The 125,050-nt window shown below is 39.5% G+C and overlaps 2 protein-coding genes and 1 long non-coding RNA gene across 3 annotated transcripts; 2 read left to right on the forward strand and 1 right to left on the reverse strand.

Moving 5' to 3' along the window:
- Positions 1–18,141: 18,141 nt before the first annotated feature.
- On the reverse strand, positions 18,142–29,656 carry ATP6V1G3 (ATPase H+ transporting V1 subunit G3). The gene is made up of 3 exons (XM_079313417.1): positions 29,152–29,656; positions 21,761–21,861; positions 18,142–18,628 (listed from the first exon to the last, which is right to left on the reverse strand). Exons 1-3 carry the CDS (start codon positions 29,231–29,233, stop codon positions 18,455–18,457), a joined length of 357 nt encoding a protein of 118 aa, XP_079169543.1. The 5' UTR covers positions 29,234–29,656; the 3' UTR covers positions 18,142–18,454.
- A 4,390-nt stretch (positions 29,657–34,046) lies between these two features.
- On the forward strand, positions 34,047–46,233 carry LOC306805655. Its single transcript, XR_013775259.1, has 6 exons — positions 34,047–34,224; positions 37,392–37,481; positions 39,256–39,459; positions 41,682–41,757; positions 42,778–42,911; positions 46,137–46,233. It is a non-coding gene; the product is annotated as an uncharacterized lncRNA (long non-coding RNA).
- Positions 46,234–52,279: 6,046 nt separating this feature from the next.
- On the forward strand, positions 52,280–110,188 carry PTPRC (protein tyrosine phosphatase receptor type C). The gene is given in 34 exon segments (XM_079313656.1): positions 52,280–52,394; positions 52,480–52,597; positions 84,513–84,539; positions 84,990–85,133; positions 86,443–86,541; positions 87,867–87,899; positions 88,101–88,325; positions 88,859–88,984; positions 89,826–89,957; positions 90,587–90,721; positions 91,844–92,002; positions 93,988–94,184; positions 95,915–95,975; positions 96,648–96,756; positions 97,858–97,889; positions 98,796–98,911; positions 99,451–99,541; positions 99,638–99,714; positions 99,919–99,955; positions 100,390–100,487; positions 101,370–101,495; positions 102,885–103,042; positions 103,504–103,615; positions 103,617–103,640; positions 104,194–104,343; positions 104,846–104,936; positions 105,267–105,400; positions 106,244–106,286; positions 106,289–106,377; positions 106,699–106,731; positions 106,733–106,822; positions 107,251–107,429; positions 108,091–108,226; positions 108,969–110,188. Coding segments are annotated over 33 exon segments (3,603 nt in total). The 5' UTR covers positions 52,280–52,394; positions 52,480–52,530; the 3' UTR covers positions 109,242–110,188.
- Positions 110,189–125,050: the final 14,862 nt, after the last annotated feature.

Genomic DNA, 125,050 nt, shown 5'->3' on the forward strand with positions numbered 1-125,050 from the left:
CTGGGCACCTGCTGGAGCCTCTGGCAGCTGTGCCCACATCCCTGTGTGCTGGCTGGCACCTGAAAACCAGAAGGAAGATTGCCCCTAGCTCCCACCTGAAAGTTAAGCAAGCAAAGAAAATAAATCTCAGAAAAGAATGCTCTGACTTAGCTACCCCAAAGAAAGGCTAAAGTAATTTTAATAGTCCAGGTATTCAGCCCTCAGATACATGACATTATCCATCCCCTGATTTTGAAGTTAGGGCAGAGGCGGTTCCTATGAAGACCATATAGAGTCTTTACTGGGAACAGGGAGCCATGGCTGACCAAGAAATGGGAGATGCTGCATCAGGGTCTGCAGAGGCACAGGGGCTCCCTTGATCCAGTGCTTGGCTGGCAGGAGCTGCTGTCTCTGCAGCCCATCATGGTCTGGAGCAGTGGCACAGCACAGCTCCTGGGCTGAGGTATTTGACACTAGACCAACACTGACCTATCAGCAAATAGACTTTAAGGTCATTTCAGTCAGAAATTGCAGTGACCTACTGCATGTCCCAGCCATCTAGCAGGGTGAGCTAATGCAGAAAGACCTGTTTTTGGAGGTCATGCAAGCTGCAGGTCACCCCATGCAGCACTGCAGGTACAATGCTGTGTTGAAATAAAGAACTTCCTCTGTGGCTTGAAGGTAACAGTAGTGTATCAAATATGGTTTTGCTCTTCCTCGTCTGTCTCCAGAGAATTGTACTGGTTAGACTCACACAAAGGATGTGAGTTTTGAGCTCAGAGAGTTTCTAAATTTGCAAAACATTTGCAACTGTCAGTATCAGGTGCATTGAGCAGAGGAACTCTATTTCTGTGGGGAATGTGGTAACGTGGAATACTGGAGCAAGAGATATCTTGTTTATTTTAATCAGTGTTAAGAAGAAAAAACACTTGAAATAGGAAAATTAGACAGTGACTATTAAATTGGCATTTTGCCCCTACTGACTTGCCAGAAAAAATATTGGTGCTACTAACAAACCCAAAGGCAAAAACAACTGGTGACTTACCTGCTGTCAGTCAGCATGTGAAAAGCAGAGATGAGACACTTGTTGGTCCTAAACCCATGCCCAGTCCATCAGCTCAAGCTTCCTGACATGCAGGCTGTTAGCAGAGACAGATAATAGGAGTAAGAAAAAAATCTGATGATTCATTATTTGTATCTGCCTAATCTTTTCCAGGGCAGAAAAGCCTTTTGCTCCTTAGAACTTGTCTGCAAAGGGATCTTTGCTGTTATGATTCTGTCAGTGTGATAATTATATTGCATTCAAAGCAATCTAATCTGAACTGCAGATAAGTACTTCAGTACTAAGGGTTGCATCAGTGTGACTGTAGCAAGTTAGTGCCCTGTTACAGGCAGAATAATTGCCTCAGTAAATCTCCCCTGTGTTGACAGACCCTTAGACAAGTGCAGTAATACCCATTTCCCATAAGTGGCCACAGCTCAGAGCACTGACTTTCCCCAGTGCCAGTGACACTGACAGCTGAATTTTTGAGCAGTGGTTTATGCAGACACCCCTAAGGCAGCACGTGGCTAGATTTCCCACCTGTGGTGTGCTGGATGGTTGGGTGCCTTGTTTTGTGAATCAGGACAAGCCAGTACAAAGGCAGAGCTGATTTTGCACCAACAGTGATTTTCCAGTTCTTTTTGCACCAGATGAAAGGTTGTGGTGTGTCCATTTAATTTGAATGTGGAGGGGATGCTGGAATTTGGATCCTTTGCTCCTATAAATAGGCATGGCTCCATTCTCTTTGGTGCCTTTGTGTTATGCTGTCACCTGATAACATTTGGTTTACCTCTCTGGCAAATAAAAGCCTTCTGCTTTTGCATGTGAACACTAAGTAACTGTACCAGTTCAAAAATAGCTTAATATGAGCACTAAGACACCTTTCTCTGCTAATTGCAAACAAACCTGAGTTTAGCTACATGTATATTTGTATTCTCTTAAATTACATGTGTGCTTGTAGTCTCTTATTAGTGGAGTTTTTGGAAACACTGGTGTGTGAGATGAGCTGGACTGAACGTGTGTCAGGCACCCTTATCTGCCATGTGCAGCAGTGCTGCTCTGGTGCCTGAGTCACATCCTGCCAGGCTCCTGAGTGTGTGCCTCAGTGCTGGGGTGTTCCTGCCCCATGTGCCAGCCTGATGGAATTCCTTATCCTCTTCAAATGCAGTCTACTCCAGCAGGGAGAAAGAAGGTGCAAGATTTACAGCTGCTGTGTCCCTCAAACTATTGCTTTTTTGGGGTGTTCATGTGATGGAATTGGTGTTCCCTGGTGGATGACTGTGGAGGCTGCTGCAGCTGCAGTTGATGGTGATGTGCTGGGATGCAGCTGCAGCCAGAGTGCTGCTCACCATGGACTGCTGTGCTGGGGGAGGGACACCAGCCCCAGCCCCCTGGGCTTCTGTCCCCTAGGAGCTCCCCTGCAGCCCTGTTCCCTACCAAAGTCAGCAGGTAGAAATATGTGGCTTCAGCAGGTGCAAAGCTGCTCAGTGCTAGAATATTTGCATTTTGTTGTTCTGTGCTGTTAGAGCAGATCTCACCCCATCACCTTATTTACTGAAAAATTTAGCCATTTGATTTGAGTATCACATTTCCTCTTCTGATTCTTAAGCTATTCCTAAAATAGACTTGGAAACCAATTTGCAGTTTTGTCCCTGGAGCTCTTACACTGGCTGTGGGACAAAGGGCTTTGTGTCAAAGATAAATCTACCTCCAGCACCAGAAAGAAAAAATGATAATAAAACACTTTAGGGAATGTATTTCACAGTTTGTCCTTGGTGTGAATTGTTTCTTACACTGTGAACTTTTTGGATTGTAGGGCTGAGAATTTTCCTTCGAGTCTGTCCTGGTTTACAACCAATAGAGGTCTCAGGGCAGACATGGCAAAGCTTCTGCTCTGAACTCCAGAGAACGTGGAAATGGAGCTCTAATGAGTCTGTCTGTCCTGTGACAGTTTTCCCAGCTAAACAACAAACTGGCCATGCTCTGGTTGAGGACTGGAGACCCTGAGGGGATACTAATATGGCATGTACTCACTTCCTGATTAACTATACCTGCTGAAAAAGCTTTTTTGTTCTTGGGATCTTGTGAATTGCTCCAGTCTGAAGGATTACATTACAGAGCAGTTCATCAGTATGGCATTTCCTGGAACATATTTAAAGAAATATGGTGCAAGTGCATATATTGGCATAAAGTCTTCAACCTTCCTGTAAATGAAATATTACCAAACCCAGGAAACAACCCCCACAAAGAAAAAAGCCTCAAACTCTTAAGGGTCTCTGAGGTGCCTAAAACTAGGTGTGGACTAGGTCATAAAGTGCATTTTGTTGGTGTGATACTTTCAGCTTGCTTCTGAAATCAGTTCAAATTGCTGTTATACAGCTATATGTTTCTGGGTTAATGCTGGCATTAGCTCCATGTTCCATTTGAAGAGTTAAGTGCTCCTTTGCAGTGAAATGCAGACTTTTGTCAGGTAGTGCACAGATCTAGAGTTTGAAGAATTTGAAGGTGTCTATGTCTCAGACTGAATTCACTAGACTCTGGTACTAAGCTGAGGGAGATCAGATTGGTGAATCTATTTCAACCCTCTGGCTGTTCCACAGCCTGGGTACCTTTGGAGGATTGTAGTGTAATTAGCAGGTAGAGATGAAGCCTTCGTGGGATTTGTTTCCATCACCTTCTGTGGATGTCTCTGCTGCCAGGTGACTTCTTTCCTCCTGTGCCTTGTGCAGCAAAGCCAGGGCAGCTGCAGAGGTGAAGGGAGGGAGGGTTGAGAAGGGCCCTGGAGGGACTGGGTGTGTTTTGGAGCACGAAATGCAGACAGAGAACTTTAAAATTAAACATTTTCAGACTTCAGTTGTAAATCAAAATATGTAAGTAAGCTCTTGAGAGAAGGTCCAGCATGCAAAATGCTGTTCACAAAGAAATATCCTGGATAATTTTAAACTGAGGGAACTGGAGAGGGTTGGGGGTTTGGTGTGGTTGCTTATCACCAGAGATAGTGGCTAAATTGCAATGCAATCTGATTGATTCTGATTCAGCCATGTTCTCTTCAGGTGAAATAATGAAAATTCACACGTAGCATGTTTACATTGGTCAGATAAAATTCTCCCAGAATCACTTAGCTCCACTTCTAAGGGCTGAGCAGCACTGCTTGCAGTGAAAACACTGCTCCAGGCTGGAGACAGGCCTTGCAGCTCTCTAATCTTGCAGAAGCTGTCTGAGCAGCAAGCAGCTGCAGGTAGAGGAAAGCTGGCAGCATCAGCAGCCAGGGAAGCCATGGAGTGGTGCTGAAGGCACGTCCCTCTCTGCTGGGGTGTGCTGCTGGCAGCAGGGGGGTGCCAGCCTCACGATTCCCAGGGAAAGCAGAAGCTGTGAGAGGGACACGTGCTCGGAGGGGCTCAGAGATGTGTTTCAGTCACTAACCCAAACACAGCCTTTCTGGCTAAACAAAATCCCCAGTGATATCCTACTAGTGACACAAATGATTTCAGTTTACCAAAGAGTGTAGCTTCCTCCTTTTTAAGCAGCTAGTTTTAAAAGGATTGTATTCATCTTCAAGCTGGGAGGAAATTGCATAGAAAACCTGTTCTGGTAAGGAGAAAAGTATAAGGGAAATAGTCCCATATTGATAATGAATGAAGTAAATGTGAATGAATGAATGAAATAAATTATTTAATATTGCTGCTGGTCACTTTTCCCTTGCAATTGAATTGTGTAACATCAGCTCCCTGTTTGTTTGAGCAGAGCAGCAGCTGCAGCCACTCCCAAGCAGGTGGTGGCTCCTGTTTTGTGACTTTCTCCTCTCTTTTAAGCAGGCACAGGATGCTGTTTTAGTGAAGATGTTGAGCATGGCCTACATATTCTTTGGCACCAATTGAAGATTATCTTTTGAACTGGTGAGGATTAGAGGCCTCATGCTTCAACTAAGACCCCACAATCCTTGATATCATGCAAACATAAGTGTCTTCCTTCTACATGGGCACCATGGAAGGCATCAGAGGAACCTCCTTGCAGGCTCAGAGGTTTGGCAATGGAACATTGGCAACACAACTGTGCCAGTTGTCTGTGGCCTTTCCTGCCCTGTGTTGAAAGTAAGTAAATAATGAAGAGGAGCAGGAGGATGGATTCATACCTGAATGGATTTGTGCCTGAATGGATTAATACCTGAAAGTCTTTGGAAGGTGGGGCACAGAGACTGCCCACAAATACAGTAATTTTTCTAGTATTAAGTAATTACTATTGTCACTTTCATTTTACAGGCAGGAGATGGAAAAGCTATGTAAAAATTCAAGATTACTGTTACAATGTTCCTGACAGAGCTGAGAGCAGATCAGAAGATTTCTGAGTTTTGTACCAACCTGGGGGATGTTCCAAAGAGGCAGGGAGGCAGTGGCAGCACATCAGAAGAGGCATACAGAGCAGTGCCCATCATCCCCATGTATTACTAAATCAAGAGGAGCAAGGAGCTTCACAAACCTACAGCCAGCCTGAACCATTGCTCCACAGGGGTTACATGTTTTTTATTCAATATAAGGAAGCAGTAAGTTGCTGTAATTGGATCTTGAACTTACTTACCAAGAGTTTGAAATGTTGCTGTTTACTCTTGCACAGTCATTGTGCCATTCCCAGCACAAATCTGGGAAAGGCAGTATCAAGGGTTGAGTTTTCCATCTGACTCAGACCAGGGGGTTGTCTTCATTTTTGAAGCAAAGGTGTCTTCCCTCTGGTCCAGGAGGATATGGTAGCTATCAGACTGCTAAAGACAGAACAGACCTCTAGTTTCCCCTTTTTCCTCACAGTTCTTTCCCTGTCTCTGGAAAACGTAGCTTTTCCCTGGCACTAGGCCTGGAACTGTGGTTGTGTCTCAGATGACAATCCAAAATCTCTCATTTCTGTCTTCCCACCCAAAATATCTTCTGTGGGTCCATGTAAGCATGGAAGAGCATGAAGAACACCTGGAGGGAAAGGTGCTCATGTGCAGAGAGCTCTGCCATGGTGGTTTGGGTGCATTGTTGAGAGGGCAGGTGTGGGATTAGGGTGCCTTCTGTCCTTTGGAAAAATGGAGTTATCACCAAGTTAGAAGTTGATTTATAGCAAGCAATTATTTTCCTTTCTTTTTACCACTTGGAAGTGAATTATGCTAGTATAGGAGGGCAGGCAGGAGCTATGCTTTTTACAGAAAGAAAGAGTTAAAAAGAGCTGGATTCAAAGCAATTCTACTGTTGTTTTCCAGTCCAGTTTTCAGACTGGAAACTGGCTGAAAAGTGAGTGTGCAGCTGGACACGAGGTTGTATGGCCCATGATTTTTAGAAGAGCCACAAGCGATTTTGCAGGTTTTCCATCAGAGTGTTGGTACAGACAGCAAGACTTCCACAGGGATTTGCTCAAGGTCTTCCCCTGTGCCTCTAGCAGGTGTCATGGGGAAGCCTGGAATATCTGAGCCTCAGGGATGATTTAATTCCTTGCTTCTGCCCTGTCATTTAATCTCCATTGTTCTGCCTTTTCCCTGTGAATATGGCTTCTGACAGTATGTTCGCTGCCTTCTCCATCAAGATCACTTGTGCCTTGCTCTAGGGACAAGTGACATAAAGCCCTTCTTGCTCAACAAGAGAGGCCCCTTGTGCTGCCATTGCAGAGCTCTGACTGAATGCAAAACCCAAGCTGGTATTGCTCATACTTAATCAATTGTGTCACTGCCGAGGTATTGGTAATTCCTGAGTTGTGCTGGCTAGGCAGGCTGGGGAAATAGTAAGGAATGGCCAGGAAGAAAAATCACTTTGCAACAACTGGATGTGCAGAGTCTGAAGTGGCAAAAATTTACAGCATCTGCTCCTTGGGCCCGAGACAAGATGACTCCATGCAATGCAAGGTAAGCTCATCTTTCTACTGTTGTGCTGCTTTCCTCTCTAAATTTTATACATCAGAGTTTTCACTTCTGTGCCATGGTTGAAACTGTTGATTGAATGCTGTCTTCTGTTGGGAAAATTTCTAGGTTTTGCCTGGTAGAGTTGTAGCTTTTCAGAGCAATACTTCTGCTACTGCACATTTTAATTATTGCTCATTGAGAACAGGATAAATGGAGTTTGAAGTCCATAGAATGAAAGCAATCCACAGACAACCTAACTGTGCCTGTTACTGTGCTTAGATGATGTCAGCAGCATGCCATTTACCTAACCTATAAATGTCACTGATGTGATTTGTGCTGCTGAAGAAGATTTGGGCAGAAATTCTAACATGCAGCAAAAGAAAGAAACCTTTAAGGAACAGATGGACAGGCAGGATTTTCACACTCACTGTTCATGTGTAAGAGCATGGAGGAGCCCATGTTTAAGGCTTTTGCTGGGGGAGCACATCCTGCACATCCCTTGGTGCCTGTGCCATGGAGCCACCTTCCCATGGCACCCCAACAAAGCCCAGGGGTGCCAGTGGGTGCCAGCTCCTGCCTGCCAGGAGTTATCCTCCCTGCAGGGCTTGGGATGAACATGGCCTGCAGGGGAAGGACAGGCACCCAGGCACACTGAGCTGCTCCTTTGGGCAGGGATTCCTTCCTGCCCCTGCAGGAAATGTCTGGGCTCATGCTGGCACCTTCAGGGATGTGGGGCACTGCTGAGGGACGTGGGGAGGCTGCCTCTACCAACCCTTGAATTCCAAGTAGAAATTTTGCTGTTTGAGTGCAAGAAGAAAGTCTTGCAAACTCTCCTGCCCTTGTCTGCTCTCACTGTGGCTCTCTGGGTGGGCTCTGGACCCCTGTGACTGTGCCCAAGCTGCAGCTTCTCCTCTGAGCTCCTGCTGCCTTTGCTGCTGCTCCTGGTCCCCCTTCAGCCCAGGGCAGCCTTCTACTGCAGAGGTGCTGCTCAGAGCAAGGGGACATCAGAAAGAAAGTTGGGATATTTTTCATTTTTAAAAATCAGATTTGGTTTGGGTTTCTTTGGTTTTTTGGTTTTTGTTTTTGTTCAGTCTCACAGTCAGCCATGAGACAATGTAGGTCAGTGACAGGGCAAGGCTGGGGACATTACAGGTGCAGCTGCTCTTTGTGCATCAGGGTGTCACACAGCGTGTTCCACAGCCTATCCTATTTTAGGAGGGTGGTGTGAGGGGAAAGTTACACCCTCTGAGTTAAATTCCTGATTTATGTGTGTCAAGTTGGGTGTATGCTTCTTTCCTCCCCCTCTCCCCTTTTTAGGGGATAAATTTATACTTCTTTCTGCTCTCCATCCTGTTTGATGAATTCATGGTGCCATCTGCTGACAGAGAGGGAATTAGCACTGAGTCCTGGGCAGGGATAGCATTCTGCACTACAATTCACAGTAGAATTTAATTGTGGTTAAACAACATTTTTAAACATGGAAAGCACAAAAGATGTGGATTTTTTTTTCATCACTATAAAAGCTCAGCATCTCTAAATTGCCTTGACTACTTTGCCATAAATTCCTGTCTCTGCAGGAGCTGGAATAAGATCCTTACCTCCAAAATGTCATTCCAAAAGTACAGTGGAGGCTGAAGGATTTCTCCTTGCCACCGTGCTCAGAACATTTGTGTATTTCTGCCCCTGCTCTCCTCTGCAGATAAATAGCTTTCAAAAACATTTTGGGCTTTTTGGAAAAAGGGAAGATTATAGATTTTTCCCTTTTTTTCTTAAAAAAACCCGAAACAACAAAACAAACAGCATTAACAAAATGTATGCTTTGAGTTTGTTGGTGAAGCAGAAAAATTCTTTCCTCTTTTATCTGGAATCAGCAATATTACACAATATGATCTCAATATGGGCAAATTTACAGCTTAAAAACCCCAAACAAACAAACTACCAGTGAGTGGGGAAAAATTGATCTCAACTGTATTTACACGTTATTTCTAAATTTCAGATTTCCAAAAGCCCCAAACCTCTTGACTGAGAAACAAATAAATAATTTGCCAGTTCTACTGATGGTACATAACAGGGATGTGCTTTGCTCCTGCAGATCTCTCCTCCAGCTGTCTCATGCTGTTACTGTCTTTTCTGAGCTGACTGCTCCTTCTCTCCCCAGCTATCTATTTCTCCTGAAGCAGCTGGTTCCTCAGGAGTTTGTTTCCTATCCCCAGGCAGATGCACAACACCACCAACCTCAGACTCTGGCAGTCAACCTGGAAAACAGGGTATGGGGCTAGAGTTAGAGATCCAGGACACCTCCATCCCCAGGTGCTGTTGTCTTTTGACAGGCTCTCTATGAAGAGTGAGCAATAGAAAATGAGCAGGAATCAGGGGGAAACATCTTTTAAAAATATAAGAACTTTGCTGAATGCAGAAGAGCTGAGAGGCTTAATTGAGATACTTTTGGCTTTGCTTCTGAAGTATCTGGTTATTTTTTCTTTAGAAGAAAACACAAAATATATTCAAAATGGCAAACATTTTCCACGTACACTTTTAAAGCACAGCCCCTTTTCTGTCCTTTTTCTGTAGGCACAGTGATTGCCCATAATAGCTTGCCAGTGTTCCTAAGGTTAATAGATAAAATAGATAAGAGATAATAGTGTTCCATGTAGTGATGCTTTAGGGAATACTGTGAATATTGAGGTAATTGGGGAAGTCTGTAATGGGGAACGGGGGGTCACTGAGGGGAAGTCAAGGTAAGATTAGAAAAGCTGAGCTGCAGATCTCGGGAATACTTGAAAAAGGTCAGAACCAGAGGCCACAGGATCACTTTCTCTTGAAACACAGAGTCAAATAAAAAAAAGAGAGGGTAGAACTAGAGCAGCACCCATTATTTCTGACATCTAATTATTGTATATGTGTTGTTATTTTAATAGGATTAGCCAGCAGTAATGGTAAAGCAGAAGTCCCTTCCCTTTATATACCTGAGAGATTAGTCTGCCTACCAGCAGTGCAGTGGCAGGCTTAGAGGTGGGAATAAAAGATGATGGATTGGCTAAGAAATATCTTTGATGGTTTCCTTATCTCTTTGTACAATTAGGTTCAACTTTGAACAAGCTGTTAGTGGCAGGTGGTGGTGAGCCAGCTACAAGTTAAGAACAGGCCTGAATTATGCTGTAAATGGACAGCCAGTATTTATAGAAAGAATTTTTGGAATTTGGAGGGTGATTATTTTTAATCCAGGTCAGACCTGTTAAATTAAAATATTTCAGTTAAAACAATGCAAATGGGATTTTTTTTTATAATGTGCCTTTTTAAACACACCTCAGGGATAAACACATGGAATATTTTTTGCCTTCTACCAAGTGTAAGAGGGATAAGTTAGAATTGCCTATGGCTTCTCAGTTTAAAATGTTCCTCATCCATTCTGTTGTATCAAACCCTTCACAAACTCTTTTGTTTTATAGTAATAATTTGTGTTTGATGACTCCTGGGTACCACAGCCATGGATCAGGACTGCATTGAGGAGCTGAGGTCAGAAGGGCTGATGGTTCCTGTCTTCAGGAGTTTGTAGCACAGCCTGGCAACAGATGAATAGGAAAATCAGAACACAAAGAAATTACAGTGCTCTTGAGTAGTAGCCTCAAAACACAATTTGTTTTAGGGTTGCTGTGCTCTTTTGGTGGGATTACTAGGAGAGTAGAGAAGGAAAATGAAGCAATGTGATGTGTGTCTATGATGAATTCCTGTTAGAGAAGGAAAAAACATGAAGATAATTATTTGGAAAAATAATTAGAAGACAATGGAAACTGGATGCATAAGGTAAGTGGAAATTAAGGAGGTTATGGTGGGAATAAATTATGGTACACATTAGACAGAAAGAAAAGCAGATTGCATTTTGTGTGAGAAAAATATTGGCCTGATGAAAGTGAGAAGCCAGAAAAGTTTAGGAGTACCTTATATTTTTTGGGTTTTTCACTCTTCACAATGGCACTGGTAGCTAAGAGCCTGGTGAGAAAGAGACTTACCAACAAACCATTAATACAGCATACCTGCACTCCCTTGGTGAGGGAGTTTAAGCAGAGATCCTGTGAAAGGCAGATGAAATCTGTATATAGAATTATGGAGAGATGACTTGAAGTTTCTCAGTTATGTCAACAGTGTGATCTTCTCTGCCTCATTTGTACTAGAACAAATACACAAAACATTAAGGGTACCCCAGTGGTTGGTGGCAGCCCCCACTTGCAGAGGAGCTGATATTGCACATCTAGCATTTCCTTAGAGCAGTAGCCTGAGGCTTTGGGTCAAGACCTGGACCTCCTACAGTCCCATGCTGCTGGACTGTGCTTCCTCTCATTTTTAAGTCTGTGTTAAGATTGCTCTTTCAATTCCCAGCTCTTCCACAGACACACTGAGGTCTGAACACCATGAGTAGCCTATAAGGCCAGGAAATGCCTGTGTGTGTACCACTGATGCTCTTTTCTCCAAAAACACTTGTAAGCACTGCAGTGCCAGTTCCTGGGCTGCTGCTGGTGCTCTGCATGCTCCAGTCTTACACAGCAGCTGAGGGGGAGCAGGGCACTGAAATACAAACTCAGGCTGCTTAGGTTACATGCACCTTCACACTGATCTTCCCCTCACATGGACCGAATTAACAAGGCAAAGGAATAGTTAAAAAAAATGGAGCCAGTTGCAGAGGGGTGAGAAAGCAAAGAGGCTCATTAAACTTTGTCTGCAAGTCAACTGTAAACTGCATAGTTCCATTTTTGTAAATGCTTTGAATTTTAATTTCATGCTGTCTTAACCAGTACACATTTAATCTTACCTTTCCCACATGGTGATAGAGAATGAATCTCAAGTTTAATTTAAAAGCTGCAAAAGTTTTTTGAGGAATTCTGGCATCCATGTTAGTGCATAGGATACAAGTTTGGTCTCCATTTCAAGGAGAGGAAAGATATTTTCACTCTGAAGTACATCAGGGACTTGATTTTACTATCCACAAAGCAATTAATAACTTATTAGTATATATGACTACATTCAGTGTTTGCTGACAAGTCCACATGCTTCTGTGTAGAACATATTTTCTCCTGAATTCGACATCTTTCTTAACCACCAAAGAGTATAAATATTGGTCTTAGTGCTTGAACGAGTCACATGTCAAACAAGTGAGTCATTTCTAAACACCATGTTTTACTGTGGATTTACTGAATTTCTGTGCAGATCAAAGCTGTGACAATTTTTCATGTTTCACTGAACATGGCTGTATCCATTTGTTCTGTTCAAGCAGGCTTGGTCCAGAGGGTATTGCAGTGTGTTTCAGAATGAGTTCTCTTCATTAAAGCTATTCTCATTGAAAATAATAGAGCAGCACAATTTTAAGCTTGAGCTGATTGAAAAACTTTTAATGGAAAGTTCCAGTTTTCCTGAGAGGCATTCCCACTTTGAAATCCCCTTTATTTCTTCAGTGTGCCCTGCAGCCTGTGCCATTGACAGTGGGCTATTTTGGGCAGCAGAGAGCCTGCACACAGACCTGGCACAAACTGTGCCCATGCATTCATCTTTCTTGTGCCTTGTTAGGCTCCTCCATCACAAGGTGTTTTTCTTATTGAATCCAGTTTCAGACAGGAGCAGTAGCATCAGCAGACGTGCTGGGACATTGTGGAACAGCACAGAAAGTGCCAGAGACAGATGCAGAGCTCACAGATTTTCACAAAACTCTGTTGATTGCTACCCTGTTGGTATCATCTGCCTTACAGTGATTCCCAGCAGCTGGCAGTCAAGTCTTCAGTGGTTTTCTCACAATAGTTTTACATAAACAAAAGTTTGGAAGAAATATTTCCAGGTCTAAAATCCTTTATGGTGAATATTGTCTCTTTTATGGAGTGATTAAGTGGAAACTGATGAATCACTCAGGCTTGAATTTGACACGATAAAAAATAGAAGTTTTTGTTTATTATTCCAAGGTAGGTAAATAATTATGTTCAGAAAGACAAACTGAATGAATAATGAAAATTAACTTCTTGAGTACAAAGGATTCGTATGGGATGTATATATTTGCTCATATATAAAAATGTCTCAGTTGAAATAGTAGAAGTTAGTAGGAATTGGAAATAGATGTGCTTATGGAAATGGGTGAGGATTCTCCAGGCTCTTCACCTTGGAGCAAATTATTGTCTCAATGTCACTTTTGTGGGTGACTCCAAAGGACGTGGAAGGAAAACAGCTTAAAACAAGAGAAAAGTGCTGAATGCTAGTTTACTTACTCCAGAGCAGAATGGAAAAGGCATTAGGGAAAATACTCTGGATGGATTTGGCAGCCTGTGCCATAAGGAACATTACCCATGGCACATGCAGAGCAGTTAAGTGTTAACAGGAAACAATACTTTGGTTTTTTTTCCTTGCAACTCATCTTAGTAGATATGTTGTTAAGAAGTGTTAATCTATCATAAGACACAATTATTTCATTTATTAAACATTCTTTGCTTTTGCAAACAGCTGGGAAACCACGAGTAAGAGGTAAAACATATCCCACGTGCCCTGGCAGTCTGTCCTTGCTGCTACATCTCACTTCTGCACTCAGAGCTGCCTCCACATTTCACCTTTACTCCTTTCAAACACAGGTATGAGTCATCCCTCTGCCAGCAATGAGATTGCTCATTTCCCTGAGAGAGTCTGCATGGAAATGAGACTGACACAAAATGCTAGATTTATTTGCCAAAGTCATATACATGGTTAGATTACATTTATGTTATGTATCTGTTTTTATCTATCCATCTCTTTTCTACAATAAATAGGTGCCACCGGATTGTTAAATAAATATTTACATGAAATATATAGATGAGGTTATACAAATTAGGTTATATTGACATTGATGATTTGTTTTATGTTAATATTTATGTTCTTTGGTTTGTTACAGGTGAATTATAAATTCTGTGTTTCTTAAAGCATGGTCTATGTAATAGCATGCTTAGAGGTAATTTTTTCTGGAATATTTTGTGGAAAGCTTGTTTTTGGAACACAACTCCAAAATACAGCTTTCATATTTCCAAAAGTGATATGGAAATTTGGTAGCATATTGGAGTCTGAGGTCCCTGGAAATAAATCAGATCTGGGGCCAGAGGAACTTCCAGGAATCACCCAGGGTCAGGTAGTTCAGTTGTGGTATATCTTTCATAAAAGTAATGAGGAATCTCAGTAAGTCAATAAGCTTGCAAGTCATCAGATTTTCCACATGCAGTCATGTAGTGCAAGTGCAGTAGAGTGTATTAATAGTACTCCAATGTAACATTTGCCAAGTGTTTTGTAGTAATACTGGTTGGGTCATGTACTTCTAACAAGTGTTAATGTTCCTTGGGGAAGACTCAGAGTATGAAGTGCCTTATAGTACCATAAAATGCAGAATAATCACATCTGTGAGGGACAGGCCACAGTGAAGCTGACAGGAATATATGATGCTTGTGTATTGTGGAATAGGCATTCCCTCTATTTCAATGAGAAGCCAGAGGAAATGATTTTGAAGAATATGCATTGTAAATTGAAGCAAGAAATAATTTTACATAAAGATCAAGTTTCCTACTTAATCAACTTGTGGCCATGGGGGGTTTCTAGAACAGAAAAGACCTGGAATTGCTGCTGTCACCCCCAGATTTTTGTCTGGTATCCTTTCCCCCCCTCTTATGTTTATTTTCAGTAGCTCCTGGCTCTGCACTGAGTTGTAGGACAGTCAGGACCATGTTCTTTGCCCCAGAGGATGGAGATGATGAGATGCCATACCATGAGTTGGTCTTTTGGTAAGGACATCCTAGAGTGTGAGCCTGACTTAAGGCTGAGACTGAAGAAGAATTGTGTCTGGGCATTTGATTATTCTGCATGCTGTTATTTCGAGAAAAAAACAAATCCATAGTTGAAAGATGCATCCAGTAAAGAGAAGTTCCAGTTGAACATAATGTATTTCCATTGATGGACCACAGGGGCAAGGTTGATTTTTCTTTTGTAAGAACTGTTACTGTTCACATGTCTTTAATTGATGGCAGTATTACCTGTCTGTCAGTATGGCCAACAGCCAGTGCCACTGCAAATGATGGAAGGTATAGCTTAATAGCCTAACAAGGTCTTTATATTTCAGTCCCAGACTCAGCTTTGTACCCAAAGCTTGACACTGTCACCTGCTGCAGGGATGCTCAATATGTCCTTACACACAGACATCTTTTCCCCTTTGTCTGCAGTTAAGGATGCTTCTGGGCAAGAAAGTTTAGATCTGCAGGTTCACATCTCCTGTGATTGTATGTCATGGCAATCTATTGTCACCTGCCCTGTGGTGGCTCCTGAGCTCTGCAATAGCAGAGCATCCTGTCCCAGCTTATAGGGAAACATTCCTCACAGCTCTGGAGCTACAAAAATCTTTTAAGTCAGGGACTGAAATATTTTATTCTGTTAAAACTTCATACACACACACTTGTACCCTACATATAATGATTTACAAGAACAACTTATGTTTTACAGATTGTATGAACTTCCAAGTATATTTTAATATGGAAAAATTTCAGTTAATATCATAATCCATGTAATAGATTAACATCTGGTTCTGATTTCCCAAACCTTGGCTTCCAAACTCTTCAGAAATTAATGGGAAAGTCAGTAGACAGCTTCAACACAGAGCATAGTATTAATTCTTCATGTCTGTTTCATTTTACTTTATTTAGACTTGAAAGATATTCTGTCCTACTGGCATGAGTTCAGAGATCTTCCCTCATCACCCATGAATGGGAACCACATCGCTGCATTCTCATATATTATAACTCAAAAGAGAATTTTGAAGGAGAACAGCCAGAGAAATTCAGCCCAATCCATGTCCTGAGTTGTGTAAAACAGTTTTTGTACTTTCCACTGGTATGACCTTTTCCACTAGTTGTTATTTGAGATACTTTAATCAGTGGATTTGCAATGTATTGATTAATACAGGTCCTCATTTCCAGACAAAAAGAGCCTTGTTAACCCCTGTCCTGTGAACCAGTGGAGAATTGGGCCTGGAGAGGACTGGGGACACTTGTGGATCTGGGACTATCCCCAGGAGATGGAAGGGCAATTCTAATAATCTCTGGTAGGTGACTGCTCATTCAGAGTAACCATTTTTACCTTTCTTTTATGCATTTAAAATTTTTTTAAATTAACTGTCCTTATTTTTTTTTCTTTTGCATAGAACAATTATTTGCCATTATCAGGAGTATGCAACTGTCACACACAAGACATTTTGTGCACTTATAAACTTAGCATGTGCTGTCTTGGTATCCCATTGCTGCAGCTGGTAATTTACACTCTTCATTTAATATAATGTTGCCAAATAATATGAAATCTACTTTGACCCTTACCTCTATACATCTAAAATGAATGTATGACCAATTTTTTTATGTCCAGAAGTAGGGCTGAATGTAGAATGCTCAGAGTGCTAAAAGCTCTCAGATTTATATCTCGAGATCAAAGACCTAATCTTATTAAATTCGTTCCTTTTTCATGAACAGTAGCCATGGACTAGCCAGAGTAAAAAAAACATAACCACGTTCCAAAAAGTTTCACAAACTAAGTGTGTACCTCAGGTATGCAGGTGATAACAAGGATACAGGCAGGTCATGGCTGTGACTGCAGGGCAGAGGATATTTAAATAAGAGTTGTGTGCCTGGCCATTAGGACCACAAGAGTACAGATAGCCTTGAAGGCTTTGCAAGGGAAGCAGTTGGTGAGAGAAGACAGATTTTGGCAAGAATGAGGGAGAGAGGGATTGTATAAAAAGAAGCAGGGGAACAAGGAAGACAAACCTTTATTTCATGTACCTTGGGTTGCTGCCTCCTGAGAAGCTGCTGCTGCATTTTGCTGCCCACTTCTGCAGCTAAACCTGCAATATTTCTGTGTGTTTAGAAGGGATAGGTGAATGCAAGGGTGCTGAGGTAACCCAGAGGGAAAGCAGAGCAGTCCTGAGCACCACAGTGAGACCCTGTGAGGTTTCAGTGTCCACCCTGGTGACTGTTTGAGCTCACAGATGTGTGTTTCATAGCTGAGCACTGCACTGGGGCTGCAGCATGACCCAAGCTGGAGGCATGTGCCCCTGAGTGTGAGGCAGCCCTGACTGCCCCAAGCTGTGCAGGAAGGTGCCTGCACTGGGTCCTGCACGTAGGCTGGGACTGGAGTAAATCAAAACCTATCACACATTGATTCAAAGTGCTCCTAAATAAATGAGCCTTTCAGCTGGTGTCAATAGGATTTCTAGTTTCTTTCCCATTCCTTAGCATCCTTGGCTCCCCAGAGAATATAATCAAGCACAGGAGACTGTAACAATCAGGGCTTGGAGATTATGTAGTATCCTTGAGGAGTCATGTTTGCTGACATTAGGCTGACTACAGCTTTATGGTCATTTTACACATGACAGCATGTCAGCTGTGTAAACCTTGCTGGAGCAGGAGATTGCCCATGACTAGCTGCTGTGAAATTGAAATGATTTGTCTGTGTCTATGTGGACTGAAAACCATTGTTTGCTAGTCATTGCAATTTCTCAAGCTTCTTTTCTAATTTGGTGTAATTCTGTAGTGGAGACAAGGCATTAAAGGAGCTCACAGTGCAGGTGTGTGTCAAATCCCCACTTCATCAGTGCCTCCCATCAGACTGAACAGGCATCACCTTGAGAGCACAGATCATATTATATTTTCCTAACTTCAGTGGAATTTATTCCAAGGGAAATCTGTGCTGTTGCAGAGGGCAATATTACCCCAGGTTACTTAGGGTAACAGAAATTAGCTGTAGGTGAAGCAATTTCTTGTGAGCAACCTGTGGATTCAGGTACCATTTAGCATAAATGGTGTAGAGTTTGAGCCTTTGGGTTCCTGTGCTTTCAGGGTAACTCTACAGAAAATAATAGATGTGCTAGCCTGCCCCTTGCACCATAGCAATTTCATAATAATGATTATGCCTGTTCTCATTTTTCAGACTTAACAAAGCTATATAAAGTTTGTGGTGTAGTAAATTTTAGGAAAATAGTTTAAGTATGGCTTTTAAGCATAATTTTGTACAAGTTAACTACATTTTGCTTTAAACTAGCACAGAAAATTTGAAAATGCTTTGAGCTATTCTTTTTTGACCAAAATCAAATGTTCTTGTATGGTCCATAACCTGACCACTCTGTGTGTCACAAAGAAAACAGAAATGTTCCATTTTAGTTTTTTGTGATATTCTATTCCATGTGACTAGAAGTACAGTAAAGATTAGGATAAACAGACCTTATGCAACATAACATCCAAGTAGAGAACATTTTATAAGACAAAAGGAACAAAGACTCCCACTGAAAACCTGCTGGTGTCAAAAAATCATTTATTCTGCTGTTGTTGACTTGCCCCTGTCTAAATGATAGGAAACAATATTCCAACAAATGCTTGTGAAACCCTGTATAATTCCTGTCATATCAAAAGCCTGTGTGGAATTGTGTGCTTTTGGCTTCAGTGCTCTTTTTTTCTCACACATACAGAAACAATACATGAGGAAGTATTTACGCTTATCAAGAAAGAAGGCTACTTTTTACAAACACAGCACATCAATGAATGTTAAACTGCAGGTCTGAAGTTTGGGTGAATTTCAGGGCTGATGTCACATATTGTGCTCAAGAGCTTTTTCATCATGTTCTCCATGTTCCTGTGGTAGCTGCTCGTGAGGTTTCGGATGGCTTCTGTTGTTTGCTCTTCTATTTTGGCAGAGAGGTTGCCTTGGGAGCCCATTACCTGAAAAGCAGAAGACCTCTGACCAAAATGTGAGGTTATATATGCTTATATATATATAATCATGTTTATTGTTTATTTCTTCATCATGTAGTACAAACATAACAAAAACACACCACAGTGCTTCCAAACACTGAGGGTTTGATCTGGGTTGAACTGTATGCATAAAATCAGGATTAAAGGCAACTCTCAATGCTCATTAGCAATGGGAATCTCCCTATGTAATGCAAGTTTCCCAGCTTGCTACGAGAAAAACATTGTGTATGTTTTGTCTTTTATATGGCTCATTTTAATTTGTTTTCTATTTTAATGACTAGTCAGCTAAGTTCTATCACTGTGTGCCTTCATTTGGCCTCACTGAGAAAGCCTGTGAGTGCAGCTAAGGACCAAACATGGAAAAGCCTTCCTGAAAATGCATAATTACAGTTTCAGAGTACTTGAAATGTCTTCAGCAGTTAGTGATGTATAACCCTCAACAGGCCTCAGACAAGGTCTTTTAATGTTACATTTTCTTATCTGGCGAAATACCAGACAATTTCTGGCACAGTTAATATCAGGACATTCGCTTAGGATTTAATTGTCTCTAGACTCACTGAACATTTTAGCAAGGTTATGTTATAAACAGATGCACACGTTCCAAATCTGTGACTTTGCTCCCTCTTCCCCCCCTGCCCCAACATCCCTTGAATTCTTCCCTTATGGAAAACTCCTTCAGATACCAGAAGAGAAATTGGTTTCCAGCTAAAGAATTCCATGTGGAAGGAAGAAGACATTTCTGCATGCTGGCAGAATAAGAAAGGAATAAGTAACATATTGTTTTTGTTCCTGCCATGGTTCTCTGGGGTGGAGTAGCAGGTGGAGCTAACCTGGGGTGTATTACTGGGGTACCTAGAGCAGGACCAGAAACAAGAGAGGGGTCATTAACTCTATTTTCCATGTGGTTTCAGCCCAACTTAGTCCTTAAAAGAAGGAAAAGCATCTTTTGCATAAGCCACCTTCCCTGTTCCATTTATCAGCACCTGGCAACATAGTAAGACATTTGTCCATAATCCACATGTAAACCATTTTTCAATTTGGAAGAAACGTAGGTGGTAGACAGAATATTAAGTATTGGGAAAAGATTATAGTTTTCTATAATAACTATTTTTAGCTGACATTTTATTTTAACTTTTAGGCAAGTTGCAAGGGTTGTGTGTGGGAAAGGTTGTACAGCTTAAACCAGATTTATGGAACTGAATTTTTCCACTGGGGAAAGTAACTTTCTAGAGATCCCAGATGGTTGCATGTTATCCAGCTACTAAGTACTTTTGAAAAGCCTCAAGAAAAGTATTATAATTTTAAGAAGAGTCTCTGCAGACCTGCTTTCTCAGCTCATGCTAATATTGTAATTTTGGATAGTAAATTCTTACTCTTCTACATATTTTTCCTTCTCTTTTTCTGCTTCTGAATTTGAGGACCTTTTTATTGCAGAATGCAGGCAATACTCTTTTTAGTTTATGATTTCTGCTGACCTTGAATTTGTCCCTTATTTTTCCCATACAGGATTTATGCTAGTGTCATTTCAAAACTGTTAAAATATTACTTTGCCTCAGAAGACACAAAATTCAGAACTAGGCTGCACATCTCCAGAGTTAGGGGACCTCAGACACTGAGTGAAAACCCTAATGAACTGTAGCATAATTGGTTTGAGATCCAGGCAAAAATTATTGTATATTTTGAAAAAAGATTTTGCATATTCTAACCTCCATCATTATTTTCATGTTGTTGTTGTTAATTCTGGATGGATATGAAGCATCTCATAGTATGAGAAAATTTGCTTCTGTTTGGATACAAGTGACACAAAGAGGAAGAATGGCATTAAAGGAGCCTGTGACAGAGAATTAAAAGTACTTGTGCCCAAATACCCGAGCAAGTAAACTGAACTGGCTTTGCAGGAGCTCCCAACCACCTCCCAGACACAGGCTAATAATGATGGCATTGGTTTGGGCAGATGAGTGTTGGACACAACGGGGTCAGGCAATGTGGAGGAGGACTGCAGTGATCTTGTACCACATGCTGTTATTTGAGGAGCAATATGTGCTCTGTCCTGCTCCTGTGAAACCTTCAGTCAGCAAATAGTGGCCTTTACCTTCAGCTTTAATTTGGTTGTAAGGTAAAAACTGAGTTCACAAAAAAGCAACATCTTTACTCTTCTGCTGTCAAGACCTAGAACAGGAAGCCTGGCTGGATTGAAAAGATGAACAAAATTTAGAGGTGTTTTTACTTTATTTTGGTGTCAGTAAACAGCTGAAATTGTACATTTGAGACACTGGCATGCCTGTGTGACAGTGTGTCTGGGGGGTTGCAGGGACTTTGTATGTACAGATGTTCCTGAGGCTTGTGATCTCTGCTGGAAAATGTTTTATGTGAAGTGTGACTGAATTTTTTTTGTTGGTTTTTTTTTTTCCTGGTAGGATTGTCCATTTTTTATCTTTCCTTATCTTTGCACAATACAAACTGGGGGGAAAAAAAAAAAAAGACCAAAAATGTAGGAGGAAGGTCAAGTCCTATATGAAATACTAGAGAAAAATGCATGATGCCATAAATGAATGAAATGGCTTTCTTCAGATATCAAGATATTGACTCAGACACGACTTTTACTATAGAACCAGTGAAAAACTCCAAAGTTTTGGTGATTTCAGTTTGATAAAGAATGTGGTCTTACATGTAATGAAAAGAGACGGCTGAAGTGGAACAGGAATGGAAAGAAACATTTTAAACTTTTGCTTTTACTGACACATCCACCTTACTTGAATGCTCCAGTCTTGGGACAGGAACTAGGTCTGTCTGTGGTTATAGAAAAAGGACCCCAAAATATTTTCCTTAAGGGACATATGTCTTCAAAACATAAGCATGAACCAAACATGGAATCTGCACCATTTTAGTGGTGAATGTCCACAATGCCTTCTACAAATGCTTTCAAAGCCTGTGAAAAGTCCAAATGTAGCATATAGACACTGCAGATGACAGCCCTGTGTTTAATCAGTATGAGCACACTGGTTTGCAGGAGTGTCCAGGTAATACTCTTGGAAGCAATCTGGCTTACCACTGAGCAGTTTGGTATGACAGAAGAACATATGCAGCTTTCTTACTTACGTTTGTTTCCTTGTTTCTAAATTCCTTCTCCCTCTGCAGTCTGTAGTGGTCTATCTCAGCTGTGGCTTCTTCCTTGGCCTGCTTCAGCCTTTTACCCTTTCCTAGAGGGGAAGAAAAAAGCATTGATTTCATACCATCCCTGTATCCCCAAAGATGAATGTCTCCAAATCAGAGATATTTTAGCTGGCACAGTAAAACCCTGACTTTGCTGAAAGTCTTGTCCATCAGATTTATTTGCACAACAGTGGTCAGAAGAGACAAAGTGATTTACTTAGAATACTTTTTGACTGCTAGCCAGTCATGCAAGTAGCCCTCTTCTGAGACCAACTCCTGTGCAAAAGCACACATCAAGTGAAAAACTTCTTGGTTTGCTAACAACAGAAATCTTTTTGCAAGTAGACATCTTCATGTGACACAAATGCATTTTTTTCTAATCACAGCTTGGTGTTTAAATAAATATCTATCTTTTCTTCATCAGCAATAGTAGCAGCCAGATAACAGATTTTAGTTGTCACGGATGGGAAAAGACTTTATTCTGTAAGATTTCCTGTATTGATTGGTTGCCAGAATCCCTTCATCCCACACCAACTGGATTCTGCTTAGAGCTGGCAGATATCCAAAATAATGCAAGATGTCTTAACCACTACCAAACTGAGTTGCAACTTTCAGGGTTTGTCCTTTTCTCCCCCACTTTTTTCTACTAACCTTTGTTAAATGCAGAGGTGAGTGATTAAGAGAAGGTCAGTGGTATTCTTTGCCAGTGCACAGACACCATGAAAGGGATTAATTTTTTTTTTTTTCTTTTCCTTTTGAACAAGAAGGTGATCTGTAAGATAACAGTTTAGGGTGTAGTGGAAACTGGAGCCTTCCTCCTCACCAGGCTTACTTACATACCTATTTTTGTTTGCTGTGAATAGTTTGTTTTAGGTAAAACACTAAAAATAGGCTTGTAAGACTTAATAGGCTTAAGAGCACAAAAGTCATTGCAGGACTGGACATAAGGTTCTTCCTGGACTAGAAGGGTTGTCATGTAAAGAATAGGAGTAAATGGTTTGATGGAAATGTGATGTTTAAAGTTTTACCTGAAGGAGCTCCTGAGCTCATAAAACCCCTGTGGGCTTTGCAATTTCTGAAGTCAGTAGAGTTGCATGGATCTCCTCAAGATTCTACTACACTACATTTTGAGGGAACAGTAATTTTCTAAGTGTAAACCTCTTGCATGGAATGTTGGTATGTTACACCTGAGACACCTGGGCTGATGCTTATTTTTGGGGTCTCTTTCTGCTGTACAGCTAGAATTTTAGGAGCAGGGGGAATAAGGTTGCTCCCTTTCCTTAACAGGAGAAACATCTTCAGTGGCTGAAAAATTGCTTAATTGCTTAAATTAGGATATCACAAGAATGTGAGAGTGGCGGCCTAGGCAGCTGAAAGAGCCATCTTGATCTCTTGTGGCACATTGATTTATTTATTTACAGTAACAACCTATTTAACACCACTGAGACTGAGCAATAAGAACCTTTTTTTCTACCCCCCCTTAATTCAAGCACAGAAGACAAAAGATACCTTTTCTCCTTTCCTGAAATCCTAGGAAACATTCTCTGCATAGGCTAGGAAGACAAGCATAAATATTTCTCATTTTCTTTCTCCAAGCTGTTACACTGGTTTGGTTACACCTGTGCTGGGCTTCTCAAGACTTATCAGGTGTGTCATATAGCAACTTGCTCCCACTGGGCATGACATAATGAGGAAGGTGAAGCTTGGGAGAGAGACTGTTTTAATACATCAGAGATTCAGCAAAAGCCTGGGTAAAAATACCTGATTCAGCAGGAAATTACTTCTCCAGCTTATTGCTCCTTCCAAAATAATTATCTGCAGATGGGTGAGTAGAAGCAAAGAGATGCACAAAATGGGAATTACCTTTTAAGTCTTGATTCCTGGACTGTTGGCTTTTGTGGGTGTGCTTATTGTGGAACCTTGGGGCTGGCACGTATAACAGGCTTTTTACAGGAAGGAGCAGCTTACTAGGAGCTAGGTAGCTTTACTGACTCCCAGTCCATCAGTGCAGGCTCTCTTGTGTGGGAAATTATACTTCTCAGAGTCTTTCTCCCACTGTGTTTATGTATAAAGAGGAGAGAGGCTGTTTAAAACCTAGTGGGTACTTTTCCAGAGTTTGTATTTGTTTGAAAAAGGCTGATTTCCCCAGCTTCTGCCACTCACTGTATGAAGTGTTGGGACCAGGATGAGTGAACTGACAGATCTGTGTAAGAGCCTGACATAAGTCTGGACAACAAAATTTGGGACCAGGTTGAGGTCTGTATTTTGAAGTTTCCCTTATTCTCCTCTCCAAATTTGGAGCTGATCAGCCTTTTGTAGAGTTTCTGCTCAGTGAGTGGGGCCGGGGGGGTGATTTTCTGGAGCTGGCAGTCAGAGGGAGTGACTGCGATGAAGCTTTGCCAATTTCACCAGCTGAGGAACTGGATCGCTATAGCAAATTAAATTATTTCAAAATCAGTGGGATTTTAATTTCAAATTCCATCTGGGGGGCCATCTGTAGTAAATATGTTGCATATTTGGCCACCAGAGAGATAAATATATCCATTTAAAATGCACAAAATGGAAAGAGATTAGCTATAAAACAACAGTTCAGCTGCCTCTGACAATGTAGACAGTGAACCAGAGAGTGTGTATATATATACATAAGTGTCAGCTCTTGCCAGTGCTCTGGAGTAAGCACAATACATAGGGTGTCACTGTAGGGTGGCAGCCATTTCATTTTGCCATGATTCCTTTAGGATTGGCACAGCAGGAACCTGCTGCTTCCTATTTAATTAAGTGGAAAAGCTGTGAGTAAATTACTGCTAGTTCAACAACGTTGTGGACAGAATCGGCAACTGCCAACATATGCGATGGTGCATATGCTGCACCTGATTAAGTTAAGCAGAAACTAGAACTTAACCTGCTGTTCCACTAGAGAAAACCAAAATTAATTAATCAGTCTGTTGTTAACCACTTGTCTGCTATCATAGTTGTGCAATACAGGACTGCCTTTTCAAAGCCTTACTGGTCTGCTGGGCTGGGTTCTCTGCAGAGCACAGCCAAACTGAAATCAACCCTAACACACTGAAGGCTGGAGGAGCACTGAAATTCAGCCCGAATCATGCAAATGGAGGGCAGGAAATGCAGGAGGATGGGCAAGCCATCTGGCCCTGTGACATTTCCTCAGGATCATAGAGGTGAGATACAGCAACCACCAAGTTTGAAGAGGCTTTTGCCAGGAAGGTCATGCTGTGAGTCCCTCCTTTCATCCTTGAAGATGGGGAGCAGCAAAGCACCTGTGCTATGCCCTGTTTTCTTGTTCACAGCCTAAACATTTTTAGGAATTGTGCTAAATTTAAAAAAACTCACTGTAACCAGTCTGTATAGGATTTTCTTGCCTAACACGTGGAGGTGTTATTAGCATGGAGAAAGGCTGTATTCTTCTTTCTAGGTATTTCTGTGACATTAATGAAACACCTTGCTCTGGTTAAACCCACAAGGTGTTTTTTAGGTTGTTGGAGTTTTTTAGATCTTGCAAGAGAGGCAATAGGAGGCAAGAATGTTGCATTCCAATTTGTTCAAACACTAAGTCATCTTACTTTCCAAAAACTGCAATGCTAAAATTGAAATTTTGTTTTCAAACATATCATCTAGGCTTCTAGCTGAATTTCTGCATAAAAATCAAGTAATTTGAAGAAGTTGCCAAAAATTAATCATATTTTCTTAAAATAGAACCATTTCTGTTGTCTTTGCTAAATTGTCTGGAAAATGGGATTTGGGGGATGTGCATTCTGAGAAAACTGTTTTGTAATTTTAATAAAACAGAATAGAAGCAGCTGAGCATTATGTATAGCTTTCTCAGTAGATAAAACAGGTCTTGGATATTATCCAAGAGAGCGCCATGGATAAAATTCTGTTTACAATATCTTATTTTGATTAACATTTGGTTTTAATTTGATTTTCTATAATATTTCATCTGAGTTTTCTTTTTATTAGGCATGAAAAATTCAAGGAAAGAGAGAAAAATTTATAGGAGAACAAGTTTTTCTAAGCCCAGTGTTCACGACACATTTGTTTCCCTTGTTTTGCCCAGAAGGATTTTCAGGAATTCATGTCTTGGCACTGACAATGCTCAGTTATTTCTGGGATCCAAAATGTGCTTAAAGTAAAAATAATAGATAAAGCAGCATCATGTTCAAAAGGCCAAAGGGGTTGCACATTGGTTTGGTTTGTTTTTAATCAGTTTAATAATTTCAGCCTTGCACGTGTTCATTTGATCAATTATTTTAAATATTAATAATTTTTCAGGTATAAATCAGCTAATGATGTCATGCCAGGAAAAAGGGTATTGAGAAAGAAGTAAGAAAAAAAACATGTAGAGAGGAGCTTTAGCACTGTATTTTCACTTTGTTTTGTGTGAATCAATATAATTTTATTTGCTAATTTTTTCAGTTATTTCAAGGCTTTTGCATTACCAACAACTGCACATATGTCAGCAAAACCTAGGCTTATTAACTGTTTATATACAACATTATGTGTGTTCACACTACATTTTGATTGGCTGTGTGAGTATCAACTGTAAACACGGAAGGCTTTGCATCAGGGCAGTTTTGCCAGCCCCATTTCCTTGCAAATGCCTTTTGCTGGTGTGTCCCATGCACAGGCTGCCAGCTGCTGTCCCAGTGCCAGCACAGCAGCCAGACCCACGGGTGCAATGGTGCTGTGCAATGCCTGGGGTGGCAGCAGAGGTGACAGGGCTGGGGCAGGGCTGGAAGGGTTCAGTGCTTCCCTGGCAGCCCAGAGCTGCAGAGCACAGCCCTGGGCAGCAGCTGCTGGTCCCAGCTGGTGCTGGGTGGATCTGAGCTGGCCATTCTGGGGTGAGGCAGCACCTCCTTCCCTGTTTCACCCAGCTGTGTGTGCACAGGGCAGCCAACTGCACTGCACAGATCTGCTGCATTTCATGGATTGCCTTTCAGCTTAGCTTTTCCACTCAGAGACAAACTCTGCAATCCTTTGTTTTGATCTAACTGCAGAGTCAATGTGGGGAAGAGACTGCACAAGTAATCCCAATTTAGGACAGCCAGACTTGCCTCTAAAAGAATCCCTCTTGCCCCTGTCCCATAGTATTTAAGTTATGCTGACATAGTTGTCTAAGGTGGTGTAGTGACAGTGCTAACTTAAATCAGGGACAGCATGGAAATTTTAAATTTTGTTTTGTAGCTTCACTGCAAACTTCTTACAATGTGGAATATAATGGTTGTCTAGCTATAATTATGCTGGTAGATTATCTATACTGCCTGGCTTGGAACAAAATTTGGGGTGGATTTATTTAAACTGTTTACCCTTGATCTGCTAATTTTGGAAATTCTTGAGGTTTTTCATGGAATCACACTGACCTGCTGAGGCTAGAAGGAGTCTATAGGATACACTCCCTAATGGAAGCAAGGGCATTGAATGGGGCCATATCCAGTGGGTTTTGAATGTCTCTGAGAAGGGAGATTCCCCAGCCTCAGGGAAGCCTGTTCCTCCCTCGCAGTCACTGGGTTGTTTTCTTATGTTTATATTTTATGTATTGAAATTTTAATTTTCCTTAACATATTCTTTATGAATGCAAGAAAATTGTGGTCTTAAAAGTAATAGAAAAGAAATCCATACTGATGGTATATTTTTACTCAGAATAATTTTACTGATAGCAAAATTCTCAATAGCTGTTTTTCTGTAGCTGGTTAATAACTCCTACTAGTGTGTTAGTGTTGAGGTAAACACTGGTAGTGGTTTAATTCAAGTTTCTGACTCAGAGGAGTCTGAAGACACTTTATCAAATCTTGCTCTTACTACAAGCACTCCAAGTGAGGCTGAGGTGATGACAAGGAAGTGTGTCTTCTGCAGAGTAGAGTAAATGCACCCATAACTGTGTCTGGATTCTGCAAGATATTAATCTTTGGTCATCACTTTTATGTTATAATGATTCTTTTCATTTTTGGAGTTCCTTAGTTTATGAAGATTCCTTTTTAACCGACTATTATAGAAAAAGCTAAAATGACTCTTTTGGTTTAAAAAACAAACACAAATGAAATTAAAGCAACAAACCCCCCCCCCCCCCCCCCCCCCCCCCCCCCCCCAAAACCCAGAAGTCAAGGGTAATCCACTTCAAGTTATCATAGTTAAAGATTCTGGAGTCTGTGTTCAGGCCAAACTCCTCTTTCCACCGGGGCTGTGCTTTTCCAGGTCATGTGCTCTCTTGCTTTGAGAGCAGTGCGTTTCCTCTGCCCTACATGAGAAAGAAAAAAACATCCCTCCCAGTGCTCCTACTTTGGCTGTATAAGAGGTCAAAATACTACTTTACTATCCCTTGCTTTCAGGTTTCTGCCTGAGAGAGTTCAGTTTTATGAAGGCAGGAAGATTTGTTTTAACCTCTATTGTGTCTGCAAGGCACAGGCAGTGTCTGGGTACTTAGGGTGGGAACTTGCCTTTCTACTTATTCTTGTGTCTGCTGTAAAAATTGACACATCACACTAAAAATTAATGAATGCACAACAATGATGATTCACGTGTTGAAGGGATATGGAAACTGCACAAATTATTCTGTTTAGCTTCCATTCGTCCCCGGAAGCAAAATATATTCCTTTAATTGTGCTCTGGCTCCACATGACATCATTGTCATCCATTTTCTTTGCATTCTGCTGCTGGTTTCTAAAGCAAGATCACTCCAGAAAACAATATTAATGTTTCACTGCTAGTGCAGGTCAATGACTCATGTGGTTGTACCTGCACTCAGGAGAATAATTACTTGTACCATGTAATAAAACTTCTGTGAATGATCTTTTACAGTACTGAGAATGCTCTTTGTTTTACTATGACTTTGATTACTATCAGGGTGCTGAAGTGTCCCCTTAGTTTTCATATAATTTTTTGAAGCCCAGCTTCAATTAGGAGACAAGTTACTGAATTTTGAAAGTAAAGAGGAACACTGAAAAATTTTAACGAGACCTATAAAGAAAAATATAAAGTTTGGAGTCTTGTCCTCTGGAGCTGGCAGCCAAAGGCATGTAGGATTTTAATTTAAATAGCAAGGCAGTAATGACATTTATCAGCATTGAGATAAAGGAAGAACAAATGCAGCTGACAGGATGAATATAACAAAGAAAATATTTTTTAATGTAATAAGGCATGTGTACACGTACACACAGGATTTTAAGCAAACTCTGAATGTGCAGGTTTGAGTAAATGCCTGGCTGCAGCCAAGGCACAGCACTAGTGCATGTACACAGATGAAATAATCTTTTTCCATGAGCTACTGTAATTCTGAAGGGCTTGCACTTGAGAAGTACAGTAAAACCAGGCCAAATACTTACTTTTTTTGGCTTCCTCCAGCTTGTCCTTGGCACGTTTTTCTGCCTGCAAAAGCTGCTGGATTCCCTGAGACTGGCTGGTCATGCTGATTGCTGGGGCTGGTAAACTTCTGTGGAGACTGGAACTCAGAGGGAGTTTTATACAGCTGCCAGGCTCTTCCTTGTGCTTTTTGTTCTGTGTGTTATTGCAACAAGCTTCCAGATTGTACCGACCCAGCCGGCTGTGCCTGGATTGCTGCTGGGCACACAGGCCTGGGAGTGCAGTCAGGAAAACACAGCAGCCAGGCTGGAAGGAATGTCCTCCTCTCCTCAGGGTCACAGAGAACTTGAACTGTCTGAGTAACACGTTGGAGGGGAAAAGAGCACTTCAAATGGCTTGTATTTTAATGGGGAATTTTTTCTCTTTTAGGCTCTTAATTCTGGAGCAGAATACAGTTAATCTTGTCTAGGAACTGAGGGGAAAAATATTCTCTTGGCATTTCCTTTTAATAAATATTCCCCTCAAAGTGAAGAATCAGGCTCAGACAACAATTAATTTTGGTTGAACACCAAGAACTGCTTATAGGCTTCTGTTTATTTTTACTTCTTTACACTACTTATTAGGGTTTTCACTTTTTAAAGATTTTCAATAGAAATGAATTCATTTGGGACGAAAGTTTAAAATAGCTGAGGTATGCTCTGCCTTGTAATCTGCCATGATGGAGGTGAGTGGAGATAAGATGGAGTGAGAAACTGTGGGATTAGCTCTAAGATCCAGACTCTTAGAAGCTATGAATGGTGGGCTAGGTTTTACTTTCAAGTCATAATGCACAGAGCAGTCAAATGGCTGAGCGTGGCTGTAAATGCAAATCCCATTCCCTACAGAAGGAAGGAGTGGTTTGTGAGTTACTGCATGAATAACCAGCATGTTCATATTCTGAATCCTCATTAAGAAACCCAAAAGATCCCACTTGTTACAGGCACTTCAGCCATTGCATAAGAGAGGGACATGTCACGTTGCATAATTAAAATAGATCTGTTGTTGTAAAAAAAATACCTCACAGCATGAGTGTATTTATTACAGGTTCTTAATAGAGCTCTGCCAGGACTGGAGATCACCTCCTGATACAAATGGTTTTTTGTGCTGCAATTTTATATACATAGTTGTATATTTATACATGTGATACGATTTCTACATATATTATAAATAAAATACATATTTTCTACAGAAAATGTGGAAACTGTAGGGTTAGGAAGCCATTTGCCACTGGGATTCAGCTACAAGTATTATTACTGGCAAAGAAAACTGAAGTGGAAAATGAAAGTAAAAAATGAAGAGATCTGGTTTACTTGGGGCAGGAAACTTGGGCTCAGAACTTTAAAGCAGAAGTTACTTAAAAATTAAATAGGAAGTGGAAATGTCAGGCTTGTCTCAGACATTAAAAGTATATTCCAGGCAAAGGTCTTGTCAAGCAAATCTCACTGCTGTGAGGAATGTTACAAAACTACTGGCAAATTAAACAGTTTCAGTTTCTGGACTTGGCTGAAAGCATTATGGGTGAGAACCTTTGAATTTTCAGAGCAGTTCTCAAAACTATAATTATGTTATTTGGGCCTCACTAATGATCTGAATTTTTATATTTACAATCTGTTAATGAATATTTCACAGAAAATGGTTCTATATTATGAATTTTTATGGGAAAAAGATCCAAACTTCAAGAGATTATGAAGCTCTTCTATTGTCAAAAAATTAATATATTCCTTACATAGATCATGTAAGCTGCAAATGTCACAGTTCACACTTTTAATATTTTTCTGAATTGCAAAAGAAGTCTCAGTTTATAATTTTCCTTGTGGCTGGTTTCCATACATTGGGGTGGCATGCCTTACTGGCCCTCATGGCATCAGGCAGGCACTAGTGCACATCTGCAGAGGAGAAGACGATAATTTATTTTGGCTGGTGCTTACACACATTTTGTTAGACTCCACACGAAGTAGTGCTGCTTAGAACTGATTTCAAAGCTTGTCTGATGATGTTGGTGATGACCTCAGACTATGCTGACATGACACCTCTATGTATCCCACCTCATAGATAATTCATTAAAATAAAGTAGGTTAAGCCACTGACGGGCCAAACAGGCTCCTACTTCATCACACAAACCAGTAAGAAACTTCTCTGTGTCGTAGGTGCTGCTTTCTTTCCAAGTCAGCTCCAGACTCACTTCATTAGAAAAGAGAAGCTGATGTGGTGACTGTTGGTGGGGGCAGGAGAGGTGTTACCAAAGTGAGAGAGGGCAGAGAAAAGGGCTTTGGGGTGTTTTTTAAAGTCTCCTTTTTCTTCTCAGCATTTTGTCTATCTATCTTGGCCTCCAGAATTTCCTGAGCCTTTTCTGGTTATCCCCACTGACAGAAAGGGAAAAATGGGCTCAGTTGTGGCATTCTTACTCCTTCAAAGCAAAGCTGTAGAACAAGAGCTCTTGAAGAGTGTTACAAGGAAGGAGAGACCTGCTGAGCTCTCCCTGCTCACCCACGGCTTGAGCAGCAGCAACACTCTAAATCAGGCATTTCCAGTTTAGATGCAGGCTGTGCAGCTCCTGTTTCATCTCTGCAGTGGGAAGGCCAGGGCCAGTGGCTGAATTCACCCCAGGTAATTCAGATTATTTTATTTGGAAAAAATCTGCTTGCTGTAACTCAGATTGAGCCTTATCTATCACGAGTTTACCACCTTCTCAATCCACCTACTCCTGAGCTGTAAAGGTAGTGCTGTGGCATCCTTTTATTGTGGTTTAAATGTGCACAGACTCTCCTGTATATATGAGGGAAGTAGGCAGATTTTCCGTTGAAACATGTTTAACATGAAGGTCTCCCATGCATTGTCTCTGCAACTGTATTTCCCAAGGCACACACTTTTTAAATCCCTTTGTTTATAATTATATATTGAATTCTTTCCAAAAGAGCTGCTATGACTGCTAAGTAGCACACTCTGTTCAGGCTACAGCTTCGAAGCAGCAACACTGATTCACTGATAAAGCTTTAAGAAGATCAGCAGTGTGCCAGGCAGGGCAGCTGCCTCAGCTGCTTTTATGGGTCTGTGTGCTTTTTTTCTGCTGCTCTAGAAAAGCCTAAGTGAGGAAAAGCAGGGTGCACACCTGCATGGCTTCCTGCAGCATGGTGGGGACTGCTCCTCGTGAAAACAGAGCACCTACAAATGCAGTGGGATCTGTCATGCTGAGAAAGAGGGATGGGCTCATGTACCCATAGCAAAAGGTCTTTGTACACAAATTGATAAATATACAGTGAAAACCAGCACACATCTGAAAATCCTGGCCTTTTCTCTCTGTATTCAAAAACCCTGTTTGCTTACATTAGAAGAAAAAGTTATGAACTTTGTACAGAAGTTGTAATTATGTCTGCTAGCTAAGATTCTTGCTGCAGCCATTTTCTGACATTGACAATTTCACTCTGTTGACATCATCACAGTTACCTCAGCATCCTGAAAAATTTGGGAACAAAAAGTATGCAAAGATGAATAAATATTAAAATATTGCTAGAGGTAGCTTGCTGCCACACTGGCTAGGTGAGCTTATTGACTGCTGGCCAAGTCTGCAACACAGCCCCAGCTTCAGCTGGCATAGCACTCTGATGACCCTATATTGAACTATTTTAAACCAGCTCACATTTTTTTCTAAATTTGGCTGGTGTCTTAATGGAAGTAATTTTGTTTGCAGGGGGGTTTCACATTCAGAGACAGTCATGTATATTTTATTACTTTTCCTAACGATCTCTTCAACATCCAGAAGAAAAGAATAAAAAAAGTGTCCTTTTTTTTCCAATCTCACTACTCACGTGACAATTCAGGTAGAGTAAATATGAATTTTTAAAAAGTGCAAAAGAATAAGCAGCAGAAAAAAGCCATAGTTTCTGTTTCTCTGACTTCCAGGTTAGTTTATAATTTGACTGCCATTATGGTTGTGGTTATTTCCTATTCTCAGTGTATGGTGTGATAACCTCAGCCAGCAGATCACATACTCCCACACAGTGGCATGAGGGAGAGAATCAGAAGAGCAACAGTGAGTAAACTTGTGGGTCAAGGTATAAAAGTAGTTTAAAAATGAGGGGAAAGGGTAGGGGGACACAAACTGATGCAAAATAAGTCACTTCTCCCACTAGCAGACCAGTGCTTAGTCAGCCTCCAAAGAGGGGGAAGGGCCAAACCCCCTGTTCTGTGGCTGAGCCTGGCACTGTGTGACACACAGCATCCTTTTGGTCAGCCCCTGGTGCTGTCCTGGCTGTGCCCAGCCTCCTCCCAGCCCCCTGGAGGACAGAGCTGGGGAGCAGAGAAAGCCCTGACACCCTGCAAGCCCTGTCCAGCAGCACCTCCAATGCTATAAGTGCTATCAGCACCATTTTAGTTGCAAGCTGGCAAGGTGCAGGTTGTGATGGAGCAATTAACTCCATTGCAGCCAGCCCCAGCACACAGCTTCATTTCAGAGGCTTTTTATTTTTTTATCTTTTTCCACTGCAGCTTTTTGCTGTCTTCTTTCCCATTCTTCTGCACCATGACAATACCTCCTCCCTTGTTATGTCCTCCCTATGATTCTTCACATTGCTACCTTTCCCAAAAGAAATTTGTAACTTCATCAGTGTATTTGTGCATGCAGGCTTGCAGGGAGGGCAAGTAGGGAGCCATGTAAGTATATTTGGATGTGTGTTGGCTAACCAAAAACTCACATCTGTGCCACAGCTCAACATTCACTTGAAGAAAACTGTGTGTACTATACCAGAAAATTTCAGTTCTGTCTTAAATTAGATTTATCAAGATCAACAAAGATACCACAAAGAAAATAGCCTAGAGAAGCTGAACCTCTGGTCCTCTGCATTGTGCTTAAGTGCTGCTGCTTTGTGTGTAGTTTGTTTAATCAATTTTTTGACTTTAAACAAAATCTTAATTTTTTACTCAGTCATTTAATTGTATTTCATTCCAGCTCTGAGCAACACCGGCTTACACTGAAAGTGAGAAAAACGAATAAGAATTTCCTTTCTTGTAGTGAAAATATTAATACCTCAATAGGAAGAAGGAAAGCTTTATTTGGAAAGGTAAGAGAGAAAAGAGGGGGTGGAAAAAATGAGAAATACTGGCAACCTTTCTCTTAAGACTAGAAGAAGTTGCTTTAGCTAAGGTAGTCTGTAAATTCTCCTGATGTTATTCTGATACAATTATGAAAGTGAATGGGGTGTATTTCTTCTTACTTTGTAAAATCAGCTTTTTATTAGTGCTCCTAAACACTAACGTGTACATGTATTTATGTTAGTACATGCATGTATTGAGATTTTAAAATTTCTACTTCACCACTTTCCAGTAAACTCTAGGATTTTTGGTGTAATTAAAAATATAAAAATAGAACTTATCCTCTCTTCATAGAAGAAATCAGAACATTAACTAATTTTAGCCCATCCACCACTTTACATCACGTCTCTGGTATTTCTGTTCTTTGTTTCTCTTGTTTGTCATGTGGCTGTGAGAGTAGTGAGTCTTGTGTCTCAGGCAGTTCCTCATTTTAGAGGGGGAAGGATTTTTATTGTCAAGCCTTTGTGCAGTGTGAACACATTTTTTCCCCTTCTTTTTGCCATTTGCTCAGTAGCTTGGCTTTTCCTCCACAGAAGGTAATTCTGCTGGTGAGGATCTCTGTATGTTTAATGTAGAGCATTTGTCCCTCTTCCAAGCTTGAAAAGACAGTCAGAATTTACCATTAGTTTTGCTTTTCTTCCAAACACTCCACTTGCCAGCAAGGTCAGAGCTCAGTGAAGCCAAGCACCATTAATTACAGCGTTAAACATTCCCGAGCAGTGGCTCTGGGCTCTTGTGGGATCTGGGTTGCTCACATGGCTGTGTGCAGGACCATGGCTCTGGGCTCCTGTGGGATCTGGGCTGCCCACACGGCCGTGAGTGGGGCCATGGCTCTGGGCTCCTGTGGGATCTGGGCTGCTCACATGGCTGTGAGCAGGACCATGGCTCTGGGCTCCTGTGGGATCTGGGCTGCTCACATGGCTGTGAGCAGGACCATGGCTCTGGGCTCCTGTGGGATCTGGGCTGCCCACACGGTGTGTGCAGGGCCATGGCTCCGGGTCCCTGTGGAAGCCAGGCTGCCCACACGGTGTGTGCAGGGCCATGGCTCTGGATCCCTGTGGAAGCCAGGCTGCCCACACGGCCATGGCAGTGCCTCCGCCTGGGCTCCTCCTGCCCTCAGCATCTCCATCCCGCAGAGCCCCAGGGCTGGGGTGGTTGCTGGGGAGGAGGAGCAAGGGAAGGCGTCCAGAGCCGCCATATGGGCCTGGCTGCAGCTGCAGGGACTGGGGGGAGATGGAGCTGGGCCCTCACAACACCTCCCTGGAGGATGGGCGACATGCGCCTCCAAGGTGCCCTTCAGCTCCGGGCTCGTTTGAAATTCTCCTCGGCGTGGGATGGGAAATAACAGGAGTGCTGATCCAAAGGTAGGTCAGAGGTGCTTGGTGTCATTGTCCTAGAAGATTAATAGGTGCATTTGTTACAACAATTGTGCTTTTAATGGTGAAGCTGGGAGTGTGGGCCACCATGGGAGAGCTCCTCATGGGCCTCCCTCACAACTCCTGTGTGGGGTGTGGGCTCTGTGCTTCTGTGGTTGTGGCACAGAAGTTCCAGGGGTCAAACTTTGCCTGGGAGAACAAAGAGGAACAAAAGATTTTACAGAAGAACATTTTGGAAGATCCCAGGGAATATTTTCTGGCCCTGCAGGGAACCACAGGATTTTTGCTATCACACAGCATTTAAAGGGGAGCCTCACTGCTATCTATGCTATTTTGAAGTCATAACAAAAATGAGGTGAATGACTTTAAAAAATATATATTTTTAATATGAAATGGAACTTCATTTGCATGTAGTTAATGTAAATATTAGACATTTGCTCTAGTAAATATGTAGTCTGATAGGAGCTGCTGGAGTAAAAAAATAAAGGCAAATTATCAATTTGGCAATTCTGAGCAGCTGCCTATTTTACAATTGAAATAAGTGCCCGGAAAGATTTTTTTTTTTTTTTTTTTTTTTTTTTTTTTTGAGAAAAATGGAATTAGGCTACTATGAAAGCACAAAAGTATTCTCTTTATTTTTGTCTGAGGATATTGTGAATATTTGCATTGCTCTTTTTTGACACTATGGGTAATAGCTGAAGCAGCGTGGATTAAACCTTTCTCACAGAGCATGGCATAGGCTCTAATAGAAGTCTCTCAAAAGAAAAAAATCATTGCTTTGAAAAAACCTCAAAAGATACATTAAAAAAAGAAGCTTCATGCTTATGGGTATGGTAACCCTTGATAAAAGGCAACACAGTCCTGGCTCTCAAAACACTCTTGAAATTAAATTAAATCCATTGAAATGCTTTAGTAAAGGCCTAAGAAGCAATAGCTTTTATTCTGTCAGAGTGCCCTACTGGATCTTTCCCTTCCAAGCCACCTGAGATCCTCCTCTTGAGAGCAGAGATGACTGTAATGTGTCCCAGAACCCACAGCATTGCAGCAGTTCATCTGTTCATTTCACTTCTCCCTCTTTTTCAGGTAGGGGTGAACACTGTATGCAAAGTCCTGAGAGTCTCAGAAATTGCTCTTTTTCTGCCTCTTTCTGGCCACTTGACTCATCTTTGCCTTCAGAACAAAACCAGCTCTGCTTTTATGAAATAAGCTGTGATAGCTGGAGCAGCCATTCCTGCCTTTTGCCCATGCCAGCAGCTCCCTCTCAGTGCTGCTCCCAGGGCCTCATGCTGAGTCTGACCTGCTGGCAGCTTCTGCCCCCAGCTGCAGGTGCAGCACTACCAGCCCTTTTGCTGGCTCCTACAGCCGTGTTTTTAATGAATCCCACATGGGAAGAAGAGGGATAGATGTGGTGATGAAAAGACAAGGCTTTCTCCTTGTAAGCTTCAGTGAGGTGTGGGGGCAGGCACTCACCTGCATAAGTCAAATAAATGTTGTGCTACAGTGTCAAGTGTTGTGGATGTTGTGCAAACTGACTGTAGTAGCAACAAGTTGATATATTTTTCATAATGTATATATTATGACCCATGTACTCCAGAAAAAACCCAATTGGAATGTGTGCTGTTACCCTGGGGACTGCTCTGAAGCATTGTAGATAAAGCACTATCATTTCCTTGAAATTTCCAAGTATAAATTACTTTATCTCAGTGTAATATCTTCGATATCAGTGTTTTCTTCTGACACTCACATTTCTGTTTTTGCAGTTCTGCAGTATGTGAAACACCTGTTATCATAAGTATTAATGATACTGAAGAAATAACAAGGCTCTACAGCACAGAAACCTGTGTCAATAGGTATGTGAATTAAAGGGTGGGAGGGAAGCTGACGGTAAGTAGTTCAGAAACCTGACTCTTTACAGTAACTTTGACTTCCTCTATATAAAATTCTGCTGTTTTGAAGTTTGCTGGTTAAATATATAAAGGGATGACTTGGCTATGGGAACTTTCCCCTTCCTCAGACAGTATCTGATAAAGTTGTTACCAACAAATCAAAGGTTTGTGTGAAAATGTGCTTATGTGGTTAGGTGTGTGTTATCCTGTTATTTGGCTTACAAATCTTCATAGCAGCTTTGCAGCCTACCTTGTCAAAGAATCTGTTTGTTTTAGAAAAATGACCTAAAAAAAAATCTTACAAGGGAAACCTACAGTGTTCTTTGCAGAAACATGATTGGAACACATTGACTCTGACTTGACAATGAAAATGTTTTAGTTCCACATCCACCAGCAGTTTGCTTGACCCCTGAGGCAGCAGCAAAGAGGCATTCTCAGCCCAGAGGGTCAAGAGCCATGAGTGCTGTGGCATGACAGGACCTTTGCTGCAGTCTGAGGACAGCCTGTCTGTGTCCTGGCCTAGAGAGGATACAGAGATGACCCAGTGCTTTCCTGCACCCTGTGATGTCTCTCGGGTTGTCCAACAGCTGCAGGCAGCAGTGGGGAAAACGTGGTGACATTTCTGAGGTTTATTCAAGGTATATAAAGAGGAAAAACTGCTGCATGCATCCAGGCTGTAACTGCTAGAGTTAGTGTACTCTAGCTTGCACTAATATCCATGTGGGAAAATAGAGAGGCCTTAAAGGCTGTACTTCTTTCCCAGTAATCACCAAGAGCTCAGTTAAATGTTTTCAGGCTCATGGTTTTTGGTCATGCCTCTCCACAGCAACCATACAGCAGCAGGTTTTAAAAGTCCAACAGAGGAAAGTCTGAATATTGGGAAATGGCTTGAAGATTTCATTGCATTTACTGCAGTGTTTACACAGACACTGAAAGTTCTGAGTTTTAGTCGGAGGTGAGGTGGAGCTAGGCTCCATGTTTGGAGGAAACCCTCATATTGAAAAGCATGTTTCACAGCAGAATTGTTTCAGATTCCCATACAAATGGGAAATGGAATCACTCCAGAGTGGCATAAATGGAAACCTTTGCCTCACTTTTAAAATTTTGGAGTTCTCCATCCAAGTGTATACAAGAAGCAATGTCACTTCAGAGTCCTAGAATTTCAGAGCTATCTTGTTAGTTATGCTGAGAATGATCAGGAGATGCTTGTGTCTGTAATCTTCCTGGTCAGCTATGTAGTTTTTGCAGCTACAGAATCTTAATTCTTTCATAGTTTTTGTATGCTGGGCATAAAAAGATTAATGCTTTTCATTCAGAAAAAGACATACTGAGCAATCTGAACCTCATTTTAGTTTGATATCTCAATTTCCAGTTTACTGAGGTTCAGAGAGTTGCTCCACAGTGATCAGTAGAGATACATTCTGGAGGGGTGAATATGTAGAAAAAAAGATTTTTATGTTTTTTCCTCTTCAAATAGGTAACGTGATTTTAAACAGTCTCAAGCATTCAGCCAGAGAGATTGATTTATTGGGAACTGATTGATAGTTAATAATGTATTTGAATTATCTAAGAAAGTTTCAAAAATTAATAAAAAATTGTATTTAAATATAGATTCCCTGTTGCTGAAGGAGGCAAATGGAAATGAATTGAGATATTGTATACTCTTATCTTACTTGTTGAGTGTTCTTCCCACATGGGCAACTGCCAGATTAAAATATATTATTATATTTTTTTTCAGTTGGCACTGGCAGTTATGGATCAGGGAAGACTCTTCAGTGGACGTGTGGTGGTTGGTGTGTGCATGAGCTCATGCATTGTGTCCATAGCAATGTTGATGAAAAGCTCTACCAGTCCTACTCTGTTACAAAAATAATTTTCAAGTCTCTACCACTCTCTCTGAAACATCTTCAGGATGATTGCATTGATAAGGAGCGACATAAAGGTGGGATCCAGAAGGCAAAAGCATCTCATAAACTAGAAGGGGAAAAATCTTTTTTAAATAAAATTTAAGCCACACCCCCCCAACAAATTAAATGCATTGATCACTTTGAACTACACAGCTAGACCTACTGCTTCTGTGTGCCTTCTAGCTGTTCTACCCCTCTCTTCCTGAAATATAATTTTAATAAGTTCACAAAGCCAATCTGAAATATGCAGCAATAAGACACCGTGGAGTCCTATCTCAGGGAAGTCTTAGCTAATGATAGCAAGGACTGTGTTGGTTTCAATGTATTCCAACTAAAACTAAGAAGGATAGGTCAGGCTTATATTCTGGATAGCTCTGTGTGGAGTGCATGAATATACAAGCATATATATGTGTCTGAATAGACATGGGTATAGTCATATAAATATCAGAAAAAGCTGCTCAAATACATGGTAATAGGTCTTCAGTGTTTATTTGGTGCATTTTAAATACAATTTTTCTTTCATATAGACTGCATTTTCAAGTTCCTTTTCTTTCTGTCCTTCACCTCACTGGAGTATTAAATTTCTTAGCACCTAAGACCAGCAGGAGGTCTGTAAAATTGCTTTTTTTCCAGCAAGAACTACAGGATTTGGTCTATAGTTTTAGTGTTGATGAAAGAAATAGTGGATTTCTTTGAAAAAAAAAATATACAAAAACCCAAGGAAAATCGGGACCATTTTGTTCAATACTACACCACTGTTTGCAGTAATTGCCTTGGACAGTTTGCAAGTCTTTCCACTTCATGTAAATACATTAACTTCTGAAAATCCCTTATAGCTGTGAGGTGGGGCCTTTTGAAGGAGGTATTCTTTTGAAGGTTCAAGGGTCTCTTAAACACACATTTTCTTCCTTCAAAGTAAGTTTTGTAGATTCCCTGTCACAAATCTTTCTTGTTAGAAATTCTGCTTGAAGAACTGTTTGAATTTCAATATCAAGTATTTCAAACAAATGCATCTAATGCCTCAAAACATTTTTCTTAGGGTCAGTCAGTGGCCCTATGTAAGAAAGGGAACCTCTGATAATTTGAATTCTATTCCCAGCAACCCTTTGAAGAAAAGAATAAAATAAAATCTGAGCTTTTTTAATAGTTACTCCTGAAACCAAGATAGGGGAAGTAACTGTAAAGTAAACTTCCAATTTTTGAAGCTGCTTTCTCTGCTTCTTTATTTTGTGCTCCCATTCCCTATATTTTTGTAAGATGAGTGAGAGGAGAAAAACTCTGTAACAGAAAATAATGCAATAACTTATAGGTAGGTTTTGGTCTTGACTCCTAAACAGAAGAAATAATTAAGTATAAGCATGTGTATTATTATCAGGTTAAGCAGTCAAGTGAATAACAGTTATATTTGAGTTTTCTGTAGTGAAATCCTGTATTAGAAGATTTTGATGATTGCAGGACAAGTGATTTGTTAAACCATCACTGAAGAAGTGAGGCTATGAGACTTTAAAGCATTTACTTCTGAATTTTTATTGTAACTAAGAATGGATATTTTTCTTGATATAAATTTGAACATCCTAAAATGTTATAATGCAGAGATTGTGCTGGCTACAAATCAAGAAAAAGAAAAGATATTTGTAAAATTTGGATATGGAGAAAAAGAATATCATACTCTCAAGAAATTTGCATATTAAAAGTTAGAATTTTGCTCAGTGTGTCTGCACCTGTGGATGTGAGGAAGTACCTCATCTTGGTTTCAAAGCCTTTAGCTATGAGACAATTAAGGAAGAACATAGATTTCTTGAAAGATTGTCTGGTTTATGTTACAAGATTACACAGCTCAAGGACACCCTCTTGTTAAGAAAACCAGAAGTGAACTTTCTTCTTTAAGTCCAGCCTCATTTTTACAGTCAGGGTCTCCAGGAAATAACATCATAAATCTGGAATGTTATAAAATACTTTCCCATAATTCAAGGTCAAGTTATAAATCTAAGTTACCATGTCTCTTGCTTCCAATAAGTGGCCCTTTAAATGCTATTGATATTAATTTTAGCAGCAAATTTGAACATTACTCTTGTTGAGCTGGGCAGTATGAGCTGCTTAAAACAAGTAATATACTCAAAAGTTTTTGTGCAGCATGGAACACAAAACATTTAAAGGATCCTCCTTGCCTGATGACCCTTCCATCGAAAAATGACAACTGTTCTGCAGCTTCATCCATCCTTACATGCTCATGTACATGTTCCTGTATGTCCTACAGATACACTGAGAATCCTGTGGATCATTACCCTTTTGGAACACTCCTTGGGACTTTGCAAATGCCTGTGCAGCCGAGGGTAGGGCACAGCAGCCTGACATCTGGGTGGAGATGGAGTAGTAAAAGCACACTGCAGGGTGCTGGTGTCCATGCTTTCTCTGCTGAGATTTTTACCAGCACCCTACTTGTATATACAAAGCTCTCAGTGACCACCACTTCTTGCTTAATGATCTGCTTTTCTCCTCTGGTTTCTTCTTCCTTCCCACTCATGATTGCATTGCTTAACCAGAGCATGTGTGCTGCACAGAGCTGGCTGTCAAAGGGTGACTTTCCCTGAGCACTGGTGTGTCAAGGGACATCTGGGGAAAAAGAAAGCCTCTGTCAGTGCTTGTTCCCAGCTTAGGAGAAGGACAGCACAAATCTCTGCACTAGCAGTGTATGTCATCCAGTGATGAAAGTGTTCAAATTATTTTAAATAATCCTGCAGAAACAGCCATAAAGTGACAGCTATATCTTTTTAAACACAGAAAACTCAACCTCACACTTCAGCAGTGTGAGAGGAGCAAGGGGAAGGAGGAGATACTTGTAACTGTGTATACCATAGGCAGATTAAAATATGTGGTTAAAGTACAAGCCAAGACAGACTGAGACATAAAATGCATCCCATCAAAGGTACTGCCCAAAAGTGTTATTGGGAGGACTGTGTAGTGGATCATTTTGCTCCATACAATGTGTTCAAGTCCTATCATGTCAAAAGGGAGGTGACAAGCAGAAAGAGCAGCCAGGGGCCAGGGAGAGCGAGAGATGTGCTCTCAGCACTTGGATTGGACAGAACTTCAAATGTCTGCACACTTCTGCAATCTCCCCCCTGCCCCAGAGCTGGGTTTGTAGGTCCTGCAGCACCTGGGAGTCAGTGTCATGTGTGCTTTAGTTCAGTGCAAGTTTAAAATCACCCAATGTATCATGACAAGAGCTAAGAAAGCAGCTTATCAATTGAGAATAACCTGAGGCATCTGACTCAAAAGGTTTTGCCTTTAATGTAGTCCTTAGATGAGAATATGGATGGTATTTATGTGTCTCTGTACTTTTCTGCTTTCAGTAAGAAAGTGCTGGCAGCTGTGGCAGCTGGATTGGTGAAAAAGGAGCTTGGTACCTCTGATGTACAGAATGAAAGCTGAGATATCAGATAGGTTGTCCCCAAAGGACCAATCCTTTCAACCAAACAAACCAAAGGTAAGAAGACATGCACTCACCTCAAGTGTTTCAGTGTGTTAAATTGAGGTTGGAGATTGAGGGCCAGGGTATCAACACTGCTGTTTTCAGCTCTCAGAGTATTCCTTACTTCCGGGACCCACAGTGGGCTGCATCAAAATGCCTCAGCTGATCTCCAGAAAGTCCATCTGCAAAGAGAGCTACCAGAGACAACATAAATGAAGTAGTGGGTTCACTGATGTAGATGGAATTTCACATAGCTAGAAAAGAAGGTTATATTCAAGTCTTCAGTGTTGCAGCTCTGCACCACTTCTGGACCTTGGTAATTATACACAGGAACCAGAAAGTGAAACCAGCTTGGAAAGCTGAGAACAGCATCAAATTATGGGCCAAGCTGAAGCAGCTGAGGAGCAAGAAGCAGCAGTCAGAAATTTTTATTGTTTTTTAGTTATAGCTTTATTTGGGCTAGTAGTATTAATCTGACAGCCCTGAAAAACACTGCTGATGATCTGTCATGACAGTAAAGAGATTAAATATATCTAATGTTGCAGTTAAATAAAACTTTCTTCCACTACATAATTTTTTTTTTTTTCACAAATACAGCATAAAAAGTAGTATCAGTAGTTTAAGTAGTTATTTGCTGGGATTCAAGATAAATGATCTATTTGACAGAACTTTGGGGTTTTGTTTTTCCTTTTGAACTCTTACTTGTTCAATAAACAGCTGTAGGAGGTTTGAATGATTGGTAGGTAATTTATAAACCTGGTTTCACATAATTTAACTATTGTAGATCATGCAAACCAAACTATTTTGCCCCTTAATTAATCTGAATGTTAATGAAAGCATAAAACTATATAAAATAAGTAAATAAGTGTAGATGCATGATCTTCAGAGAGATCCCATGGTTATATGCTTGTACAAAGAATATGTACATTTTCAGCCTGCTCAACTTTCTAATACAAGCTAGGACATGTATAAAACCCAGGCTTTCTCAAAATTACTTTTTCTGCTTCCTGTTACCCCTTGGAGTAGAGCAGAGACCATTGTGGAAGCAGCAGAGAAAAGCTCGTCCCACCTTGCTTTTGAACTTCTCTTTTCTCACCCTGCTTGTGTTCCTCATGCAAAAATGTGCATGGAGCTTGTTTTCCTCAGGACTGGTATTTCAGTGCTCAAAAATTGTAGTAGTATGTGAAAGGCATTTCCAGCTAGAATGGAGTGTATGTAAGTCTGACCTTACAGACTCATGATTCAAGAAGGTGGTCTGTGAAGAGTAGTGAGACAGTTCAGAACTTTTTCAGGTTGATGTGGGAAATTTGAAGAAAGGAAGAGCAAGGAATAGCCCCAGGGATTCTTTGATCAGGACAGTGGAGGGCAGGCAGACCTTGTTCTGGTTGCTGTCATCTGTTTTTAAATTGTTCCTGTTTACAGTAGAAGGGGAAAAGGAAAATGAGCAGGTTATTTGCTTTTCTTAGACAAACTTACTTGTGAATCTGTATTTTTCCACGGTGATTGGTATCCTCCACCTAAAATGGCAGTATGTTGATGGAAGGAGTAAAGTCTCTCAGAAAATTCACCCCTCTAGAACGTGTCTCTGTTGATCAGTGTGGAGCAACATTCTGAATCTCAGTAAACTGAAAATTAAGCTGGGATATCACACTAAAATGAGGTTCATATTGCTCAGCATAGCTTTGTCTGAAGGAAAAGCCTTAATTTTTGTTTACCAGATTACAGGATTGACAGACTGACATTGTTCTAGGAGCCGGCACTTTATTTTTGGTTTGCAGCAAAATAAATTGTAATTAATGTCCCTGTATTTTAGCACAGAATCTCATAAACTCTAAAGAGGACCTTCTTGTGAGAAGAAGACCAAAACAGACTCTCTTGCTAAATAATTGTTGCATGAAGTTTCATCTTCTGTGATATTTCCTAACTTACTAAGTGTAGGAAGTAACACTTGCTGTAAGGCAGAAAGAGGATGTGCAAGCATTTTGTGCTGATCTCGGGAGTGAGAGCACATTACCAAATTAGTATATCAGCCTGAGCTTGGTATGGGAAAAGTGAGCTATTCTTGCTAATAATTTATATTGACATAATTTTATCACTTTTTAGAATAAAACTTAAAAAACAATAGTGATACTATGGTTTTTTGCCTTTTCTTTTTGACAGAGACTAGATTTTTGGCAGTGTACACATGAATGCATACCATAAAATAGTTGTGAAACTGTGGTATTTCTTAGGGTCCTGTTTTATGAGAAATGTGAATGGGTTTTTTTCCTTGAAATAAATGCATCTGATACTGTTGTGCTTCTCTTGTGATTCAGTGGTTTACAGACTCTGAGAATTCCAGGTGTTTGGGGAATACCACAGCATGGGATTACCAACTTTCCTTCCTCCCCTTCCACCATCTTTTTTTGGTTGTTTTTGGCTCTTCCATTGCACTGTATGGACAGAATGTATGTGTTTATAAGGCCTCAGCAATATGTTTCTTGAGCTTTGTGACCCAGTTAAATAGCCAATTTGTGCTACATGTCTTTGAGTGTTTATTACTAAATGTCCTATAGGGAAATAGAAATTAGCTATAAAACCCAAGTAACTAAACAAATCTATTTATTTCAGTGTCTGACTTTCCGATGCTTTTACCTGTCATAAATCACTCAATATTTCCTTGACTCTGCCAAAATTTGTCTTGCTGTTTACATGATTGACACTGTAAAATTATATATCCAATATTTTTGCATCTCTGTTAGCTGAGTCTAATTATACCCATTAACAAGAAGTGATAAAGAAATATTTACATTACATGAATGACTTTTGCATAACTCTTCTTCTTTAAAGCTTAGAACTTACTGCCTTTCCTAAATATTCTGTTGGGTTTTTTAGTGTGAGAATAAACCAGGACATCCAGTGCACATTTAGACAGACTTTATTTTTTCAGAGTATCAGCCATATAAACTTGTCACATTTTAAGATGGCTAGTAGTGTGTGTGAAACAAACTGAATGGCTTAGAAACATGGAAACAGAGGGAGGGAAATATAGAGCCTGATATACAAGGTAAATAAATCAGTGGGATCACTTTGGTTTCCTAACTGTTTCAAAATCAAAGATGACTATTGCGAGTTTAGATTACAGAAATCTTCCAGACTCTTTTAGATTTATAGCAGTAGTTTCTTGACAAGCCATTGAGGAAGAAGTAATGCCTGCCACATGCTTATCTTTGGAGACATCTCTCTAACCCTTTTGGACAGCCCCAGAGAGAAAAATCATGTCAGGATGTGAAGAAAGGCAGGAGATGGGCTATCAGATGACCGAGAGCATCACTGAAAGCAGACCAGCCTTCTAGGTAAAGATTTGTGGTTTATTCTTATAAATACCTTGCTGAAAGGCATTATGTGCTTCTATACAATCAGCTGTGGGAGTGAATGTCCATCCTAAACACAATCATAACTGGGATGTTAGAAAAACATTTGCAATAGAGTAATCCTGTGTTTTATTGGAAAAATGCACACAAATACTCTCGGCTGTAAGCAGTGTCATCTGGCAGACAGTAAAACACAGGACAACTTGTAGACCACAGCTAATAGGGTAGTAATAAATCTGGCATCTCAGGTGAGAAGCAGTCTGGGTGGAAGCAGGATACAGTGATAGAAGCAAAGAATCCAGTAGTTAATATCACAGAAGATACCTGCTTGGGAAGAACAGAAAAAGGGACAGAGTACTCACAGAAGGCAAGTTGATCTGCTCGTTACAACAGAGACTAGAGAGCAGGTAGCTCAGAAGTAGCATATTGTAGGAAAATAGTCTGAAACATGGGTTCAGTAGCCTACCCTGACCCTGGTCCTCACCTGCTTCAGCTAAAGTTGAGCATTAAGAAAAGACTGAAAAAAAAGAAAAGCCCACCCTGTGTATTAGCTTCAGAATAACAGACAGGTCTTTATATTTGGTATACAGCACACTGGAAGAAACATTCAAGAGATACAGGAATGCCCAGTGTTCTGCAATGAAAACAGAATGTAAAGACTTTGGAAAAGACTGTAAGCATTTTCTTCTTTTTCTGTATGGGTTCTTTTGTGTTGGCAGGTTCTACTACTGCTTTGACTTGTGTTCTGTCAGGCCTTCTGCAAACATGTCACACCTGTGACTTTATGTGCAAGTAACACAGCATTTACTTCAGAGTGTTATGTAATATAGCATAATTCTGCATATCATTTGGGAAAACTAACCAGCAGGTGCAGATTACCTAGTACCAAGCCATCAGCTAGTAAGCAACCAGTTTAGTTGAAGCAGGGTGAAGGTGATAGGGGAGACCCTGCACAGAGGGAGCTTGTTTAGTACCTCCAGCTGGGTGGTATCCTGAGTTTCAGCATGATTGTTCAAAACGATGCCCTGCCTGGCATTCAGCTCTCTGTCTTTAAAATTATGGTTCTTCACTTGTTGAGACAGTCATATGAATCCAAGAAGTTGGTACTAGGAAATGAAACTGAAGGGGAAAAAAGTAGGATTGTACTAAGAGGAGGAAAAATCTGCTACCACTGAAGAGCTCTTCTGAATGAGAGTTCAAGAAGGGTCCAAGGGAAGCAAATATTCCATTAATTGTCATCTCCTCTTTTTCATTATCCCTTTCATAGTGAATGATGGAAGGATACTAAGAAAAGACACTATGGGTAATTTATTTTATTTGATGTTTTATTATGTAAAATGATCTCATTCACTGTGCAATATTTGAACACCTTATACAGAGCTAAATCCTAAGCTGTTCTCAGCATCCAGCACTCATTCAAAACCAGGAGGTAGAGCAGATTTTCAGCACACATCTAACAAATCCCAGGGCTTATGGGTATGCTGACTCTGTTTAAGTGGGCATGTTAAAAAGACCTATCCAAGAACATTCATTTCACAATAACTGAGCCCACTGTTACCCTGGAGTGATTTTATGTGTAAGCAAGAAGTAGGTGCCTGGCACTTCCAAGAGCTTCTTGTTGGCTTACTGCTCATTTTGGGCCAGATTGTGAAGAGTGCCTCAGGGATACCAGAATACGTTCTCTGTCCTGAGCAGGTACAGCACAGATCATGCACACAACATATGAAGTGAAGATGTCAAATCATCATTGCCTGAGGGTTGATAGCAGCAGAGCAGTATGCTTGCACAAAGAGCTCTATTGTTTACTCTTGACCTTAAAATAATTTGATCCAATATGACACATTAAGTAGAAATGTTTTCTTTCTTCAGGGAAATAGTTCTTGGCAATTGAAAACAAGCCTGGAAAAGTATGTAAAAAATAGGTTCCTTAGCAAATGTTCAGTGAAGTATTAAGGCTGTTATGAGATATATTGTCTAGAATGAACAATGTTTTCACAGTAAGACTGTCAAATTAATTTTACTGGATAAAATGCATAATGCAGGTAACCCCTTTGATTTAAACAGAGTTGCCCTTGGGATAAATTTATCCTTTGCCTCTTAGTGTTTGCAAAAGCGTGTGAATTCAGTTTCTGTGGAACTGCTTAATTCTGATATGCAATGTGCTGAGTATCACTGTGACTGAGCTGTCATATGACTTCAATGCAAGAGAAATAATGCCAAACTAAGTTTGTGTTATTTTAAATCCAAATTATGTATGGAGTATGTAGAGAATTTATTTTTTATTTAGTTACATGCTTTGTAGTTTATTCTTTCAAGGCCTCTGAACAAAAGGACAACACAGGTGAGTTCTTGAGAATACATTTTTTGAGAAAACAAATTCATACTAGATTTTGTAAACACATTACCACAAAACAGCATTAAGTTTAGGTACCAGTGTTCTGGTACCAGTGTAATTGCCTGAATTAACCCTCACTCTCCACGCCATTAAACCCTCCACAAAAACCAAAAAAATCACAGGGTTGAAGAGTTCATGCTCTCCCTTCTTTTAGAGTAAACAGTGGTGAGGTTTGTGGCTGTTCTCTACTTTGCTCTGCCCTTCACTGGAATAGGAAGCAGGTCCTTGGCTTCTCCCCAAAGAATAGGAAGGTATTTTTTAGGTTACCCAGGGGATGAGTGAATATTCCTAGGACTGACTCAGAAGTGGAAGAGAAAGAGAATTTTGAATGAGCAATGATGATACCTTTGTCATAATCTCCTTAATCATCAATTATTACTCCCATGTGGAACATCTAAATCAGGTGCAAATCAAAACCAGTGGGAACTTTCACTGCATCTTTCTGTGGAATAAATTGATTTATCTCTCTCCTTAGATCATCTGTTTCAGAAATCTACTGTATGAATAAAGCATCTGAATATATAGATTCCAATAGTATGTTTTCATTTCAGTGTCTCAGTAAGAGTTTTTTTTGTTTTAAATTGAGTCAGCGCCAGTTGTGGTGTGTTTTAGGTGTTGAAGCTATATATGCAGCTTGTATGCCTGTGAAATATTGGCTATATATGCCTGAAATATTAACTAGTTCTGAATTTTTTTTTTTTTAATTTAGACTGGAGTGGTTAGTTTATTTGTAAGTCTATGGTAGCTTCAGCATAGAAATTTCTACCATTTTCAAATGGCAGAACTAGCATATTAAAAACATGTCATAAACCAGTACAGTACAGAATCAACCCATTTTATCATTGTTTCAATGCATTTTCAATATAAAATTTATAATATAAAATTATGTAAATTGCTTTATAGCAATATTTGAAATTCATCTGGACAAAGGACATACTGCTTTAATTCTTTCTTCTTTGAGTTCCCTTTCTTTTCTCTATATTTTGAGGGCTATTTTTTATTTCAATTTTTGGTATGAGGAAGAAGGCATGGTTTCATGATCTTTTCCAAAGACTTCAGATGCAAATTGAAAGGAAAATTGAATATTATTTGGCACTTAAATTATTAAACTTTAATTGCAGTTATGATAGAATTACCCTTTGAGCTGGTTTTCAATAGCACAGAATAGGAGATATGATAATTTAACACATCTGATGTATTTCAAGATAGGTGAAGCAGACAAGGAAAGGTTTGCATCTTATACTGTTTGTGTGGGGTTTTTGGAGGTATTGTGGCTCTTTTTATAGCTTGCAAAAGACAAAGACTTCCAAAGAGATGGGTAACTTAAGCAGCTACACATTTTTAATGTCATTTTAGAAATCCTTATTAAAACAAATGGATGGTTCTGGCTTTGATTCTTTCCAGCACAGGAGAAGTATACTGCTGTAGTTACGTACTGACATAATCTTGTTGGCCAATTAAAAATTCAGGCTCTGTCCTGAGAAAGTGTTTATTTTAGGAGTCCATTGTTTAATGTACAAGTAGAATAAATTAATTCTCCCATTCCCTCAAAAAGAAAGTGTTGTGTTTAACCTTGGGAAAGGAGACTGCAGTTTATGTTGGGAAAAAGACTTTATGACTTCTAGCACAATTATAGAATGTTAAGGGCTGGAAGGGCCCTTGAAGATCATCCTCTTTAGTAGGCAGGGACATCTCCCACTCGACCAGGTTGCCCAAGGCCTTCTCCAGCCTGGCCTTGAACACTGCCAATGTTTGGACATCCACAGCCTCCCTGGACAACCTGTTCCAGTCACCACCCTCACAGTAAAGACTTTTTTCCTAATATCTAAGCTAAATATCCCTTCTTTCAACTTGTACCTGCTGCTCTTTGTCCTGTCACTGCTGTTCTTGATGAAGAGTCTTTTGGCATCCCTCATATGAGGTCCCTAGGCCCCTTCAGATAAGGTCTCCACACAACCTTCTCCAGGCTGAACAGCCCCAACTTTCCCAACCTGTTTTCATAGGGAAGGTGCTCCAATCCTCTTATCAACTTTGTGGCCCTCTTCTGGACTTGCTTCAACACTTCTGTGTCCTTCTTATGTAAATTTGTAACTTTGGTCATTAATTTTCATTTTAACATCTGATGATTTATGGTTAGCAGTATACCCAGAATGGTGGGATCACTGGAGTGTGTGATATTCTCACTAAATAATAGATAGGGTATGTTGCAATATTTCTGTGCTGTGGATGCTCTGTAAATATCACACAGCCGGAAAAGATCCACTCTGCAGAAATTTGTCTTGTGATTTCAGCTTAAGGAGTTGAGTGGAGATTGTATAAAACTACTGGGGAAGGTTAGGTGGCAATGGAGCCTAGTTCTTTTTGAGAACCTTTACAAGAGATTCTTCATAGGATGTCATGCACTGTGCTCATCAAATGACACACATCAGCCAGGATGGTATCCTGCCTTTGTCTAGGATAAAGGGACTAAGATGTCGATGCTGCAGGCAATGTATGGTTATAGTTGAAATTTAATTTGTGACTACTCCAGGATGATGATGTTATTTTATATCAAAACTGGAGTCTCTGGAGTGTCAGAGCAATATCATTGTATCAGTTTTGTTCTAAACACTTTTACAATATAATTATTATTGCAGCCAATGTATGGCTTTGTATGGAGACATATTACTTAATGAAAGCTAAGATTTTGGCCTGTGTTGTATGGCTTGACTCAAAATTGTAGAAGATGTGTTTAATCTTATAAGTTTGATTCAGTCACATCATTTATGAATTATTATGTGAATTCGTGCAACAATTTCCTGTGCGATGGTTAGGAAGTCTCTGAAGCACTTATGAATAGTAAACACACAAGTATTCTCTTCCAGCTTTATCTGTCTTATGACAGGGTTCTGCTGGTTCTTTTAGAACCCTGGAGATCTTCGATAAGAGAAGCAATCAAGCATTTCTTTCCCTTGTAGTCTCCTACATAAGGGACATTTGTTACCAAGTTGTTGAGAACTGCCTCAGTGAATGTAGTGAGGGAAAATGTCTTTGCTGTACCTTATATCAAGTCCATGAATGTGACAAGAATCCTCTTGCACTATCATGGTAAAGAAATGTATTGAGTTCTCCAGTTCTTAACATTACAGAAAGCAGAATTAAACTGCCTCTATCCATTTGTTGTGTATTACTGTCATACCCAGAAAGAGATCCTTGTAGTAAGATTCAGAAATATATCCCACAGGATCACAAAATAGTTAGGGTTAGAAGGTACCTCTAGAGATCATCTAATTCAACCCCATGTTTAAAGAGTTTCATCATCAGTTGCTTCACCTGAGGATGCATTTTTATGAAGGCCTTGTTGTCAGAATAAATGTTTTGGTGACTTGTGGTTGGGTTTCTCTTTCTCTCAACAGAAATCTCAAGAAACATACGTAATATATATGGGAATCAGTGAATGTGTGCAGAAAAGTGCACATGAAGGGAAAAAAAATGACTTTACTAAATCCATTCCTATGAAAAGTGAAGTCTTGTCTAGCTCCTAAATACAAAGGAAGAAATAGTTGAAAATAATCTACTTTAGTTAAATTAAGGAAGCTAAGTATTACTTCAGGAACCTAAGAAAAACCCCTTTGACTTCCTGGAAACTGAAAGAAGTTTTTTTGAAGAAGTATTTGTCTCTGACATCACTACAGTGCATTGCGAGTTTGCGGGTAGTTAGTTAGGGTAACAGAGGAAGCAGCTCTCTCACAGATAAGCAGGCACTGCAATGTATGTGCCTAGTTAGTCTCTTTCTGGGCTCAAAGTTTGTGAAGAAGTTCTTTTGCAGGCAGATAACATTTATTTTACTTTCCAGAGAGAGACACATGCTGTTTCATAAGGATACGCCTGATTTCCAGAAATAACCATGTTTTTGTGGCTTAAACTCTTAGCATTTGGTGTTGCATTTCTGGGACAGGATGCTTTTCTCAAAGGTAGGTCTCAACTGATATTTCTTTCTTTCATTTTGGTCCCTCAACATCCCCTGTAGATGTAAAACCAATGAAAAGCTTTACAAAGTGGAGAAATACCATCTTGGTTCAGAAATTAGAATACAATTGTATGCAATGGTGTAAATCAGGCAGATTGATGCATCGTGTACTAGGCTAAAATGTCTTCCACATGGTCCCATCCCATGCGAGAGTTCTATGAACCATTTAAAAAAACCAAAAACATTTATAGCTGAATTTGAAAAAGAATACTTTTAGGTCTCTTATGTGAACCTGTTCCATGTAGTTTTTATGTTCAGCTTCATCTCATGATGTAGTACTGGTTTTCTGTGTTTAAATCCTTCAAGAAAAAAGTCTTCCCATCAATGTTAGCCACTCCCGGATCACAGACTCTGCTTACAGTTCCTCCAGTTTTGATTTTTTTACTGCAGAGGGGTTAGTAGCAAATTCTAAAAGTTGTAAATTAATCTCTACTATTGGTAAAATTACTTATTTTGTAAAATAGATATTATTTATTTTTTAAAATGCTCCTTAAATAGTCTTTGGAATATTTAATTACCCCACTGCAGGTGAATTTGTTGCTTGACTTTTTGAGAGAAAGATAGTGCCGGAGATGAGGATCTTGCAAAACATGTTTAGATGTTAGAGATAAAGAGAGTAGCAAGATAAGCAATCAGTCTTGAGGTAATGCTTAATATAAGGTCAAAATAAGTATCCATGTTCAAGCAAACATTTTCTTCTGAAGAAAATGTAACATTTTATGTATATGTGTCTTCCATCAGTTTAGCTAGCAGTGTGATTTGGGATAGTTGATGGCAGACCCAAAGTGGCTTGAAACATTTTTTCTGAAATGGCAGTGAGTTGTATGCAGGGCTGAAATCTCTTTTCATGTCGCTACAGTAACTTCAGGTTTATACTGATGTAGGCAACAAAATGATCTGCCTTTAGCTGATAACCAGCTAAGAACAGCATTTGAAGCCTGAGCATTAGCTCTCTTGTCCCTCAAAGTCTCTGAACAGAGACAGCACTGCATAAATCTGGTTGATAGCTGCTGGAGATTATAAGAAAACAAGTGAATGCTGCACTGTAGAGAAAAAGAACAAAATCTCTTGCTTTTCTTATACTCTTATTTTATTTCATTTTTTTTTCTGCTGTCCTACTTTCCATTTTATAAGTCCTTCTGAGACTTCCCACTGGTACCTTTTCTCTGGAAAAGGCAGGTTACTGTCTGCTCTCTCAGCCACCTCCACAGTCAGTCAACATGTTAGCTGACAGAGAGGGCTGGAAGACAGATAAATGGGTAGTAGCATTTTATTTCAAGTAATAGTTATTTTTCTCTGTTCACACACAGTAGTCTGACTTGAGCCAATTCCTCTTTACATTTACTAAACTGAAGAACCTCAAAGAAATATTTTATCTCCTGTCTACTACTTACTACCACTTAATTAAATCTCATGCTGTAGTATCAAGTACACGACTTCATAGACCTTGTTTTTATGATGTAGTTTGGCAGAGATTGCTTCTCCTTTCAGGGTGACATAACCATTATACTTCATATTTGCTGTGCAAATTGCTCTGCCTTGTGGCCAAGGGACACTGGGCAGTCTCCTAGGGAGGGGTTTGTTAATGGAGGAGCAGCGTTTCAAAGGGTGGCGCTGGCTTTGGTTTTATGGCAATCATTTTCAGGCACTTGATTGTAAGTGTTGGGTGGGCACTGGGATTTCTTTTTTTAATACTCGAATTATTTTCCAACAGAGTATTGTAGCTAGTGATTTTGACAACTTAGGAGAAATTTTAAGATTGTCTTCCTTCACAAGCTCAGACATCCTATAGAACATCACTTATTTCCTGTAATCAATTAAGAGCATCAAACTACCATAAACCAAACGAAACTAGAAGAAGAACCTGCACTAAGGCCTTTTCACTGTGTAAATCCCTCAAATAAAAAGCATGTTCCAACTAATTTTTCTGATAAGAAAGAGATGTGTAGTGGTAATCAAGCACTCTGAAAAAACAACCAATGCCCCAAAGCTCTCCCCCCAAAATTCCTGATCCAAGCCAAAAAAGTCAGAAAAACAGCTTTGCTTCCCTTTAGAAAAAAAGAGAAATGCTTGCAGAGCAAGCAGAATTTCCATTAGATCATTATTTCAAGTTCCTCCCCTCCTCCACAAAAGTGTTAGCAATTTGACAGCTTTCAAAAGCTTTCAGCCACTTCTGAGCCACTTCCTTTATTTCAGGGAACTAAATAATTATTTGATAGTTTTGGGTGTATTTTTTTTCCCCCCAAGCTAAAAGTATCGAGCTTCGGCCGGCGTATTGGTTTTGTCTGGGATGTTAGTTTTGGACATAGTAGCTAGTATGGGACTATGTTTGGGTTTTGTGCTGAAAACCATTGAAAAAAGAGGGATTTCTTCTTTATCCCATGCTGTTTATGCCCCACGCTATCCAATGCAGGATTAACCACCACCTGACTTCCCATCCTTTGGTATAATATACAGATATTATTCCCTTAGTCTATCAACCACTGCAAAGTGTTCATAAGATGTCCACCACATGTCCATTGAGTCCATTTAGTGCATGACTTTGGGCTTCATGTTGTGGTGATCCTCAGGACAGGAGAGCTGGTTTGTTTTGTGGTTATTGGGCACCAAAGGCAGCTCGACTGGGATTCCTGATGGACTTGCTCTCTTTCTTGTAAGGCTGCTCCTCCATAGGTTTGGGTAGTTCTTCTTGTAGTAATTCCTATAATATGCAACTCAAATAATATCAAATCAACTCAAATCATGGGTTACAACAATTCAGAGGTATTTCTATTGCAGTCTCTTACCCACCCCCTCTTGGGTTTAACACTGCAATGAGCTCCTCTCCTTGTCCTTATTCCAGCTTGGATTTACCAATACACTGCAGTCCCTAAGGGTTGTACCTGCTCCAAGTGGAGCCTTGTCTATGAACCAGTCTCTTCAGGGGCAAATCTGCTGCTTCATGGATTTATCCACAGCCACAGTGACTCTAAGGTGCAGCTGTTCCAGCACAGCCCTGTCCATGGGCCACAGTGCCTTTGGACATAGACCTGCTCCAGCGTGGCCTCACCCACAGCCACTGTCCCCTCAGAAAGCAAACCTGCCCAACAGGGCCTTGGCCCTGGCTGCAGTCCCTGCAGGGTGTTCCTGCCCTGCTGTGGGTTTATCCATGGCCACATGATTTCAGGTGCTCCAGCACAGCCTCATGAACAGCCCCTGGTGCCTCAAGCTGTACCTGCTGCAGCTGGCCCTGGCCTAGGGCCCGATACCTGCAGTGTGCCCCTGCTGTGGCACTGACACAGCCACGGCCATGGGCACTTCCAGGTGTACCTGCTTTGGCATGGGCTTATTCATGGCCAGAGAAGCTCCAGGATATCCTGCTCCTGTGTGGTCTCACCCACAGGTCACAGTCCCTTTGACTCGAGCTCACACTGGAGTTCCAGCATGTCCAGTACAGCAGCATAGAAACAGCAGAGATGCCCTGACCGTCTGCCAGTCCCTGTGCATCACCATTGCTGCCCTCAAAATGTCCCCAGCACACACATGAAATTCTGGTCATGCAGTCTCCATACTCAAGAGCTATGCAAGTTTCTGGCTGGAAGTGTTATATTTTTAGATAGTTGTCCTATGGCTCTGATTTTCCATGAAAATCTTTTTCACAGGTCAGTCTATACCCTTGGAAAGAGTCTGGCCAACCTAATTTGTAAGCAGTGGACCTTGGTTCATTTTATGTGTAGGATAAAGTATAAGGGGAATTGCTCTTGCAGGAGAATGTATGTAAGGTAGAAGAAAGTGTATGCATTAAACAGCAGCAGTCTCCATGCTGAAGATGGGAATTGTATGTATTCTGTTTTCCTTTGCTGTACAGATGTATTGTGGTATTTACTGTATCCTGCTGGGAGTTAGGGAAGAACAGCAAACCATAGAAGAGGTAATATCCATAAACATAAATCTGGTCCACCAGGAAGGCAGAAGAAATGTGCCCACATTGAAGTCTGCTGTCATGGCTTGACTTTTTGTACTCGTGGTGTTGTTAGCTCAAGTGTCTCTGAAGTGTCTCTGTTTCCCCTTGTGCAGAGCAGACTTACCCCGAGTCATTCCCCCTTCTTTGGGAGGCTGTTCCTCCTGTGCTGTCAGTCCCAGGATGAGAACCAAGGTGGGGAGAGAGAGCACAGCACGGGGGTGGCTGTAGAGGTGGAACCTGAGACAGCAGAGGAATGAGAAGTGCTGCAGGAAGGTGTGAAATGCTGGGCAGGGCTTGCTAGCAATTCAGCTCTGTGGCTGTGAGCTCCTCTGAGCCCCAGCAGAGCATGTGTGTTACAGAAGTGCAATGCTTGTGCCTGCTCAGGGCAGATGTGCTCGCCCAGCTGGCTGCTGGCACTGTGACTGCCAGCTCTGCCTGTGAGACAGCGACTGTCCCCGAGCTCTGCTGCTTTCTGCCTCATCCTGAGATACCATCGTGCACACCGATTTATCTTAAATCCTATAGAACCAGAAACCAAGCAGGTTTTTATTTCAGACAAACTTAGGAAGCGCATCCAGTATATGGTGGAGGAAGTAGTTGTCTCTCTTTAAAGCTCAGTTTAGGCTCTGAAACACTTCTGTGCAAGAAAAAAAAAGGTGAGAAGTTTAAAAGAGTGGTGAAACTCTTTCCTGCTGTAAATATAAAGATAACAGATACAGTTACGAAAGTTGTTTATTTCCCTGCAACTTGACTGTTCTTCCTGCCTTCCTGTCCGGATATATTTCCAGGCTATCCATGCACTTGCAAACAGGTCTTTTTCACTGGTGTTTCAGTAACTGTTACAGCATTTTATCTATTTCCAGGCTTTTTTCCCTTTCAAGTAAAGCAGTTTGGGGCCTTCAATGCCAGGATTTTAGAAACTAGCTGTGAGCACTTCAGTGCTAGCTTATATTATCCATAGTGTTGTATAGCTAACAGGATCCACTTCTTTTCTTTTATAACACTACTTTGCAGTACTGTTCTTGCAGTTATTCCCTCTGTGTCAGTGCCTTCTCGGCTGGCCTGCTTGCTTAGGTTTCTATTCTTTAGTTTCAAAGCCTTCTCTTACAATCTGTCTGTTCTTCATTCATAATCCCACTGCCTTGCAAAGAGCTCTAGAGGTACCTTTTGTAGGGCATGAATGACTTTTTTGTTGTTTCAAAAATGTGGACTCCATGGAGGAATATTTTTAATTGCCTTTTAAAATAGATCCTTTTCCTGACAGTAAGAGAAATAATCAAAATAGCTGTCTAATAGAAAAATGAAGCCATACAATGAAGCTCTTTGTAAAATATATAAAGAAATAGTAGTTCATTAACTGAAGCATATGTCCTATATGAGTTGAAAGATTTTTATACTCAGAGAAATATATAATACCGAACCTCAGCTGAGATGTTACAAAAATGTAGGGCTAGCATTGCCTTTCCTAGTAATCATATACACTGCAAAACTGTGAATTGAATATTTAAGATAGTATTAAGCCATGAACCATTTCTGGAGGCTTGTAAGTTAAGATTTATATGGGGAAAAGTAGGGTAAGATAAATGGCAAAGCAGAGTCAGGCTTCTAGAATAAGATCTAAGAGGCAGAAGTCAGCTGCAGTCTAGGCTGTCTCAGAAACTCCTGGTGTAAAGCATTGCTTTCATTTCTCCACACCTCAGTTTCATCATCTGTCAAGCTGGAGATACTTACCTTGTCGAAAAATGCAGTCCTAATTCCTTAAATATTTACAAGTATGCCTGTGTCTTGCAACATATAAACTACCACCAATTAATGTGATGGAACTGGCTGTGCATTGGAGTATTTTGGGTAGTACATCTGAGCAAAGAAAACAAAAGTATGGATCAAATGACTTGTACACAAATTTCTACCTTTTTCTGAGTCCTAAAGCACAGGTATGGTCAATGGGGAGCTGATATTTTTGTGTTGAGTAAGAACAACCTATACTGTGCTGAACCTCAGCAAATCTGAAATTCTGTAGAACATGACCACATCAACTGTAGTCTCTGTTTTACCCACTATTGGGTGAAATATGGGGGAAATATCTGAAGCTGGTCCATGAGTTCTTGAAACACCAGAACAGCCTTTTACTTCCTGTGTCTGTGGATGAGCTGAGGTGTTCTAAACAGACCACAGCTGCAAAAAAAAATTCATGTTACAAAGAATCCTCCACACTTAAAGATAAATACAATAGGAAGCCTGTCTAGTAAATCAGGTGTTTTAGGCATCTCAGTGTGAGCAGTTATGAATGTAAACAACTGTTCTAGGGAAGTGCAGGCCAAGTTGATTTTGTCATCATATAATGTGAAATTGTACACTCACAAAATCAAAGGAAAGATGACCACTGCTGCCACTGCAGTGGAAGACTTTAAATCATTAAACATTTTTAAAATTGTATGCATTTTTAAACTTGGTCTCTAATGGCAGTAAGAGATTATTGCCCTAGGTCTCTTGTATGCAGTACACAAAGTCCCTCCTCCCAAAATACAGTCTGTGAATGTGCATGCCTGTGCAATGTGTGTGAGTGAAAGGGTAATATTTGGAGTACCTCAGACTGCCTAATAAGTACAGAAAAAGCTTAACTTCCTTTGCAACTTCATTAATGCTTCTGTGCTCAACTGTGCTGCCTCAACAGAAGTGAAAGATCTTTCTACATCCTCCACACACCTGCAGTCTGGTGTGTTAGTCTGAGGTAAGAAATGTGGTTGAGTTTTGAAGGAAAGATGTGAAAGGGCAGAAAGAAATATGTGTTAGTAGACATTAGTAGCATTTCTGATTTTGCTGTCCTAGTCTGCTAATGAAATGACTTAGTAATGTTTCTGAGAGACATCCAATGCTCTTGCTCTTAGAAAAATGTATGAATAATAACAACTTAAGCCAGTATCAGCTTCCTCTCTGTAGCTGAGAAGGTTTACAGTGGAATGGGGCTTAATACAAGGGAGGCAGCTCAAGGAAATGAATGTGAAATCTATAAAGAGTTCTTTAACCTTGACAGTAATGGATCAAGGCTTTATAAAACTCAGACATGAAACTGTCATAAAATCCTGTGTTCTTTGGCTTGCCAAATGTAGCATTTTTTACTCTTCTGCAGACTGGTCGGTTTGGCCATGAGGATTTTGAAGTGAGAAAATAGTTATGTTCTATGTAGTAAGATATTATTTGTAGAGGCATACAGTTATGGAACTCACCTACAGATGCCTTTTGAATCATCACAGGATGCATTAAATTAATTAGAAATCATAGAACATTTCAGGAGAAAAATGCCAAGGTGTGTGGATCAATTATTCTGAATGTTAATTAAAAAAGCAACAGCTGCATTTATCTTCCTCCTGTAAATAATGCTGGGCTCAATGGCCTGCTAAGATGCAGTTTTGCACTGCCCTGAATAACAGACAAATGTTTGGTGCAGTAGCTGTTTGAGGCTTTGTGTTAATACTGGAAAGAAAACCACTTACAATGTGGATGTCATCAAGTGTGTCATCATTGCAGGAGGACTGCTTGCAAACCATGGCTTCTGAAAACTACACTCTTCACCAAGCAAGGAAGACATTTTCATAACAAAATGCATGTCAGAAATGCCATTTTCAGCTGCTCCCACAGCAGCTGATGCTCTCAGTTTCTCTTCACAATACAGTTGCTGCTCTCCTGAGCCTCACCTCAGTGATGACGTCAGTGGAAAGTCTGAAAAGGCTTTCAAGTGTCTTACAGAATTTATTTTATCTTTCTGTTTTGTTGGTTTGGGGTGTTATTTTATGTAATTTATTTCATTTTATTTATTTTATTGTATCTTATTTTATTTTAAACTTACTGGGGATCTTCAAACTCCAAGTTCCTGTTAGCTGCCCTGAGAAAGTTGTTTGGAAGAGATATCCCTGGCTTTGACTGCAAGCTCCAAAACACTGTTTTTACATAGAAGAAAATGATCAGATTTTCAGAGGGCCTTCATGTGTTGGTCACTGAGACAATGTAAAAAATTGTAGTGTTGAGCTGCAAGTTAATATTTTCTGAAAGTTTTTCCGAAGTTGAATACTGAATACTGAATGCTTGGGAAAGAAAGAAAGAGCTGCTTGGGAAATCAGGAAGGAGCTGCTCCTTTGTGTGGTTGTGACTGTCTTACTTCTGTGTTTATAGGGGGAATATTTTCCATAGTTATGGGCAAGCATTCTTGCTGGGCCAGGTGCTGGACAAATGTAGGATGAAGTATGGTCTTGTCCTCAAAGGATTTCTGATCTGGTTCTGGATAGCATGGATATTTGTTAAAAGGGAATACTATGGACGTGTGAGGAAAGACTGATAGTGGAAAAAGTGATAGCAGCATACGTGGTCAGCCAGAGAACTTGCATAATCCCCTGTGCTATTTATTTCCTTTTCTGAGAAACAGACATACAACACCTCATTCAAAGCAACATGAAATAAATTATTCCCAGGATTCAAGATAAACTGTCCTACAGGTTCATGTATTGCACATATCATCACATTGTGCTCTTATAACTTTTATACGTGTCAACCTCTGTTGTAAGTATTCCTGGAAAATAACATTTAATGGTAAATCTACTGTGGGTAAAAACTTAAGGTGTTCCAAGCTCCTCCCTTGCTATGTGGAAGCAATAAAAAATCAGGTCACATACAAAGGCACTATATTTATTTGCAATTATTATTTTCTCCAGCTGTTGAATCCTTTCATTAACATATTGCATTCTCACACCAGTGAGTGGAATACAGTAAACAAACAACAGAATGTGTAGATGATGTGTTACAAACACACATACACATTCCTCTCTTGTATGGGAGAGCATGGTATCCCACCCTCCTCATTCTCTATTCTTGTAGCTGTTCCTCTGCCTCAGGAGATGAGCTAACATGAACAGCATCTGGATGTGTAAGAGGTTCCAAATTGTGTTCTGTTCAGTTCAGAAAACTTTTACATTGCATTCAGCACTTTAATATCTCAGTGCTTATAAATAGTAATAACAATAATAAATTAATTTTGACGTGTAGTTGACCTAACTGATTTATTTAGACTGTAAATAAAAAAAATCATGTCCCCTGATTATCAGATGGTGGATTCTGTAGATACAAACTGTGAATATTGCCTGCAATTAATTTAAGTGTGACCTGGATCTGTAACACAGTATAGTATGTTTTTAAAAAGTATCTGCTGAACATTACAGAAGGTTGGGTAGTTTTGGTTTGCTTTTTGGGTTTTTTTGGGTTTTGTGGAATTGATTGTTTTTAATTTGCCCTGTTGGATTTCAAGATCATAAGGACTTTTAGATTCTAGATGGCTGCAAGTTTGAGTGAAAAGGTTTTGTTATGAAATGTTAAACATTTGGAATGGCTCTGTTTGCAAATGCAGTAGTTGATCAAAAAATACAACGCTAAGCAGAACTTTGAATGGAGCTGTACTGTGTAATATGTATGTAATAACTATTTATAACTATCATCTTTCTGTAAAATCTGAACTCTGTTATGAAGCCTTTCCTCAAAATAATGAGTAACTGTAGGGGGAAGGAAGCAGGTACAGTAACCATATATACTTTTTGAAAATCACTTTAGATCTCTAAGGCATTCTTTGAAAAGGACTGCAGTGATAGAGTGATAAAGCTGACATATGGCTGATACCAAATCTTTGCAGTGGTGGTGGATGCAATCAGCATCTTCACCGAAAGGAGTTCTTCTAAACTCAGAAAGAAATTTTTCCTCCACTGGATTCTCTTTTCTATGCAGAGAATAAAAATCTATTTGGTGTTTTACATCTGTGTAGCTCAACGTACAGTGCAGGCCATATTTAATTAATATATAATTTAGTAGCCACAAAATTGCTACTGAAAATTTTCTACAACTAGAAATACTTGTTTCTTCTTATGTTTTTTGAAGCTGCTGCTCATCTCCTCTAGCTAAGTGCTACACGCGTATAGGTTTTCATACATGTGATGATAAAATGGCCCAAAGAGAAGATCAGTCTAATACTCAGAAAAATTAACTGAAGTTAGGGGTGCTTTAAGGAGTGGGGTGCTTGTCTCAGATTAATTTGCAGTTTTGAAAGGTCACCACTTTTGCCAACCAGACTGTATAATTAAGAACCTGTTAAATGCAGACCAATTAGTAATGTTTGCTGCATGTAAAATTTAGTGTGAGTGCATTTTGTAACATTATACAAGAATTCTGTGATGAGAGCTGGAATATTAATCCTGTTACCTAAACCATCATTTTACCACTTTAGCTGTGAGATCTCTGTGTTCCTGTGGTTTCTTTGCCTCCCTAATTCCTTGGCTCAAGCACAGAATCAGCTCTGCAGAGGAAAGGTATTTTCACCACGTGCTCTGGAGCCGTGTTCTAAGCTGGACCAAAATAGCAGTTTGTGATCACAGAATGAAACATTTCTGTGGATGTTCAGCAGTGTTAGGAAAGGAAAAGGACTAGGGCTTTACACTGGCAATGCAAATGGATATTTGCCAGCTCTTGAGTAATGGACAATGACTTTTAACAGCTTATGTGTGTGCGGTGTTTTTATAAAACGTCATTGTACATTGTATATTCTGTAAAAGTCACGTGGATCTGTGACTTTCCTGTAATTTCTGTGCTGAAGTTCTTCTGTTGATGTTTTAAATTAAGTAAATTAACTTATTTCAGAGCTGGTCTTTCAATAGAATAGAATAGAATAGTTTGGAATAGAATTGAAAACTTATAATGAAATTCTGGGGGGTTTTGTGTCTTGATGTGGATTTATTTGTTTGTTTAGTTTTTGTTAAAATGCATACTAATGTCTGGTTAAATATTCATAACTCTGCAGAAGCTTAATACCAAAGCTACTACTACATTCCTGTACCTCTTGACCAAGGATATCCCATTGGTAGCTGTTTTTCCTCCTTATTTCTGGATGACAGTTGTTTCTGTTGTCTTTATGACCATGAAAATGGCTTGTATCATGTTGGTGTTATCTTTATTTTTGAATTGTTTCCAATTATTACTGTCAAAATGAACATTGCATTTGTTGATGCTATTTATTTGCAGAGCCCTTGCAAAAGACTTTAAATGTTACTTTATGAGACACTCCTTGTAAAAAGGAGTGAAACATCTAAAAGTAGTTGCCACATTAAAAGTAGATGACATGAGTATTGACAATATTTTAAACAATCTTCACTAGATCTGTATTTTTCAGGAAATGTGGAATTACAGTTTTCAGAATGTGTTAAGTTTCAGTTTGGACAAAGGACAGTAATTCCAATTTAATGAAGCATAAAATTAATATAGAAATAGGAGAAAAATCCTTTTGAAAAACCACTGCACTATATCTGTTTTGAGCTGTAGACTTTATTTTTATATCACTAATCATCTCTAAGACTTGGACAGTGGATGTTGGTAGGAAATATAAGTGCAAAATATTATGTAGAAATATCTAATATTTTTGCCCAGGTATAAGAAAAGTTTGAAGAAGGAAAAGGAAAACTGATTTGTTGACTATTTCAGGTCTTTCTAAAATGTCAAGCAAATTTTGTGTAACTGCTGCAATGCCAAGATAAGAATTTAATAGTAAAGGAAATATTTTGGTTTCTTTGCATCATGTTAGGATCCCTGCAGCACAAACTGATTTGTCAAGTGTCTTTATATTCTTTGCTGGGAAGATGGCAGATTTTTTGTTGTTGTTTTGGGTTTTTGATTTTTATTTTTAGTGAATATTTTGAGGGTGACTTAGGCTCCTAAATTCCTTATCTTATTTTGGAAATTGTGACCTTTTTAATGGCTTACGATGAATGTGCTGACTTCTTGATAACTTGTAGTAGCAACTGCAGCCCTGATGCTAAATCAAATGGCATAGTTTTCTTTCCCAGTAAATCAGGGACTTTCTTTCTCATGAAAGGAGTAAATTACTACTACAGGCACAATCACTTTTTGGCATTATTCTAAAGAGGCTGAAAATCTACTGGCTTATCTCCAGTATTTTTTCAGTGATAGCATTTTTTCTGCTCTTTTCTCTGTTTTGTCTTTTTTCTTTTTTCAAGCTAGTTCTCAGTGTCCTGTGGTCATACATTCTTATAACTGTCAGAAATAGTTCAGTAGTCTAGTTAACCCCTCCTGACTGATTTCCTGCTCAGCCTCTTGTCCCCTGCCACCAACTCCAAAGCCAGGGAAGAGCTGATTGAAGGGCCACAGTGGAAGGAGTTGTGGAATCTGCTATGGTTGTAATTCTGAGCATGCTTGGAAACAATCATGGAAATAATGCACTTCAATTTCTTAGTGATTATGTCTGATCCATTTTGAGGGAAAAGCACTAATACTCTTGAACTGATTCATCAAGATAGATAGGATCTTTATGTCTAGATGAGTATGGAAAATTACCTGACCTTTGATGGATATTTTGATAAAAGCAGACACACAGGCCTAGGCACAGTTTCCAGGAAGTGTAGGTAGAACATCGAAATCCTTCCAGTCTAAGAAAGAGTATAGGCAATTATTATAGGTGTAGGGGGAGGAATTCTATTCAGAAAAAGGATTATAGTGTCTCTTTTGAAGATTCTTACTGAAGCTTTCAAATTAGGTTTGTGAGAGTTTTGTCTACAACAGCATAGCTTGTCTTTAAAATCAGTATTAAGATATTAATAAGTATTAATCAGTAGTAAGGTTTCAAGTTTATACTTATTTAAAGCTGTGCCATTAAGAAAGCAGAGTTATTCACTAGTTTAAATTTGGTCAAATTCCTTGGGATTTCTTATGGAGAATTAAAGCTACATCATTTATCAGACACATAAGGCTTGATCTCTTGGCCATCCCATAGACACCATTCAGGATTCACAAGCCATGAACAGGCTGCCAGTTCTGTGGGTTTCTGTATGTGATTCTGTAGAAACACAGTGTTTCTTCCAAAGGGTTTAGAATAGATTCCTGCTTTCAGGAATGTACAAGAATCTTGATTATTTTACACACATGTAAGTGGTTTTGAGTGAAACATAATGTTGGTGACAGTCATTTTCATCTTTTAGATGAGACAAAGAAATGTAATTTCCTTTAAAGACCTATATGCCATTTTTTATAACACTACTGACTTGAAAAATATTTGTGTCATTAGAGGGAAACGTATGTATTTGCAGAAATCAGATCACATATTTATTTCAGTAAATATTATCTATTAAAGGAAATGCAAAAGAAAAGAGCTTTGGGATACCTGTTCATCATAGCAAATTGTCACCTCATAGAGCTGATATAAAATATTTCTACTTCATAAATGGACTCCAAAGCACCTTTCTAAATATCTTACTGTTCCACAGAGCTCAGAACACTTTAGCAAGTAAAAGTTATTGTTTCCGTGTTAAATGGAAACATTCGGATAGCTGACTTCCAAAAGGTCACTTGAAAAGCTGCTGAACAAAAATAAATGCTCTGGACCTTTTGTGAAGTTAGAAGCTAAAAAAACCCCGATGATCAGAAATGAAGACAAAACAAGGAACATTTTTTAATCCAAACATTAAAGTTGATTGTTTGTGACTGTAATTTCATAAAGGAAGTCACATACTTTGCAGCAAACTGAAGTAAAAAGCCATATTGGACAACCCAAACCGAGAGTATAACACTGATTAATGTATGAAATTAACCATTCATTTAATGAACCCTGTTGGTCAAGCAGCAGCATGGTAGGAGGCCTGTACATCACCTCAGCCAGTTGCAGAATTCCTGGGTTAATCTGCATAAAGTACTTGTCATCCAAGTAAGGATGGACACTAAAACTTAATGTGATATTCAGCAGAGGCTGCTGCAGGAGGACTTGAGGGCATTAATCCTTCTTTCTGGGAGAGGATTGCTGTCATCTTCAACAGAAAATTTTTTGCCTAATTCCAGTCAGAGGTATCAAATCGAGCACAAATAAAAGAGTTGCTTTGGCAGTTGGGCCAGATCAGAGGGTGGCATTTTTTAATGAACATGAGCAGGAGTAAATCAAGAGCAGAGAAATAACAATAATGCCCCAGTAACTCTATAGCAGGGCTCAGTATGTTTAGCAGCTTCATTTATTTTCTGATCTGGAATTATCGTGGCATTGCAGGAGGCAAATGCAAATAAGCATTACCATGATCAGGATGATGGTAGGTCTTAGTGAGGCAGATTGTTATAGAAGTTACCATCTACCTTTCTGATAAAATAAATCCACTCCCAAATCAAAACAATCAGCTGTGCTGGTGATGCAGAGTCCTGACACAGGACTTAAGTCAGTGACACATTTCTTTGAGCCCTCTTTCAATATATGGGATTATAAGAGCCTTTTCACTGGAGGTGGAAGGTGTTGCAGAGTGTGTGTTGTTACAGTGTTGGTGCAGTCACAGAGGAAGATGAAAAGTCTCACTACAGGAAATGTGATCATTAGGGAAATGATCTGTCACAAAATTCATTGTGATGCCACATTTCAGAACAAAAAGTGCTTCAAAGCTTTTAGCTCAAAAACAAGCTCAAACCCAAATCCCTATGACTTCTTGTCATACAGAGACAGGAGATTTCACTCATAATAATCCTGGGAATGGCTGACAGTTTGTGATGCTGAGTTTTTGAAATGTTAGATGTTTCTTGACCACAGATTCCATCTAGATACTTTACAATGCAGTTGCTGGAGGAGAAATCAGTAGTTTGATTGCAAATACATCCTATCTTGTCTCTCATTATCTTTATGGTAGACTCGCTTTTCACATTCCTGCTGTTGTTTTAATATCCAAAATTCTTTCTGAATTTCAGCTCTTTGATGATTATTTTCTAAAAATAATTAGATTTAATATTGTCTTAGTGTCCAGTGCTTGCAATCTTACTGATAAGTCTTTTAAATATTGTTTTTGATGGATTTATTAATGTAATGATCAAGTTGACAAGCACGAGCTCAGCTTGTACTTCTTCATAGATGAAGCCTTGCTATGAGGAAAACAAGAAGTAAAAAAGATTCCTCAGTTTCTCAATTCTGAAAGGAGTTCTCTGCATGCTACAGAAACCAAAAAGGAGTTTAAACATCACAACGGGCAGATTTTTCAGATCTAAGAGATTAAAAGGATTCTCTGGTAATGCAGGGGTTGTTTATCTTCTGCAAAACAAATTCTGATCACTTTCCTGCTTACAAAGGTTAGAGGCATTTCAAGGACACACCCGGATACATTGCACTACCTTTGTGTTGTCAGCAGATTAATAATTAAACAGAATGAATTTTCTGTATTTCTTTCCACTAGCATTTATGAGCTCTCTGTCAGGGCAAGTGATTTCTGCTGTTTTCTAATATCTGTAGTTTTGTTATGCAGATGAATTATTTGTTTAGGTTTTTTAAAAATCTAAATTAGAGAAACTGTATTATAGGGATCTTTTTCAAAAGCTTAATAATACAAACTATGGAATTTAAAAAATCTATAAAAAATATAAGGTTGAAGAGAAATATGGTATGACATGGCCAGATGTAAACATCCTTGCCTGGCTGTCAGCCCTCTGGCTGCCCAGGAAGTCACCCTGACACACGTTGCTGCTTCCATCTCCTGCAAATTTAGGCTTCCTTCATGTAGAGGCAGTGTGACAGATGGAGGTGCTTCCCCTTTGGTCTCTGCTTGATCTGGACCTGCAATATTGAAAGCATTTTCAGGTTTGTTGGTATAGTGATATTCATCCATTTCTACTGATGCACGAAGGGTGGAACTTGAGGCCATTTGGATGCCTCTCATCAGACTGTTAGGCAATGTGTAATTTTCCAATGATTGATTTGCTCTTGCTGTAGTAAGTCACTACTTTTTACCTGAAAAACCCCCTGACTTGGTTTAATGTCATGTTTTAATTGATGCTTTTTCACAGAGAATATATTCTACTGTTAAAGCACAGGTAACAATATGCAGATGCAGTGATTTGTTTTAATGATCTGGAAAATCCTCCATTCCCAGAGCTTGGGAGTGCACACTTATTGAGTTTGCATTCTTCTTTGTGAGGACAAGGCACACATTTGTAGAATCTCACTGCAAATATCATTAAGTTAGACTGGAAATTGGGCATACAAAGAAACAGAGTTAATTCACTCTGTTGTATCAAGTTCCCAGCATAGCTAACCATATCTTAACCTTGCATAGTATAAGGCAGTGGCAGAGATATACCATGAAGAGCTTCTGTGTTGTAAGTAATATTTGGAGTTAGTCTTGTAAAAATATATATGCACACTTAAAATTAGAAGGTGAGAGATGTATGTTTCATCAGTGCAATGTATTGCAAGTATATATGCTATCTTCTGAGTGTAATTTAAGCATCTCCTTTGAAATCCCCACTGCTGTTTCTGCTGAATATGGGCTCTAGTTTTCTCTGGGACAAGAGTTTAAAAGTTAGCTCTAGGAGAAAGCATTTTAGAATGTATGGAAAGAGTATACAAATATAAACTGAAATCCTAGAACCTGTGAGGAAATTATGACAACACAGTGGGCAAGTGTGTGCCTCAGCCTAAATGGAGAGGGAGCAGTAAAGCCTGAGAAAAAAATAAAACCTGGGTTATGAATGTTTGTGTAGGTACTAGTGGTTTTCTGAAGATTAAGATCCGTCTAAAGTGATACTAACTGAAGATAATATCTACTACTGTAGATTAAAAAAAAAAAAAATCAAAATAATTATTACCAAAATTAAGAAATTAATTCAGGAAACCACATAAACCATAATTAATTAATAAATTATTCCAGTGTATGAGAAAAGCTCTGAAAAACTCAATGGGTCTTTTAGATTGTTAAAAAATACTAGAGGCAATAAAACAGAAGGCTAAAATGCATTTTTTACCAAGTTTTCACGCAGTCAGCCCCAGAGGCATTCCTGTTTAGTGCTAGAAAGTACAAGACAACAGGAGAAAGCAGGATTGGCTACAACAATCTGTTAGTGGTGTGGGGATAGGACCCAGCAGTTTAATAGCAGAAGGTGTTTGCTTCTGAAAGCACTGGGGGAGAGCAGAAATGGGACCTGTTGCCTTTTTTTTTTTTTGTAATTTTAAGTAATGCTAGATTTTCTTTTAGGGAAAAAAAAGCTCATCTATAAATTTATGCAAATAAGCTTGTGGATGTTGTCTTTAGGAAGTAAGTTTCAGAGCTGAATGCTGTGGAATTCGCTCAACATTTCTTGAAGGACTTATGAATATGAAATTCCAATTAAAAGAAAAAAAAACAAAACAAGATAACAAAGCAGCTGCCTGAGCATCAGTTGCTGTGGTAGAGGTAGCCAAGGCAATCATAATTTTAATGGTGGCTCTTTGGACTTTAGATAGATCAGGGAGGCCTCAGCAGTTAAAAAATACTGAAATAACAATAGCAGAAGGATAACAGGAAAAAGTACTTTTGATGTTTGTACTGGGCAACTCAGACCATCCTAGCCCAGGACAGTCTCTGGATATTCTGTGCCATGCTCACAGAAGGTAAATTCCAGTCTTTGCTCTTAGATATTTGCCATCTCATAGTGTGCCATGAGGTTTGTGTCATTGTGGTGGCTGCCTTTGTAGCTAAAAAAGCATGCTAAAAGTGAAAAAAATGAGTCATTAGGGCAACTACACTTTCTGGTTCTTTAGTCTTGAAAAGTTCTGTGACTTCAAACAATGTAGGCTGAAATGTTAATGCTTCTGTACATTGCCACCATTTACATTCCCTTACTCAGTGAGGAAGTTTACTCATTTGTGGCTTGACTGGGAATGGGAAGGTGCTTGCTGTCAATGCAAGCAGAGAGCTGCTTTGCTAAGTACAGACCAGTGCTCTGCTAAATGGAGATAAAATTCAGGCACCCACATCCTGTCACACCGTTTAGTTCTTGCAGGCTGCCATTTACCGGGAAATTGAAGTAAGTCCATTAGCTCCAAACACTGCTAAAAAACAGCAAAGGCTTAAAAAAGTGATGCTTGATTTGCCTTATATGGTGCACAGTTGAAAGTGTAAGCTTAACCCTCTGCTCGTGCAACTCTTCCTGGTGGTGGCAAAGGAAGAGCAAAACCAGCTCTGGCTACCTCTCTACCATTTTAGGTTTGCAGGTGAGCAGGAGCAAATTCACAGAACTGGTAGCTAATGCAACTCTTCTTGTACATCTGTAATTGTTATTTGCTGCCAATTCCTGTCTTACCCTTGTACCAAAGATGTTGAATATGCATCTTAAAAGTATTGAAAAATTCAACTGTGTTTTGTTTTTGAAATACATTTGTGTTTCAGATGATGTTATTGACTAGAGAAGTAGACATTCTCCTTTTATTACTCTATAATGTTAGCAACCTAAATTTAATTTAACTTTAGCAATAAATTCTTAAATGGGCATGACTGGGTCTATTTTGGGAATTTTTCTGAATTCAGTATGCTATTTGAAAAGAAATACAAATTTTATTTAAGCTTCTCAGTCTGCCTGAAGTCAAATCGTACTATCCCTGTGAAAACTGGTCAAGACCAGGAAGATAAACATAGTGACATGGTTATGCATCACAGGCTTGCTGGGCAAGGAAATCTGAACTACTATCTCTGTTAAAGACTGGACTAATCCTTGTGATCTTTTCAGCTCTGAATTTCAGAATTTCTGTTCAAGTTGGCAGAGAGATAACAAACTGTTATGGCTTCCTAAATGGCAATCTAGGTGGCACGTCTGAAGCAGCTGTAAGTTCCTAGTGAAACTGGTGCAAGAACATGTCAGTTTTGACTACTTAGTTAGACTGACCTAATCTTTCAGACAGGGATATCAGAGGCATCACAGGGATTCAGTGGAAGCATCATCAGAGTTGTGGGCCAGTTCCCTGGAGTGTGACATAAGCAGATGCACAATGATGAGATAATGAGGAGTCAGGCAGGTAGGGACAGCCCCTGAGCGTGCAGTTTAGAGGTCAGCTGCTGAAGGAGCATTGAATCAGGAGCTCCTAAGCATTGGCTGGTAGGGAGGGCAGGAGGCAAAAAAAGGAGCAAAAAGCAGCCAATCACATATGGCTTTTGCAATTTTAAGCTCCACAATGGGGAGTAGCTGCTGGGTGGATGTGCAGAAGGCAGTGGAGCCCTGCAGCACCTGCTCCAGTGCCTTCTCTGAGCCCATTCATGTGTCAGCCATGCTTCATGAGCTGTTGTCAGTGTCAGCATTAATACAGAGCCTGGGAAGGAACAGAGGCAGACATTTTGTCAAGCTTACTGCTGCAGACCAAGCACATCTAGCAAGGGTTTTATCTACTTTTAAGTGTTAAAATAATTCCTCTTCTCCTTCCTCCTGAGTTGGTGGATTGCAGTGGGTTTTATCTGCTTTGTGAGATGTCTCTATGTCTCTAGCAAAGCAAAACTTTGAGCTGGCTAATGAATGAACACCAACATTGACTCTCAGCTTTGTCCCCTAAGGTCTGAAGGCAGAAACAAGACAATGGGAACCCTCCCATGGTTAAGCCACTCAAATCTAACCTGAAGGTTATTGAAACCGAAAAGAGAGTTAGACCATGTGGCTGACTGACTGTGATGAGTCATAGCCAGAAAAGGACAGGATTCCACAGTACAGCAATTCTAGGCAGAGAGGCCCCTGAACAAGCAGTAACACAACTACTGGCAGAAGCAGGACTCTCATAACTGCATCCAGGAGTGTAGTGCCTAAGCTCATTAACTTTGATGAGGTAAAAGATGACTTTCATTAGTGGCTGCCAGTAACTTAAAACTGAAACACAAAACAAGCTTGGCAGTTAAGCCCTTTTAGCACTGTGCACTTTGCATAAATAAAAGAACTTGCACTCCTGGCTGGGGGGCCAATACTCTGGCAAGAGGATGGTATTCCTCTTGTAATGTAGACAAAAGCCAAGGTCAAATAGATTGCATGGTTCTAATGTGAGAAGCTCCTCATGATACCAAGTGCTGTGGAATCCCACTGAGCCATCAGCCACTCATCTCTGCAGAGCCAGCTCCTCTGCTAGTGCCAGTTCCCCAGTCACTCATGGTGTGGGATCGAGCAGGGGGGATCTCAGCTCAGTGTAGATGTTGTGGACCCCAGTGCCATTTCTTGCTTTCTTTGGACAATTTTTTTAATAAGTTCCGTTTCCATTCATCAGAGAATCCTGTTCCTTTGAGGTGGTTGTCTGCCCCATACATGTGCCAAAACTGACTTGACAGCCTTTAATTCTATTTTATTTTACACCTGCTGTTACCCTGGAGGACTGGCTATTTGTACTCTAACAGAAATACATTATATCCTTGGTACAGGGTTCCATTCCCTGTTCATTGTGTTCCTTATTTTCTTGAAAGTTCGAAAGTCTTTGTAAAGCTTTCTTTTGACCCTGTCAACCTTAAAAACAGTCTGACATATCTTTCATTGCACTATTTCAGGCTGCTTTTGCTGTTGTCACTGCAGATGATGTTGGTCTGTCCTTAATTTCTTTGGCTTTTGGTTATGTAGATGTATATAAAGAACATATTTTATATCCAAAAGGAAAGAAAGATCATATTATGTTAACTATACAGAATTTTTTGTGTTTGCAGCAGATGAGCAGAGTATCTATCATGCATCCTTTATCATGGAATTTCCTACTAAAGTGTCTTATGCAGCAAAATGGAAATCCAGAAGCTAGATTTTAGTTTTTTTCTAGTTTTTTCAAAGCTTCTGCACGTGAGAGCATTCTTGATAATCCTGACTAAAATGCTGCAGTCTGTCTTTTTCAGTTGCCTTGCTAATATTGGCACTATTGAAAATGGTCTTTCATAATTTTAATATGAGTTAAACTACCTTGAAAATTTCCATTTCAACATCAAGTACAAGGGAAACCTAAAAAATTGACAAAGAGTTTGGGTGTGGGTGCTATAGGTTGTGCAGAGCTTTGATCATAGTTCCGTTTATCCAAGTACTCCTAACAGTTTACTGGTGCAGAGCAGCCCATGGAAATGCAGGTAATCTCACACCTGAGTTGGTCTCCATGCACCAAATGGAGGTACTGAGGCTCACGTGCCTTCCTGAGCCAGCAGAGCTGAGTGCTGAATTAAGCACTGTCAGTGCCCACTTCCTGCTTGTGTGTGTTGCTGGGGCTTGTTAAGAGATCTGTTACATGCCAGACTCTTTACAAGTCTTGATTCATGTGATCTTTCTTCCAACTATGATCGTTTTCTAAGCTATACTTGATTCCTACTGAAGTAAATGACAAATAACAAATTTCTGTGCTTCATTGAACACCTACCAGAAGGTTTTGTCTTTATTAGTTGGTTTGTGGGGCATATATATGAAATACAAAATAATAGTGCTGAATAATATCTACACAACTGAAAAATACCTTATATTTCTGTATTAAAAATGAAAGAGCAGTAAATTTTACCAGTTTGTGTGGCCATACATTCACTAGCATTTCAACCAAATACTGTGAAAGTATAGACTTAGAAAAACCTTACCCACATGTACACATGCTTGTGTCTTTCTTCTTCAGCTTTTCCATGTGTCATCACAGCAGACAGCACACACTACTTCCACACTTCTCTCTCTATGAGGATGTGTATACAAACTGATGCTTGTGTTACAAATCAAATTGGGATTCTGACCTCCCACCTCCAAGTGGGAGTTGTTCTTGTTATTGTCATAACATGTATAGTGCTGCTGTATACACATTTCTTATTATTAGACATAAGAAATGTTTACAGGTCTGTGGAATTTCCTGGCTTGTGCATAGCTGTGCCTGTATAAAGAGTGTAAAATTATTTGGAGCATGAAATTGGATGTTCTCTTAACTTTGGCCTGAGGGCTTTCCATGGGTCCCTATATATTGAAAGGTCCATACAATTCTTTTCCTAAATAAATTCTTGTCTAGCATCCTTATCTAGCATCTATGATTTTTCTTTTCTTTCCCAGACCACTCATTGAATACTTTTAAAATAAAAAATTACAATAAAAAAGGAAACTTTAAATGCTAATGAAAATTGCTTGCCACTGGCAAAAGATAGAAGCACAGAGTATTTATGTTCTTTTTGCCTTGAATTATTTAAAGAAATATTGAAATCAGTCTTGTTCAAATCCAGAGGAGCATGAGCTTTAGATTTTTGATGGAATATGGGATACCACAACCCTTGTGAGCAGAATGGAGTCCTTCTGTTCTAATCCTTTGTCTTTATTTCCTGAAACATTCAGCATACAGTCTTTTAGAAAAGGATGATCAGCACAAGATTTAAAGCAAAATTAGTTGAACTGTTTTCACATCTCTTTGCTTGTGGTTATCAGGTGGTTTGTTAAAGTTGGATCTCACGTCTCCTGTTTGTTAAAATGAAAATAGCAAGTGGAGAAAAAAATAAACAACCTACATTTAAAATGCAGTGAAAGGCCCAGCACTGGGTACCAAAATTACTGATCTGATTTCAAAAGAAAAATAAAGAAGGAGAGGGGATCAAGAAATCACTTTCACTGAATGTTTGTATTGAATTCCAGAGGAGTGGTGGGGACTCTGCTCTCTTCTTCAATCTGTTCATCATTGCTTCTAACGAGACAAGAAGTCAGGGCCCCTTCTTGACCTGCTCAGCTGTTCAGCTTCCCTGAAGGGACAGAGCTCAGGTTTTGCAATCCAGATTTTGAGATAGTGAGAGGCTTTCATAAGTGTGTGCATGGCATTCTGGGGAGCTTGAGCTCAAGGGGTTTCTCTCTTTGCAGCCTGTTCCTGTTTATGCAATCAGACGGATGTGAGCATATTTTTTCTGTCACTTTCAGATCCCTTGTCTGTGAACTTCATAATTTTAAATTAATTTCTAAATGCAATATGCTGCTATCTCCACTTTGCTTGGGATGTTGGGCACAGACATGTAGGGTACATCCAACCACTCATGCAGTTAAGTGACTAAAAACTGAAATTCCTGGGTAGGATTTGGTCACAGTCCCAATTTTTCTCATTCAAGTGAAGACAAGATAGATTTCAGGTCACACCAAATATAGAACATTTTGTTCAATTTAAATAGTGTAATTTCTGATTTTCACAGAATTCTAGGGTTAATTAGGTTGAACAAGAACTTTGAGATCATCAAATCCAACCTATGACATAACACTACCTTGTCAACTGGACTATGGAATTAAGTACCATATCCAGCCTTTTCTTAAACACCTCCAGGGAAATAATAAAAAATGAATGATAAATTTTAGCAGGCAGTTTTCTGGAAGATAATGATATGCATCACTGAATGATTTACTTTTCAAATGATTTTTGCATGAATAATGCTGGTAGAATCTTACCCTTACTCGATGCTTCCTATCAACATTTTGTGTGTATAGATTACTGTGTTTTAAATTGCATCCTAACAAGTATGAAGTTGATTTTGTTGTTGGTCAGTGAATACTAGCTGTCAGAGTATTTTATGAACAATACAAATATTATTCAGTAGCATATTTGATGAAGGATATTCAATTCTGATAAATTTTGGCCTGAATATCTGGAGGAAAAAATGGAGATGGTAGCCAAGTAAAATCACTGTCCCTTGAAACAAAGAGAGTTTGCTAGCTGCAGCTGGCAGCCCCGGGAGGGCGAGGAAGCTGCCCAGCAGGCAGAGTTGGTATGGGAACAGTTTTCCACTGAACTGCATGATTTTTTTTCCTCTGTACTTTCTATCCTTTCAAGAAACAGAAGCTAGTTGTCTATCAGCCAGTGCTGGTTAGGATCTTCTCTTCATGCTGGAAGAAATCTGTGTCATAGGAGATGACTGAGACTAGCAGGATAGTTTAGAGCATTGCTGCTTGGAGATGTGATGCTGGGACTTCAGCTCATGGAGCACAGGGACTGCTGAGGGTCCTGCTAAGCTTGGAGCCAGAAGTCACAGAAATACAAATAACAAATCACTGGAAAAGGAAATTTTTTGTGCCACATCTTTATTCTGATTTGTGAATCTTTCAAAGGCTGAGGCTGTGCAGGCAGAGGAACTGGGCACAATAAAACCCAGCACTGTGACTGGAGGTACTGAGCCATGGCTCATGCATTCTCTGCTGTGGAATAAAGCAGCTAGTTTTCTTTAGGCCTGAACTGCACAATCATCAGATAATTCAATTAAAATTTAATGTTTAATTTTGTGAGCAGAGAAAGGTAGATCCTCGCTCAGATCTTCAACTCCAACAGGCCCATTTGAACCATGGGATGTGTTCTCATCCAAGACAGCAGCTGAGTCCCCCAGCTACTGCATTTGACTCTCTAACAGGGTTGTTTCAGAAGCACCAAATATCACTGCATGATGTTTGTGCTCAGAGCAGCACTCCTTTCAGTCAGCTGCCATCTTCTAGAAGTATCAGAAATGTTTTTTTCACAGGACTGTCTGAAAAGTATGGTTTTTGCAGCAGTGCTGCAAAATTACCTTGGTGAAAGCAAAAACTCAGAGAACCGTGCAGCTACAGCTGTGCACTCACCTGTGTCCCTAGGCCAGAGGTGCATGTGACTGCAGCTTTGGGGGCTCTGGAGTCTTTCTGTCCCCAGCTGCTACTGCTAAGGGGCATGACACTCAGGTGCTGGCAGTGCTGCTGCATCTTTGCAGCAGTTACTCGGTGTTGCTCTCTGGGGTCTGCTGCTCTGTCATTTGTCACACTCTGCTGTGACCTCTGGTCCTGTAGGCTCGAGTCTGTGTGCCACCACACAGCCCTGCTTGCCCTGCTCTTAGCCTTTGGACAAGGCAAAGCCATAGCACTCCTGTGGTGAATTTATGTATCTTTTATCAGTAAAAAATCTGCAGTGCATAGCAATCCAGCAAGTGGTTTGGCAGGGTGTTTAACATAGCAGTGCATCAGAGAAAAATGCTATTATGGAAAAGAATATCTCATAGGCAGATATCAGTTATTGAAAGAAATGTTCTTTTTAAAAATCACTGGTTGAATTTTTTTGAAAATCACTGGTTAGAGTCCCCACTGACATAATGCTCCCAGTAACTACAGAGCTGTTGATCCAAGGATTTCATGCTAATAGAATTCTGGGAAACAGAAGGTATTTCTGATTTCAACAGGCTTTTTGTATCAGTGGCTAAAATGCTGATCTTAGAATCATAGACTCACAGAAAGGCTTGGATTGGACTAGACTTTAAACATCATTTATTTGCAGCCTCCCCTACTTTTCATATGGTATTAAACTGTTTATGGTTTGAGTTTGAGTGAATTAAAGACAGTTTAAAGAAGTATTTCCAAGTTGATTTTGTTTTTTAGAGCAAAGGACCCATTTTCTATCGCTGGCAAAACTACATAAAAAGTTACATGCAATCAGGAAGATATACAAAATCAGATGATGCTTTAATCTTGAAGAAACTCAAAGATATCTGTGTCTGAGAAGCAGAGAAGTGAATCAGGTATTTAAATAAGCCGTGGTCCAATGAAGGGCCTGAAATCAGAGTCTGTTCTCAGCTGTAGCCTCTTTTTTTGATCAAAATTGACAACTGAGCTTCCTTCTGCTGTTCCTCTGCAGCTTCCTGTGACCAATAGAGTCACCAATTGCAAAAACCTTGGAAGTAAGAATTGAGAGGATGATATAATAGGTGTAAGTTCTTTCCTCCTTCTGCTTGCCATAAAGAAATGTAAATCAGCAAATCCAGAGCTATCCTGTCAATGCCATTGAGCAGAGTAATATGGAGCAAGTGTTTCTGTTCAAGGTAGATGTGGGAAATGCAGATTAAGGAAGGTACAGCAGGGCTGGAAAAGTCATGGCTGAAGTTAGATGGACTTGCCCTGGGAAGCAGAGAAGACAGCAACATGAATCTGGCTCAAGACTTTCTGTGTACAAATACTGAAAATATATAAAGGGCAAAGCAGATATGAACACAGTTTTTAAAGGGTTTTTTTTGCATGTAGCAACAAAATTGCCAAACAAATATCACATCCAATCTTTCATTCTTCATGTATAGGTGTTTCTTAGTGACTGTGCAGAGTACCCAGCATTTCACAGCTGAAGGAAGTGCTACATTAGGGTTTGATACTCCCCTCTCTTGGAGCCAATCCACATGATGACAAGGACTCCCTGCAAAGCAGCCTGGACTTCATCCCAAAGATTGCCACCCCTCACTGTATCATATTAATGAACCTGTACAACTGAAAATAATTACATATGCAAATCTTATGAAAAGGAATTTAATAGAGACGTTTCATGACTGCACTAGAGAAGTGGTTTAGCAGTAAGATAAGTCTGATTGCTTGGGCATGTGGGTGCTATGGTAACTCCGTTTGCATTTGGAAGCACTTAAGCTCGAAACCACAGTATGCTGCACCCTCTTCCTTTTGAGCAGGTTCTGTAGAAGAAATGCAGAAGTAAACAGCATGAGAGAAACCACAGAGCAGCAAAGGCATCGTTAGCTGTAGCTGTACGAGTGGGTTACTGCAACACCGTCCTGTGAAGGCTGAAATGTCATTTAAAGTATGGTGCAATTGATAGAAAACCCCTCCTTCTGGCTGGTAAACATGCAATATTTCTGGGTATTTATTCTAGATTTGCAGGAACTGTGTTGGCAAAAAGAATTTGATTTGCTGGTTTTGGTTTTTGTTCTACTTCAGTTTTATGGTTTTGAGAAATTCTGTATATCATTGGTAACAAGTATTACTTCCATTAAATTAATATTTCTTCAGGGAAATTTCTCTTTTGCTTTGTTTTTGTGGTTTTTTTTAATTTTTTTTTTCTGGAAAACTTGGACTCCAATGTTTATTTTGCATAATCAGAATGAGAAAAATACTTTAAAATTTTTTTTAAATTATAAGAAATATTCCACATATATTGTAACATTGTGTTCCTCCATGTATCTGTCACTTATAAATTCTTAATTCGATCCCTTTCTTCTGGTTGCTCCTCCTTGTACTTGATTGCTGGCTAATTTGAATTCTTTGCTCTCTCAGCTGTAAATGCTGATTAATGCTTATAGTTGACTCTGAACTTGAGGAGGATAGAGAAAATTCCAGTCTTGGGAGGTGGACAGCAAGAAGAGGGATCCAGGACAAGCATTAATTTCAGAAGTGAATTTCCATTATAACCCCCCATCCTATTGCATTAGCCATAGTTAAACCAGCAGTCACTGCTGAGCTGAGCTCTGCAGGAACACCACGCCTTCCCCACTGCAAGTCAGCTCTCAGCACTCACTGGTGCTTGGGAACAAAAAAAGCCTTTGACTCTCAGATAATGCTTTAACCAAAGGTTAAAGGTGCAGGAAAGAGTGCCAGGATCAGCCTCTCGGGCAGCATGGTGTTGCTGCAGTTATTAATGAACTTGTTAAAAAAAAAATTAGAAAACAGATGAAAATTATTTTAATTATCATTCTGAACAATCAGAATGAACATTAAACCCAGATATCAAAAAGCAAACAATTGGCGTTTCTTAATCAGAACATTTTAGAAATTCTGTTAAATTAAAATTTACAGGTTCAACATTTTATTCCTTAATTTCTGGTGGAAATAAATATTGCAAATATTGCTTGTAGAAAAGAAATTATCATGTCTATTTATTTATTTCTATAGGGTTATGAAGACTTTTATTAATTAGACAATGAATAACTTTGAAGTCATTTAATGGCTTCATCTTCAATGAACATGAGTAGGTTTTTATTTTAGAACCCTCAGAAATGTCTCTGTCACCTGAAAAATTTCTATACTGTAAACTCAAATTAGTAGTTTATTTTTTCAGTCAGAGCATGAAAAAATTAACATATTTTTAATATGAACTCTTCATGCCATTCTTTTTTCAATTTTTAAAAAGCAGCAGTTTGTCCAGAAACTGGGAACATTCTTTCTTCCCCAGAATTAATGATAAAGAATAAAATATAATTCTACAGTTTCTGATTATGAAAGCACTTCAGCACATGTGATCCCACCTATAAAATTTGAGGGGTCCTCTGTGGTATAGAATTACTCAGATGTTTAGGTGTTTGCTAGTTTATTCTTGGGTCCGCCCAGATTTGTTTATAGCTTAGCAATGGATCCCTTCGTTTTGTTTTTTTCAGCAAAAATAACAGTAACATCTCTGGCCCTGATGCTCATTTACTTTGAGGTCTCTTTAGCTGGTTCTGGCAGCACAAGGGAGCCTTAAAGTAGGTGTGAATTACATCCTATCCCACTTGAAGTTTAAAAATAAATCAAACGGCGGCTAGCAGCACTTTGTAAGGCTCCTTGCCTCACTCACCCTTCACCTCCCACCAGGAGCTGTTCTTTTTTTGCAGTTTAGTGTTGGCTTGCAGGGGAGCTGCAATGTCTGTGCTGTTTGCTAGGAGACCCCCTCAAAGAGCTTTACTCCATCTGAACAAGTAGACCACATCCTGTTGCTTTCTGTGCAGATGTGAAGAGCCCTGACCCTGCTTCAGCAGTGCCGTTCAGCTGTGAAAAGAGGGAAGGCAGAATCTGGACCTACATTAGTTGCTTGGTGTAAAATGCTGCCTGGTGAGGGTTGCTGGGATCTGTCCAATATACTAAAGGCTGGAGAGATCCTGGGAAAAGGGCAGCAGCTCTGCAGAATCACTAAGCACTTTTCCTGGCAGCAAAACCTGGCTGCCAACTGTTTTACAGACACGGGGCTGAGAGGAAGGATTACTTCCTCTGCCCCCTCCCAGCTCTGGCAAACACACGAGGAGTACAGCTGGATGTGAAGAGCCAGCTGGTGCAGTACCAGGCTAGATAAAACACCAAATGCACTATTAGCAGAAGAGGCATCCTCCTTCCCACATTGTGCTGTGTGTATGGAGGAATGCTGTCCTCCAGCAATCCTGTGCTCAGGGCAGACAGCCTGAGCTGCTGCCATGCAAGCTCAGCCTTCTGGCCAGTCCAGCAGGAAATACAAAAACTGTGCAAATTAGGCAGCAGAATGGAATGTCCCCTGTCGCAGGCATGTCCCCTGTCATCAGCTAATGGATTTCTGCCTCTATAAACATGATAGCATTTTTAGGCTCTTAGTGCTGATTCAACAGCATCTCCATCTTATCAGCTGGAGTTTGTGTTATTAATAGCACATGCACACAGGAAATGTGTGCTGGCACTTCCTGCTGCTTGAGAAGATCATACCCTGGACTTCCTTGAAACACATTATTATCTTTTAACATATTCTAGGTCCCAGTTGCCTTCTGTTGAGTTACTTGGTCCTGCCATGTGAAAACATTTTCCTAAGACTGCAAAAAGCTGTCTCCTTATACAGCTGGATTTCTTATACAGGTGAACCACAGTTCAGAGCCGTGAGTGCAGTCAGTAATTCAGAGGTGATGTAGCAGCTCCTGTACCTCCAAATGTGACCCAGCCAGCCTGCTACAGATATAATCTTAAGAATGTCTTATGGTTGAATGCAGTTTAAGCTTTGAGAAAAGTTTTGGGATAGTTCCCATTTAAACTCAGAGCAACTTGCTGGGTTTGGCAATCATCAGGCTTCTGTACTGCACAGCGTGTGTTTGGGGGATTAAACATCCTCATTACACTTGAAAGATCTTTTTGGATTTCAGCTTTCAAGTTTCTAGAGTTATGTTTTAGAATAGAAACATGCAGACAGTTTTGCCTTTCAGGTTACCTTGGTTAGCCTGAAATTAGCTCAGATATTTGTTAGTGCTGAGACATGTTTTGGAAAATAAATTAATAGTACCAATATACCTATCAGTCTCAGAGTAGAAGATTCTGGTGTGTTGGGATCCTTTTTTATTTTCCTTTATTTTACTCAGTATCTCTCAAAAAGGTTTCAAGGGGAAATGCATTTGCTTTTCATTTTGAGAGGATTTTTTAGTGTTTTGGTGCCACCTATTGAATTTTTTTCAGCAGCGTCCTGTTCCATTGCTGTAATAAATCATATCAGGGAGTAGAAACACAGGAGAGCAGGAGGCCCTTGAAATGCTTAGAAGAGTACAAAACTGCCATGAAGTTCTGTTAAAATGACAGTGTTTAGTTATAGGGGGGGAAAAAAGGGAAATCTTGGCCTATTATTTACCAACCTGTTTTAAGACTGCTCTGAGTGAGGCGGTGGGACCAGGTGATCTCTTGTGGTCTCTTCTAACTAATTAACATGATTATGTGTAATGTTTAGCATCTCTCATTGGGAGGGAGCAATAAACCTTACACTATTTAAGCTATTAGCATTATTCCTAGGTTTACAAGGGGAGGATGGGGAAAAATATTTTCACAGGAATCTTAAGGAAGTGAATGAGGCAACCAGAAACACAACACTGACAAGCTTATGATCCCCCTTATCTCTTATTACCTCACTATACTTGGAAAAGGCAATCTTGATGTATATGTTTTTATCTCTATTATGTCTGCATCAGAGATCAGTAAATAGCTGGAAAAGTATTTCTGAATGTTTCGCTAATCTGAGCAGAGTTTACTTTAGGACTATTTCTGCAACTTCTTTTATTCTGTTATTGGAAAGGCTTCTAAGGGAAAGTTAATCTGTGTCGATGCTCACAGAGAGTTAATACTTGGCTTGAGGTATATTTAATGTGCTAAAGCAAAGTAAGATTTGGGAAAGGAAGAGCAATAATTGATTCTTCAGCTAATAATCCATTTGAAAAAAGAAAAGTCACATTATGGAATTTTGAATGACTAAGTGCCAGCTTTCAAACACTGAATTGAAAACCATGAAAATACATTGAAAATTTATTGTTTATGGCAAATAGGAATGGATATGAATGTTAGCTTTTATAGGGTTCCTTGAGAGTTTTATGCATATAGTTATAGGTCATGCAATTGTTGGAAAGAAATGTTGCAGACAGGAGGTTTCAGATGCTGAAGGTACACTGATAGTTCAAAAGATCCCCTATATTTTTGTTTCTTATCTGTAACCTCTTCTGTAACCTCTCTTAGGTTAGAAAGAATGTGCTGTGGTTCTGTAGCATTGAAAATAATGCATGATCTGTATTTCAAGGAAGGTATATAGATATAAATGAATGAACAGGCTAGACCTGTTAATATAGTGGCTTCTACACCCATGTTATTCAATCTGTTGTCAGTCTGCTATATTTTAGAGGTATATTCTTACAATTAAGAGCAATGTTATTTTGAAAGTTTCATATGATTTCAGGCAAACCTCATAGACTTATATCCTCATCTCATGGATCAGATTTTAAGCATCACCCTTCCACACTTCTCTAAAGAAATAAATGCTTCATTACTGTTTTTAGCTGAACTTCTGCTGATGCTTTTTCTATAAGGTTTTCCTGAATTGCAATTTGTAGTAAGACATCTTGCATAATGTACAGTCCACAACAAACTCAGTTGCTCATTAGAAAAATATTTGCAAGAATTTACAAGAATTTAACTTTTGTATACATTCATATTCATACTATGGCTTAGACACACTTCATGACAGTTCCAAGCACCAATAAATTCTCACTCCCTGCAGGTGACATTGCAGAATCCATGGTGGCCACTGAGCAGCCAACACATGTGCTGCTGCTTGTCAGGTCGATAAGGAGGAAATCTCTGGAGTCCCAGTGATGCCTGGAAACCCAAGGCATGGCCAGGATAACTGCTTGTGTTGGTCTTCTGTGTCAGAGATGAAGGACACAGTTTTGATGCTGACACATGAACAGGATACTTATGTATCCCTCACAAGTATTGCAGTTTCTCATATAAACCTGGCTTTTTGCTTTGAAGGTTGAAGTTTATTTATAAACAAACTTAGTGGGAAAGTTCTGGTAGAAAAAGAGCAAAAGAAGGAGGAAGGAAGAGTCAAACAGGTAGATGGAAGTTTGTCAGGTGTGGCCCTGAGCAGCCTGATCTACTGGATAACATCCCTGTCCATGGCAGGGGTGCTTGAACCAGATGATCTTTAAGATCCTCTCTAACCCAGACTATTCTGTGATTCTGTGATTCTATGACTGAATTACTTGATATTTTGGGGGTCTGCTGTTGCTACATCCACTAAATTCAACTTAGAAATGTGTAACTTCCTGGGGAAAGTTTAGCTGATATTTGGGAGGAAAAAATGTGTCTTTTAATATTTTAGGCAAATTCCTTGAAAGTTTAAGCTACACTTTTTCTCTCTCTTTTTCAGGGCAGGAGACATCAACGCCTGGACCTGGTAAGAAATAATTTGCATGGCAGAACTGCACTGTTTTGTTTTTTCTCCCCTGATAATTTCTTCTTTCTTTTTCTCACTCACAGTTACTACACAGAGTGTATAATGCCTTTTCATTCATCCAACAAAATGAAATATGCTGTTTTAAAAGGCAGGAATATCAGACAAGTCTGGGTTTGAGTAATATATTTAGGTATATTTTAAAACACAGCATTTAGCATGAAAGGCACAATCATAACCAAGAAAGTATATACTCACTGCTTGTTCATCTGATACCTGTTGAATCCCCTGCACTTTAAATGTTCGATGTGCCTTTGCTTCGTTCAGAGCTCCCAGAGCCCCAGTGTGAGAGTGCTGCCGCACTGCCCGCTGGTGCTGTGTGCAGCTCTGCCCCTCCTCGGGCGGGCACAGCTGCCTGGAGCCTCACGGACCCCGCTGTGCCTCTCACCGCAGGTGCCAGCCCCGCAAACAGCACGCACTCGGCACGGGGGCTCCCCGAGCCCGGCCCCGGCACGGCGCCCAGCAGCGCAGCAATCACCGGCAGCTCCGCTGCCCCCACCGCACCCGCTCCTCCTGCCGCCCGCAGCGCTGCCCCAGGTTTGCCGGCCCCCGCTACAACCCACGCTCTGCTCTCAAAACTCCAGGGGAAAATTTAGGCTTATCTTCTTTTTGCCAGGGTTGGGATTATATGCGCAAAACGGTATTTCTTGTTTGGACTCAGATGTTTATTAGTTCTTATCTACATACAAACCATGAGTTGTACAGCATTTCAAGCTAACAAGTTTAAAATGGAACTCTATCTCTCTCTTTAAAAGGCCTTTTAAGGATAAACTGTCCAATTAAGAAATGATACCTAAATTGTTTTTACTTTTAACCCAATAACCAACCACCTGTTGTCCACGATGTGGACTTTTGTATCCAATAACGTAATAGCACCTAGACCCATGAAGGAGAAGGACAAACCTCTGCCCTAAAACCTCCATCTTGATTTTTATATATTGCTTTAAACTTTAAGTTTTCCACTTCTATTCAAACTACACACCCATAATCCCAGTTCTATCTAATTTTGGAAGCCTTCTATATGATCTCAGGTCAAATGCAGTGTTCTCTTGGGGGTCACTGCCTGTCAGCACAGAAAGTCTAAAATTCTCAGTGGCCAGGATTCCAACAACAACTAAGTCGTTCAGCACCAAGGTAGCCTTTTCAGCTCATGGTTCAGCAAATTGAAAAGGTGTTGCACTTTGGCACAGTGACAATGCCAGGATTATGTGCAGGATCTGGGTCTGAGGGGCGAGTCTTGCAGTCACCACAATAGAATCAAAATGTCAGTTGCTGCCAACAAGGCTGTCCCCAAAGCTAGAGCAATGGGAATGAGCCTGAAAGAGAATATAGAAATCTGCCAGTGGTTTATAAACAAGGAATGTTTATAAATAATGAGATATAGTCAGAAATATAGTGAGCAAGATACTCAATGATCTGGCAAACGAGCACTGCCTAGAGTTGTTGTTTGTGAAACAGCACAAGCACTATTCATAATTGTTTTTTACTGTAAGAATATAGCAAAATGTTCAGGTTTTCCCAGTTCACAAATTGTAACATTATTTTTATGTTGACTTCATCTGGAATTATGACTAAATAATGACAAAAAATTGTCATTGTACATTGTAAAATTCTTTTGTAGGTGGTATACTCCTAAAAATCTGCTTTTTATTTAGATGCTAATTTTTTTTTGTTTATTTACTATATTAACATGATTTTCTTTCAGCAGTCTTCTCAAAATTACAAAAATCCCCTAAGAAAAAAAAAAATAGAGAAGTGCTGTAGTGTAAGACATTTCTGACAACAAACCCATATGAAAAAATGAATTTAACTTTTTAATCCTGATATGTTGTTTATTTTCTTACAGATGATTACAATTCAACATCCTTGCACAGCACCACCTCATCAGTCACCTTGCCAACAAGCACTGGGATCAGCCCCATTCTCAACACCACTCACACAATAGGTGACAAACTTGCACGCAATTGCCACAGTTTTGATACATCAGGCGCAGAAAATGGGTTTGAAAGAGGCAGTTCATTTAGAATGTATCAAAGCTAAAGATACAAATTAAGCATACAACTGCATTAAACTTAAGGGTGTTTTTAGGAACATTACTAACTGTTTTTTGAGTAATATTGAAGATACCATATTTGTTACTTTTCAAGCAAGGGTAAAAAAGGAATTACGCACAGTGGCACATAGTAGGAGGGTAAATCTGTCAATTATTGTGTCAGTACTCCTCTTGTTGTTCGCAGAAATTTGCCCAAGCAGCAAAAAGGTGTGAATACACCCAAGATCTGGGTACTTCTCTGACTTCCAGTGTCTTCCCTTTGGTTCAACACAGCAGTAATGCTTTCTTGGGATCTAGCAGTTCAAGCATTTAGAGTGATTTTAGTTGCCATTGGGCTGGGGAATTGCTCAGATCAGTAAAATACATGTATGTGCTTGTGCAAAGTACACCCAGGAGCTGGACACTTTCCATCTTTTTGAACTGTCCTTCAAGTAGCTGTAGGCTGCTGTCTGCTCTTTGACAAAGTGAGCTTGGCTTTTACTTGTGGGTATTCTGTCCCTTACAATCTTGGTGAGTCTCCAGTGGTCCCTCTCAATTTGCCCTCTCCTTAGGGCCAAGGTGACTCCCAGCCTGGAGGCAGGCAAATCTAGGGCCTACCTTCTATGAAAAAAAAAAAAATTAGATTAGATTTAGTGGCACCTTTACCTTGGGATATATTAAGTAACTGTTTTCAGGATGAAGTACAGAAAATACCAACAAAAATTTCTTTGGGGTATCCTGAAAATAGTCGTTAAATGATCTGTACTGTTGTATAAATCTCCTTCCAAAGGTAAGAGTGGCAGTGCAAAAAGCAGGTAATTATTGTGTCTTTAGTGACATTTTATACTGTTCAGGTGCCCATTCCACAGCATACATATCCTGGAAAACTGCTGTAGTTTATCATACTGCTATGAGAATGTGTGATTGTGGAATATTCTTGTGCAATTTTGTACTCAGAAATGTTACCAATAACTAATTTGATTTCTAGTTCATTGATGTCATTGGAAAATTGTGAAAGACACATGATCCCCAAAATAACTAGTTAAAGAATGGGTTTATGTGTAGCAGATGTTTTCTCCCCTATATCAAATGTGAGAGAAGTGCTATATACCTTTACTTATATTGAATATATTGAACAAAGAGTTTGGGGCAGTATTGGTCACCCTTCTCCAATGCTCTGTGGAAAAAAATACCCAACCTCTTAAAACAGACCTTCATATTGTTTTCTTTTCTTATAGAAGAAACCACGGTGATACCTGATGCAGATTGTGGTAAGAACCAAATGCCTTATTCTCCTTCAGTCTTAAAATGTGACCAAATAATAAACTCAAATACAGAAAATTGGTAAAGCTGATAAAGCAGTAAAGATCAGTTAGCACCTTTAGCATACAAAATGTCTTCCCGTTCTGGAAGAAGTAAGATTAAAGTTATTTAACAATTTTCTTTTCACCTTCATTTACATTTTCTTTTAGGTATTGTTGGAGACATAAAAGACAGTACAACCAACTTTGATATGGCTGTAGTTTCACTGAATTTTCCAGCAAAAGACAACAGAGAATATATTATTTTGGGGGGTGACAAAAACATAACTGTGAGTTCCGTCAACAGTTCAGTAGAGCTTCCAAAATGCCAGATGTACACTGTTGAAGTCAAAATTGGCAAGTGTTCAGAAAAGACTTCTTTTCAAGTTCCAAAAGGTAGGCATGCAAGGGTTTTAGTCATTTATTTATTTTAAAATTTTTTATATGCAGTAATTCAGCTTCTCCTCTTGTCTCTTCTTGCTGCTTTTCAGAGAGTCAGAAAGTTTTCATATTTTGTCCAAGGTTTGCAAGCTGTTTTGAAGTGGCACATTAAAATTTCTCAGTATTTTCTTAAAGAATAATGTAAAAAACCCCATAGTTTTTTCATTCTGAAGAAAAAAAGGAACTTTAACTCTGTTGGCCATATGCAGTGTGGTAAACAATAGCAAGACCAGCCACCACTTCAAAGTTGTTGTTTATGCTGAATGTCTGGACTAAAACTTGAATTTATTATTTGAATACCTGTGTGTCTTTATCTTATGAAGGCCTTTTAAATTTTTACTTTCCATTTCTTATTAAATTCTTTGTATATTATTCTATGCTGATTGTGTCTTCATATTGCAGAACAAGTAAAAAAACATAAATGAATTATTATTTGAAAACTCAATATAGTAAATGTCACAATGATGTATAATATTCTTCCTTTCCAGATGTCAATAAACCTTTTCAAGTCAAGGACATAACCAACACATCTGCTGAGTTCTGCTGGAATCGCTCACTTACCTGTGCTTATGTGACTGCTGCCTGCAATGGAACATTTCTAGATTTTTCTCCAAGTGGGTTATTTATTTAATTTTAAAAGCATTGTTGATATTGTCTTTTGGTGAGAGACTGGCAGATTTAAATTAATTGTTCCAGTCTGAGGGAAGGGTAGCTCAGAATTCCTGGGATTGCCTGTTGGAGGACTGCCATCCCCACACAGAGTGTGGATCTGGGAAAATTCAAACCCAGAAAAATCTTTTGCAGAGTTTAACAGCTCCACAAGTTGCACAAATTCTGGAGATTTCGAGGTCCTGTTTGGTTTCTTGAAGGGCAGCTGAGCAGTTTGGAAGTGCTGCAGTCTGTGGGTGTGCTGTGAGCTGACCCCTGGCAGGCTGCCTTGGCTGCTGGCTGCACAGGCTCTTGGACAGTGTGAGGCCAGGCTCTCTGCTCTCAGAGCCAGTCAGCCTGAGGACATGCTGGCTCAAAGGCACCTGCTGTGACAGGGCAGATGTGGATGGCACATTCTTCATGTGCCCCAGAAGAATGGGTGATAAATGTGTGGGGCTGGAGATTTCCTGCTTCAGGGAGCCATTCCAGGATTCTACCAGACTCCCCCTGATGTGTTCTGATTTTTGTAGGAAAGCTGTTTCCTTAGAAAGTCAAATCATGACCTTTAGTTATGAAAAGTAAAGATCTATGCAAACTAAATTAGTATGTAAGAACCAAAAATGTAGTCATTGGATCAGGTTGTACATTTTTCTGTTTGGAATATTATGATGGTTTATTACAAATGATATTGAATAAATATGGTAAAGAAAATCTCGGTTAAAATGGGGCCACATACTTTTGGAACTGTGAAAAATATTGATAAAGTTCTTCTTGTGTCTACATATTCACATCCTGCATCAATTTTAGACTCTGAAAATTTAACTTGTGGAGTGCTGGGAGGTTTATTACCACACCGTCATTACAACTGCACTGCATACATGTATTTTAATGGAAGGAATGTTACCAGCCAAAGCTTTGATGTAAGAACAGACTATGGTGGTAAGTCCAGTGCTTACTTTTGCTTTACATTTCACATGTTTCTGGGAACTCTACTATGAAACCCATTATCTGGGTTTCCTGGGGTTAAAGGTACACTTTGAGCAGCATTCTCTGCTGCACAGCTCCTTCCTGGTCTCCTGCCCTAGGTTGTTCTTTGATTGCAGTCACTCTCTCAGTCTTCTAGTCTGAGCCTTTCTTTACTTCTGTCAGAGACTGTGATTATGTTTTGTTGTTTTGGAGATTGAGAACGTGGTCAACTGTATGGAATTTCGAATGAAAATGCACTCATGAAAAAAGTACAGACCCACACACATAAAAGTGCAGATCTAGTCTGAAACAAGTCTTAAATTCTTGATTTGAAGATACTGGAAATTATAGTAAAATGTGATGTTGCTGTATTCACCTTGTCCTGAATTAATGAAATATATAAAATTACTGTAATACGATGCTTTTACTCAGTTTATGCTTATGTATGTTTTCTTGAAATAGAGTCCAAAAAATATTACATGTTGCTTTAGTATCTTGCTGTAGTGCAGACAAAATTTAATCTAATTAATAAAAGTAGATAAAAAGAGGAATACTTTTATTTTCATTTATTGCTAACTATTGTTATTGTTCTTTTACAACAGTTCCAGAAGCACCATGGGACATTAGGGAAACACATAAAAATAACAAAAGTGTAACAGTTGAATGGAGAAAACCTAATGACACTTCAAAGGGTCCCATAGATGGCTACTTTGTGAATTTCACTGTGGGAGACAAAAGTAAGTACATTCACTGTTAAATAATTCATTGAATGTACATAATTACAGAGCACCAAGCATAATGCACTTCCAAGTCCTATTGGAATCTCTTAACATTGCATTTTTTTTAAAGACAAAAAGTTAAAGTTTCCTTCCTTTAGGGCTGTTCCCATTGAACTTTCAGTTGTGATTATTCAGGCCACCATGTCAGGACATGACCCTCTCATGCTTCAGTTGGCATAAACATATGGCAGTTAGGCATAAACATGTTTAGATAGGTATAACCAAGAGATTGTCTTCTGCTAAATGGCCACTCCTTTTAGATATGCTGATATAGGCCACCTTACATTTCAATGAATAAATTTGTATCCATTGTAGTGGGATCATGTTCTCCAGATGCAAGCTTTTCTTCAAAACAAGGACTGGAAAATGATGTTTTTAATATGAAGAGCCTGATACTAATAAACATGTATCACGTTTAAGCTAGTCCTGGCTTGATTCATCCTTTAGGCTTAGTTCAGCCTTTCTGTTCACATACCACAGGTTATATAAACCTGGGCTGTCATGCTCCTGTGCTCCTCTGATACTAGTCTTTCCCATTCCCCATGTCCCACATTTGACCACAACCCAAAAGGGTGGCAGCCCCATGAGCCAGTTTCTGTGGCTGGTTTGGCTTGGCCAGTGTAGAAAATGGAGGAGATGTGTGGGTGCAGGAGGTCGCATGGCAAGCAGGCAGAAGGAAGCACAGAAAGGCCAATGGCTTCCCAGCTTCCTCCCCACCAAAGCCCAGCTGCAGGGTGGCCAGGAGCTTTGCTCATGTTGCTTCTCATGCAATTATTTTCTTCTGGTGTTTGCACTCCTGAAGGCAGGACTACAACATCTCTGGCATCTCAACAGGACAGACTAGCTCAGTGTGCAGTGACACCTTCCTACTTCCCCCTTCCCAGGCTGAATGTAAATACTCTCCATGTATTTACGTGTTAACTCCTCTTGCCCATCTTCACTTAGCATTAGTAAGCAAAGCAGAACAATCAGATTGAGGCAATTAAAATAGAAAAACACACGGCAGTGTTTCAGGTAGCTCTGATAAAGTGTAAGAGTTGCTGTGCTCCTAACATAGATTTTATTAATTTCATTTTTCAGGTGTTTGTTCGGAAAATATCACCAAAACTGTCTATACTTGCAATGACCTTGAATCCTATACCACAGGTTCTGTATATGTGTCTTCATATACAATCAACAAACGCAATTACACACTGGCAAGTAGAAATGCAAAATATGCATTTATAACAGAAGAAGGAGGTAAATCTGTTTGCTAACTGTTATGACATAGCCTGATACTAACACATAGAATTTTTACTTTCCTAGTGTAGTTCATTATATTTTATACATGATATTACTATTAGCCAAGAAACTGAATAACTAACATTAAAATAATTGTACTGACATTCATATCATTAGCACCCCTTTTAAAATTATTTAATGTTGATCTATTTTTAGTTATGCACTTTGTATTATATTTAGTTAATATTATATTGTATTTTTCTTATATATATATAATTTTAAAAAGAAGATTTCATTTACTTGAAATTGTTGTGAAGTTTTTAGGAAACATTATGTCCCAATATAAATAAAAAAATTGAATTAAACAAAAAGAGAATGAAAAAGTTTGTTTTTTTAATTTGTGGGATGAAAGCTACAAAGATGTGCAGCTTTTACCTTCTGTTGTGTAGTTACCTTGTTTGCTTGTAGCAGACCCAGGCTACACAAACACTGTCCATCTATAATGGATGTCAATTAGTTTGGATGTACCTGTACATAGCTTCCAACATTAGGTTAAAAATGAAAAAATGTGTGCCAACTGTTTTGCTGACAGAAAGGTCTGTGCATCTTTTTGGGGCTATCCTTTCAAAAGTATAGTTTGAAGTATACAGGGATCAGAATTGTCACCTGAAGTCAACCGTCCCCCTTCCCCAGAAAAAGTGAATAAATTAATTTACTGATAAATATAAACAGGTTGATCTGAGACTTAACTGTAGTATAAATTTAAATATGGCTTTAATTTTTAGGCAACCCTAATATGAGCATAATCATAGTTATATCCTCTACAAAAATCCAGTTTGAGCATATTATCCTTTGATTCCCCCCTTTTCTGAGTTCCACTCATTTTAATAATTCAGGTGAAAATTAAAGTCTACAATATAAGTTTATGGATGTGCAAACAACCTAATTTCCCTCATTTTTTTAGAAAATAACGAGTTGCATCATGAATTAATGGTATTAATTCTTGAACTGAAGAGTGTATCAGTAGAACACAATCCTTGGAAGTAGGAAAACCCCTACATTTTAATCTTTAACAAACACATTGCCTCCAGAAATATTCACTTTCTCCTTGTCATGGCTCTTTCAGCAGCACATGGAATAGGAATCTAACAGATCTGTCCTTTGGATAAATATGATCAGCTATGATGGAACCTCACACTCAGCCAAGTCAAATATCCTGCCACTCCTCCCCTGGGATATTTGATCTGCTTATAAAGCCTTACAGGTCTTAGCTCTTCACATGAAGAAAAAAGCAGCTGCCATTTTTCTTTTTCAATGTGCTGTTTTGCAAGTTGACATGATTTTGTACTTTCTACTGAAATGTGTCTGCTGAGATATGGCTACTGCCTTACACAGGTTCCCTCATTTACTTTCTGAAAGGTTTTATCAGCTCTCAGTTAAAGGTCCCTTGGCTGTGCCACTCAGCCTGAAACCTCCTGCATTTGCTGCAACATACAAACTAGAGTTTGAAACCACAGATTAGACTTAAGAAATTCTGTGTCATTAAAGTTTTTGTGGCTTTAGGCCAGATTTAAATGTAAGGACACTATTCCAAATATTACAATATACTAGTGCCTCCTGGGAGAAAATTTAATTTACAGTAGTTTTGAAATTAATATTCACATGGAGAACTCTTTTTTTCCTCCTATCTTGTCTGTTGCCCCATGTTCCTCATATGAGAAAGTGATGTCAGATGTAAGAGAGATTTGCCATCGTAGTATTTTTGCAGTCTGAATGTCAGTAGAGTCTTTTCAGTTCCACTTCACACCTTTTCCAGCTCAAATAAGCCCATGATTAAGTCAAAATTGATTTTACTTATCTTGTTAAATTGGGACTGAAATTTTTAAAGAAGAACATATATTAAGTTATTGAGAGAAGACAGGAAACAGACAAGCACATACAGCTTGAAATGTTTGGTTTGAAATTATAAGAATAGAGCAAGTAACCCTTTTTCTTGTCTACAGTACCAGAAAAAGTGGAGAATGTTAAAATAGCATTGACAGCTGATAATGCTGTCCAGATAACCTGCAGAAAACAGAAAGTGTATGGACCCTTTGCAAGATTTTATTTGATGTGGGAGAATGATAAAAACCCTGAAGAGAAAGACAAATGTGAATTTCATAAAGAAAATCTCTTGTACTTGACAAACTATACATTTAAGGTAAGTTAGCTTATTGCATTAAAATATAAAAAACATTGATGCATTTTCATTTTTTAAGCATATGCTTGATTTTAGGAAAGAAGGCAAATATGGCGGCAGAGGCATCAAGTTATAATCTGTAGGCCTCAGGTCTAAAAAAGTAATTATTATTTTTGGAACTAAAATGCATATATGCCAAGCCTATCAAGCAATCCCTGGTGTGTTATTCCACATAGGTTCTAACAGCAAGAAAAATGCAAGCAGAATAGACTGTACTCGGCTCAGAGAGAAGTTTGAGGTTCCTATAAGATTAAAATAGTTTCTGGAGTATGACTGATATTTTAGTTTTTAAAACATATTCCATTTAATGAATGAAGATTTTTGGTTCTTCAGGGACTAATTAGTGTAAAGCTGTTCAGATCCTTTGCATGTCCTTACATCAGCCTCTTTCAAGCCAGTCCTTGTGTCCATACAAAACAGATCATCCTCTGTTTACACTCTTCACTTTCCTGAAGGCTTCCTGCAATTTCCTGCCAGGCATTTCACCCATTTGGGGTTGCCTGCAAAACCAATGGTCTTGTGTGATTCCCTTAATATGGCCAGTAGGGATATTTCTTATATTCTGATAGCTCCTCTCAGTAAAGTTTAGGCAAGAAAATAACCACTAAGAGTGATGGAGTTTTACTACTTTTAGGATGCAGTTTCACTTATTCCCCACAGTCTTTTCCTCCTTCTATTTTTTTACCTGCAAAAATGGAGTATCAGAGAAGTTGAGTAGTCTCAGTTTGATTTCAATATTTGCCAGTATTGTCCCAACAGATTCTGCTCAGAAAGCTTTATATTTGGAAAATAAAAATGAGGTCCTGTAGGAGCAAAAGATTCATGCATTGTCTCAGTAGCACAGAACCTCTGTGCCATTTAAGGTTTTTGTCCACTGCTTTCAGTGAGCAGTTTTCCTAACAGAAGGAATTTGCTTCTGTACCTCTAAATTCTGGCTTCTGCTTTGCACTTATTTTGCCTAATTCTTACCCAAAAAACAGAGAAAGCCTTATGGGCTGAGATGGTAATGAAAAGACTCTAGTCAAGTTATAGAAGACTCAAGAGGAAAAAAAAAACAAAACCAGAGTGAAATATTTGACTGCAAGCTGTGTTTTAGATCTGATGAGAATTTCTATTAAGGAAATTTAAAAGATTGAATAAATATTAAATATATGACAAAGCGTAAACACAGCAAAACAAAGTTAGTGCTTTAACACCATTTAAAGTACCCAAAAGTTAATGATGCAAGAAAACACCTTATTTAATTAAACTTCTATGAATTACTTATCCATGCATAAATTTGTACTAAAAGCATCAAGTTCAGTGGATTATTTTTGTATTTACTCTTGCAGCAAATGGGATTTTTATATATTGCATGGTTATTTTTCAGATTTGAGAGGCTTAATAAAAGATAAAATTTATTTTACTTTGAGATGCATCTGATTTTTACTTTGTAAAGTGTGTTTTCTATTTTTCTAACTTCTTTTTCCTGTCATCTCCATATTTTTGAATGCTGATCTTGCTGTAACTTGGGTAGAAGTCTGAGATGCACATTAAGTGCAGAGATTGACAGCAGACACAGCTGTCAATGATGTTGTCAACAGATGGATGAATTTCAAAAATCCATTGTGCTTTGTTTTTTAAGAATTGTATGCAGAAATTTTTACTTGTCATATCTGAACATCTCTATTATTGTCACTCATTGCATACAGATCTTCGTGTCTAATGGAAAACATAATGGGCCAGCTGTAGTGGAGAATATAAAAACCAGATGTAAGTAAATATGTACAGCACCTTTAACTTTAGATTTTAGCATAATATAAACAATGTAAATTGTGAATTCAGTTAAATAGCTACTAATTAAAAATCCAAACTTCCTGTTTTATAGTTAATATTGATCTGCATTTAAAAAAATATTCTCATTCAGTATTAATGTAGCAGATCATGTTGACAAGTCGTTAATCATAACTCAGAATTATTACACAGCTGTGGTTTCTTCAGGAAACATTCAAATGCAACTAGAAATTAATTTCTCTAACTGACATTATTCACTTTAGGATTATTTTCCTGTGTTCAGATCCTGCATTTCAGGAGCTGAACATCTGTGACTTGGCAGAGGTTCCCAATTTGTAGATCAGGAGCAACTGAGAGCTGCACTGTACATGTCACACAGAGCAGGAGACAAGCACAGCAATGCTGAACCAGTGACTTTTAGCATTTTGACAGGTGGACATGGAGAATTTAAGGGAAAGTTTTCTTAATGAAAACATAAAATCCCCTTCTGTACTTTGGCATAGAATACTCAAACTTACTATATTTTCTCTTACAAAAGACCCCAGACCAAAAATTTATGAACCCTGCTTCTAGGGAGTATACAGGTTTCTTTTCATAAAAGTAATTTTAAGAAACAAAGAAGCAATAAATATATTCTTTTTCTGTTGGTAGATAATTCTAGAGCCTTGATTATATTCTTGGCATTCTTGATCATTGTGACTGTACTTGCTTTACTACTGGTTCTGTACAAAATCTATGATCTTCACAAAAAAAAGCTGAGGTAAGCTTCATGTTTCTCCCCCTCTCTTACATAATTGGAAGGGGGGTGGGGGTGGCTTTTGGTTTTCCACAAAATTTCACAGTGGGTAGTGGAAAAATGCTGCAAATTGGATGTTTCATTAATACTTAGAAAGGATATTATTTTACCTTTAAATCCTTTTAAAAGAAGCAAATTTTTTGGTGTTTGTTTAGCAAAACAAGTATAGTGAAATAAATTTAAAATCTCTCTGTTCTATCCTTGTTCAAGGCAAGAACAAAATGACTTGTCCCTAGTTTCGTGAAAAAAAAAATCAGAAATATCTGGCAAACATTTCCTTCATTATTTAAATCAAAAGTAATGAAAATAATCCACACTTTCTAAGAACCCTTTAAAATGCTTGTTCACCCTAAACAATATCTCAGGGAGGTGTTGCTATTGCAATAATCTCTGGATGGCTCAGCAGTTCTGTGGGACAGAGGATGGCAATGGAAGGATGGCATCGCCCTGCAAAGCCCTGCTGCTCTCCTGAGGGGGCACTGGCTGCAACTGGGGAAATTTCCTCTGAAACCTCTCAGCCCTCTGGCAGCAGCAGGACTTGGTGACTCCTCCAGGCCCTTTCCTTTCCCTGCTCTTCCCCTTAGGGGGACAGGGAGCTGCTCTTGCTCAGACAGAATGTTTTGTGTTTAGGAAAGCCAAATTGATTTTTGCCTGTACAGCTCCAGAAAGCCTGACTTGTCCTGGGCTACTTAGCATAAAAACTTATATTTTATGTATGCGTTAGTTTTCTGTCACTAGCAAGAGAAGACGGTGTGGGCAGTCTCTCCAGTGAAGACATTAAATACATGTTTGTTAAAGGTGAGATGGGCAAAATAAAGCAGGCACTAAAGCTTTTTGATGTGGCCACCTTGTTTCTCTATCTTGGGCCAGAAGGGCAGGAGGATAAGGATCCCAACCACCTCTGCATAATCCCAGGTGTAGCACTCTTGTTTCACAGACAGCTTGTAGTGCAGGCTGCTGGCTAAAAACAGCCCTGGTGTTCTCATACAAAACTGATTGCATTTAACTTATTATCATATATATCTTACTAGTCAAAGCATTTACAGGTGCTTCTGTTTCTTGCAGCAGTTCTTCTGAAGGTGTGAGCCTTGTTGCAGGTGAGTATCTTTATATATTTAGCAATTTATATTTATTTCCATCTAGCACAGGGAAATAAAATTAGTCTCAGGTCTTGCTACCGCCTTTGGGTTTTTTGCATTCTAGGTTGCATACACATATTACAAATATCAACATGATAGCACCTTATTTGGAGAGATAAAATACTTCAGTAAATACACAGAAGTATTTATACTTGAGTGAACTGAAAGTTCATCAGTGTTTGAAAAATTAGATTTATTACTCAATTAAAAACCCAGTTATAGTTATCCCATTCAAATAATTTAGAACACTAAAATTCACAGAAACTAACTACATTAAATGGCAAGTAGGACTGTGTTGAAATTCAAATCCATTTGTTTAGATACACAGTTATTAAAAAAATAAAACTTTTCGATGTAAATTACAAAAGATACATGTCTAGCAAGAGATGTTAAAACTTGTTCAATTGTTATTTTATCATTCAAGATGATATTGCAGATTATTGCAACTCAGAGCATAAATTGGAGAAAATCTGGAAAGTTAGGTGATAGATATTATATTTTAATCACTGACAACAACTGAGCAGAGCTGAAGCAGAAGGCAAGGCTGTGTAACTGCTGTGAGTGTTGAGGCAGTTGCTGTGCCCTGAATGTGACAGTCACCACGTTGTGCAAAGCTATTTATGTGATGTCCCTGCACGTGGCCTCCTCCAGCAGTGTCTCCAGTCAGGCAGCACAGCTGGAAAAGTTCTCTTATTCCCACAGCCTGTTTGGGCAACACCAGTTTTATAAAAATAAATACACCAAGTCAAAAGACAGAGTTTAGTTCTTTTGCTAATTTCTCTGGCAGTTTTAGAATCCCATTTATTGAAGTGTAATGTACATTTTCAGCATCAGTAACAATAAACATTTGATTTATTTACACAGTTAAAGATGATGACAAGCAACTTCTCAACATAGACCCAATACCCTCAGAGCTATTGCTGGACACATACAAGAGGAAGATTGCAGATGAAGGAAGGCTCTTCTTGGAAGAGTTTCAGGTTTGCCCTTCACTCAAAATATACCACAGGTTTTTATCCAGGTGGTTGGAAGAATTCCATCCAGGAGGATGTTTGATTATATGTACTAGTTTGAAATAAATAAATAAATAATGTAGAAAATTGAGTGAATGCTCATCTAAGGTCAAATAGTTCTCAGTTAATTTTGTTACCAGTCTCTTCCCCATTGCAAGATGAAAATACTTTGTTTTCCTGATGTTCTTCAGCAAAAGTAGAAAGTATTCAGTCTAAATACCTCTCATCCTAAAGTACCTTTTAATACATATTTTTAAACTTTGTCTTACTTCATAGCTATGAGGATATAAATAATACGTAATTGTTGAGATATATACTAACTAAATCAAGGAGAAGAATTTTTTAAACTTTAGATATAAGAAATATATGAAGTAATATCTTATGAATTATAATGTTACCTTCCAGATTCAGAAATGCTGAGTTTTTTCAATATTCATTTGACTCTAAGTAAAAGCTATTCTAAATCTAGGCTTAACTAATAAAATATTTTTTTTTTTATTTCACAGAGTATTCCTAGAGTTTTCAGCAAATTTTCTATAAAGGAGGCCAAAAAGAGCCATAATCAGAACAAAAACCGTTACATTGATATTCTTCCATGTGAGTATTTGTAACAGTTTTAACATGTTTTATAAATGTTTGATTTCTCACTGCCTTGAGATAATATAATTATTTTGGTTTAAATTATTTAAACAGATGACCACAACCGTGTTGAGCTCTCAGAGATGCCAGGAGATCCAGGATCAGACTATATCAATGCAAGTTATATTGATGTGAGTGACTTTTACTTAAAAAAAAGTCTTATACACTATTGAAGAAATCCTGTAGTCTGTGCATTTAAAGCATCAACACCTTGGAGGATTTCCACTGGGGTTGCTTTCACCTTTGTAATGTATTCAATTTATTTTTAAAGTTGCAAATCTTTTAGATTGTTCATGCTTTCTTTCTAAAAGTTGATAACAATGTACCTTTTGCAGGGCTTCAAAGAACCAAGGAAGTACATTGCTGCACAAGGTATTTTATAATCTTAAAAGAATATGCTTTCTTTATTCACCCTTTTTTGCTAGAGTAGTAAAAATCCTATTAGGAAGCTTAAAGGAAAAATGAAAATCTGGCATTTTGAAATTTAATATGACAAAGTTGTGGATGAGTTTTTGCTTAGGGACTTTTGTGACAATTAATAAATTGTACTTCAAAGGCAGATTTCTCATGTTGTATAATTTTACACCAAAAGTTTTCAGATTTCATAGCTCTGCACTAAAGGTACAGATGAGAGTTTTAAAAGGCTGTAGCCTAATGGCAGCAGCCATAATGAAATCAAGTGTGTGGCTGTTACTTGCATGATCTCTGGTTAGCTCTTCAGATTGCATGGCTAAGCATGTCAAGCAGGCATGTGTTTTTTCATGTGGTTGCACTCTGTAAAAGTCTCTTAAATTGTCTCCTTCTAGGCCCCAAGGATGAAACCACAGATGATTTCTGGAGGATGATCTGGGAACAGAAGGCCACGATTATTGTCATGGTGACTCGCTGTGAGGAAGGAAAGAGGGTGAGATATATCCATCCTTCCCTCCTTCTATCTTTCCATCCTTCTTTTTTCTGAAATCCAAGTGGATTGCTGTGCTGTGCTGAATTACATGTTCTTCTTAAGTACTTTTTTCCCCATTCTTTGCTGTTCTCTCGCTGTGGTGTAACCTGTGTTGGAAAGTATGCCAAAACAGTGTTGCCTTATGAATTACCAGTCTTATCTGAAAATATCACTTTAGTCACAGCAGTAAGTAGCAGAGAGTGAGCTTCCAAGTAACACTTAATTAATCCAGAGAAGGGTTCAAGGTAGAACTTTAGCTCCTCATAGACCTGTCAGAAAAGATATGGTTTCTATTTTTCTCTTGTCTATTCTGATGTCCTGGCAGTGTCCCCAGTAGATCCTAGAAAGAAAATTTTTCCTCTGTTGCCTTTATTTAAGTGGAAGGTTGGGTTCTTCTGGCCTGTTCCTTATTCCAGGTACAGCAGGAAGAAGGGGAACTGCTGTTCTAGGTGCAGTTAAAGATGTTGACAGCCTGCTGATGTACAGCACACCCAAGCTGATGTTATAGGCAGGCAGGAGCAGCAGCCCTCATTGAAGACTGAAAAGGAAAGCATGGAAATAGCTACAAACATTTCTTCAGCCATCAGGCAACAGCAGCAGTCACTCTTCATTGTTTCAACTAGTGTACAGGATTTTTTTTCCCCCACTATCTGAATTTAATCTGAAGTTAAATTCCATGGCCATAAATTTCAGGTCAGAAACCTATGTTGCTAGATATTTGGAATTGAAAAGTTGGAAAAGCAATACTGAGTTGCCATCTACTTTGAATTAGGCTTTTTTTCTAGCTCTCAATTCTCTGCCAGTTCACTTTTGGGCTGCTTACTTAACTTCATCTCTTCATAGAACAAATGTGCCCAGTACTGGCCATCAATGGAGAATGGAACTGCAACGTATGGAGACATCATTGTGAAGATTCATGAAAGTAAAACATGTCCAGACTATGTCATTCAGAAACTGCACATCACACATGTGAGTTAATTCAAAAGTGTGAGACTGATTGGAACTGGAGTGTCTATTTGCAGTCTGTGTTTCAAGGGAAAAGAGTCACCTTTCAATGGAAGATGTTCTGCAGTCATCACATATCTTAAGGAAAAAAATTAGGTGTAGGTGTAATTTCTTGCAAGAAATATGAGTTAGATATGTATTTCCCAACTTCAATAGGTATTTTTCCTTAATCCTCTGGAACCTTCCTTTAAGAGTAAACTGTTAATATGCTGCTAAGTGGTAAACAATTTATACACTGTGGTTTCCTTATATATTTAGTTTGTTCTCTAACATGAAAAATTTGCTGCTTTCTGTGTATCTCAGCATAACCCTCTGCAACTAAAATCAGTGTGACTCATAGATAACCATTATCTACTCTTTTGGTAATTGTACAGTGGGACAATTAAAATTCTGGTAATCTCAAGTGTGTTTATAAATACAAGCATTTTAAAATCACCATTTAGTTATGTGTAAATTATTAATGCTGATTAATTGCTCTCTTTCACGTATCTGAAGCCACATTAATTATCCTACATGTAATTGAGAACAAAATTTGCCATCAAAGGCTAAATACTCAGCTCAGGACCTTTGCAAAAATATTTCAATGATGATAAATGGAGCCTAAATCATAGCTACAAGCACTCAGACTCAAAGAGTAAATCTGCTGGCAGATCTTCAGCCAAGCAACAGAGTCTTGATTTGTGATTACAGCTGGAAATTCCTATTCTGCTGTCTCATATTGCATTAAAGTTTACTCAAGAAGTGGTCTAATTAAAAGAAAGCTGTAACTTTGTGTGGTCAGTGAGTGATCAAGGTGTTAAGAATTAACTATTTACAAAGACATTGCTTTGTTACTTGAGGAATCTCACATTAGAAATGAGTGATTGCAGAAAGTTGAGGGCTGATATTTTTAGAACTGTCTGCTCTTTGTTCAGCTGACATCATATCAATAAAGATAAAATTAATATTGGTTGTGGAATTGTAGAGTGGTCTGTGGCAAGAAAGTGAATACTTCTGCAGTTCTGGTAGAACAGTGATGTATAATTACTGCAACAATGGCAAATAACTGTATAAGTAGCTCTGCTGCAACTGGATAATTCAACTGTGAGTAAGAATTTTTAGGTTAATTAGTGGGAAAATGCCAGTGCAGCCATACAAATCTTGGCCAGTAAAGAATGTCATTGAGGCATTTTTATCCTGTGGTTTTATAATAATGGTTGTCAAAATTTATGTCCTCTCTTTTAGTCTAGCAGCAACATACCAAAATCTACTCAAGATTCCACATGCTTTGGGATTTAATCTAGTCACTTAGACTTATGAATACACCTGTATACATATTGATATATATTAGAAACCACACTTCACTTTTTCTAGGGAAGAGAAAGGACAACTGGAAGAGATGTCACTCATATCCAATTCACAAGCTGGCCAGACCATGGAGTCCCTGAGGATCCACATCTCCTTCTCAAACTCCGACGCAGAGTTAATGCTCTCAGCAACTTTTTTAGTGGTCCCATTGTGGTTCATTGCAGGTAAATATATATTATTCGTTAAAAGATTTGGTAATGTCAAATGACTGAAATGAAACTATTCAGAAAAGGAAGATGGCAAAAGTGTTTGTCTTATCCCAGATTTTATGACTTGAACACTTGAAAATGAGGCAGCAAAAGATACACAAGGATACGAAGAAAATTCATGTTGATAAAACCTGAGGATACACAGACTTTTGAAAAACAGCCTGATCAATGTTGGGCTGCTCTGGCTATAAGCACCAATATTTGGTCATGTTGGCCTTACTTCACTAAAAAATACTAAAAATGCAAACTCATCATCGTTTGTGTTGCCAATCAATTTACAGCAAGAAGCGTTATCAGTTGCTTTGAATCCTGCTGTTGCACATTTTCAGTCTCACTCTGTCAAGGCCTGCTGCCCTCAGAGAGGGAGTGTCTGGGTGCCCCTGGCAGGCATGACCAGGTCCCTTTGTGCACGGCAGTGCCGGCGTCGGGCGCACCGGGACGTACATAGGGATCGATGCCATGCTGGAGGGGCTGGACGCGGAAGGCAGGGTGGATGTCTATGGCTACATCGTGAAACTGCGGCGCCAGCCGGTGCCTCATGGTCCAAGTAGAGGTATGTCCCCTGAAATTGCTCCTGTCACAGCTCTCCTGTGCTACTTCAGCAGTACTCACCAGTGCATTGCTCAGCTCAGTTGTAGCTGTTGCTAGAAAATATAGCTCTGAAAAGTATTAAGAGCGGAAAAAATTTCCAATGTAATTTTTCAATTTTTGAAACTTCAACTTTTTAAGTTCAGGCTTTAGAAGAGGAAGCCAAGGAGAACAGCTTTTTGGCATGCAATTCTTAAGTGCAAAACTGAACTTTCAAAGTCAAACTCGATTTTAAAAATGCTAAAATGCATCTGCCTAAGTGCAATTTTCATATGAGTTGAGTACAGGAAAAGTTATGGACTGATGCATTGCATGTTTTTAACTTTTTTCATAATTTTTCAGTTTTAACACTTGTATTTAATATCTGTTTAATATTAATGCTTAACATTATTAACACTAATGATATTATCACAGGAGTAATAGCTTTTCAGAATGATTTTCAAAAGTGATATGAGGTTTTTTTTTTTTTTTACTCTTTAATAATCTCTTGTTTAAACTCTTCAAATGGGAAACACCAGTCACAGTACATCCTTATTCATCAAGCACTGGTGGAATACAATCAGTATGGAGAAACAGAGATCAGTCTCTCAGAACTGCATTCCTCCCTTAACAATCTGAAAAGAAAAGACCACCCGAGTGAGGCTTCTCTGCTGGAGGCAGAGTTCCAGGTAAATAAGCTTTGCATTCCAGTTGCCCTCACTTCTCATTTATGTTAAAAAATGCCTTGCACCATAGTCATGAGCTAGAGATACCACAGGTAACAGATCATTTAGGTGCTATTTTACTTCTCTGGCACAGAAAGTTTCTTTACATTCATGAAAAAATGCCGTATACTAATGAAGTTTTATTTCTGCTTTGATGTTAATATTTTTAAGAAAGATGGAGCTCACAGAATTATTGGTTGTGTCTGTGTTCATGATTCCCTGTGTCATTGTACATGGCATAGAAGGCATTTTTAAACACTAGTACCTCTGGTACCAAAGTTTAAAGAACCAAAGTAAGTAAATATGAAGACCGGGGAAAGGGAAAGGGAAAGGGAAAGGGAAAGGGAAAGGGAAAGGGAAAGGGAAAGGGAAAGGAAGATGAAGACTGGGTGTGAGAGTCCTGAGGAGACAATGATCTCAAGAACCATTTTAATCAATCATTTTATCAAACATCCTCTTTCTTCAGCGATTGCCTTCCTATAAGGGGTGGCGGACACAGAACACTGGGAATCGTGAGGAAAATAAAAGCAAAAATAGGAATGTCAACGTGATTCCTTGTAAGTATTTTCCATTGTCATGTTTTATACCCCCTTGCCTTATTTTATCTTTCTTCTATTAGAAAAAAATTGAAAAAATTAGCAAATCACTTTACAGAACAGTATTTGATTAGTATTCTCAACACTATAAAATCCTAAATTTCTTAGAGTGATTAAAAAAGAAGAGATGAGTTTTTACCAATGTGAATTATGGGGAGTGTTTATTTCAAACAAGGTGGCCTTGGTTCTGTAGTCTATTGTGAAAGGACTGGCCTTTTCTATCCCCCCTCCCCCTCAAATGCCATGCCCAGGGAGCCGTGTGCTGTGACAGTGACACTTTGTCTCACACAGATGACTTTAACAGAGTGCCCATCAGGCACGAAGAGGATTGCAGTAAGGAGGGTGAGCATGATTCTGATGAGTCCTCGGATGAGGACAGCGACTGTGAGGAATCCAGCAGATACATCAATGCTTCCTTCATAACTGTATGTATTTAGAGGATCCACTGGAGGCATTTCACAAGCTTTCAGCTAAAACTCTTATTCTCTTGTTGGCATCACAATAGAATTTAGTTGAATAAGGAAGAAGGATCTGATGGCTGACTGGCAAATCCATCTATGTTTGAAACCATTAGCCTTCAGACTGGCCTCGTGATAACATGTATTTCCATTAGTGGTCTAATTTCCATTAGTCTACAAGTTGAACCAGATAGATTAATATTGTACCATTTAGTGAAATGTGACTATAGTTATTTACATGGACCAACCCTAACAGTGAAAATTGGAGCCAGCAATTTTTTTTGTATCATTATATATCCAAGGAAGAAGAACAGTTACTGGTCACGAATGAAGTAACTGATTTTAATGGAATTACTAGCTAAATTCCATTTATCTGAATCCTTTGAAATTCTGCACAGTTAGGATACCTATTCAAGGTAAATGCATCTTTATTTTAAGGAAGCTCAGTGTGAATTGACTAGTACACCAACTTTGTGTGGTAAAAACACAATTTCTTAGTGGTTAAATTAAATGGCTGTGTAAAGATGGATGTTTTACCCCTTAAAAATATGCTTGTCAAAAAATGGCAAGGTGATATCTTACCCACTGCAGTGTCAATATATCTTGTTGTCAGTCTGAAGTGATATTCTTAGGAGGATTGAGGTTAATATCATTTGGGTAGTAGAATTCCTGTAAGACTGATGCCTACTGTGATAGCATGTTTTCCCTATAAACAAACAGGTTCATTAATTTATTTCATGGGGTATTACTCAAATGATTAATTCTATTCTCATTTCAAATGAATTGAAGAAAAAAATATTTCTTTTATAGGGTTACTGGGGTCCAAAAGCCATGATTGCAACACAGGGACCACTGCAGAAACAATCTCTGACTTCTGGCAAATGGTGTTCCAGAGAAAAGTCAAAGTCGTTGTTATGCTGACAGAGCTGAAGGAAGGAGATCAGGTGGGGGCATTGTCTGCACAATGACACACTGAATATCCTCTACATGCAAACAAAACACTGAACTGCACTCTCTCATTCCCTTGCTGTTGTCAAGTGTTTTCCATAGGATGAGGAATTTGCATTTCCAATATATTTTGCTCTACCATTTACCTATTTAATTTACTTTCTAATGAATTTTTGAGGGAAAAGTGTATGATGCTGTACTTTAAAATACAATGGAACTCCTACTTTAAAGTCAGTATAGTCTCTAAGTGCATGTGAAAGGCAAATAAAAGGAGATTTGAGTGACAATCACTGACTTGTAACTTTTATGCATTTTAGGAACTCTGTGCACAGTACTGGGGAGAAGGAAAGCAAAACGTATGATGGCATAGAAGTTCAAATGGCAGATGTCAACTCTGGTCCTAGCTATACCATACGTGCATTTGATATTGCACATCTGAAGGTAAAAGTTTCTTTGCCAATTCCAAAAGGTGGTTTCAAGGAGTTTTTAAATTTAAAAACAAATTTATAAACGTAGCCTCAAGAAAGTGAAGAAACAGTTGCTACTGCAGTTATCTCCTGCTCTAAGAAATGGAAATAGTTTTTTTCTTCCGGACTAGCAGTCAATCATGAGAAATGCTATAAATTATCTCAAGTTTTCTGTTTAGTGAGTTGCTGAGATGGTGCTAGGGGAGTCTCAGGAGATCAGCTGTCTTTTGTACTTTGAACAAAGCTTGGATGTCTACCTACCTCATATTCATGAGGTAGAACTATCACCCTGCAGTTCCTCAGGAATATAATTCTTCCTTTGTAAATCAGCAGCAATAGAGTTACTATGTGAATCTGTATTTTATCCTGAACATTAACCACATCTCCACTGCTGTTTTCCAGACAAAAGAAACTCAGAAGGTGTATCAGTATCAGTACCATAAGTGGAGTGGCTGTGATGTTCCAGAAGTCCCCAAAGATTTAGTCAGCATGATTCTCAACATTAAACAAAAACTTCCAGCCAGACCAGTCCCTGAGGACAGCAGGAGAACCCGCAGTATCCCACTCCTTGTCCACTGCTGGTGGGTCTGAATTCAGCACACACATTCACCTAGCTCTGAGTTCTGGGTCTACATAGCAATCATAATTTTGGGATACCTACCTTTTCTTACAAGCCTTTCTGTGTGTCTGGAGACTCAACTCTTCCTAGAAAATTCCTTGAATTGCTCAAGCTTGGCTTTTTTTGGGATTGTAGCACACTTCTCTTGGGCAAGTGTGGGCACAGAGCAGGTGCTATGAGCAGCTGCCCTTGGCTGGTGCACCTGTTTTTTGAGGAAATGCTAGGTCAGAATGCACTTGCAGGATGCACTAGTGAACATCCAGTAGAGTTTTTAAAATCATCTCTTGCTCCAGGATACAAGTGTACTTTTCTAGGACCATTTCCAGGAATAGCCTTGCATGCCATCTAAACCAGATGATAATCCTGCTAACAATAATTGACATTGTAAGTCTGAAATTTTGAATTTTCCTCTTCCCCTTAAGTGGTACTTCAGATCCACGTAGTCTCTAGATAAACTATGTCCTGTGCAAATGCTACACATATACTTAATTGTGACAATTTCAGTAAGAAATGCTTTGGAAATATAATTTAGTATAAAGAATTTAAAATATATCTAACATTTAGTCAGAAGATTTCTGATTTTACTTTGTAAATTTACATGTACATTTTGTGTCATATTCTAGTGATGGATCACAGCAGACTGGTGTATTTTGTGCTTTAATGACCCTTTTGGAAAGTGCAGAAATAGAAGAAGTAATAGATGTTTTCCAAGTAGTGAAATCTCTTCGTCGCACCAGGCTTGGAATGGTCTCCACCTTTGTAAGTAAATCTTATGAATTAATAGAAAAAAAAAGAGATTATTTTTCATGGTCATAATATCCCCATAACCATAATTTCTGTATAGGGATCACTGATTCTAATCAGAGCATTCACACTCACCACCATTTGGGCATTGGCCCTTGCTGATAGGAATGAAGGAGTCTGAGATGTCCAGAGCTGCAATTCTGTACTGCCTTTGGCAAAGGTTGTATAGTATAAAATTGAAAATTGCATAAATTGCTGATCCTGCAGTTGGTTTGTGATGTACATGCAGTGTCCCTTCTACAGCTGGGAGATGAGCTCCATTTGCAGGCTGACAGTCACTGGGGGTTTTGTTTCAGTCACTCCAGAGGAGCTGTGGCAAACACTGTGCAGTTACCAACAAACCAGACTTGGGTGTCATCCATATGGGCAGGGCATTACGACTTTCCAGACTCAGTATAATTTGTGTTGTTTACAACTTAGGTACTCTCAAAACCATATTTTTGGTACATTATGAACCAAAAGGGCACTGAGTGTCTTGGAATATGCAGACAGTTTCAGATGATGCTATGTACACATGAATCAGACTAAACCATAGGAGCAACACTGTCTATGCCAAAAACTGTGGAAGCTGCTTCATATGCAGTCTTGCTTGTCCAACTATGTGCTTCAGTTCTAAAATGTAAGAGAACAAAGAAAGAATTGATTGATTCTTGGACTCTGAGCATTCCATTAACACTAACTTCTCTTTATTTTTAAGGAACAATACCAATTTCTGTATGACACCATTGCCAGTACTTACCCTGCACAGAATGGACAAATAAAGAAGAACAGCCAGCAGGAAGATAAAGTTGAATTTTGCAGTGAAGTAGGAAAATCAGATCAGGAAACTGATTTGATCACAACTGATCTTGCTCCACCACGGCCAGGGGAAATTGAGCCACCTGAAATATGTGATGATTCTAAGGCTGCAGATGGCACTAAGGGAACAGAAAGCTCTACAAATGGCCCCACAACTGCAGTTCTAACTTAGAGCTAGACTTATAAAACCATGCTTTTTCATATGCAAAAAAATCTTAAGCAAATGAGAGATAGGATTTCTCCCTCTTCCCACTTTTTTTTTTTTTTTTTTTTTTATATTTACTTATTTTGGTTTTTGAAAGGTACAATTTAAAGAAATACTTGAAACTTGGAGAGAGTGACAAAGAACTGTGGAATTTTATTTTTTGTGTAGATTTGCATTGAATACTTCTTCAGAAACCTTCACTATTTTTATACTTTTCCTTTTAGAAACAGTGTAATACTATGTACAGTGTAATACTATGCTGAGCAGTGCAAGCAAATTTCTTTATTCCTGTAACAAGGAAAAAAGCAACTCAGAACAAGATTATTGAGTTGCAAGAACAGGTCTGTCCTCACAACTACTAGCAAGTAAGTGAACCTATTGGTAAGCATATATTCTAGTATTTCAGGACTAATGAGAGCATTAATAATACTCTTGGGACTTGGAGGACTTTGCCACATAGTTTTAAGAACTTATGATTTACATCATGTGGCAATTCCAAGGAATACAGACTTACAAAGGGTTTGTAAATCCTCCCATATCAATGCAGAATATAAATTTTTGCATTTTTCTAACTGTCCTCAAGGTGTCCTTATTGCTCCACATATATTAATCTGATACTCCTATAGGAGTTTGGAGCTCAGCATTTGAATCTTTGCAACAGTTCTGGTGGAAAACATATCCTGTTTACTCTTAGAGCTTAAAATACTGACTGCTTGCACATCTACTTCTTATGCTTACTTTTATTTAAATGACTACTTCCATGAATGCCTCCAACCTCTTTTCAGAAATGGAAAATACTTTGATAATTTTCCTCCAAACTTGTAGATTTTTACTGATACAGGGATTTTTTTTTCATAATGATGTATGCTACAATTTGATTTCTTTTTCTTCTTCTTGCTGGATTTTAGCATATGTTTTCAGAACCAATAAAAAAAGTAATTAATAGTTGACAAATTATTTTGTTCTCTAGTACTATGAAAACTGGTCATGTATTTCTGAATGTATAAGATCTTGTGTTGTCCCATACATGGATAAATTTACAATGTCAGCAGGAAAACACATTATTAATTCTTCTAAAACTGTGCGTCTACCCAGTTAAGTGTCATGACTGTCTCAGGAAAGAGGAAAGAGACTTCATTTTATTTTACTTAAAGCTGTCAAAGGAGCAGTCACACAACAGATTCAGTGCTCAAGTTTATCACTGCTTATTCCTAGTTTCTCATTACAAAACATAATTGAAAACACTTAGAGCGCTGTCTAAACAACCATGTACAGTCACACTTGGTTAAAACCCTAATTTAATTGTGCTATTAGCCTAGATCAAATCTATCATTCACAATTATCAGCTCAGACAAGTGCTTGCTGGCAGACTTCCTTCAGAAAGTGGCAGCAAGCAGACACAGAGCAGGGGAAGTCCCCTTGGCTGCCAGCTGACCTCCCTTTTCAGCAAGGGGTTGTGTTAGGTGACAAACTAACAAAGCTGAAGGGGTCATGTGTGGAGGGAAAGCTCTAAGGACTTGTGGGAAGATAATCAAAATATATTGTAGGCCTAAAATCTTCTGGCTAGTTTTAGAGGAAATAAAAAAAAAATTCAAATTTAGCATACCTTGAAGATCAAAAGTATAAAGACCCTTGGATGCAGATCAATTCACTGGTGTTCATGACATGTCAGAGAACAATTAATTTATTTTCCTTTGTTTAAGATTTGCCAACTGTAAAGCCTCTCTTTCAGGTAGCAAAACAAAGAGGTGAGTGCTACTGTCTCATGTAAGGCTATGAAGACAGAGACTAGTCACACTTTGAAAAGTAATTGAAAGTGTTTCCCAAATCAAAAATTGCACCAAACTTCTCTTGCTTTAAATTCCTTGAAAAAAGGTTTCTATAGTTTTAAACTCCTGCAGCACCTAGGCTTGTAAAAACCTTCTGTGATTTTGATTTGTTCAATTATTTTCTAGAATTATTTCAATGTTCTTTGCTGGTATTTTTTAAAGGAGCACAATACTAAGTTAACTCTTGATTTGTGCATGTACTTTGAAAGAGAGTCCTTAACTCTTTTAAATTTCTTTCATGCATGTCATCATTATTAGAGAAATGGAGATTTACACTGAAACTGCCCTCATGTGCCTAGTGTGAACCACTTTTGCAGTAAAGTTCCTTACAGTCACAAGGAGGTAAACTTACTCTTGGCTTTTAATTATTTTCAAATTAAAGGACATATTGTAGAAATTAAACTTCATTAAATACCAGTATAATGATTGAAGGAGCCTGTCAACACAGTTTAGAAGTTCTGATTGCTTCCAGGAACTCTCCATGTGTGCAAGGGATGCTTTCTGCCTTCTCTATTGCCCTTTGTTTCCCAAACATCCATGAGGTGGTGACACAGAGCTTGTAGAAGGTGGTCCTTATACTGGATGTTCCACAGTCACTTGGCTTATTCACTTGTAGGATTAATCTCACATTCCCCAGTAACACAGTGAAACATTTTACAGGTAAGACATGAAGCCCAAGCTAGAAAGCTTTGATAGGAGCTGCTTTGACTCTGTCAGAGCAAGAACAATAGTGTAGCACACTTGGCTTTGCATAGCCTGAAGGTTGTGAAACAGTCTCAAAGATAAAAAATGTTTATCTCATCAAGTACAGCTAAACCACAGAAAACATGCTAACCACTGCCTCAAGCTGGCAAACCACTCGTGGAGAGTGGTTTAGAATCTGAAGCCCAGGATAAAAACACTAAGCAACAGATGAGCTGAGAGAGGACTTTGAGCAACAAATGAAGGTAATCAAATGCTTATGTGACCAGAGGCACTGGATTTTTCCCACAGTTATCGGGTAGATGCTGACATAAAGATGGGGATGTAAAAATTACAGTGCTGTGTTAGCTGTGTTATCCTGTGTGGGAAGATGATGGAGAGGAAGGACCCCCAGAGTCTACACAAGATACCAGTCAGGTAACTGCAGTGATTAGTGTTGCTTTTGATTAGATTTTTCCTGTTTCTTGTGCTGTGCATGAACAAGGCAGTTATATTAAAACCTTTTCAGAGGCTGTTCATTATGATGCAACACAGAACAGGGCCAACACACAGAGCCCTGGCAGTTGGGGTACCAGGAGATGGCAGAAGCTCTGCTGCTCTCTCAGCTCTCTGTGTGCTCCTGCAGGGAATGTTTGTGCTCCTTTCCCACACACATGCAGAAGGTGTCCATGAACTCCATCTCTGCTTCTGAGCTGAGCTCATGCTGCTGGGGGACTGAGGTGGGCAATGCCTTCTGGGCTTTGCTGCTAACCAGAAAGGTGAGTATGAGACACAGACTGCACTGGGTAGCAGGTTGGAGCCATAGGAAGTGCTGAAGCTAAGTTATAAAGGGAAGAAAAATACCACCATCATGAGCTGTTTGTCTGTGTGAGATAGCAAAGAAAGTAAAGTGAATGGTGGCTCCAGACAGGTGTGTTGTTAAGCAAGAAGTTGTATTTTTATTTAACATTCCTCAGCAAAACTCTCCAGCAGCAGTGCTTATCTCTTTGACAAGGCATCTCACTTTTGTAAAGGGCCAGGATTTTTTGACATGCTACATTCTACAGATTGCCTCTAAAAGAAATCAGAAATCCCCTGAGGGATCTACAGACAACTATTTTCCATACGTAAAGAAAATGTTTGCCAAGGGCCAAAGTGCTGGTTTTGGACTTGGGAGAACTACAACAGAAGAAAAGGAAGTTTCAATTATAGAACATTTCTTTGTACATTAGCTCTGCTTCAGAAAAACCTCAAGTTTTCTGATAAATATAATCCAATTTTTTATAAGGTACAGCAAAAGAGAATAGTTTTATACAAAAGCCTAAGTAAATCTGTCTTTTTAATTGAAAAGAAAGGAACATGAATACAAAACTACAGTGCAAGTGGATGCTCAGAATTCTCCTTTCTAGTGATAAAAAATATTTTGGAAGAATACTTACTACAAGTTATAGTAAAATATAGCTTTAAATAGTTATGTTCTCAGACTCAGGATTGCCAGCAGCAGCAATGCACAATGTTACTAAACTTTCTAAAATTAAGGTAATAAATCTTTTTCAGAGGAATAGGCATAGATCTATTTCCAGCTGGGTGTCTCTTCAATCCCACATCTGTGCAGTGCCACGGCAGGCAGTGCTAATGCAGCCATCAGTGTGACTGTCCAACACACAGAGGGAAAAATAAAAGGAAGTTTATTTTGGATCAATTTCAGCACTCAGATTCAAATTTTTGCTTTTGGAGATGAACCCTCCTGATAGCCTGACCTTGCTGGCAGTCAGCTGGGAGTCAGAGCTCACACATGCCAGTGCTCCACTGAGTCCTTGGGGAGGCCCTGGTGTATTTTCAGAGCTTCCCGGCAGGCTGTGCTGGAACTCTTCAAACGCCTTTTGCTCACTTCCGAGCCTCCTGCAGTGCATCCAGCTTGCTCCATTTCAGCACCATGGAGCCATTTGAGGTAATGAAGATGGCATTTGTTTATGCAGCACTGCAGAGGTTGTGTCTCCCCAGGACCAAGCCCCAGTTAGGAGCAGAGCGTGTGTGTGCGTGTTTGTGTGCACGCATTGCTCCTGGCCTCGAGTGTGAGATTCCAGCCCAGCCAGAAATCCAGGAGCTGCTGATTTGGCAGCTGTTCAGCTTAAAGAAAGGAAAATAGGAGAAACAGGGATGATATGGCGGGCCTGTACTAACTTTTTTTTTTGTGGGGCAATGCAGCTGGTGTCTCTTAACAGTGGTTTCAGAAATAAATTGCAAAAAGTAACTTACAGGTGAGGTACAGGAGACTGAATGGCTACAGAGCACTCCTGGTGTCACAGACTAAATCAGCACTGGTATCAGGGCTACCAAATATGTATTGTCAGCTCTCCTGATGTTGCAATAGAAGTCAGTGTGCATGTTCTTCAACTGCAGAGAAAAATGGTTAAAAGAAACTATAGAAAGTTACCACTGGATGATGGTGTTCTTGCCAAACGCAGACATTTGGCCAGAAATGTCAAATTTGAATTATTTTTTCTTGAAGAAAAGAATAATGAATAATTTTAATCCTATTTCAGTAATGTTAATATGTCATTTTGAGACTAACAATATCTCATTCTGTGTTTAGAACTATAGTTCCTTTTATTTCTGCTATTTTCTGAAATACTTAAATATATTATTTTTAATATATCATCATGTCACTGAAACCACTTCAAGACTAAAACAGTTCAGTATCGTTAAGTGTTTCCTTTTCCTAGGCTGCTTTCTTAATATAATTTCTATTCAGCCATAAAATGAAATTCTGACTTCATATATTGATTTAGCATAAATAAATTCTCATAGAACAGGAATTCAATTTCTTATATGGCATTAGTAAATTATTCCATAAAGAGTTATGTCTTCTTTCAAAGAGAGCAAGGCATTTCCACTATCAAATAACACCTTGCTGTGCTCCACTCACAGTGGGAAAAACTCTTTCTGTGGCAGTGCAGGGCAGACAAGGCTCACAGCCCCCTCACAGACAGCTCTGCTCTCATCTTCACAGTCCAATTTGTTGAACTCTCTGACTCTTCCTTCTGTACTTTGTTCAGCTACTGAGCAAAGTGATCTCTTCCTACCTGAATAATTTTTCTGCTTTCTAGGTTTTCTTCTGATTTGGAAGCTCCAGCTTTTCACTGACTTGAAGAGTTACCTGTTTTCCACAGCAGCCTTCTGTTTCCATCTGCCAGCCAGCCTTGTCCCCATGCTCCCTGTCCCTTTCCCCCCCATCCTGGGTGCCAGGAAGCAGCATGAGCTGTCTGCCCTGCCAGGGAAGCAGAGCCCAGCTCGAGGGGAAAGCAGGGGAGGGGACAGCCCACAGGGACAGAATCTCTCTGTGCTCGAGCAGGGTGAGCAGAGCAGGGCTGAGACCGTGCCCAGCCTCAGCTGTGTCACAGTGCATGATCCCATGGGCCCTGGTTTGCTGCTTCTGAAGAATGCTGATATCTTAGGTCTTGTAGATGACAGAAAAACTACTGGTTCCTGTAAAATCAATGCCATGGTGTACCAATTGAATATTTGTACTAAACTCCAAATTGTACTGAGAAAAATATTCGATTGGGTTAACCTCTGCAGGTAGGTGAGAAAGAAGCAAGACAGCTGAATTTATGGCTTACAGATATGATGCTTGTGGATATTTTCAGTCAAGGCCCATTTCCACTCAGAGCTACATCTGTGTCTTCTGCCTCTCTGTCATCTGTCAGCTGAGGTTTCATTCTGAAAGTTCATCTTAGACAGGATAGGAAAGAATATCCACAAAGTAGATATCTTGTTCTCTGCATTTCCATCACGCAGGAACAGCTTTCTGATGGGTTTTGTGAGAGCTACAGCTTCAGGCTTGCTAATTTTGAAATCCTAATTCTGTATTTCTAAACTCATGAATTGTGCACTGCTACACAGAAATGCATTAAAAAGCACCTCATCTCATTTTCTGGTCTTTTGTTGAAGCACAAAGATATATAATGTGCTTTATAAATGCTTCTGTTTTCAGAGGACAGCTGTTTCCCTCTTTTCTGCTTTTAACAAATGGGAGAGTTGGGACACCTGTTACTTCTTTTTCCTCATTACACCCAAACAGGGAGGAAAAGGTTCCTTGTCCCACAGATGTATGTACCCAGACAACATCACAACTCATGACAGGTTGCACTCCAAGCAGGTGGTCAGTTTGGGCTACAGTAAATTTTGGCCTTAATCTGGTTTGAGTATTAAAGACCTTGAAGTTCAAGCTGCTGTTCTAGTCTACCACAGAGCTGAGAGGCACAGCTCTGAAATTGTGGTCTCAGCCCTGTTCATACGGGAAAAGTCTGTTCTGCTGTCATGGCAATAGCTCTGAAAATCAAACTGCTTGTCAGCAGCTGAGCACCATTAATGTAGGTTGGTTTTGAAGACTCATTTACGAGGTTGTTTGTACTTGTCAATGTCATCTTTGGTGCACACATTCCAGAGCCTTCCCAAGGCACCTCCTCCTAGTGAGCAGCTTCCTTAAGCTGAAGCAGAGCCGACCTGAGGCCAGCAGTGGTGCCAGCTGCAGGGCAGGATTCTCCTGGCAGGAGGCACGGTGGGAGAAGGAGAAGGGCAGCTTGAACTGAGGTGGCCCCACACTCACAAAGAAATGCTCAGGAAGCATCAGATGAGTGCCATTAGCAGCCAGTTCAATCTTTTCTCCCTTTTCTCCTCCAGAGTGTTTGGATGGAGCAGGTAGGTATGGTCTTCTGTATGTTTGTGGATTTTTTTTTTGCTTTAGTTTTTTCTGCATTGCATTTTTTTTAAAAATGCATCTAGCACTCTATTTAAGCTTTTGCTAGTAGCTTAAAATATAAATAAAATCAGGAGTTTGTTTAGTTTAATTCCTGTGCTGTGAGTTTTTGCATCCAACTGTCATTATGAATCAGTTATTTCTTTGCTCAAAAACCATCATGTATAACAGCATCCAAGGTAATACTTGAATAAATCAAGTTTGATAAATTAAGTAATTATAACTTCAGAAATCTAAGATAAATAGGAAGGAGAGAATATTTTTATAAGGTTATTCAGGTTTCCTTGGCAATACCTTGATCTACAGTAGACATCCCAGCCAGTACTTTCCCTTGCAACCTGACACTCTTGGCTGAGAGACATCACAAACACAACCGAGTGACCATGTGATGGTAACTGCTCTGAACAGCTACAACTGTGTGCTGATGGCTCCTCTGAAGTGGCTCACCAGCTGGGATCACATATAAAGGGCAGTTAGAAGGATAGCCTGGGTAACCCAGCCCAGAAATGAGAAAAGGATATGCCTCCATGACAGGGTAGCAGGCTATATGCAAAATAAATGCAGGTGGCCAGCTATTCTGCTGGACTTCTAGATTGGGAAAAGACACACACCAGATTTAGGAGGAAGACTTCTCTTTTTTAGCCAATTATATAACTTATAGCAGCATTTAAGAAAAAAACTGCAGCATGCACTAATTATTTCTAAATTAATTCAATCACCTGATAGGAAAGAACACAATTCTCTCCTTTGCTCCCTCAAACTGGTTCCCTACTTGCTGTCCTGTAAAACTGATCATAAATACTCTGTAAGGCTGCCCCTGATCCCTCAAGAGATCAAAGCAGTCTCTATATAGAGGACTGAACTGTGCAGGGCCAGCAGTACATGCTGCAATAAATATCTGAGCATCCCATTGTTTATCAAGGACTAAGGAGAGCAGAAGGTTATATTAAAGAAGGAAAAGAGCAAATTTTTCCTGCTGTGAATACTTTGAGTTAAAGGACAAACCCAGTATGTCAGAGTTCAGCCCTGGAAAAGGAGAACTCTGGAAACAGAAGATGTTTCTTTCTGTCCAAAGAGGGGATGCTGTGACAGTAAGTGTGTCATCCCAGTACTCTGTTAAAGAGCATTTTAGATGACGTTAACCAGACTTTGGGAGGGCAGCTGTTATGAAGCACAGCTCAAGAAACTCTGCTGCCTCAAGGCCTTGGAGCAGCCTTTTTACTTTTATGTCTTGGCTAATGAATAGGCTGCCCTTTGGCAACTGTTATATAAGTGAGAGCTTTTTTAGACCCAATGCATTTCACATTCTCTTGAAAAACAAAATTTTGACCCAACAGGATAATGCGTAAGCAATTCCCTGAGTTATAGCCTTCTCTGCGTTTTCCCAGTGTGGGGTTTTTGCTCCATAAAGCACAATTGTGAGCATGGGGAAAGCAGTTCCACGGACAAACTGCTTTTGCAAATTTGCTCTAGAAGTGTCCAGTGATGGCAATATGACCACAGCATCTTCTGAGCCAAGACTCTGTCCTATATCAACTGAAATTAGTGGGATCATTTTCCAATGATTTTGCTGTGCAGTAAGTTGGGATTTGAATAAGAGAAGCAAGTATGAATAGATATATTCAACATATTTTTCTCCCTCAATACCAAAGAAACTGATACTTACAAATACTGCCTCTATGCAGAAAGTTTCTCTCTTTAATAAGCTCTTTCTTTTCCCCAAACTAAGGGGGAAAACAGGTCATGCACATTAAAAATGTGCATTTGGCATACTACTTGCCTTGAAACAATTCAGTTCTTGGATCTGCTGCCATTTAAGTGGAGAACAGATCTGGGTACACTTGCAGCGGACTCTGTAAACATTCATGTTCTGCTTCTTGAAGGAAAAAAAATTAGTAAAAATAATATTCTGTTTCAAGTTTTACCTGGAGCCCACTGTTAAATTGGTCCTTGGCCAATGGCAATCTAAGAATATGCTTTCCTGCTAATTTGGTTCAGTGATAAGAATGCATGCCAGGAGTACACAGGGGGGAAAACTCTATGTGGTTAGACCTGGTTACCTGGCAAACAGGCATGCAATTTGAACAGCCAGTGGGAAATTCCTATTGACCTGATCATACTGCTTTTTAGAACCATTCACCTGTTTCATTTTCAGTAATCTCTTCCTCTGCATTAGTTGTTCCTTGGGATTATTTTTTGTGCCTGTAAAAGATCTAAGCAAGAGGCAATCAGAATTTGATCTTAGAAGTGGCTTCTGTTACATCAGGATTGAGTCCAGTAGACTCAAAATTCACATGTAATTAAAAAAATCTCAAACCCCACCATCACAAATACAATTTCTGGTGCCTCGTGGTTTATTTTTGGATAGAGCCAATTACATGAGCATAGTTGGAGGACACTCAAGTACCTGTTACAGTGTCAAAACCAGGCAAGTGTAATTAAATGTGCTGTTCTGGTGGGCTTGAAACCTATTTGCAATCAAGCGAACCATTGAGCTTTTCAGCAGATTTGGCTTTCTCCCCTCGGGAGAGGTTGAGCACTGGGACAGCAGCCACGTTTCACTGCTGCTCCTGACTGAGGCACATTGACAGAGATGTGTGGGAGTTTACACAGGGTCCACTTGCACCAAGCCTTGTTCTTGCCAGGATTAATCTTTCATTTTTATGAGCACTAAACTTCACTACCTCTTCAGTAACATTTATCTCTAAATTTAAAAAATATCAAGAATGTATTACTAAAGCAAATTTTTTACATAAATAAATATTTGTTTAATCTTTGTTGCCATAGATGAGGGGAATACTGTGTTGGTGCCAAACACTTCATGACCTCCTGGATGTGTCTGATGTTAACTCTTTCAGAGGAAAAGGGAAGTGATGAGTCACCCACTATTTGCAGGTTTTTTTTTTTTTTTTTTTTTCCCATCTAACTTGAGCAAAACTGCCAAAATCTTGAATGTTATGAAGAGTGTGAGTAGATTGCACGTGAAATGTGAGCTGCAGCATCTGACAATCCTGCAGTGGAGCAGAGCACAGGAGCTCCCCAGCCAACGCCGAGCCCGTGCACTTGGAGCTCAGGAATCAGACACAGCGTAGCAATGTTATTCCAGCAGCCTCATCAGAATTAATTAGTCTGGCTGAGAGGCAGGACAGATTTGCCTGGGCAGACTGCACAGACAGAGCAGCTATAGAGCCTGGTACCTGAGCCAGTTTATTTGGAGCAATACGGAAGTGCTGTCAGTGCTGAGAAATTGCACCGACTTAAATGGTGCCAGATCGCACTGTTTATTAGATCAGTTGTCATATGCAGAAGGCTGTATCTAAAACAGGTTTGCTCCTATGCTTTTCCTTTTTGGTGCAGATTCAAGAGAAGGAAGAGTCTGAGTATCCTGCTTGAAAAACCATTCCGTATGAATTCAGGAAAAAGGTTAAGTTGTAGTGAAGTGATTCCTTTTCCCATCTCATATGCAAGTATATCAAGAATGGAAATAGAAGTAGGAACACATAGATGTGCATTAAAGTATCAAAGATCTCCAAGATTAATTTGTACACTCACTAATCTATAATAATTCAATTTTACTCAGTTGAACCCTTTAAATGAATGTTTGGCAAACAGCATGCCTATATTTTATTCCTGAAATCTACACAGCTAAGTAATAGTTAAGGACAAAACTCACAATCATTAGCTTCCAGAGAAAGGAATTTGGAAACCTAATCTGACATTAAGACCTTTTCAGGTAATATGAGCCTTTCATCTAATGGGGTTCTTGTGTATATGAGCTGTTATTGCCAGGCACAGTAACCCCAGATATGAGCAAGGACTGACCTGGAGAGTTATCTGACCCCCAGGGAACACTGGTGGAGGACTCAGCTCCTTCCTCTGCCCTTGTCTTTGGAGTGATTCTGGGCAAGACACTGGAAAATAAGACACAAAGGCTATTTGCAAAGTGAGGAATATAATATCTTGAACTAGAGGTAAGTGTTAAGATTAAAAAAACATTGAAAGACTCTGAAGTTATCTTCAGTAACTGGGGAACAACAGGCATTTTAGAAAAACCCCACACTGTTATGTGGCTTGGTTTTGTGAGAATCAAAGAGGAAGCCAGGACAAAAACGTGAGTATGAGAAAGTATTTTATATACACATAAATACTTATAACTGATGGGATCAGTAGAGAGGCACTGCTCTGGTAGGCCAATCCCCGACTGCATCCTTCACACTGTACAGTTATTGCTTGATCCTACAGCAAAGTCTGTGTTCACAGGTGAGATTTCTGTACAGCTATGTATGACACACAGCTGCTGCTGCTGCATTACAAAGTGCTCAGGGCCAGATGCTGCTGTAGTTTGGCAGAGTGGGTACAGAATAGAAATTAGGACTTTCAGAGCTATCCTTTAAATTTACATGTCTGTTTCAATTCAGTTAATGGAATAAAAATCCAAGACTGAAGATCTCAACTAGGAAACCCTGGAGAAATACAAGGTAAGATTTAGGTAGCTTAGAAAAGAGCACATATTGTCTGCAGCTCTCAGTGCAAAAATGTGCTGTAAAAATTCCGTGTTTCCTAAGGGGGGGGGGAAAAAAAAAGAACAACTCAAAAAAAGAACAACCCAAACATTTTTATGAGAAGCAGCAGTAATGGGGAGACATGTTAACAGGAGTGCTGATTCATATCATTAATGTGGGCAGGCAGTAACCGTGGAGAGGGAAAGATCTGTTGGAACATGCTTTTCTTGAGAACACGCCTAAATTAAGAGGCTGTCAGAGACATGTGGTGTTGGCAACCCAGGTGTAACAAATTTCCAAGATGACTATTAGTGAGTACTAACAGCTAAGAAAGCACTTCTAATTTCTTGCTGAATATGGAGGCTTAACTGGAAGTGGCAACTGCAAGCAGAAGTGAAGAACATTTAGGATACACATGCAGAGTAATGGCCAATAGCAGGGAACACATAAATGACATGAAGGGTCAAAATCAAGAGATTTAAGAAAAAGAACCAGGAATGATGCAAGGGGAAAGACTACCTCACACTTTCCTAATGCAGAACTTTTTGCTTACTGTGTCAAGCGTTTGTCTTTGACACCGGATCTTGGATCTGGTTGTTATGGCAATTCCTGTCTTCCTTTATTTACTTTTCTTTTGATATGTTTTAGAATAATTATAATTGCTCTGGGAAAAAAAAATACACATACTCTCTCTTACCACATTTTTTTGGAGTGCTACATTTCTTTTAATTTATGAACCAGGTTTTTTTACTGCAATGGAACCAAAGACTTGATAGTATTTTGTTTCCTGAAATGTGACTGATGTCTGAGAAAACGACTTTTCTATTTTAGTAGGGTTGTTTTGAGGAGCAGAAATAGAAATTAAGCATGACGTTCAAGAATTTTGGTCTTCAGCTTCACTAATCTCTTGTTACAGTCAGTGGCCAATGATCTGCAGAAAAATTAGCACATGACATAAAGAAAAACAGCTGTTTTGGTATTTTAGTAACTTTCAGGTGTCTTGCTAGTAAAACATTCACCATTTCACCTTTGAAACTTAAAGGGTGGAAAAGGTAAAACTTTTGATGCTAAACATTGAGACAGCATTCAAGGGTGCTTATTTTACCTATTGGCTTATTATTGGCAATATTTATCATGAAAAGCCTAAAGTGACAGTTTGGCTACTTTCTTTTCAACAAGCAACCCCCACGCCTGGCTGTACCCATGGCATCTAAAGATGTGAGACTGATTCATGATACTGAAGATTGAAAAACATTTTCTTGTACTTTAAAGAAGAGTTTTCATGATAATTATAAAGCAGGGCATTCATCCAGGGCTCCCATTCACAAAGCAGGGCATCAAGGCAGGTTGAAAATGGTGCAATTCAGACTTTGACAATGGAAGGTCCCCAGATCACATCTGAAAATGCATGAAGTGTTTTTTCTAGAAAGTGCTCTGTCAATCATTGGTGCTGGTAGCAGAACTCTGCCAGCCAGGCAGATCAGGTAATATCAGCTCCATGGTAATCAGTCTTGAACAAATGCTAGTGGGCTTTTTTGTTATTTCTTTTTGAAACAATCATTCTGTACTCCACACTTAAGAAATTCTACAGGTTTATTAATTTATGATTTTATTGATTTTATGTATCTGATTTATAGTGTTAATTAACATCGTGTCTGGGAACTGTTTGGAAATGCACCTCATTTAGGAACTTTGTGAAAAATCTCTAAAGGACATGGGAACATTCAATTCCCATGAGTTTTCCATCTGTCACATGATCGTTTGGCAATATGAAAGAATCTATAGTACCTATATCTGTGTTTTTTTCTGTGGAAGAGACAGCACCAGAAGTTAAATTGCAATCCACTGTGTTGCATTGGTTGGTAGGGAGAGCATGGGGTGATGTTTTGGGGATGTCTTCCATGAGAAGGTGCTGGAAACTTCTGTGGAGCCAATGCCAATCACCTCCAAGATTTATCTGCTGCTGGCCAAGGCCAAGCCCATCAGCAACAGTGGTAGCAACTCTGAGATAATATATTTAGAAAGGGGGGAAAACACTGTGCAGTTGCACATGGAGAGAGGAGAAAGGAGTGAGAATATGAGAGGAGCAGCTCTGCAGGCAGCGAGGTCAGTGAGGAAGGAGGGGCAGGAGATGCCCCAGGCACACGAGCAGATTCCTCTGTACTCCTGGTGCAGCCCCTGACAGGCAGCTGTGCCCCTGCAGCCCTGGCAGGGCACAGGGAGCAGAGCTCCACCTGCACCCACAGGGGACCCACACAGAGCAGTGGGTGCCCAAAGAGGCTGTGCCCTCAGAGGAGCCCACACTGGAGCAGGCTCCTGGCAGGAGCTGTGTTCCCATGGAGAGGAGCCCACACTGGAGCAGGTTTGCTGACAGGAGCTTTGAACCCTCTGGGGCCCCACACCTATTCCAGAGGGACTGCACCCCATGGAAGGGACCCACACTGGTGTTGGGGAGGAAGGTGAGGAGTCCTCCCCCTGAGGAGGATGTAGTAGCCGAGACAATATGTGATGAACTGAATGCAGCATCTGCTCCTCATCCCCCTGCACTGCTGGCAGGGAGGAGGCAGAGAAATCAGGAGTGAAGGGAGTAAGAAAGGGCTGGGGGAAAAGCATTTTAAGATTTCTTCTTATCCTACTCCAGCTTGATTACTGACAATTTAATTTTCCCAAGTCAAGTCTGTTCTACCTGTCACAGTGCTCACAGCTGAGTGATCTCTGTCCTATCTTGACCCAGAAGACCTTCAGCACATTTTCTCTGCCCAGCCCAGCTGAGGAGGAGAGTGACTGAGTGGCTCTGGTGGGGGCACCTGGTCATCAGACAGACAACCCACTGCATTTATGTCCCTGATCACTTAAAAAAGAATTTTCTAATGTCTCAGCTAGATAGACAGTTGAGGACTTCTGGATCCCACTCTTTCCTCTCATATACTTTCTAGATAACATTTATCATAGGTGACAGATTTAGGTTTCAATGTCAGGTTTGCAGAACTTCATGATCCCATGGCTTTTCTTTTAGATGGATCCACAAATCATGGCGTAACAGAATAAACTTATTTTTTGCTGCAGGATACAATTTTATGCTGGCTCTGCCCTGCCCATCTCACAGAAGCTTTCTTTAAAAAAAGTGCTATTTATATTTGCTTTGTTATTCAGGGTGTTTTGATCTTGAACTGCTTTGGGCACAGCAAGAAGAAGCAGCTGGAGAAGGAGGCAAAAGGCAGGCAGAGAAATGTCTGCTGTGAGCTCCCTCAAGCAGCCTACCCTGCCCAAAATGAACCAAAGCCCTCACCTGCCTGTGAGGAATGGAGGAAAAAGTACACGGTCTTTGACAGAAGCTTTTGACTGTTGCCAGGAATTTTGCATCTTTTGCTGATTGACATTATGTCTGCTGACTGTTTGCCCGTGGACCTTAGCTCCAGGATTTGTCTCTGACTCAGAGACAGCAGCTGCACCAGCCTTTGCAACATTCACCTCTGCTGCAGGCACAGGCAGTGCAGGAGAGGGCTGGCAGGACACCCAGCCCTGTTTCTGGGCCAAAAAAGGGGTCAGCAGGCAGCATCTAAGTCATTCAGGAGGTGAGAGGATCAAGCCAAAGACTAGAAAAGCTTATGCAGTTTGACTGTGGAGCAAACACCATGCCTGATGTTGCCAGTGTGGATGTGTTTAGAATGTCTTATGGCCCTGAACTTAGAAGTATTTTAAAGGGATTGCATTATATATCCTTTTTAGTACTTTATGAAGCTATTTGTAGTAGTTGAATGCCAGGATTCTGGGATTAAAAAAAACCAAAACACCCAAACAAAACCCCCAAAGCAATTCTAGACGTAGCCATTCTTTCCTTTGGTCTTGTGGCTTTGTGTCAGATGGATAACACAGGGTAAGCCATATTACTATTTCAAATTGGCATGAGTCAGGAGCTACCCTGTAATACCTCCTGAATCCAGCAGAGCTAATGCAGATTTACACTAACATTACGGAGAGGAGAAATTGGCCATTTTTGGA

The sequence above is a fragment of the Erithacus rubecula genome (assembly GCF_903797595.1).
Source record: "Erithacus rubecula genome assembly, chromosome: 10".
NCBI classification, from domain to species: domain Eukaryota; kingdom Metazoa; phylum Chordata; class Aves; order Passeriformes; family Muscicapidae; genus Erithacus; species Erithacus rubecula.

Coding starts and splice junctions, on each gene's coding strand:
- ATP6V1G3 (XM_079313417.1), bottom strand. CDS start 29,233: ATGACCAGCCAGTCTCAGGGAATCCAGCAGCTTTTGCAGGCAGAAAAA. Junction 21,862..29,151: donor GCTGGAGGAAGCCAAAAAAA/GTAAGTATTTGG, acceptor CTTCCCCTCTAG/GAAAGGGTAAAAGGCTGAAG. Junction 18,629..21,760: donor TTAGAAACAAGGAAACAAAC/GTAAGTAAGAAA, acceptor TCTGCTTTTCAG/GTAATGGGCTCCCAAGGCAA.